At 42.2% G+C, this 114882-nt stretch overlaps 8 protein-coding genes and 1 long non-coding RNA gene across 16 annotated transcripts; 5 read left to right on the top strand and 4 right to left on the bottom strand.

The window, feature by feature from the left end:
• Nucleotides 1-1053: 1053 nt before the first annotated feature.
• Nucleotides 1054-16884, bottom strand: LOC138925811 (uncharacterized). The gene is made up of 3 exons (XR_011442032.1): nucleotides 16808-16884; nucleotides 1252-1502; nucleotides 1054-1180 (listed from the first exon to the last, which is right to left on the bottom strand). It is a non-coding gene; the product is annotated as an uncharacterized lncRNA (long non-coding RNA).
• LOC108131356 (uncharacterized) lies at nucleotides 11116-17593 on the top strand. 6 transcript variants are annotated; one of them, XM_043213284.2, is made up of 6 exons: nucleotides 11116-11720; nucleotides 13125-13512; nucleotides 14140-14255; nucleotides 14314-14835; nucleotides 15843-16002; nucleotides 17553-17593. In XM_043213284.2, exons 1-6 carry the CDS (start codon nucleotides 11373-11375, stop codon nucleotides 17576-17578), a joined length of 1560 nt encoding a protein of 519 aa, XP_043069219.2. In that variant the 5' UTR covers nucleotides 11116-11372; the 3' UTR covers nucleotides 17579-17593. The 6 variants fall into 6 exon arrangements, with proteins under 6 accessions (XP_043069219.2, XP_017105699.3, XP_070133359.1 ...); XM_017250210.3 differs by lacking the exon at nucleotides 17553-17593 and adding an exon at nucleotides 16826-16952; XM_070277258.1 differs by lacking the exon at nucleotides 17553-17593 and adding an exon at nucleotides 16287-16643.
• Nucleotides 17594-23548: 5955 nt separating this feature from the next.
• DIP-kappa (Dpr-interacting protein kappa) lies at nucleotides 23549-67279 on the bottom strand. Of its 2 annotated transcripts, XM_070277259.1 has the most exons (13): nucleotides 67006-67279; nucleotides 64099-64285; nucleotides 37117-37158; nucleotides 36742-36947; nucleotides 36596-36661; nucleotides 36491-36530; nucleotides 36265-36420; nucleotides 36033-36161; nucleotides 34441-34578; nucleotides 29828-29992; nucleotides 29688-29747; nucleotides 28742-28828; nucleotides 23549-24962 (listed from the first exon to the last, which is right to left on the bottom strand). In XM_070277259.1, exons 2-13 carry the CDS (start codon nucleotides 64250-64252, stop codon nucleotides 24241-24243), a joined length of 1965 nt encoding a protein of 654 aa, XP_070133360.1. In that variant the 5' UTR covers nucleotides 64253-64285; nucleotides 67006-67279; the 3' UTR covers nucleotides 23549-24240. The 2 variants fall into 2 exon arrangements, with proteins under 2 accessions (XP_070133360.1, XP_043069218.2); XM_043213283.2 differs by lacking the exons at nucleotides 34441-34578; nucleotides 36033-36161; nucleotides 36265-36420; ... (4 more) ...; nucleotides 64099-64285; nucleotides 67006-67279 and adding an exon at nucleotides 30489-30636.
• Gpo3 (Glycerophosphate oxidase 3) lies at nucleotides 55699-58441 on the top strand. The gene has a single exon (XM_017250178.3). The coding sequence runs from the start codon at nucleotides 55876-55878 to the stop codon at nucleotides 58162-58164; it is 2289 nt and encodes a 762-aa protein (XP_017105667.2). The 5' UTR covers nucleotides 55699-55875; the 3' UTR covers nucleotides 58165-58441.
• Nucleotides 67280-69930: 2651 nt separating the features above from the next.
• On the top strand, nucleotides 69931-71009 carry LOC108131142 (natterin-4-like). The gene is made up of 2 exons (XM_017249874.3): nucleotides 69931-70040; nucleotides 70506-71009. The coding sequence occupies exons 1-2, from the start codon at nucleotides 70037-70039 to the stop codon at nucleotides 70931-70933; spliced, it is 432 nt and encodes a 143-aa protein (XP_017105363.1). The 5' UTR covers nucleotides 69931-70036; the 3' UTR covers nucleotides 70934-71009.
• Nucleotides 71010-73465: 2456 nt separating this feature from the next.
• On the bottom strand, nucleotides 73466-75084 carry LOC108131139 (E3 ubiquitin-protein ligase NRDP1). Of its 2 annotated transcripts, none has more exons than XM_017249871.3 (2): nucleotides 74937-75084; nucleotides 73466-74862 (listed from the first exon to the last, which is right to left on the bottom strand). In XM_017249871.3, the coding sequence occupies exon 2, from the start codon at nucleotides 74823-74825 to the stop codon at nucleotides 73830-73832; it is 996 nt and encodes a 331-aa protein (XP_017105360.2). In that variant the 5' UTR covers nucleotides 74826-74862; nucleotides 74937-75084; the 3' UTR covers nucleotides 73466-73829. The 2 variants fall into 2 exon arrangements, with proteins under 2 accessions (XP_017105360.2, XP_070133604.1); XM_070277503.1 differs by having other exon boundaries at nucleotides 74912-75062.
• Nucleotides 75085-88233: 13149 nt separating this feature from the next.
• Nucleotides 88234-88903, top strand: nur (nemuri). The gene has a single exon (XM_017249899.3). It carries the CDS (start codon nucleotides 88291-88293, stop codon nucleotides 88789-88791), a length of 501 nt encoding a protein of 166 aa, XP_017105388.2. The 5' UTR covers nucleotides 88234-88290; the 3' UTR covers nucleotides 88792-88903.
• A 735-nt stretch (nucleotides 88904-89638) lies between these two features.
• On the top strand, nucleotides 89639-90917 carry LOC108131133 (fibrinogen C domain-containing protein 1-like). Its single transcript, XM_017249863.3, has 3 exons — nucleotides 89639-90360; nucleotides 90411-90544; nucleotides 90619-90917. Exons 1-3 carry the CDS (start codon nucleotides 89966-89968, stop codon nucleotides 90801-90803), a joined length of 714 nt encoding a protein of 237 aa, XP_017105352.2. The 5' UTR covers nucleotides 89639-89965; the 3' UTR covers nucleotides 90804-90917.
• A 1140-nt stretch (nucleotides 90918-92057) lies between these two features.
• Nucleotides 92058-93823, bottom strand: LOC108131130 (putative inorganic phosphate cotransporter). Its single transcript, XM_017249861.3, has one exon. The coding sequence runs from the start codon at nucleotides 93731-93733 to the stop codon at nucleotides 92288-92290; it is 1446 nt and encodes a 481-aa protein (XP_017105350.1). The 5' UTR covers nucleotides 93734-93823; the 3' UTR covers nucleotides 92058-92287.
• Between the last annotated feature and the right edge of the window lie 21059 nt (nucleotides 93824-114882).

Here is a 114882-nt window from a genome sequence, read left to right as displayed (position 1 = left end):
AGCTAAGGACCTGGCCATGGCAATCATTGGCAACCGTTGCTTTGCAGCTTCATTGAGGCCTCGACCACAGGATGTGCCTTTTGCTGTCTTGCACATACTTATCCGGCTTCCGGTCGTCCTGTTTTCCATTCTCCCCGCCAGTCCCTATATCCTTCCATCGAGGGATAGAGCGGTGCCGTTTGATTTACTTCAAACAATTGGCAACATCATACATCAACGCGCCTTTGTTTTTGTTTTGTTATCCTGGATTTTTTTGGAGTAAATCTCATTGTAAAGAGCCTTAGTCTTACCACCTTTTTTTTTGGTCCTGCTAAATCTTTTTAGATTTTTTTGCAGCCCAAGCTTGCCCAAGTTTTGCAAAACTTTCCCAGCACAGGGACATAAAAATATCAACAGAATTTAAGAGGCCAGCTTATGGCAGGCTTTGAATATTTTATTTACTAAGTATCTATTTAAATTGAAGGTATTTTTAATGAAAATAAAAAGTAATAATAACTATTTAAAACCCATAATTTAAATTGTTTCCCCGCAGGCTCCACATACATGAGTAAAATAAATGCCATAAACTTTGTTGAATCCAATAAATGATAAAAGAAATTAATTGGCACATGTGGTTGACGAGGGTAAAAAAACTAATCCATTTTAATTAAAGTAAATAAAATTTTATTTTCATAGCAATGGTGGTGAGCAAAGTACACAGAGGGATTATGCAATCAGAACAAAAAAAAAAGTGTGAGGAAAAAGAATTAAAAACCAGAAATGAAACAAAATGACAATAATTATTGGTAAACGGCAAGGGAAAGTTAGATAAACGGATTTAAATTGCGGATTTGTTTGCCTTTATGTAAAATGCATAATTCATAATCACATGCACATGCTGAATAAATAAAATTTCACATTAATTTGTTGACAAATGGGAATTTATTAGCGCGACAAAGGCCCGATTCGGTTGGGTAGCTTAAAAAGCGATTAATTAGCGCTGATCTGGCTTTTGGATTGTCGACAAATGTTTAGCTGCTCATTAGTGGCCCAGTGCGGACTAGGGAGCATTCTGCATCAAGTATACGCCGCATATGACCGAAAGCACCTGCCTCATTAGAATTCAGTCTGTGCTGTGCCCTGCTGTCTCGACTCGTCTCAAGTTAGCCTTAGCTTCAGTCTTCCGCAACGTCAGCCGCAACTAAAAAAATAAGAAAAGTAAAACACAGCCACACGGAAAATAAGAAAATTGTGTAAGCTTGGGAAAACTACTTGTTATTCAGTGCGTTGAACTTCGTTTAGCTGGGCGAAATGTTTTAGAACTCGTTAGAGACTCCATGGGCCAGGCAGAGATTGAGCCTCGGGTCTGCTGTCTCATCAATGCACTCGGGACCCATTGAATATCACCGGGTAATCGATTTACCATCAACTGTTGCTTGCCGTGCAATTTCCACCGAAAAGTCCACCTTAATTGAATTTATGAGTAATTTTCTTATGATTGTGCAATACTGCGGAAAATGATCCTAATTTGGAAAATACATTTTCAAATATGATACAGTTGACAACACATTCAGTTTCATTCTTTATCAAAAATATAGAGTTTCACATTTTTTGTATTAATGTGCAAATATTTTCGTATCTGTGACTGTTTTTTTGTGTAGAATCTGGTCAAAAGAATGATAAACTGTGGGATTGTGTGACATTTGATTTTGGCCATTTTTCATCTGATGGTTAGGTTGGTTGGACAACGATTTCTGACACCTGTTGTCCTGCGGGAATTCAAAAAGTACATCTTTTTTCTGACCATCTCATTTGACAGTTACTACGTGTTGAATACATGTTCACACTTAATAATTGACAACTCGAGCAAAACTTTTGACAGGATAACGACAAAATGCTGTCAAATAAAGGAACACAGTTACCAACTAGAATGAAAAGTGATTCAACTGATTTTGAGCAATTACAGCAAGAGCAATCCAATTAACTGACTCCTCAGACTCCCCGGAAGGCTATTGAAATTCTGTCAAGCTCAGGCACTTTCCACAAACAATATAACTCTCCGAGGAGAGGGATTCCGGGCCGCGTGGTTCGTGGATGATGAATGATGCATTGCCTCTTGATTCCCAATTTATTTATACTTTGGATTTTATTTTCCTTGCTGCGGGCCAAAATGCGAGGCAAGAACGAAAGACTAAAAGCAGAACAGTTGAGTTTTATTGGCCAAATTGATAAAGTGGCTGCAGAAAAATGGAAGGGAATTGCAAATGCAAGCCGATCGATCGATAAGGCAGCCAAAAGAACTTGAGAATATTTTCAAAAAAGGAGAAACATAAAATAGTAAAATGGGGAGTGAAGTACAAGGATTTGGGGATTTATTTTCAATGTTTTCTCTTCAGCATCATCAGTACTTGTGTTTTGCATGCATAAAAATATTCTGATTTTCTGCTGGCAAATTGAAGAATTTTTAATGGGATATAAAATGTAAAAAAGTCTTAAATATCTTAAATAAACCAATACACCATGTTGTTGCAAACTAATCTTGACACACATGTTAAAATAAGAAACCACAAAAGTACCTTGTTAAACCTTTATTTCACCGAAAAATATAAAATTCGGGCATAAAATCAGAACAAATCCACTCCGTCTGGCTTAAAATTCGAAAAGGACTTGAGCCTCGCAACAGACCGAGAGTAAGTTCAGTATGGAAGCAGAGGAATAATCGCAGCTCAAACATTTAAACAGATTTACTTTCAAAAAGGATTCGAGAGGCCGGCCTGATTGCGGACGGGGGAGGACGGGCAGGACTTCACTTTGCCGGTAAGCCACTGGACTGCTGGGATAAAAAGGGGCACGCGGTGGTCCATGTAACGTAACATGCTCAATTTAAAGTGCCTCTGATCTAGCAGTGGAAATCACAGTAGCCGTATGAATGGTGGGCTATGGGGGGCTGGGAGTGTGCACAACACGTCTCTCTTTGTTTGGACTACAAATAGATGAGCCTTACACCAATGCAGGCTGCCGGAGTGTGTATGCTGGTTATAGAGAGAGAAAAATTTTTGTAGCATAATTTTCGGCGCCAACAATAGCAGGACGTGCACTAGAACAGGAGCCAGCTGGAGGCAGAGGGAGGAGCGACGAGGTACCAGGGGCAGACAGGAGGCACATGGCATATATCAGCACATGCATCCATAAATCATATTCCTGCAGGAGCAAAGTGCAGGCAGCCAGGAAGCGGCCAGGATCCTTCACCATCCGTGTATGTGCTCTCCGTGTATGTGTGTGCCTAGCAGCCGTGTTGGCTATTTTAAGGATATTTATACTGACAGCGGATTTTTGATGGAAAAACTTTTGTAAATTGCTTTGCCAGCCACACACAAGTACTATACACCAAAAGCCCCTGCAAGAATATTGACCAAAGGCACAGCTTTAATTTTTTGGCAACGTTCACAATAGAACGGCCCAAGGATGTAACAATGTGTATATCTTTGGCCAGAGTCCTGTTTGCTTTGGCCGGGCACATTTATTAAATCGACCTCTTCATATTTTTAATGATGTCGGCCAACACAAAAGGACGTCGGCGTTCAGGGAAAAAGAAACCCATAATAATAATAATAATAACAATAATAAATGTGGCAAAACGAAACAAAAAAAAAAACGAGACAAGAAAATATGTATTTTCTTTGGCATTTTATTGTCGTGCCTGCTGCAGGTTGTCCTAGATACTAGTATATTGTTGACGTTGTGCATTTTCACTGCCATAAACTCCTCAGTTCATAAAGGATAATTTTAAGAGGTTTAAGGAAATGTTTTTAAAGAGTTGAGAAGAACAGTATACAGCTTATAGTTTTTTAAATGATTTATTCAATGAATATAGCTTGATATAAAAATTTTTAAAATTCAGTTATGGGCTTAATAAAAAATAGATATCAAATGATTTTCAGAACAATTAGTATTTAATAAATCAAACTTCGTTATGGAATTTAAAACAAATAACCATTAGGCCAATGAAATTTCAATTGTCCCTTTAAAATCACAAAGAAAATATGGCTAGCCGGGATATAAATAAACGCTTCATTAAATTTTTAGCATTTTTAACGGTCTGGTAGACTCTTTTTATTGGCCGCCTCTGTTGGTCTGTGGTGTCTGTGTGATTTTGGCTTTTGTCCGCCCTCCATTAAAGCGAAAAATATTATGAAATATTTTGATTATCAAAATGGAAACAATTGCTGGCGCCACAACAAAAGCATCGCCCATCACAAAACGATGAAATGGCGAATGATTCTACCGAACAAAGCCACATATGAAAAAACACATACATTTTACTAAATGCTCTGCAAAACAAATGCAATTTGAAATGTTTTGAGGTTGCTTAACGACCAATTTACAAATTGTTGTCAAACTAAATTATGTTTAACAATTATAACAAATGCGGGCACAATGATTTATAGTCCAATGCTTTTTTGGAGGCGTTTCTTCTGATGGGAAACGGACGACCTGCATCGTTGGAAAATTATTTTTCTATAGGTAATCGGACGCTTCCTGGAGTGGAGTCTCCGGCATTTCTAGTAGGTCGATAGTCTAATTAGAAAAAACTCTCGTTGCTAACTCCTGTAACTCCCTCCAAAGAGGCATCAATATTGGCCAGGTTGAAGTGATTTAAGAGCCATTTTCTACGGTGTCCAGCCTGTCGATTATTGTCAGTTCGATGTGAGTTCTGCCAAAGACGCTTTCATTGTCGGGGGTTCCCGAGTCCGATTTTAGTTCATTGAAGCCCTATGCATTCTTGACGTATCCCTTCCAGGCGAGCTTCATCATTTGCTTGACCTTCTGCCGTTTGGCATTCACTTACCAATCGATGTGTGGTGTTCGAGTCCAAACTTTACTGCAAACGGATGTTTAAGATGAACAGGATGTGGAAATGTGGTAATAGGTAACTTATACCGCCCGGTTTGTGCAAAGACGTACAGACCGCAATAGCTAAGGAACAGAGTTAATTGGAGCAACATTTAAGAGGGAAATTTTCAAGCAAATGAAACACAGTTCAAGATTCAGTTTCCCTGATTAAGAGGAAAATTATATACATATTACAAGTGTGAACAATTCATTACAATTATGGAGAAAATTTAGCTTATTAACTTGGTCCAATGGGGTTTGAGATTTGCAACAATTGTCAGTCACTAGGAATTTAAAATTTTTCAGGTGTTGTGGCTCATATCAAGGTCTTAGTATTGGTTTAATTTGAAAAAAGTTTTGGTTTGTTTTGTGACAAGGAGTAGTTATTTATCCCACTGTGCATGATTGCAGTATTTTGCATCAGTTTGGAGAAAAAACAAAAACATAGCGAAAAAAATCGGATGGCCAGGCAACACAGCTCCGATTTCGCGTTTGTTGTGCAACTGGCTGGGTGAAAATGTTGCACAGCATGCATAAATAAAAAACGGCAAGCTACCTTGCACACACAGAAACACATAAACACGCCCCGCCCCGTGGCACGTTGGCATTATGCACATTTTGCCGTTTCGCGAACGCGCCCAACTGAGGCGTGATGCGAGGAGATAGAAGGGAAGCCATCCTGGAGCCAGGACAGGCCTGGCCTGGCCAGGCAGATTCTAAATTTATTTTATTAAGTCAAGCACACCGACAGCCGCACAGTGGGCTCACTGCCTCCTGCTCCTGGCTCGTGGCAAGCCCGGGCTAACGGTATAAATAAAATAATTTACGGTAACTGCTGACGCTCATCAGGACAGGACGAGGATGTTGGCGGCGTGTTGACAAAACCCGGCACAGGATCATCATCATCAGGCCGCTTACTGTGGGGAAGGCAGAAAAAAAATATTGCAGCATACTTTTTTGCGATGGGCTTTTGTGTGCATCTGCTCTCCGTTTTTTGCATGCGAAATTAATGCACATTTGCATGAGTATGTGAGTGGGTGAGTGTGTGGTGGGCAAGGATGCAAGTGTGTGGTTGTTGCTTGCTAAATATAGTTATAATTATGCGCGCACATTTTTAATTAAGTTTCGCGGCATGGGTGTTTCTCTTTTTGGGGCTCTCGCTCTAGCTCTGGCTTAGCTAAATATTATGCATACGCCCTGTTAAATTGCATTAATATGAGCCTCTGTCAGTTTTCTTTTCGCGGTCTTCACCCGTGCCTGTACTCCGCTTGCCTTTCTGTTTGTCAAAAATTACATATGTTAAACATCCGCTCGCTTTAATTTTATGCAATGCAAATTTGCCGTTTTTGTTTTTGAGACAAGCGGAAAACGCTCGAGATCTGGGTTGAGAACCAAAAAACATATATATTGTTGCTACATTTTTTTCATATTCGGCATACCTACTGCCCGGTAAATCCCAGTCTGAGTCTCAAACCGAACGAGACTAACTGGGCGTTACCAAAATCCTCAACGTGTCCAATTAAAATGACACGGTACGCAAAATGTTCGGAAATAAGCAAGTATTCTCTCCTTGAAATCGGGTATTTATTTTCTTTTCTTTGGAAGCAAGAAACACCTTGTTTTTCGCATTGAATCTTTGGTTTATGAATGTTTGCAAATATTTACAATTTTAATAAAACTTCTGCTGGTTACTTTCAGACAATTTTTTTAACTTTTTTCGTTTTTTTCCCTTGTTTTTAGCGGGAAAGTTTCGTTATGGAAATTCTGCAAGTTTCTTGCTACTTTTCATATAGTTTTTTCCTTTTATATGTCGCTCTTTTTTGCGCTTTGGTGTGAAAGTTTTAAATATGATTTTATTGTGGCTGTTGCAAGTTGTGAGGTTTTTATTTGGTCAGCGCGGCCACTGATTTGGTGTGCATCGAGAAAAAGTTGTTGCCATGGGATTTTTAAATAAAGTAAACATAGTTTTCCTCAGCTTCTCGTTTTTCCTCAAGAGAAACTTATCGTTCGGTAGGGAGTAGAGGGCCAAAACATTTAAGCATCCCTAAATCATGGCATCTCCTCGTCTGGCTTCTTCTCTCATCTCTCTTTTTTTTTGGCAGGATTTTCTACTTAAATGCATTTGGCGTTCGTTGGTCTGAAGAGGAGCAGCTGTCTAGCCCATTTCAGGTCCCTGCAGAGACTGTCCTGGGAAAAACTTTCGCCGTTGACTTTATTCCGACAGGGTCCTCTAGTTAAATTATTATAATGATTTATGCTCAAGTGGCTGACGACAAAATGGAGAAAGAGTCTTTAATTTTTCTCCACAAATAATCAAATTAATATTTTTGAAATCTTTAAGAAACATTTCCCATTTAACACTTTGGCTGAGTGCCATTCAGGGGAGTGTACCCTACATTTTGTATCCACTTGTACCTCTGTCAAATATTCAAATACATGTGCTTGGTGGTCAGCTCGTTGCCAAAGACATCTCCATCAACCGCACTTACAGCTGAACGTTTCAATCTTCAAGGGCCGGGATTGACCCACTTTTCGGTCTTCTCGGCCATCTTGACGCTTCCTCCGAGCTGTCTAGGCCACATCCAATTCTCGGCCAGATCGTACAGTGTGAAGTGAGCCACACAGCTGCAACCCCAAAGTGATTGTACGTTGTATGAAAGGTGACATGTGGCAACAGTCAAGCCCTTGCCACATAGCCGGTGTACCGACCAGGTCCGAATGCTGTTGGCCCATTGTGATGTCACTACCATTCTTGTCGGCCCGTTCCCATAACTGATGTAGTGTCTCTGTTTCTGAGTGTGTGCTTGTGGCTTCTTCTGCAGCTTGTTGTGAGTTATTATAAGCTGGAGTGGTTTTCAAGAGCGGCAACAGTAGTATATTGAAACTGAAACTCATTTCCAGATAGGAGTAATTAATTTAATTAAATTTCATCTTTGAAACTATATTTTGATCGGTACTTGAAGGTAAACAAGTGGAAGCATTTTTGTAATTACTTTATTTTTAAATAAATTGGTTGTTTAAATTATTGTTGCAAATTACTGTTCTGTAACATGCCTCAAGTCTTTTAATCTTAGTTTCCCCACAAATTATGATTTTCTTTTAAAAACTTTTACATAAGGGAGTATCATTATTTTACACCAATTTAAAATTCGCTTCTGCTCGGCAATCTCGGCACACTAATTTATGCCGCGCCGGCAATGCCAGCTCACTTAATTTCCACAGCAATTTTTCTTGGCCAAGTCAAAAGGAGTTTGGGGCAGGATCTGGGTAGCAGCACCACCAGAAGCAGTAGAGAGGCGGCGACAAAGTGACAAACAACTAAGCGAAAATCGCGTGCGTGACGCGTGGCAGGAGCATAAAGTTTGTGACACGTTTCCCCAGTTGCATTTTGTTTTTATTTTCAGAGAGTTGGGCTGCCAAAGAAGCGCCAAGGAGCAAAAAGGATCGCAACGATGGTGACACTTTAGAGCCGTGCTGCATACCGTTATGCAAGTCACGTTAATGCCACCAGCCAACTGTGAAGCAAAACAACAACAGCCGCAGAAAGGGTGTTGCGAAACTTTCGCCATTTCCAAAGTGCCTTAAAAGGTGGACGCGGCAAATCAAAATGTTCAGAACGCCACGGAAAATACTTGCCTCTGTACATAATATTTGTTTTTGCTTCCTGTTTACTTCTGCCATAGAAATTATGAGACCACGCCCCTTGGGCGACCATTCGGGCGTCCATCCTTTTAGCGCCTTGGCAGGCTCACTCATTAAGTGTGTTTATATAATATAAATTAGCTTAATTTGAAAACATTTTTTGATGCCAAAACTTTGCCTGCCTTTGCCTCAGACAAGAAGAAGAGCTGGTCCTTGAAAAGGCGGAGTGGAGTGTGGGGTGTGGCGGGTGGTAGCCAGAAACTTCTGTCTTCTGCTAATTTATATGCCCGTTGGACATTCTCGCGTTGGCCAAAAAGTTACCGCCAACTTCTTCGTCTCCTGTTGCGGGTTAATAAGTCGTCGACCAACAAATTGCCAACATTACTCTTTTGGGCCAAAAAGCGGAGGGTTGGTCAGGAGAAGGGGGGGCTGGTGGTCTTGTTGCAAATAGACTTTTGAGTGCTGTACTTGGTTCCGCTGGCAGCTGTCTTGTTGACTGTGGGATGGGCCGATTCAGTCTTAGCAAGTGTCAAAAGCGCAGGCAATTAATTTTGCCTAATTAGACTCTTCGCTGGCTGCTCCCCAGCCGCCCCCTTCCGCACTCTCAGCCCTTCATCCGAAGCTGCAGTTTTTTTCTTGATATTTTGTGGCTTCCCTACGGGCTGGTGGCACAAAGGATTTTCGGCCTGTTGAGCGATTTATGGCTGAGTAGAAAGGACTTATTTTAGGTAAGTAGAGGGGGGGCTGAAAACTTATAAAGTACACTAAATTATAAGGTTTTGAGAAGGGATATTCAAGAAATTATAGTACATACTATATTTTTGAATTGTCTTTTAAATTATTTATACTGTTTATAAGTCAGAGGTATTGTTATTATTAGTAGTACTATTATAATAAGTAAGCCTATTCACTTTAATTGTTAGATGGCTTGCATAGATCCTTTCATCGCCTTGTCAGATGCATTTAAGTGCCTCATAGATGACCATCTAAAGTTTATGCATATTGCATCCCATTCAGGACTCCCACATGCACAAAACTTTAGCTGTAACATTTTCAAATGCCTCAGTGCCAGGCCATAATTTGCTTAACAACTTTTGCCAATAGTTGGTCGGACGAACAGTCCCCTTTCTTCTGCCTTCGTTGTATGTATCTCCCATTTCGTTGGCTGTGGGCCAATTTCTTTGGCGCCGCCCGACACTGTCCGTTTATATAATAATTTTCCAGCATAATTTATGGACGGCAAAAGTTTTCTGTGGCTGCCCAGTCGAACAATTGCCACTATAATGTTGTGGGCTCCAGCATTTTACATTTTATTCGAGCCAAAAAATGTTTGTTGCTCCGGCCAGGCGTGAACTATGTGGTCCAGTCCCAGCCCATCCTTTTGCCACATCCTTCCCCACCCACTCTCGCCTCCGACCATCGTCGATGTTGCCATAAATTCATGGTGGCCCGCTTATCGAAAGGGGAACATGGAAAACAGGACCCGATCGGAACGAACCGAATGCCATAACAAACGTCAAAATTGATTTTAAATTGCATTCTTCGTTTGGTATTTTACTAAAATATTGCCATAAATATGCGAAGGGAAAATGTTCTTTAGAAAATTTGTTGGGAAATTGAAATTAAAGATATTTTAGGGAAAAAATATTAAAGGTCTGGACTTAGTGGAAGATTTTTTTAAGAGATCTATACTTGCGACTCCCTGATTCTGCCTATCTCAGAGCAATGACTTAATACAATAATTTTCTGTTTCAAGTGCAATCTGCGACACCTGCGGCTTATGCAAATTGACTGTCTGAGAGGCTGAGATACGGCGAAAAGTGTACGAATTGCTCAAGACCCACTCACATCTGACCGATATCTGAGCCTACTGCAACCCCCTTTAATTGCGCCTGATAAAGAGTGTTTATTGGTTTTGAAATCGGAGACAACGCGGCGGTGCTTATCATCGGAAAAGAAGTAGCGGCGGAAGAGGTGTTCGCTTTGCGAAATATTCTCCCTCAGCGATCTCCAAATGGGAAAGATAAAATTCGGATGGGAATGGGCGGTGAGTCACTGAGATGCGAGGGGACCGTGGCTGGTACTTTAAAAAGCTAAAACTCGTCATGTGAGCTACGAAAACAAAAACTTCACACAGTGAAAAAAAGTAAAATCTTTAAATAATACTTCATTATTTAAATATAGAACTTGTAAACCTCAAGTCATTTCTTGTCAATATCGCTAATTGTTTTATTATCTACCAAAAAAATAGATAATAAACTTTGAAAACAAGAATATTCATTCATAAAGATAAACATAAACATTATTTGTATTTTTTCTTGAAGTTTCTAAAAGTGTAAGTTATAGATGAATCTTTAAACTCTTTTTATTAGAATGTATCTTAAACTTTCAAGTGCATGAAGAGAGAAGAACGTACGTGAGATATTTTGAGAATTGAAAAGCTCCGGCAACAGGTGAGATAGTCACTGGGGAACACTTGGTAGCGGAACACCTATTGAGCGCGCCTTTGAGCCAAGCTTTTCGCTCTGAGCCAAGATACATTCGTATCTGTGCGTTTGTTTATCTGTGTGTGTGAGGGAGCGTTATTGTTGCTGGGCGCGGCAGCAGCGGCAGTTCAATGTGAACGCGCGAGCGGCCAACACGTTAACGGCACGCAGTGCAGCGGCAAAAAAGCGAAAAATAGGAAAAAAAAAACACAGCAACCTGATAATAGGCAGCAGTAGCAACTCAAGTGTGAATTTATATTGAGGTTATGTAAGCCTCTGGCCAGAAATAGAAAACAAAAAACGCAACTGCATTAGTCAGGTCACACGCTCAGCTTTAAAAGCTACATCCCAGGCACGCGCTCCGCATTCCAAATGGAGGAGGCCAAGACGCAGGCGCAGCAGCCATCGCCGCAGCAGCAAAGCCATCCTTTGGAGGATGTCTCTCTTGGCTCAGAAAACGATGACGACAAACAGACGCCCAAAAATTGGGTTAAATTCGACGACGAGGCGGACAGCGGTGAAAAAAATAATAACAGTAACGGCGGCAATGCCACACAGCAACCAACACAACAACAACAACCGCAGCAGCAGCAGCAGCAACAAAACAAGTTGTCGCTGCCTCCACCACCATCGGTGGTGAGCAGCAACAACAATAGGAGGGCGCGCTCGCGCAGTCCCAACGCTCCGTCATCAACGACAACAACAACAACACCTGTCCAGGTGGGTCACCTCTCCTTTCTTGCCACTCTCACCTCATCATGCCCTCTCTGCAACTCACTCTCTCTCGGCGGCAGGCGGGTGACGACCCAACGCAGGGAAACGCATTCCAATGCATAACAGGCTGGCCCTTTTCTCCGTCTTACTCACTCATACGACCCGTTGCACGATACAGTGGTGTCTGGCATTAAATAACTTCAAGGGCTATAGGGCTCTAGGTTTTTGTTAGGGCCAACACGTTCTTATTGCAGTAGATCTCTTTCTGTAGATCTTCTTCATGAGCTTCATAATCGACAACAAAATCTCTTAAATCGAGTAACCTCTGTACTTAATGAAGTTGCTTTGAGAAAAGGTCTCGGTTCTTTAACTTTCTTTTAACTTGATTTTGGAAACGTTGCAGGCATGACAAATAAGGCCGAAACCGACTTCATCCGGTGATAAATTCTGACTCAACTTCAATTTAGTTTCCAACATGCCACAGAAAATATTCCAAATAAATATGTGAACAAGAATTATACGGCTTATGCTAACAAAAAATTAAATAAAATATTTTTGCTTTATAGTTTGTCCCATTAATAATCCCATTTATAATTCTACAGAGTTTCATAAATTTATTTTTAACTCCATTCACGTATGAAATGGTAAACATTTTATTTCAATGCCAGAAGGCGATTGTTTAAATATTTTTCTTGACAATATTTAACATTTTTATTTAAGCTTGTGGGGAGTACATATGTCTTTAACCCTGACACTTTTAATAAAGGAAATTTTTAACAAATGACTAAACAAGATAGAATGATACAGATCAAGAATGATTAAATGATTAAATCACTCCACTTTTTAGATTATTAAACCTAATAGGACTAGTATTATTTCTACACTAGGTAAAGTCTTAAGCTATCTTGTTTGCCATTTTAGTTTTGTCAGCTATTTGTTAAATATTTATATCAAAATATAAAAGAGTTATCTCTGTTTAATTTGGCTTTCCGGAAAGATTACTTGAGAAACGCCAGCCCAGTATCCAATTTTCAACTATAAACAGAGATAATGCTAAGATGGCATGACACACAGTAGTTGAAACCGATTTGTTTTTAGATTTCAAAAAATAAAAACAAATAAATTTGATCTCATACGCCTTTTGTGGGCAGCGGTTCGCCTTCGCCCGCCTATTTTTGGGGTGGGGGTTTCAATTTTGTCAACCGAGAACGTGCCTTTCGACTGGCAATTGTGTTTAGATTTATAGGCCCACCTTGTAGTGCTTGAAAACTAAAACCGAAAATCAATAAAATGGATTTTATTTTGCCCATTTCCATAACTGTCTTTGCGACTGAACCTTGGGGGCACTACCGTTTTCTTGAGGCCAAGTCCATTGCAATATTAACCCATTATTCGCATTTCTGTTTACAGCGCCCCACAGTTTCCTCGACCACAGCTGCCACACCGGTGGATGCTTCTACGGCAGCATTGCCGGATGTGGCGCCCGCTGTTTTGACAACTGAGAGCACGCACGTTAATCTGAGTGCATCCGGCAGTGGCATTGTAGCCGGAGGTGCAAGTGGATCTGGATCTGGATCGGGCCCGGGTACTGGTCCGGCGCCCGCCCCACGACATCCCCCGCAGCTAATAAACCAAAAAGTAGCCTCAGCCCCCTTGCCGGCTGCAGCGGCATCTTCCAGTCATCATCACAATGGGGGCAGTGGCACCAACGGCACTGGTGCTGGTCAGGCGGCCATGGATCAGGCTTCTGGGATGCGCACAATTGAACTGTCAACGGGACGAATTCGTGAGGGATTTGGTGAGTGACTGTCGCGGCCTCATCATTCTTTTTCTAAAAACGTTTGGGTTTTAATTTTCCTAAAAGGTCGCCGTTTTTGGCAATAGTTATTCTTTTATCCTTTTAAAGGGTATAGAGTATTGAATAGTATAGAGTCTAGTATAGAGTATAGAGTCACTAGAATAAACTCTTTTCAAATTAGAGTATAGTATAAAGGTTTCTAAAACTTTCAAGCCACCTTCCTAGACCTAAAGTAGTTACTATATTCAGGTCACAAACTGTTTAATTTGAATCACATTCAAGACATTGATAGACATTGATTGCATCACTCATTTGATTTAAATTTATAGCCCATAATGGTCTTGATACTTTTTTGATTGATTTTAAATAATTAGGATTGTATGGTTGCTAGGACTATATATGTATGTTATATATGTATTACATCTGACAGGTTTCCAGCCTGCGGAATTTATTCGTCAGCTAATAGTTTCATATTTTAAACTGTCTATTAAAAGAAACTATAATTTAAATTCGTGTCAGGAGTCCATTAAAAAATTATTACAATATGGTATTTATGGAACTATTACTAGCCAGAAAAGGTTGTTAATTTAATTTTAATATTTATTTTATTTACTTTTTATTACCTAGCGAATGGCGATGTAATTGTAACTCTGCTGCCAGCAAACACAAAGTGGCCGTGGATAACACCTGCTATCTTCCGGCCGGAATTGGTGCCCGAGGAGCTAATGGCCCAGGGTCTGACGGTGAGTTTTCTGGATACTGCTCGAGAAAAGCCCCAATAATACGAATGCTTCTTCTTAGCTCACCGTGGAGGATTATGTGAATGCTATGGAGACGCTGGTGAACGACTATCGCTTCACGGTTTACAACATTTGCTACAAACGTATCCTGGTCTGCTGGATCCTGTTCGCCTTTGCCGTGCTCCTGGCGCTTCTCTTCTCCGGCCTGCAGGGAGTGGCCCTGTTCGCCCTCGGGGTCGGCTGGCTCTTCCTGAACGCTGCGGCCATCTTCCTGTGCATGTGGGTTAAGCTGCGCCTATCGCGGGGACTGGAGAAGTGTCTGGCTCGGGTCAACCGGCAGCTGATGCGTCACAAAATCCTGCTGGTGCTGGACGATAGGGGTCGCATCTCGTGCCACAAGGTGAATCTCTGTTTCATGTACTTCGATGCCACGCAATGCGTAAGCTTCTTGAATGAGTTCCTGGAGCATACGGAGCAGAATGGCGGCGAGGCCATCAAGGCTGGCTGGGAGCGCAAGCTGGACATCGACTTGGAGGACATTGTCATTCAGGGCAGCCAGCCGGTTCGAGTTCCCCGCAAGGAGGTAAGTTGTCTGTCTTTTACATATACTGTATTGTGTATGAAAGTAGCTTTGTAGCCGATTGCATCACCATCTGCCGAGCCCCAGATCCCTGATCCAAACATCCCCCCCAAGCCAAACCATCTCTTACTCTCACTCACGCACCTCACCAAATCAATGTCTAACTGCTCTATTTAGGCCGTGGCCCAGGAGCTCTTCCTGAGCTACCTGCAGCGCTGGGGAAAGGACTTCCTGCGCCGCCGTCTCGACTGGACCGTCCAGGAGGCCGGCGTCCATGAGACGCCCCGCCATCTCCAGTCGTCCATCTGTCCGTGTCAGTACGAGGAGGAGCTGCTCCGCAACAAGATCAAGATCAGCCTCCAGCACCGCACATGCTGTGGCATCAACTGCATGGGCTGCTGGCTGTGATCCTGCGTAATCCACAAGTAATCCTGAAATGTTTCGTGTATAGTCCTGGAAAATCAATTAAATTGCCCAGAAAACCCACAGAAATTGTCTTCTTTTTCAAAAAATATGTTTTTATTCAGAAAGTGCTATATTATTATAGTTTTTTTAACTATTTGATTTATAAATTTGTAGATGAAATTTAAATAGAGCTTTTGAGAAAAATATCATAGACATGTTTATATTTATTATTGAAGTATTGGCCTTTTTATCTTTGATCCACAAAAGATAGGAAATAGCAGAGGTTTTTATTTTTTTAATAATGTTTCTAGGAATTTATAGTTTTATTTAATGAATTTTTTCTTATAATTTTATTCTTATCTTTTAACTTTGTATATGCAAAATTTAATTTAATGATATGCATGTAACATGTAATGTATTTTACAGGTGCAGCCTGAAGGTAGGCTGCATCCACTACCGTTTTTTTTTACTAATCCGCACCATCCATACTCCATACCATCTGATAATGAAACCCGTGTTCCTAACCCAACTCACCCCACATCCGCTATATCTGTTTGCCCCTCTGTGTCTCACCGCCCGCTCTCCCAATCTCCCAATTTCTGCAGGAACGGGGCATGCAGCTGTTCCTGCGATACGGCTCCCGCTGGGGCATGGAGGCGCTGCGGGGGCTGGTGGACGTGACGCCCCTGGAGCCGGGACGCCACTGCGGACAGTTCCAGTGCCCCTGCCAGTACATCAAAGAGCACCTGCAGTGCAAACCGCGAGGCAAGTTCAAGTGTTGCAATTTTGTGCATTGGGTGATGGCATCTGAGCGCTACGACAGCGACAACTAGAGCTTGTAAATGTCTATTAATGTACTGTACTATACCTGTATGTCTGTGTGCTGTAACTAAGTGAATTTATTGCCGACTATCTGCTAGAGGCTTTTCCGCAAACTGATGAATTTAGCTAATTTTCTTTTGGCCGGGCCAGAGCTTGAAAATCGAGGAAATACCAATAAGCAACACCTGCCACACTGCGACCATTTATCAACTTTTATTTCGTTTCAGATGTTAGCCCCTAAGGCTGAGGCAAGTTTGCTAGTGTTATTGGTATCTCTCCACTCTCTTAACTTTTTAATCTATGCCTAATTATTCTGTGTTTAATTAACCCACGAGATACATTTATTTGATCTATTTTTATGCTTTCAAAATTTACACAAACAGTCGCCATAAACAGCATTGGCCAAGTAGTTTGGACCCGATTCCCCTTGTTTGGTGGCTAGAGATTAAGCTGGGTGGTGGCACCACAATCACAACCCACAAGCGCCACACGATTTCGAGTGTGCGTTCCTGAAATACTAAGCCGTTTTGAAAATATCTTGAAAATTTCAACCTACTCTTACCACACTCAACCGTATAATTCTCTTATTAACATAAGCCTTGTATAAATTGTGTTTTTGTTTCATAAAAGTACGTATGATCTGTTGGTGTCACAAATAAATGTCAAATATATATACACCTGTGTCTTGTTACTGATTAACTGTCAAGCGTTTGTTTAATGATTTTTATTATTCTATATGTTGACTCACCTTGAACACCTCTTACAGGTTATCCATGCGGTTGCATTGTCTATGGTTCGGATCCCAGTTTTCAGTATCGTTACTAGATATGTTGCGTCTCATTTATCATTTAACCCTCTTATTGGACTTCTCTCTTGTGTTTAAAGTTAAAATATTTAAAATTATAAATTTTCATAAATAAATAAATGTTTCTATATCGAATTTTCAGATCCTGGTATACGTACTGAAATATTTATGTTGACATTTTAAATATTAAACGGTGTGTTTTGAATCAGTTTTAATAATTAGAAGCTTTTGTTTTACTGACAAAGACTTTTTGGGCAAACATTTGTAATCGTTATGTGTTATAAAAAATGTAGATTAAACGTTTTTAATAAATGTTTTGTTTTATAGTCTCGATTAAAACCTAAAACCCATAAAATGATATTAAAGGCGTTGCCCATGCCTTTGGCAGAAGTTGCCCATTTTCCAGTGGCCCCAAAATGTTTGGGGCATGTGCCAGTTTAACTATTATTGCATTATTTTTTTTATTGCATAATTCAACTTAATGTTTTGCCGCATTCTAGCCACATTCGCGTTCCACAAATTGTGGGCAAAGTTTGCCGTTGCCGTTTGCCGGGATCGTTGCCCATTCGGTGGTGTTGCATGTGTAATGAGTCATTAACACAGTACCGCATTTTGGGGCATTCCATTTTAATGCATGTCCAGCCACTTAAATGCCGTAATATTAATAACATTTCTGCATTTAAATTAGGTGCCAGGAGTTTGTATCTCTGTTGATTCTCAGTTCCCCATAAATAGGAGGATATTTTCAGCAATGAGTAAGTAAATTGAAACGGTTCGATTTCCTCCACCCAGCTTTGTAAACTTTTCATGCCACTTAACATGCCTACTATACCGAACATTTTAGAACAAAAACCCGATTTCATGCTCCAATAAAACAAATTTAAACTCTTGTGGCCGAAGCGGCGTGTGGCAAGAATGCGCCATTAAATTTCGCCAAAACTCACTTACCATGAAACTCTCGAGCAACTCGTTAGCCAAAAACGCCACTCCAATCGACAGCAGCGAGTCAAACGAGGTGCATAGCCCATTGCCAAAGGCGGTATAGCGCCAGGAGATCCAGGGGCGCGTAAACTAATCGCAAACAAACAAACAAACAAACATTCACACACACAATCATTACGCTCATTCCCAAACCAGATCCGGGGGCTCATCAAAGTTTTTCCTTCTACACTTTAGCTGCTGCTGCTACTGCTACTGCATTTTTCGGAAATTCAATTCATTTGTGTAATTTTCATTTGAATTACAGCCATCAAAAGTGCCATGGTTAGAGGAGGGGGCGGCCATTCTTTTGGGTGTGGCAAGCGTTGATGGCCGCACTTTGAGAGTTTTCCTTCCACGGCGGAATGCGAAGCTGGTTTCTCTAACAAAACTGGAGGATATTAAAAAAGTTCGGGTTAAACTTTAAAAAAAATACAAGAACAAAAATAAAGCGAGCCATAAATAATTTAAATAAAATAAATTTTAGTTGGCATACAATTTTCTCATTAAGTTGTTGTTAATTATGTAAGTAATTAATTAAAATAAAAGAATAATTTTTAAACAAATAAGAATAATAGTACCCAGTTTTAATAAAATCACATACAATTATCTAGGTCAAAAAAATTGGTTTAATTTTTTAAATCTTAAAAAAAAAGAGTGTACAAACTATCAAACAAACATTTATAAAAAGTTTGTAAACCCAAATCGTTGTTATTTGTTTTTTTCCTATTTCGGGTTTTGTTTGTTTATATTTTTTCCCTCCTGTCGGCGATGCCGTCGTCGTTTTTGCATTTATTTTGCGGCTAAAACTTTAATTGAGTTTTAAACCATTTTGCTGGTCGAGCCCCAATCTCCGCCCCAGCTCTCAATGCGTCCGGATTGTTTATGTGGATTTTTTTTGTTGCACAGACTGGGCGGGTGGCTCAGAGGTATAGCCGTGGGCATGCCTTGGACTGGCCCCAGCCTTTGAGTGATGAGTTTTGGGCTGCAAATGTTTTTCTTTCTATTTTCGTTTTCCTTGATTTTTCTTTCAGGCTTCCCGTAAAGCTGTGGATGCTACTGCGCTTTCCTACACTTTAATTTTGCAATTTTTTCCCATTTATTTCTAGTTGCAGTTTTATGCCCATTTTGGTTTTTAAGTGCCTAGTGTTTTGAATATTTGAAGGGGCTTGCAAAAGCAATAATATAATATTTTGAGCTAGGGGGGAATACAAGTTTTAAAAGCCATTAGCCAATTCATAAAATGGAGTTGCCATTAAGAAAATCCCATAAAATATTAGCAAATCCCCAATTAATCATACCTTTATGGATCTAGATCGTAGTTCTCTATGATTCTGGGTTGTGCGACATTCAAGCCATTAAAAAGCGTCTAGTGTCCACATTTTCGCCCGTCCCGGCACACACATGTGATTGCATTTACACCTCTAATAAATAAGGCATTAAATCCTTTCTGACAACAGGCACTAGCGAGATACCAAATAGGTGAGAGCCCGGGCCATCTATCATCATAAAAATAAACCGGACAGAGACCAACAGGAACAGGAACGAGCTGCCCTTCCCTCCCAGCCCTTCCAGCCGCACTGCCATAAAACATTAAACATGGAATCCAGGCAGGATCGCGACTACTGGGCTCTTGGCTATGGGCTCCCTGGGCCACAATCAACATCATTAACGCGTGCTCTAAAAGCCATTTATTTAGTGGCCAATGCTGGCTGAGGACCAAGAGGTTGAGCCATGTTAAAAATGCTCAAAGGCCGCCACACGCATCGGGAGAGCGGGCAACTATAAATTCAACGCTTTTAGCATAATTGCTGGCGCATGTGCGTGTCGCTCCGGAGACGAGAGCGATATGATAAGTGGGCGCCAAAGGACTTTAGGACGTTAGGACGTCAACACTGGCGAACGTTAAGTTATGCCCTCCATCCGGCCATTACCAGCCCGAATCCTCTTGTTGGTTTACCACTCGTATTACCCGTCCTGGTAATTGCCATCCTCCGACCTCTGTCAAAATATTTTACAGCTTAATAAACTGAGCCGGGCCAAGACAAGATGCTTAGGAGGCCAGAGCGGGGTGTGGCGGATGTTTAACCCTTTTATGACACCAAACACTCCAGCGGGGCAAAGGCTCTAACACTGGATATTTATGGTTTGTCTAATCGAAGCAAATCAGGTCAGCCGGGCAGGACGGCAGGCAGTCGGCCAGGATAAACGGACCCAATGGGGCGTATGCGTGATTTATGCGTTTTCAGTTTGTCTTAATTGCCGCAAATATGCGTGCTGGCCCAATGAAAATTAACATAACTCAAGTAAGATGAATGTGGGTAGAAATAGTCAGAAAGAGAGCTATATTTTAAAGCATGCATCTATAAATTCTCGTCAGCTTTTAAAGCAATATGTGGTAATTTATTTCGAATTAAACCATATCAGATTTTAGTATTTAAAGTTAAAATTTATTCTTTGATATGCAATTGCTAATAAATCCTTGTTTGATTTATAGAATTTTATCAAATGGAAATATCATTTCCCCATCCGGGAAACAAACAAAGACCACATAGACAGAAGCCTACAAATTGAGTTGCTTTTCATCCTGCTAGCCTTGATTGAGCCCGTACTAGACCAGGTTTGTTCTCTGGGCCAAAAAGTGAACAGTCAGAACATCCAGGGGGATAAACACAGACAGACACGTGCAGAGAAAAATGTCGACGACATTTGTTCCTCTTTGGCCATTCGCATTCGCCCCTCCGAGCAGCAGGCAACGCTTATGTTGACGCAGATTTAATTACATTGTTGGCGCCACATTCACGTTTATGCCACTTGCAACTTGGAGTCCGCAGCCGCTTTTGTTATTGCAGCATGTGTAAACAGCTCCAGGCAACAGGGGGGCAGAGTGACTGGGCAAGGGAGGCATGCCTCTAGGTAGCTGCCGCTTTTGTTTAACAACAAATATCCAGAGCCCTGAGCTGCCACACATATGGCTCTGACTCTGACTACTCCGTGCCTCGTCGGTTTCGTTGTGAGTCGGTTGATGCTACTTTTATGCACTTTACAAATTGAATTTTCCACTTGCATTCGTCCCAGGATTCGTCGTTGCCTCTTAAAAGCAGCGGGGAAAAATGGAAAACAAAAGAGGCAAGGTGAGAAACTCTAACGTGCCCCAACTTTGTTAGTGGCACCTATTTTGTTTCTCTTGGTGATGTCAGGCTTGTGCAGGCAATTTAAATGAATATATTTAACCTTAAAGTTGTAGGAAAATTTAACCTGCAACCGCATTACTCATACGCACAGTATAACATATTTCTCGTACGCAGTGTACTAAATGCCGCAAGCCCGAGGCAAATTACGATAATTCGTCGCACAGTTGGCATACTCCATTCTGCCACTGCTAATTGCTTGGAAATTTCGCTCATTTCCACACGAAGGCATTTCAATGGCAGTCGTAACAGTTTCCTCAGATGCAGCACAAGCTGCCACATTTTCTATAAACAAGCTGCAACAAAAGCCAAAAAAAAGAGGAGGAAAATTGGTTTGTCCCGCTTTTAAACATACTCTCGTTTTTCCCTATTGTGGCCTTGCCAGGGCTTTTGTCTCTTTTTACGTTTATTGTTTTCGGTAGTTTTTGGTTTCTTTACCAGGTATGGAATGATTACAAAAACCATATATTATGTTCTCATTTTAATTTGACATTTTTTTCCCTACCCTATTTAGTTGGCAAAAACTAAAAAAGCTTTTTCTGGCATTGGGTAACCTTCTGGGAACTAAATCCAGACCTGGACCCAACAGCTGCAATTTATTTCATTGTTCTACTTGGTTACTTTCGGAAAATTGCATAATTGCCTCAAAGCCGTGGGCTCCTTAAAAATGTCCTTGCGGGATGCTGCTTTTTTGTTTCTTTTTATTTCTGCTGTAAACTTTTTCATACATTTACATTCAAGTATTTCACATAGATATGCTTCCACTTATCCACATATTTAGAGCTCAATATAATGTATAGGCTATTATATAACTAACTAAGGAGTCCGGTATAATCCTGTTTTTTCATCTTTTTTTATTGAGCTGCTTACGTACGCTTAAATGATAGATTTTTTGTTAATTTTTAACTGCAATTTTTGGTATTCATTGCGCTTTGCCTTTCGGGCCACTACATTTACATATATATTTTATTTCATTAACATTTCAACATTTATTTCAACTTTTAATATTTAATGTTCGGAAGGTATTTACAAATGAAAACATAGGCTTCGATACTGACATTGATAATATCCATTTAAATCTCCGTTTAGTATGAATGGGGCCACAGACCAGAGCCCATCTTGGCTAAGTTAATTATATTTAGTCTTTATACAATTAGAGCTTACTTCTTATGTACAGCGGGGTTTCATTAAATTCAATTAATACTCATTAATGTCTATTTCATATAATTATTTACAGTTGTGGGAAGAGTGACAAATGGAAGGTGGAAATTAAACTCAATTTTAATTCTATGAAATGCGTTGCATATTCACTTATTTGTGCTTTTCATTAACATCAAATTAAACAAATTAAATGCAATAAAAATCCTATTAATGATTAAGCCTATTCAGTAACAAAAACATTGCTTCAAACTGCATGTTTAATGAATTACTTATTTTAAATTGTATCTTTTTTTGTGCTTAATTTTTTCAGAGCTCGCAAATAACAGTTGACCGTTTTTCGTGTTTCGATCTGCTCACTAACACAACAAAAAAAGACAATACTCGTGTGCTCTCGCTCTGAACTGAACTTTTTGTTGCTCCATGTTTTGGTTTTTGGTTAACTGTTCTCCGTTTAGGGGTTGTTTTTATGCTCACTCAACAACAACCTAGAGTGAGCGATTCAACTAAACGCTCACTCATTGAGTGTCAGCTGATGAGCGAAAAAACGAAAAACTCATCGTAAATGGTCTTTTGTTTTTAGTAGAGTTTAAATAACGTTTAGTAACAGCTTTAACATATGGGCAATATGGATAATAAATCCATATTGTATAAACTTTTTTAAACTAAGAAATAGTTAAATTTTTTATATATTATTTTATATTTTTATTATACAACCCTCTTAAATAAAAAATGGAGGAAAGTCCTGTGTATTTCTGGACTTCATAAATTGCATCACTTATCATGTGATCGAAAAATATTAACAAAAGCACCACAGACTGCATTTTTTTCTAAAAAGCGTGCTTTTTAAAGTCGCCTTATATTAACTTTTTTGTGAGATATAATCAGAAACTATTGAAAATACTTAATTCTTTTTTTTTTACTTTTAATAAAACTGATTTCTTTTCATAGGACTTGTTTTTAATGTGATATGGTACTAGGGAAATTGTTGTCGCGTGCGTGTCTATGGAATTGCCCATATGTATTAAATCTTTACATTATATTTATTATTTATTCAGTATTTAGCTTAACAACAAGTAGAGAATTTAAAGTGTGGTTTGCAACATGAAAATTACAAGTCATTCGCATATACATACACTCATACAAAGGCAAAAGACTTTTATTTTCTTCGCTCGTTGCAAAATGGTCAGCGAATGACCCGAGCAAAAAGGACACGAAAAATTTGTTTTTGGTTGAGCACAGACCGTTCGTTCAAAAGACACAGGTGAACGGTTCTAGTGTGACCTTTTGCGCACCTGATATGCAAAAAACAGTTTTTTGGTGACTACAAGAAACTGTCAACTGTTATTTGCGAGCTCTGAATTTTTTATTTAAATTTTCATTCTCGTATTATAATTATGCTAAATTTACTATGTAAATTCGCTATGTATGGGTATGCGTAAATACTTTCATCTAAATGCAAATTTGATTAACCGTTTTTCCGCTTTTTTGTCATGTTTGCTTTGTCTGTTTTTTGTGGTCTACAATTTATTAATTTCCGCTTAATTGGATCTATTATAGTTTACACAGAACTCCACATATCCGTTTCGGCTATGTTTGCTTTCAAATGTTGTCATAGTCTTGAATGTAGCTTTAAATAAATTATCATAAAGTCAAATGGTTTTTACCAATTTTAAACAAGATAATTGTCGAAAAGGAGAAATAATATAGGAAATATATATCATTAGTTATGCATTTTATTTTTTCTTTGTATATCAAAACATTTATTTCGAAATACTAGCACATTTATGAAACGAGTATTCTTTAAAGTCTGGGCCAAGTTTTCTGCCATATTCTCTCAGTGATTTAACATGATTTTCATTTTACGCTCTAATATAAACATTTCCAAATACCAAGTGCATGTATCCTTGGGTACATCGCCACTGCGGTTGTTTGGGCTGCTTCTTGAAGTCCTTCTAGTCCTTGTCGTCTGGCCACGATTTGATTTTCTTTTTCAAGTTACTCTTGTGCCCTAAATGAGTTCGCTCTTGCTTTTGCAATTATTTGATTTCATCTTGAAAACTTTTGCAGACAGGGCATGGTGAATGCGGTGCCTGCGGTGCCTGTGGTGTATTCGGCGACAAGCTTATTACCACGAGTGGCCCAAAATGTGCACATTAAATGTTGCCTATGCGTTGTGCTAATAGAAAATGTGGCGATGTGGTGCCCGATAAAATGCAGCAACAACCGAACAAAACACCCAGTCAATATTACTATGCAAATGAGCATTGGCCACTGGCACAGCGAGTGCCACTGCCACTGCCACTTCCAGTTCCATGGCAATTGCCACTGGCGTTGGTATAGGCGTTGGCATTTCGACTGCCCTGTTGACGGTCCACACGGCGTATGAGCAATGTGAAATATGCGCAATCGCCACGCCCCCAATTTTGTGCTGCTTCTGGTGGCATTTTCCATCCAACAATATTCGTCCTTCGCATCCGCATCGGCATCCCTGTTGACAATAGTCTCCGGTGAACGGAGTCGGCTTTCCATATTACTCATACGCCACCGACTTGGCGATGGCAGCGATAACGTCGACAGCCAGAGCGAGGGCCCCGCCGGCAAAGAACTCGATAAACGTTTCAAAATCCCAAATGATTGCGTTTTAATGCCGCGCATTATTTTAGCAAGTAGATTATGTTGCGCCAGTGAGCCTGCAGAATTGTGGAATGCTCCGGGCGGATTACGCACGGGCGTTTGATTGTTATCGCCATTGTTCCCAGCATGGTTGCCTGTCAGGAGTGGGATAGAAACAGTAACGAGAAAGAGATAGAAAAAGAGTGAGTTGGGGGAGTAGAAAGAGAAAGAGCATGTAGTAATCAGTTTTTTGGTTAGTCGGGTTTATGTTTTCATTTATTTTGTGCGTTCGGCGAACACCAAACTGGCACTGGATACATTATCATAATGAGAACTGAAATCAGGGGTTGGGGGTTTTGGGCTTTGGGCTCTGGGGTCTAGGGGTCTAGGGGTCCTGGGTTCGGATTTAGGTTTTTGGGGCTTGGGGTGGCATTAAAGAAAATTGCTCTCCAGTGCCGGAAAGTATGCTCTGCATTTAATAGTTCGTTGCGGGTGAGTGTGTGTGGTTACTTTGCTGGTAAATTTATTGATTTGGTCCTCAGTCCATTGACATTTGATGAAATAGTCCGTAACCACTCTGTGGTTTATTAATAAAGATAGGGCTTAGATGTAATAAACTTTGAAACTTGATTGATTTTTCTTAAACTATAACTTGTATAACTATAACTCCCCCCTTAAGTGTCAATAGCTGGCCACTTGAACCATCAAAATGGCTTGCTGGCCACCCACAATAAACCTGTTAGTCAGTGTTTATATATTTTCCAGCGCTTTCAAGCATTTTACAACGTCGTTGAACGTCTTTATATTGCCAAGGCATTGGACGCGTATTCGGACAGCGATTACTTGACAATATTTCACCGCTCTTTGTTGTTGCCAGAGGTCCTTGGCATGGCAGGATGACCCCTGCCACCATCGCTGCCTGATTGAGTGCCTGTTACTGCTGGTTTTTATGCACGTCATTGAACGCACTTTGTTGACCGCATGTCAATGTTTGATATATACCCCCGATACAGTGGTCGAGAGAAGGGATTATATTGAAAACCGAAATCGGAGAACAATGATTTCGACTTAAAAAATTATTCACTAATTGCGGTAATCCATCGTTACCCATTCCTAGCTCTAATTTTCACCCTATCGTATCGGATTTTAGGAGGGCAGCCCACTGTTGGGTGGGGAGAGGACTTTGGGGGGCTATTAAATATATTTTATCTGCTTTTAATCTTTTGGCATTTGGCTTTTCGTCAGTCAACCCCATAAATAACAACAAAGTGGGCTTTAAGAGCCCATTCCCTGGACTCTGAATCGATTGTTGTGTGTGTATGTTGGCTCTTTTCAGAACAGTCAGAGTCATAAATATAAAGTGATAGATGCGCGCACTGGGAGTGAGTTCAATGAAGCAGACAGCCCGCTTCCAAAATCGAAATTGAATTGTTTGCAAAGGCCTCTGGTTAAACTAAAGGATGGAAGTTAATCCGAAAAAACAAAGATCGGAAATCATTAACTTAAGTATCAGATGTTAGCAGGTCATTCGGGTATCCTTCCGATATCTAAGTTCACTTCAAAGGTGTTGCCAACGGAAGTCCCCCAAGATTCGACCCACATACACACTCTGATTTTCTGTCTGCCAGCTTTAAGGGCGAAAATGTGCGGATTCCCTGATCCACCTGTTTATTCCCTTTAGCATTTGATTGATGTCAACGGCACAAGTCCATGTTAAAGCCGAATCGGGATGGAGATTCATGCCTGATTGAGAACGCATTGGAAAGGTGTCGAATCGGCAGCCAAACAGCCAGCCAGACAACCAGCATTTTGATGGCATATTTTATTTGATGTGAAGGAATAAACATTTCCGTTTTGCTTTTGTTTCAGTCGCATCCCTTTGGGGGCTTTGGCTTTGCCATTTGTACCTTTTTGATATTTTATTTATAAGCCGCGACGATTCGCGGAGAAATCAACGTCGAAACTGCCAATCGGCAATCAATCAAAAAAGCATTTCCTATTGAAATTTTGAATGTCTATCAATAAAATATTGAATGCCTATACGACTTGTTTTTTTTTTTAAGGGGGGAAAATCAATATTTATGGAAAGATTAATCTTTAAGTTATTGATGATTGCATGGATTTGGAATTTTAAATTTTCGAATAAACTATTTTGAATCCTTAGCCACGTCCCTCTTCCAAGTCCCATTTGTAGCCCTTGGGGAACATGGATACTTGGAGCACCAAACTTCAATGTTGAATCAATAAAGTCAACGGCCCACTAAGAGAAAATCCAGTCTTATGCCCTGGACACCCTGGAGCTCTCCCTCGGATCGCCCCTCCTGGTTGCTAGACTCGCCCACAATGAAAAGGCATTTTATCTGCTTTTTTGCATTCCTCGCTTTTATCCTTTTCGGTTGGCAGCAATGCACGAATGCCTCCGGAGCTCCAGGACTCCGAGAGCTGGGAGTCGGCAGCCGGCGGCAGTTGGGAGGACAAGGGCCCAGCCACTCCCACAGTGAACAAGTTCGGGATTCAGTTCATTAGTGCAGTCGGTTGAACGGCATTTTACGGACGCGTGCCTTAAATAATTGCATTTTAAATGCAATAAACACGAGGCGAAACAGTCCGACAACAAAAAAAAAGAAACGGGGAGAAAACGCAAACAATTCCAGTTGGTCGTTTCATTTGGTAATTCAATAAGGATTAACGCTGTCCAAGAGCAGACAGCAGAAAATTTGAAAAGCCAATGTTTATGGCTAATTTGTCGGCTGTGGTCAGGATATATCCCACATTCAGGTCCATGGGGGCGCTAAGCCGCCACAGGCAATAATAGGAATGCAACAGGACATGTATCCAGGACTGAACTCTAACCTGCAAAAAAACAAAAAACACACATTTGCAAATATTGAATAGATTGATGGCCAGATGGACTTTGCCACTGACATCGCCAGAATGTCAGTGTCAATCAACATTGTCACTAGTTTTTATTGCTGTTCTCTGTTTGTTGTTGGGGTGTTGCACTTGCCACCCGGCTACATTTTTATTGCCACAAATTTTATTTGACTTGCAACAGAAGGAATCAACAGATCAACCCAGGACCACAAAACAACAGAGTCACAGAAACATGGCAGATACATCGCGGAAATGTCTAACACGGATTCGTAAATGCTTTTGAAAAAACAATAAAATGTATTTTTATTGTTTGAATTTCTATCAGACCATATAGCGACTAAATAGTGCACTTGGTAGGTAGTTTCGGGAAACTTAAGCAGAGAATTTATTTGAAACTCTGCTTGATAAATCGTTGCCCGAAAGTTGATCCTTTTTCATCCTTTTCAGTGCGCCAAGCCAAATGCAGGCTCTTTGTTTAAGAAAGTTATTGTGCCATAAGTCGTATTTATTGCTTTTGCCGTCAATGCTCATGGCACTACACAAATCCAAGATGCCAGGAGCGGTGCAAGACTTTGCTCGAGAAACAAAATGCAATTTGTATTCGCCACGGACTGTGGCATGAATGAAAATAACAACGGGGCAGCCAACTAAAAAACGTCATTTCGCTGAGCGAGGACGAGGAGGAAATTTAATTAATTTTTAACGTTTGAGCTAAACACTTGGCCAAACAAAGTGGCGGCAATATTATGCGCAGTCCAAGTTTTTCGGAGGCATTGAAATTATGAGATCACACGGAGCGCACTTGAAATATGAATGCCATGAAAGAAGGCAACTGCAACACGCCGACTCGACGCGGGGCAACTTTCTGCTGCCTCGCAATGTGCAAATTATGGACAAAAACACAAAAATGCAGCTAAGGCCATAAAATGCCACCAAGGAGCAGATACCACTCCTAACCAAGGATGGAAAGGATAGCCGGGAGGGACTTGAGGAGAAGTGCGAGGAGGAGAATGAATGCCAGAGGGCAGGCTTTGTGGGAGGAGAGATGCTGTGTACTTACCTTGTGCACCGTCACGCCACTCCTCAACCCCATAATCAGGCAGAGCGTTAGCCGAGTCAAATTTATTTCTATGACGTCTCTTGCCATCTTTACATTTTTTTACGTATTTTTAATTTTATGCAGCAAGCGTCAGTCAAGGAGGAGAACGAGACCCACAGGCCGGACGCGGACGCGGACACGGAGGTGGAGTTCAGGGTAAGATCGGGATAACACGGTGTATGAATAGAGGCGGTCGTTGTTGTTTAGGTTGTTGTTGATGTTGTTGTTGTTTTTTTGGAGTAGGGCAAAAACATGAAAGAAATATTCAAATGCGGGAAGTTAAAAAAAAAGCGTTGAAGAAACCCGGAGTACGAAAGGAAAACCAATGTACAAAAAAAAGAATTTAGTTATACATTTTTACACAGATGCTAGCCATAATTGTAAGCTAAGGTATTTTTTTTTATTAAATTTCTGCATTTATTTGCATTTAATAGCGTTTTAAAAGGAGCTCAAAGGATAAAGGAAACTGGATGAAAAAGTGGATGAAGGATGTAGCATGCAACATGGAGCTGAAATGAGGCGGGGAGCGAATGAATGAGTACTGAGTGGGGTGTCTTCCAGATGATGTGTGTGGTTCGAAGGTTATTCTAATATTTTAATTTAACGTATGACTTTGTGCCCTGCATGAACCAATCTAATGTATAGTGCTGACTGTGATTTTGTGCTTAGCAGTGCATAAAATTAAAAACCCATTATTCCATTTTATAATTCATGAGCAAGCAAAAAATGTATGCTGTGATGCTTATGGCATGATTTTCAATCAATTAGGGAGTTACGAGAAATGGCTTTGAACTCAATATGTACGAGTACTGCTTTTTAGCTAATTAGTCTGCTTTTCGCAGCTATTCAGCTTTAACTCTTTAAAACTCAACTATAAGTGATTTTGGTTAATTAAAGGCATTCTCACCGTAGCTGCGGTTCAGCAGAGCCATCTCCGATATAATTGCGGTTGTTGGGGTCGGCATTTCTGTGAATAATTAATAATTATTATTAATTAACACCGTTGACGAAATTCTTCAGTAATGAGGCAATGAAGAAAATTCTTACCGTCGAGCTTTATGTTGCCGTCGGTTTCGCCCAGAGAGTTCTTGGCCACACAGCGATATGTCCCGAAATCATTGGGCCCGACTGCCCGGATTTTTAATTTCATGTATTTCGTGTAACCACTGACAGTGGATGTGGTCTCGTACTTGTCCCCGGCACGTGAGGTGTCTGAAATACAGAGAGATAGTATTTAAATCCTGCATTCAGCGGATTATGGATGGGAAAAAATCAATTAATTAATGTCACCTGCAGGGGTGGCTGTAGTTAGTCCTGCCTCCTGCCCAAGTGCAGTCAAGTGAGTCCCTTTTCTCGATTGAGACTCTAACTAATTACGCTACGCCCATGTCCTTACGACCCCCCTTAGTGCCAGTGTGTGTGTAATTAAAACTGGCGCAGTTCTTCAGGCATTTCCATTGCCATCGCCAACTAAAACTTTTCTCATTAATCAGTGAAAATCTAAAAGAAAAACTTTTGTTCTCCAGCCGGCTGAGGCTTTAATTTGGTTCCGTTTCGTTTCGTTTCATTTCGTATTGTATTTCCTACTTTTCGGGACTACTAACATTACAAGAACGGGAACGTCGAACTGGCAGTAAGTAGCATTAAATATATAAACTTAATTTCACTTTGATTGTTTGGCGCATTGTAAGGCGATATCGCATGTTACCCATACGTCATGTTGTCCTCTGTGCTAGCTTGCATGTGTGTTGTATCTGTGACAAATGTCTTTAGTTTTTCTTTCCTGTTTTCTTCCCAAACAATGGGGGGAAAAACAATTTTCATATACACAGCGACCGACTTGCATGTGACCCGCACTTGCGACTTCTTTTTATAGCCCCAGCCACCTTTTGTGATACTTTTCCGAAAACTATCCATGTGCCTACTTGGTCTATACCAAGCTAGTCCATATAAGTCCCTCTGACACGCAAATATATAATTTTTCTCATAATCATCGGCGGCAGGAATTCTTTTTTTCCCAACCTGCCAAGTCTTTGCCAGAACTTTATACTTTTAATGCCAGCCGCATTAAATGAAAGTTTTGGTTTCTTCTAGAATTGCCTGGCCAGGCCTGTCCTGGTCTGCCAACTGGCGCACTATAGCCTATACTATATAGTCCTGTGATATATGGCACGTGCTGCGAGGGTCGTTTAAAAACATTATGGTCGGCGATAAATGATAGCCTTAATTTATATGTCATTTTTCATTCGTACTTTTTAATTTATTAAGTGTAGCTTCTACAAAAAGAGAATGTTATATTTTTGCCAAAAATCTATATCCAATTTAAGGCCAACTACTCTCGTTCTCACACCTCTTTGGCCCACGACCTCTATGCGAAAGCGCTTAAAATTTATTACCCAAACTTTTGGTGTCTGTTAGCCATACATCATGGCCATGGCTTTCATATCTCATATCTTGGCTGGCTGGCAGTGGTTCGGTGTGTCGCCTGTGCGTGTGTGCATATGAAATGTCATATTCCTGCCCCAACGCTTCCTACCTGGCCGGGTCATAATTTTGCATTTGAGTCGTGTATGGCTCAAGTCTATGATTTCTTTCTTATCGAACAAACAAACTGACATTTAAGCATAAAAAGAAACCAAATGACAGTCCATCAAAGCCGCCGCGTCTATATTTGGCTCAATTTTTTATGCCACATGAGCTGCCACCATGAGTCATGTTGGATTGGCTCGGATTGGATTGGATTGTGGCTTTCTAAGAAGTTATAAAAAAGCTAGTACTCCCATTAGAAAAATAAAATATCAAAATAACTAAATATCCAATATATAAAAGAACAACGTGTTTTATGTTACAACACTTATAAATCAAGAACGGAAGAACAGATTTGAGTGAAAATTGGTAGGGAGGTAGCTTAGAGCCAGGAGAAGGACATAGGATACTTTTTGTCCCGTTCGACAGCGTTCCTCCCTGGCCCATACTTTTTTATTTAGGCAGACAGCTAAGAAGAAAATGTCAAATGTCAAAATGTCAGTTACAAACGAAGTCAAATTCATAGTAAGGCTCTCAAATTTAACAACGAACCAAAAAGATTGTGTTGCGCTTCCGGGAAAGTGAAATTGCCTCAACTTGAAGCACCACTAGAGCCTCTGCACTCTCTATTGATATTTGTAAGAAATCAATATTAAAACTATTTCTATTAAATAAATAATTAACAAGTGGATTGAAGTGAAGTGAAGTTTAATTAATAATGCCGCGACCAAGACGATCGAATCTTTCCCGACAAAGCCGTAATGCAAGAAGAATACAAAATACTGCATATGAAAGGACTGAAGAAGAACGAGAAATTGCACGTGAACAGAGCCGCAATAGTAAGGCTCGACTTCGTGCTTCTCAAATAGATTTTAATTTGCGACGAAAAATTTTAGCTGATTTGAATCAAGCTGCGTTTCGATACGATTGCAGCAATGATTACAGCTTGCATCCTAGCGTTTGCATTGGGCAAATGGACGTTGTTTGCGAGTATTGTGGTGCATTAAAGTTTTCCGGAGAAACGCCTGGATTATGCTGCGTTAATGATAAAGTGAAGTTGCCAGTAATTCCAAGATCAGCGGCTGCCGACGAAATAAACGCTTGCCTCAAATCGTCAAATCTATGGCGCTATGTGAAGAAACTGCAGCTGATAACAAACATGAGAGTTACATTGCTTAATGATACATCTGCTGAAGATTTCTCGGAGCAATTTCTGACTATCGGTAATGGTCAAGTACCTGTCGATGAATCGAGCGGATTAATATCATTTCCAAATAATTTTTGTAATTTTGTCTCATCAAAAGACGAACTTATCAACAATGTATTTCCAAATATTATTTCTAACTACAAAAATAATGAATGGTTGAGTGAGCGAGCAATTTTAGCGGCTAAGAATAAAGATGTAGATGACCTGAACTACATAATTCAAAATAAGATCATTGGAACAATGCATTCATTCAAATCTATTGACTGCGTCACAAATGAAGATGAAGCCACCAACTATCCAATTGAATTTTTAAACTCTTTGGACGTGCCTGGCTTACCACCGCACAATTTACGCCTAAAGGTTGGCTCCGTAGTAATCATGCTTCGAAACATAAACCAACCAAAACTGTGCAACGGTACGCGTTTGGTGGTTAGTAAATTGATGAACAATGTAATTTACGCTACGATAATGATAGGAAAATTCAAAGGTGAGGAAGTTCTAATTCCGAGGATCCCGATGATCCCAACCGATATGCCGTTTGAATTTAAAAGACTTCAATTTCCGATACGTCTTGCATTTGCCATGACAATCAACAAATCACAAGCCCAATCCTTAAAAGTTTGTGGTTTAAATCTAGAACATTCATGTTTTTCCCATGGTCAATTATACGTGGCATGTTCACGGGTCGGAAAACCATCTGTGTTGTTTGTTTTTGCGCCTGATAATAAAAAAAAAATGTCGTGTATCACAAGGTGCTTGAGTGAAGAGCAACCTATATACTAAAATACAGAAATAATAATGAATGATTAAGGAGGAGAAACAAAGAATATTGTATACCCACAAGTATTACAGAATTTAATTAATTTGAAAATTATTCTTTTTTGTTTGACTTATTTTTTATGCGTGCAACAACAATATGCCACAGCGAAACGTGGCAGGGTACTGCTAGTATCCAATAAGTTTGTTCCGACACGTTATGGTACTTATATTCCGATTTAAACAATTTTGCAAAAGATTTGTTGTATGTGGTATTGAATTCATGCCACGGCATTCATTGTACAGCTTTAAACTTGGTCAAAATAGGCTAAAAATCTGCATAATGTTGCTATACATGCACATTTTCATACCAGAGTGATTATGCAAAAATAATTTCCGCAACAAAATAATATTTTCCAATATATCTCTGGTTCTATTGTTGTAGGTACATGGGTTTTGACGAATTTATTTCCATGTTGAAATTTGTTAGTTTTCATTATGATGATAGTTTTCATTCAATTTTCCTGGCACAATGTGGTCTCTGAGGTTAATTAAAAACAGGGTGTGAAAACGAAAAGGTATCACCAATATTGGTAATTAAATTTAAAGTGTGGACTGACTCTCAAGCTCTCACAGACTTCAACTTTGTGACTGGCTCGTAACAACTGTCCTGTGTCAATCAAGGGAGAGACTGTTAAACCGTCAGTTCGTAAAGACAGGACACTTTAAGGTCCAAGGGCGGACTGACATTCCGCACCCACAATGTCGCTGCAGGAGCGTGTATGTGCATTTTAAGCCTGTCACACGGTGCGTATGAGCAACGCATTTCACAGAGTGCCACCAAGCGCGGAAAGAACATAAAAAAGCCAGAAAATTCGCATGTAAAACAATAATAAAAGCAACGCCATATCATCAACATTCTGAAGCAGCAGGATGCGATATATGTAAATGGGATCAGACCAACTCGCTTTTGTCCCTCTTCCTTCACTAAAGAAAATTCATTGTGGTTTCTCCTTTGCTGTCCTCTACTTTTAAATGAACATTTTTCTCGAGTTCGAGGCATCGATGTGCATATTAATTACATTGTAAGCTCATGTGCTTACTTTTCCCAGATAATAAACGCGACTCTTTGATGCCGTTTGTTTAACAGCCTTGAGGTGGTTCGACTTACCAGATATTATCATGTCGCCACGCTCCGTGGTCCAGTAGTTGATCGAGGCTGGATAGGCCTCCGTATGGCATTCCAGGATCACATCTTGGCCAACATAGGCGCCCTCCAGCTGATTGGGAATCGAAAGCATGGGGGGAACTGAAAAACAATAGAGGTATAATGTTTGTTACTCCATCTCATAGATCTCATAAGAATAGCCTCTCATATGATTTTCCTATCTACTCTGGTGATTTTTGAAGCCCTGCATTTGCCGGAAAAACATCACAGAGCTTTCATCTGCTCTACGGACCCCTCGTCCAGAGCTACGATAAATTTTGCATTCCATTTTACGTGAGTTTACAAACTGTTTTTGGATTAAAAAGCACTCAGTCATTAAAAGTGCGCCTGGAAGCGAGTGATTGTGGCTCGGACAGGGACATGGCTGTCCATCTCTACACGGGGTGTGTGTGCGTAAATAGCTTTTGTTGTGCCACTGTTGATACTCAGCCGAACTGGGGCAGCCAGTGCAGGGCGGGGTGGGGCGGAGCGGAGCGGTGCGTTTGGGTTGGGGAAGTAACAACAAAAGCAGCTCTACCAACGGCGAACGCATTTTGGCCACGCACACATCACGAGGGTACAAAATAACACCTGCCGACAAACAGGCAAACAAACGCCCGCAAACAAAGCGAAATGAGCGCAGTGCATCACAGTCCAGGATATAGAGAAGGTAAGGAATATATCAACTTAATCCAAAAAAAATATATTTAATAAATTCGACACATACAAAACTGTAATTCTTTATAGAGTTTTAAGTTTGCTGAGGATTTTCATTAAATTTTACTCTTTTCATAGTCCTTGGGACTATATTTTTGAGGGAAATACATTTTATAATTTTGTAAGAAAGGCTATAACTAAATTGGGTTAAGAAGCATAAACCAAAATGACTTTTTCTAACTTTTTTGTGATTCTTTTCCAACTGTCCATCTCTAACACTTGCCATTTGCGGCGGTGGGGGTGTGGCACATGTATCGACAGCCTCTCTCAGGTAAATTAATTTAACGTGACTGCAGCCTTTGGTCGATTTTCGGCCAAGTACGTGGCCAGCCAAAGCCTCCCACCCCACCCAGTTTCACCTTCTGGTGGCATTGCCACTGCGGTTATTGCACCAAAAACTGCATTGCCAACATGTAGCGACGCATTTTGTGGAAGATTCAGGCTTGTTTTGTGTATTTTACGCATTGGAAACCGAGTTCGTCACATCCATTTCCTTTTTTCACTCCGCACTCGCCTGCCCCCGTCGGTGGACATAAATATTGCATCAGCGTTGTGCCCCAAATGGATTTTACGTTATTTTTGGCGTTGCCGTTTACGGGGCAACCGAAACAATAACAAGAGATCAAGGGGACTTTACGTAAAGGTTTCAGGTTGGCAAGGTATTTTAATCAGATATTAACGAAGAGTTATTATATGAAACGTAAACAGTATTATATAAAGTGGTCTGGAACGGTGGATATCTGAAAAACTCTCCTGATCATGGGCTTAAAAATTCCCATTTCGTAGTTCCTCTTAAGTAAGATCCATAGCTTACTAAAATATTAACGAAATTTACTCACATTGTACTCTAAGATGAACACGCTTGCTAATTGAAGGCGGAACTCCGTTGGAGGCGACACAGAGATACGCGGCCATATGGAGGCGACTCACTTTGGTGATGTGCAGCAGCTCCCCGTCGACCACATTAACTGCAAGCAGAGTTTTATGGTTTGGGGGATTAATGTAGTTTAAGCCAAGTGTAATGGGGACCGCTATTGGCCAAGGGCGGTGCAACGGAATAGGGTCACTCACCGTGTTCCCCGCCAATTAGCATCTCCTCGCCGTCCTCCCGGCGCCACATGACATAGGGTTCCGGATAGCCACGTGCCTTGCACATCAGGGAGACGTTCTGGCCCTCGCGCACCACCATGTCGTTGCTGGTCATGCCCTCGACAATCATGGGGGGAACTGTGCGTAATCGATAGTCAATGGGTCACAAACACTGGGGTCACGTGGATTAGTTCGTTTTGATACTCACCCACCACCTGCAGGTAGCCTTTCCGGGAACGCATGGGATCCTGTTGGGAATAAAGTGATTAGCTAGATTGGTTTGTAAACGGACTTGGGAGCATTTAAAGTTTACCGTGTTGACTTGGCACATGTACCATCCCCGGTCCGTTTCCTCCACTTCTTTAATGTGCAAGTACCACTGAAAGAAACAGAGATTAATTTTTAAAACACCTTCCAGGACATCTTTCTTAAAGCCTTGCTTTGCTGATGATTACCCACCGATCTGTGGTCGTTGTAGGTGAGACTAATGCGGTTGTTCTGCGAGATGACATTGTGATGGATGGAGAGTATCGTCTGGGTGTCCACCCGTACCCAGGCCACCTTGTATCCTTTGAGGTTTTCCACCACACAGGCCAGCAAGGCATCGCGCCCCACGGATACGGTGACATTGGCAATGGGCTCCGCAAATCTCGGAAAGTCAGATTCTGAAAGGGATGATAAAAAAAAGGGTTTATCTTTTCAATGGGGCTTCCTTTTCTTTCTGGAGGGCCTTTGCTTGTAAAGGGAAAACATCGGCTTCCCGGTTGCCACTGCACTGCGGCACATTGCGCATACGTCCCGTGTGACCCTTGAAAAGGCGACCATATTAATTACCTTCCTGAGCCGTCTGCTGGGTGTCCAGGCGCGTGTGTTTGCCTGCAGGCGAAAAACGAACAGAACGAAAGTGGTTAGGACATTTAATTAATTTAATTTCCCGGCCAGCGAATATATATAATTGCAAAATGGAATTTTTTGGCTGCCGCCCCATATGGGTAATAAATAAAAATTAATTAGCCACGCCAGCCAACTTGGTCTTGGACGCGAAGCCGGGCTGAAAATTGTGTGTGTCCGGGTGACTGTCTGCCTGTCGTGTTTTGCTGATTTTGCCAGAATTCCTGCTGTGCTTTCACAATTTTGTTTTTAGTTTCATTTATTGCATTCGTTCTATGACAAAAGTTCAAGTTTAATTGTTTCGGGCTGCGTTGGCACTTTTCCTCTGTAGTTGCAGCAAAAACTTTTCCCGTTTCGGGCACGGGGCGGAAAAAGTTACACAAAAAGGTGAACAGGAGGTGTCAGACATGAAATTTTTCAAATAAAAACTTTCCCGGAAATACATAGCAGCGAGAAAATGTCGCTTTGACCCAAATATTTGCAAGCAAATCAAATTTGTTCACTTTACAGCTCAGCCAATAAGTAATTCCCTGTCCAAACCTTTTCGTTTCCACTCCCTCTTAAGACACACTTTACAAATGAGTTGCACAAACGTTTTTAGCCATTTGAGTTGGCTGGAAATCGCATTCGCCCGGGAGCTTCGTCTGTAACATAAAACTGGTAAATTGAAAAACGCTTAAGCATTTTTACAGCTTTTAACACGGTTCCGAATATTGAATTACGTTCACTCCGACCAGTCTTCCTGGCAGCGGAGCCAGCTGGACAACTGCTAACGCTTTCCTGCCACCGGCCATTGGCTTAAACCCCCCATCCGAGGATATTTTTCAGGTCCTCTCCTCCTCCCTCCAGCGCCTCCGAACAGATGCTGTTTATGCCTTTTTAGCTGCAAAAAAATTCTCAACACGATTTTCACTGTTGATTTACGTTTTAGCACGTTTTCCGTCCAGTTTAGGTGACGTTTTTTCCAGCTCTTTTGGCCATTCTTTTTGGCATCACCTGACAGGTTGCATTCTGCAGCTTTTTAGCCATTTGACTGTGCTTTTTTTTCGACTTTTTGCAATTTAATGAGCAGCGCTTCGTCGTCCCTGAGATTTATTTGCACTCTTATTGCGTTAATCCTGCAGGACTACAGCTGCCTCTCCCTCATCCAAACCATACTCCATTTAACATTGCCCTGCATTTGCTTTGGCTATTGATATTTCAGTTGATTTTTGTATTAAGTCACGTGTCGCCTCGCGACTCTCTAACCTCGATTGTGGATGCCGGCCAATCAGTCAGGTTTTCAGTCAGGTTTCCATTCAGGCTCTGCTGTCCGAGATTTTGTTTGTCCAGCCCCACCGGCAAGGACCTCACCTGCACCTTTTTGTGCAAACGCAGTTGTCCATACCATTTATCAGGCTCGACGGCGGCGAGTGCCCGCCAAAGCCCTTTAACCCCCGACCCTAAGCCGCCTTTTGAGTTCAGAGCAAACAAAATGCGACGGGAAATGCCGGCGCTGAAAAGTGCCAGCCACTTTCAATGGACCTAGCCTCTTTCTAAGGGTATAGACCTTAGAGTACCTAGGGAGGCAAAAATCTTAATACGTAAAAATAAAATTCTTAGCTGGGCTAACGTAAAATTTGTAATTTATTTTAATGACTTATGCGTAAAAATTTAAAAAATAACCAATAACCAAAATAAAAGTTCCTGTTTTTAACCAAATATGACATATTTATTTGATGTTTTTTTTAGTCCCTTTGCGAGCTGCTAATTTAAGAGCTCCACTTAATATTTAAGCACTGGTGCTTTCGATTTACAGGAAAACGTATATACGGCATGTTAAGGTGATCCTGGATTCCCGGATTTTGAGTCAGAGGCTGGACCCACCTTGCCGTTCGGCAGCCTAATCTCGACGGTCCCCGCAAACCAAATGGTTGTCATAAACAAAAGCGTTCACACAAAAGAAACTTTGGCCAGACGTGCTGGGCCGCCTACCCGATTTTTGGCCATGCCCGCCATAAAATGATGGCACAGTGGAACAGGTGAGTGAATAAGTGAGTAAAAATACATAATATTCGTAAAATTGGTATCCTTTCAAACTCTTTCATATCTTTTTTTTAAAGAAATCTCTGCAAAAACTATACTATACAAAGTTTGTTAGATTTTAAGTTCATTTCCTTAAAAATTTAATGACTTATTAGGTTAAATTTAAGATCTCGACCACTGTAATCTTCTTTGGTCTGCACTGGGCTTTTCTTCGGTTTCCCTTTTTATGGGCCCATCTTTTTTGTTGGCCATTTTTCCGTTTGTTTTTCTTGGGACGGGCCTTGGAGTGGCAGGAGAAGTGCTTGAGGAATACTTCCATTGGCCGTTTATTGTCGTTTATTTGTCTTTTTGCCATTTTTATATTTACGCATATAATCGCTTTCAACGCTTTACGCCGCCTTGGGAGATGCTCTTCGGCCAGACTGAAGCCGGGGCAAGGGCAAGGGCAAGGCCTGAAACTGGGCAGGGATGTGGGTCCTGGCGGCGCTTATAAATATGATGTTATCGCTTTTTATGGTCCACTTTTATTGCCGGCAATCAGTCTTGCGTTTTGTTTGCTGATTGCTTGCCATTATTCAAATGTATTTGTTTAATTCTTGGGGATTGGCGGCCACAAATCATTTTAAATCCGCAATATGTCAACAAATATTTGGACAACAAGGACTCTTTCTTGGCTGTCGCTGCGGCCATTACAGATGCTTATTGAGCGGGTCATTTATGGCGGCTTATGGGGTAGCAGCTGCTCAGTGGGCGGAAGATCCGCACTTTACGGCGCATTACCAGCACCCACTCAGTCACTCGACCATGAAGTCGCCTTGCGAGATGCCTAATCAACTGCTGCCTCATAATCACATTGCGTATACGTAATTAGTTTGGCGATTGACTGGCGGGTGTACTTCTCCCTCCTCCACCCAGTGTCCTCTGAATCCTGATTATAGTTGCACTTTGTTGACAAACAAGCTGATTAAATGCTCGCTCTCGGTCATTATGCAATTAAGTGGCAACTGACTCGGCCGCTTTGCCTTTATTGACCAACACCCGTCCATATCTTTGGCCACTTAACTACGATTCCGTGAGCTTAATTTGAAGCCCAAAGACACCTCAGTCAGAGGATATTGACATTAAGGTTAATTATTGAAAACTGGTTAGTATTTACAGGTACAGGTGTTGTTTGAAACTGCTTTACAGCTTAAAGTTTAAACATTGAACTAAAGTTTAAAATATTACATTGTCTTTCTGGAAACTATTAATCAGACATACCCAACAAAATCTGGCAAACTACAAAGTTCTTTGTGGAAATTCTCCATTTTTTTTAGTTATAAAAAGTAAATACCAACAAAAATCCCGCATACAGAAGTAAGGATGGAACCTCAAGCTCCTAGAATGCCATGAATTTGTTCACAGCATGCACATGTGAGCAAACAAGAGAGTGAGGAAAAAAAAAAACATAAAAAAGTGTCTAAGAATGCAAAGCAAATACCTCCCCGACCATATATGCACCCGTTCCTCCAAGGCTGTGGCAGTGGAGACGCCACAAAACGAATTGCGGATGCGGCAGAAGTGCATTTCGCCAACTTGGCAGCCAAATGAACTCGAAGCGAACTCGAACACGAGGACTACATATTTAAATCGCTGCCAGGGTGCATCCCAACCAAAATCTCTATCCATACACGGAGTTCTCCAAGTCCTGACAATGTAATCACTGGCAATACATTGTGAGTCCTGGGCACGGAGTTGTTCAATTGCAGGCTCGGACTGATCGATGGCGGGCGATACAGCAAAACTCATTAAGAACTTTAATTAAATCGAGTACCGGCAAGGGCGCTGCAGAAAGAAAACCCATTATTCATAACGACACGAAGTCTGCGAAGGACCGAAAATCTGCGTCCAGCTGCAACAGGCAGTGGCAGTTGCAACAGCTCAAAGTCAGTTCGCCCCCGAGCCAGCTGCCTTTCTGCAGCCAGTTGCAAATAAAAACAAAATATGTGCGAAAATGTGTCAGAAAGTGAGCGAAAACATAAAACATGCCAGCAAGAAGCTGGGTGGACGCAGGGTCAGGTCTCTCCTTATGAGTTATGTTGCCAGCACGTCGGAATCAGTTTAGCTCCTGCGGAGTGGCTGACAGGTTCTCGTAGGTCCTTCAGGTTTTGGCCAGAGCTCTTTATACTTAGATGCTTAAACTTTAAATAAATAATGATCATGACAAATGCCGGAGAAGAGATCTTAACTAGCAGGAATTATGCAAATATAATAGCGGGCTCTTAATTATGGCCCAAGTTTAACTAGGTCAGCTTTTTTCTTACTCTGATGTTTAGCGAAGATAATTTTTCAACAAACAAATTCTGCGGGACTTTCTTTGGCTTTTTTCCATAATTGTCCGTTGTCTTGTTGATATGTCTTTAAACAACATCTAAAAGAGTATAAGCTGAGTATTTAACAAGAAAAGAAAGTTCATTTCGGGTGGCATTTTTTAATAAAGTTTTATTACATAAATATAAATTTCCTCAAACAAAAACTAACCCATTTCTCTTTCTATATTCTTACAAAGTTTATCAAGGAAAAAGGGAAATTACATTTTAAGCTTATAAAATATTTATAATATTTACGACATAAATGTTTCACAATAATTTTAACTTTTTTCTGTGAAACTTTCAGGTCCTTTCCCACTCCTAGAGGAGTTTTTGGATATTTCTGATTAAAACCAGTCAGCGGCACTCACTCAACTCTTTGACTTACCGAGAAAATCCCACTCGCTCACTGCGACGAGGTGACACAGTCAAAATGAAAGTGCATGCAAATTGCATGGCCATCAAAGTGGCTGACACTGTGCCGCACATTACTCATACGCCGTGTTGTGTGTCAGCGCCTCGACGTCCTCTCGTCGACATCCTGCCAAAGATGCCGAGCACACACAATGCCATGCCGAAGAAGCGAGGCGCGTCGTAAGTGAATTTATTTCAAACAATTATGTAGCAATTAACAAACAGATGACGGCAATTAAACTGCCGACTTCGGAGTGGGGGAAGTTGCAAGTTGAGCTGTGTCAAGTGCTGCCATCGACAGCGCAGTCGGCTGTATGCCGTATACCGTATGCCACATGCTGCAGTTGCAGTTGCATTATTCATGCAATATTTCACACACTTACGCGCTGTGAAGTGCACTTCACGCCTGCCGCCCAATTACTCCGGTCTGGTTAATTTTTCAATAATTCAGTTGACCGGGAATTGTGCTTCCTCCGATGGATTAAGTATACGCCGCGTTGTCTTTCCGGCGACTGGGATTGCGTGACTCAAGTGCCGATTGCTCGATCGCTTTTTAGTTGCCTGCAGTTTAAACCGTGCCCGCTGTTTGTTGCATACTTGGGGCGAGCTGGCTCGAAATCAACCTCGACGAGCATTTCCGGGTAACAGTTCCGGCCGCAGAAACCACTTTACAAATTAAGTTGTCAACAATTTCAGCCATATCGCAACGATATAATCTTCACACCTAAATTATTTACGTTAAAAGCTCACAAGCACACACAATGCAGACAGAAACACACACAAATATGTACGAGTGTGTATATATACGACTTGTTAGCCGTCTCTCATGCAATAAAACGTTCAGTTCCTCGTACGCCTGTCGCCGCTTCACGGCTCTTGTTTCTGTTTCTGTTGAACCTTTTGTTTAATAAATTATGTAAAATGCGCCAAATTGAATTTGAAATTCATGCAGCCTTTTGCCTGGTTATGGGAATTAAGATATGTCGACAGTCGGATACAGTCAGGGGGCCAGGGGGAAACCTTCCACACGGAAAATGGAAATGGGAGTGCCAGACATGGAGTCGCCATTTTCAGCTTGGCACGTACAGACATTTAACATATGACTCGGATTTCGGCTTTTATGGCGGGGAATACGGTTATGTGTGGTCTGGGTATGGCTGGGAATTCTTTAGATGGAGGTGTGAATTGGTCTGATTAAATTTAATGAGTTTAATATTTAAATTTGTGCCTGTTTAGCAGATTGTTTTGATACCTAAATAAGGATGGACAATTGGTTGTTTTCCAGGGAACTTCTTATAGACAAAACTTTTGTCCTAACTACTTCAAGTAGGTCATAAACCAGGCCAACTTCTTCGACACTATAAAAACTAATGGATTTGCTTATAGCGTACCAGGGCAAATATGCAATCGTAAACATAATTTACTCCAGGCAGGAGGCATTTCGAGCCGAGTTCGTGGAAATAATAATTAGACTGGATCCTTGGATCGCCAGGACCAACCCGAACGGACTCCCAGAATTGTAAATGAAGTGTGAACCAGAGTTTTTGTGGTGACGCCCTTCTCTGGGATGGCCTCCGAAAATAAGACAAAAGGCGAAAAAATACGTTGCCTTTTGAGACATTATTAAAAGTTTTTCTTTTCCCCTTTTTTCCGTTTTGTGGGCTACTTTTAGGGGCAGTCATTTACATTAACATCCTTTCATCCCGAGTTGACAAAAATATCAAAATGAAATTGCTGCATAATTTGTACTTTCCGCCTCGCGTCTTCATTTCTGTTTGCCCAGTGACTTTGGGGCGAAAACTTTTCTATTAATTTTTGTGGCGGTTGGCGGTGGCAGTGGCTCTGACTGTGGCTGTGGCTGTCATTTGGCGGCCAGCAAAGTGTAAATAAATACAACCAGCTCGCTCCACCCACGCTGTTTTTGTGGCAATTCCTTATCTTGTGGGCCGACGAAGCGCAAACTTAAATTAAAATGTTGGCAGGACATTCGTTGAATTATTCAGTAACTTTCTTGGCAAACTCTTTGGTTTTATTCCTTTTTTTTATTGCGGTTGAAAGAAAGTGAGCCTTTTTTTTTTTTTTTTTGTTGCCATCACTGCGACATCTGTTTGAATGTTTTTTGGGAATTCCACTTGGAGTCTTCATAATTAAAAGTCAACATTAAATGAAAAAGATGTGGGCTATTATGCTTATTGATTATTAAATTTTTGGACATTTTTCATATGCCACAATATAAATAAATGTGTATATTTTTATACATGGTTTGTTGGACTATTAAAGCCTCTAAATCTTGCCCTCCTTTTTGGCTCCCAACCGTTTAACTTAAATTGCCGTAAATTTCAACAGGCTGTCGCCGAGCAGCAATGGGCATAAAAAATGAATGCGGCCAACTTGACTTCAATCCGGCAAGTGGATGAGGCCCAATTTCAGCCCAGTTCCAGCCTCTGTTTCAGTTCCTCCAACTTGAGTTCCTCGGGCAACCAGACGATCCGAAGTGGCAAAGGCCAGAAAGTCAACCGGTCGCTTTTCACTTTGGCTCCTCCTGCCAGTGTATCCGCTGGGCATAATTTCCCAATTGCAGGCTCATGAGCCACACAAGCACACACGCACATCCAAGGACTGAAGATGGAAAATCCCTTTAGCCGGCTTTCAACATCCTCCCTCTTAGCCAGGATTCCCTCTTCAATCAAGCACAATGGGCCGTTGAATCTCTTGAGTACACATACATACATATAAAGCAAGAACACTTGGCCCCGGTCAGTTCTCAGTTACGCATTGGCCACGCCCCCTGACCACCAAACCGCCCATCCTACCACCCCAGCCATACTGCCACTCGTACTGCCCACTTGTTATTTATATTATGACCACTCACAGTTGTTGGCTCATTGTCATAAATTTTCTCAAGTGTTTGCTCTGCGGCCCCATCCGGAAAAGTGAAAGTGGGTGAAAGTATAAGGAATAAAATATAAACGGAGGAAAAGATTTCCTTGGCCGTGTGTAAAATGTTTGCCAGTTTATTCTTTGTTTTTCCTCCCCATTGCTTTGTTTTCCTTTGCTTGTTTGCTGGTCGCCCGGAGGTCCTTTGTCGATTCACAAGCGGAGTCTCCTGGCCAATTTAATAAATTCCATAAATAGTTTAGCTGCAAGTGATGTATTTGAAGGCTAGCCAATTTTTTTTTATGGTTACCTACTCCTACAAAGGGTAAAGGATTAAATTATTAAACTGAAATTCATAATCCAGTCAATTGTTCTACATGCTCGCCAATTAAACCGACTAATCCCCCAGATATCCACCCTTAACATACTCTCCAAATATAAGGTATGCCATTTAATTACACCTGAGGCGGTGCAGTGGCTAAGGTGAAAAGAAAGTACTGGGGAAAGTTTTCAACACGCTCGGCCGGAAGTTGGAGGTGCTCGATTCAAACATGCTGGAGCAGCCACTAAGCGCATAATCTTGTAAACTTGGCAAAAATTCTTCAAATGCCATAACTAAAATAAGCAAACGCCCAGGGATCCTGGAGAAATGCAGAGCGAGGAAGGCTGCGGTGGAGAAAGGAGTGAAACATATTGTCCCGGAGGGCAGTACCAGATTCCGAGAATGGCTTCTTTGCCAAAGTTTCTGCAATGCAATGGAGATGGTGCAAATGCTTGATGCAAATTATATGGCCCGGAGGTTAACTAGGGTCGTTTAGCAAATGCCTAGCAAAAAGAGGCCGTTCTCTAAACGGAATAACTAGAGGTGAGCTCGTGACATAACACTCCAGGGACGGTATATTAATATCTTTAAATAGGTTTATTTAAAAATTACAACGAATTGAACGAAATAAACTTATTTAAACGATTTCTAGATCGATTCTTTACCAATCTTCACAAAAATCTTGTGATCCAAATGGAAACAAATGGGATCCCTTGAAAATGGAGTTTTCCCCTTATGGCCCACACCAATGGCTATAACTTTCCCAATTCTCATACGATTCTCAAGCGGAGTACCTTAAACGATTTCTGGTACGATTCGCCACCATTCTGCATCAAAATCCTGAGACAAAATATTTTTTGGATTTTTTGTCCATTTTTCGTGAGGGGTTTCCTGAAAATGGGGCTTTTCCCTATATGGGCCACAGTGATGGCTGTATCTTCCCCAATTCTCATCCGATTCTTAAGCGGAGTACCTTAAACGATTCCTAGATCGATTCTCCACCATTCTGCATCAAAATCCTGAGACAAAATATTTTTTGGATTTTTTGTCCATTTTTCGTGAAGGGATCCCTTGAAAATGTGGTTTTCCCCTATAGGGCCCACAGTGATGGCTATATTTTCCCCAATTCTCATCCGATTCTCAAGCGGAGTACCTTAAACGATTTCTGGATCGATTCGCCACCATTCTGCATCAAAATCCTGAGACAAAATATTTGTTGGATTTTTTGTCCATTTTTCGTGAGGGGATCCCTTGAAAATGTGGTTTTCCCCTATAGGGCCCACAGTGATGTCTATATTATCCCCAATTCTCATCCGATTCTCAAGCGGAGTACCTTAAACGATTTCTGGATCGATTCGCCACCATTCTGCATCAAAATACTGAAACAAAATATTTGTTGGATTTTTTGTCCATTTTTCGTGAGGGGATCCCTTGAAAATGTGGTTTTCCCCTATAGGGCCCACAGTGATGGCTATATTATCCCCAATTCTCATCCGATTCTCAAGCGGAGTACCTTAAACGATTTCTGGATCGATTCGCCACCATTCTGCATCAAAATACTGAAACAAAATATTTTTTGGATTTTTTGTCCATTTTTCGTGAGGGGATCCCTTGAAAATGTGGTTTTCCCCTATAGGGCCCACAGTGATGGCTATATCTTCCCCAATTCTCATCCGATTCTCAAGCGGAGTACCTTAAACGATTCCTAGATCGATTCTCCACCATTCTGCATCAAAATCCTGAGACAAAATATTTTCTAGATTTTTCGTCCATTTTTCGTGATGGGTTTCCTGAAAATGGGGCTTTTCCCTATATGGGCCACAGTGATGGCTGTATCTTCCCCAATTCTCATCCGATTCTTAAGCGGAGTACCTTAAACGATTCCTAGATCGATTCGCCACCATTCTGCATCAAAATCCTGAGACAAAATATTTTTTGGATTTTTTGTCCATTTTTCGTGAGGGGATCCCTTGAAAATGTGGTTTTCCCCTATAGGGCCCACAGTGATGGCTATATTTTCCCCAATTCTCATCCGATTCTCAAGCGGAGTACCTTAAACGATTTCTGGATCGATTTGCCACCATTCTGCATCAAAATCCTGAGACAAAATATTTTTTGGATTTTTGGTTAATTATTTTGCACCATTGAATAGTGCACTATTGAAATATCTTAACAATAGCCTTAACTTTAGCATAAAACCCATCAATAGTTTTTTAATTTATTAAATAACTCTTTAAGACTTCTGCTGTACATCACGCTGCCATCTCTATTGCAATCCGCCGTCTTTTTATGAGTCCTGCATACATTGGCATTCATGAGAGTGAGTCGAGTATTTCCCCAGAACGGTGGGATGTGGCATGTGAATCCTGGCTAAGCGAAGTACTTCGAAGAGCAAGAGGTGGATGTCAGGCGGGCACAGTCTGGGCTGCACCTCCCCAACCCAACAACAATGACAAGTACAATAAATGCCTTTCAACTGCGGTTTCACATGCACTTGAAGTGTAGTGCCCTGGCGAACTGGGAAAGGGGTTAACTCCGGGTCAGGGTCGGGGGGAGTCTGTAGCAGCAGCAGGGTCTGGGGTTCTGGGGGCCTGGGTGGGCGCCAGTGTCATAAGCCTCAAGTGCTATTTGCAGTGAAGTGCCCCATACATTTGTAAAGTATGATAGTTTGGGTGTTTCAGTCCGTCTGAGGCCGTACTTTACTTCTTCTGCTCCTAATGAAACTTTATCCCCGGAGTGGAAAAAGTCTAGCCATCTGGCCAAACTCCGTCCAAACATCTGGTTCTAGGCTTCTTCCCAAACTATTTTTCTCGGTAACTGTTTCGGAACTGGCTGTTGCCTGTATCTGTTTTGGAAAACCACTCCCATTTCATAAATGAAAACCAAAAACATGCTTGAACATTTTTTCAAATCTCCTGAAATCTGCCCAATTGTATTAAATGGAAAGAAAAATCGAAAATATCACTTGCAATTACTTGGCCAATCGAGTCAGGTGGAAATAAGAAGTATTTGGCAAAGAACAAATACCAGGAAACTGTTCGAGAAGCTAAGGAATTCACTTCCAATGGGTGGCAGGGCACTTCAATGTCGGAAAGTAATTAAGATTGATGTGTTTATGCCAAAGTGCTGGGCTTCTACCAAACAACATTCGTGTCTGGAAATCACAGGTTGTTTCGTTTCGATTTTGCGCAGCTTGCTCCTACGGTTCGCCTTTTTCAATTATTGATGAACTTCGATTTGGCTTTTGTTTCAAGTGTACATCTTACAGTAATTAGCCCACCTAGCCCTTACGATTTTGGTCCGTTTAAAGTTCTACTTGGGATTACTGACTCTATTGTGGGATTTATTCGTGGCCGGGTCTATCAAAATGCCCTGGCAGTCGATGAACTGATTGACATGCACAAGAAAAAGGATTCGGCATGCCAGGTGTGTGTACGTATGCAAATTTCAGTCAGTGTGGCCATTGGGCGGACTCTTGGCCCCCCTCTGGATCCATGGCTGCTGTGGTTAACCGCATGGCCAGGATTCTTTCTCGCCTATTGGTTGGTCAGGTGTCTGTCAGATTCCGAGACACTTGAACTTCAATTGCCCAGTCAAAATGTCAATGAAGCACTTAAAGTTCGCCTGCCTCTAATGGCTAACGGAACGGAAAAGTTGGAAATGAAAAAGTATTGAGTTTCTCCGAGTCTGCCAACGGAGATATCAATAAAAGCAATTAACTTTTCTATTAACGAAATTGTCTGCGATAAATGCACTGAATTGGGAAACCCCTGAAAAATGCATGCCCAGAGCCGGCACAACATCATCAATATCAACCACACCATTGTATCCTCCGCCACTTCATCCCACATCCTCATCATCATCATCATCAAAATCAACAAGCAGCGCATCATCTGTAAAAACAATCAAAACCAGGGAGCGGTAGCGGCAATTTTCCGAGCCCCGAACCATAGGCAGCTTCGTTTCCCGGGTTTTCCCGCGTCGGGGAGTTCATCAAATCGAGCAGGAAAGGAGGAAATAAAGCGAGGCTGGGCGTCGGTGGGAAAACGAAAAAATTTAGGAGCGCCAGTCTCCGAGTGAGTCTGTGTACATGTGGTCGTTATTGTTATTGCTTTTTGCCCAACTCCGGCTTCCAATGCAGCGTGCGTCTATTTGGATGGCCAAGAAACAATACACGGTCTGTTGGTGTTCTCTGTATGTTACTAGGTGTATGTGGTGGGCCCTGTTGTTTTTGGCCTGATGCCAGAAACATCTTCATCATCAAAAAACATGAGAGTCCTTCGGCCCATAGAGCCTTACGAAATTAACATACAGGAAAATCGCCGATGGGAGATAGGTCCTACGAAGGGACTAGCTTCAAAAACTAGAAAATATGCCACAAGGCGCTAGGCTTTTCAAAAAGTTGAAGGAATTTCTTCCATAATTGTGGCTATTTAAAGTACTTTTCATATTTTTTGTAGATATGTATGCCTGATTCAAACTTAAGGATAATTACATAAATGCTATAGCATACTTTGCGGCTCGAAATAACCATTTAGGCGGACCAACTTTCCATGAAATTCAATCAGGTGGGAAGCTTAAAGTGTTGGCCGTAGAAAAACCCTTAACGGAACGCTTTCCGGGCAATTAAATAAACACAATTTTCAAATTGTATTTAAAGTACAAGCTGGCCCCAATCGCCTTAGTCGGGGAGCTGCTTAGAGAACGAGTCGGCCAGAAAAAGGCCGCTTAACTTCCGGTCAAATACACAAAGACACACACCCACATCTGGCCCAGCTTGAACTTCAACCTACGAAATCCGCAACCTTCAACCGTACGGCCCATGGCCTAGGGTCCTTGGCACGTCCGAGTGCAAAATTTACTTAGCCCCGAAGGAGGCAAAGTGTGAAAAAGCCGACGAAATGTTGTTATCTAAATGCGCGCTGAACTTTTCAAGCGAAAGGATAGAGAATGGAACACAAAGGCGAACCCTTGGACAAAGGATACACTCATCTATATGTATTTGGATAAAGCCCACACAGATTGCCCCAATGCGCTTATTAAAATCCTTTTAAAACTGTAGCCGACTGCCGACTAGAAAATCAATTAAGTCGAATACACTTCCTCCAGAATAATTGCTTTCGGAACTGGAGAGAACTGCCGGCAGCCGAAAACTTTTCTGCGAATAAACTTCAGCTCCAATAACGAGCTAAGTGAAGCGTTAAGGCCTAATGGCAATTTGGGCGATTTTTATAAAGCCTTAATCGTAGGGTCACAAAGGCCATAATGGGTTTGCTAAACGTTTAGTTTCAAAATATAAAATTTTATAGTTTGATTTGGACTTTAAAGTAAAGTAGTACAAATTAAGAACAAATCTTGCAATTAGTTTAAGTAATTCCCACTAATTAATAAGCATCCTTTAGTCGAGCATTTCTTTCCTTTTTTGGACATAAATTTAAATCAAGTGCTCTTGAGATTCTTTTTTGCCAAAAATTGTTAAAGTTTAACAAGTCGGTTAATTAAATTTGTTGTTTTCGCAAAGGATTCGGGTTTCGATAGCAGGCTGTGTTTGGGCCTTTGGGGTCTAAGTGATTTGTTAATTTGTAATAATACGAACGCCAACTGGCTACCGCAATTAACGATAATGAATGGGCTGCCGATTTTGATTCTAGAGGGCAGCTATTAGCCGTAATTGTAAACTTTTTACGTTGCCGAAAGTCAAAGTGAAATTAGCATGCCCAATGGGCATAATTTGTGAAAAGAAAGCCAAACCACTCACGCCTCCCAAACACTCTGCACGGGGGGCGTGGTCCGGGCTCTGATTGCCCCCGGAACGTGTTTACAAGCGTTAAGCGGAGCGCCATTAAATGTTATGGTCGTGTGGCAAAAACCCAGCCACATTCCGACCAGGTGATAAAGTGTCGATGGTGGCTTGTATCAGTGCGAGGGTGGATCCAGGTGAGCTGTCCGGATGTCCCATTGCATTGAGGGACTAGGATTCGAAATAGAAAACTTTTTTCCCCCTGAAACTTCTGGATTTTTAATGGAAGTCAAGGGTTTGAAGCGTCGGGGTAAATAGAAAAATTGCAAAACTTACTGAAGGGCAGCCAAAATTGATTCTGGATTTGGTCAGCGACTTACCTGAAAGAAATAGGAAAAAAAATTTAAAGTTTTCTATAAGATTTTTAATTGCATTTATAAGCTTAGTTTCTATGTTATCCATATGTTTTCTATTCTTTATAAAATCTTATTATTTACCATAACAATATTCCACAAAAATGTGAAACATTTTTTTTAATTTTCACCTTTTTAGAATACCTGTATTTTAATTTCTAATTAACTCTGAAAATATCCAAGGTGTGTGGTCCAACCTCATTGAAAAAGATAATAGTTGGAAACTGCATCTGACATTCCACACCAAACCCCTCGCCAAACGCCTGATTTCATTCAGAGCTTCCGTATTTAAATAAACTGCACCCCGGGGCTGCTTAGCATTCACGGGAAGAGCCGGAGTCCTGCAGGACTAAAACAAGAGCAGGATGCGAGGCAACCACAAGCTTACTGTAGCATAACTAAAAAGCAAATAGGGAATCTGTATGGGGGGTCTGATGGGTGCGGGCCTGGGGCTGGAGCTGGGGATGGTAATCGGGATCGAGGGGTGCTCACCGCAGGAGTTGAACCTGCTGCTTGTGGCAAACACAAATAAATGGAACGACCGCAGAATGACCATCGAGGCAGCAATTAAAAATCCCTCCCTGGGGCAAACAAAGGAGCCGCTAATGCCTTGCCCCATTGAGCCATTAATTTCCCAACAAAGCCAAGATGGTCGTGGAGTACACCCACCTGCTCACTTCCATTGGAGGAGGGGTTGGCGGTGGTCATTGGCTTTGAGGCTTTGCAACCTTTGCAATTTGTCCCCATCGATTAGTGTCCAGAGCTCGTCGTCTACGGCTGACAGAATGACAGCCATGTCCACGTCTATTATTTTCAACTTAACATGGCGCGCGCCTCTGACAATTGCTCGGAACACTTACCCCGCCCGGGTGACGCCTCCAAAAGGACCTCAGTTCCCGTGTACACCTTCGCAATGCCACTTGCTCGCCGCAAAACTGCACAATGGCCGACCTACAACTCACTTCCTTCCGCCGCATGTCGGCCACGCCCTTGTGTCGCCCATTCCCCACCTGAATTCCCAGCCCCTTTCCTTGTAATATCTTTAATGCTCCTTTCTTTTTTGCCCCTTTTGCCGCCAGGACCTCTAGTCCGTCGTTGAAACGTGTGTCCAGCGGAAATGACAACGACAGTGGCAATTACATTGTTGCATGACACAAATAGTGTTGCCGACAACAACGAGAACAACAATTGCCAAGATATGGGTTAAAGGATAGCAGGAAAATACAAATTATTTCTTGTTGAGACAGCAACAATTGTATACTCTGTTTTGACATTGAAAAGGGGAATTTAGAGGAGTTTTAGGACTTTTTTTCTAAGAACTTGGGAGCCATTTATACGAGCCAAAATATTAAAAATGATTGATATTAAACACCTTTTACTTAGGCACTCAAACAGTGAATTTTAATTAATTTTAAAGAGCCTCTTTAATTGAAAAATATATTATTTTAAAACATAATTATACCTTTTAAATTATTCCTATAAGTAAAGCGAAACAATTGCTGCAACGCTGAATGGCAACTTAAATACCTCTGCAGTGACAACTGCTTAAATTATATTTTGCAATTAAATGAAATAAAAGCGAGAATATAAATTTCTGTTTGGCTTGGAAAAATCGAATAAAAATATAAAACTGCTGCAGTGTCCGACCGTAAGGTTCGAGCTCTGCGTGTTTTGCTCTGCGGCGGTAAAAGGTAAAAATTTAATTGATGTCCAGTCGTAAAAAATGTGTCGTTCTCACTTGCGCTTTAAACGCGCCTCTGACTGCCCGTTGTTTGCTTGAATTGTTATCAATTGTCCTTTCGTTAGTCCTCTGTCCTGGCCATATGCCGTGTCCTGACGTCGAAATGTCGTGTGTCCTGTCGTGCGTTTACCATTCTGAACACTGTTCAGCGCTACCCGGGCCGAGTGCCAAACTAATTGCTACAAATTAGCGCCTTTATGCTCGGGCCAACCAACTACTCGTCGCCCAGGCGAAGATCACGACTGGCTGAGCTGAGCCATTGTAAAGGACTTGGAGGGGTGTCCTGGTGCGTGTGCGACCCAATTACGCCACAATACACATTAATATGGCAACCGAATTTGCCTGAATCGCAGGCAATTGTATACGAATTTGGTGAAACAAATGAGATGTTTTCCACAGTAAAGTGAAACAAAAAGGGGGGTTTGTAGAGGAATAACTTTGAAGTCTCTTCAATAACTTTAAAATAAACGTTCTGGCCAAGAAATGAAAGCCACTTAACACTTCGTTGAATGCCTGTCGAAGCGCAAAAAATCGTTTTTTTTGAATTATTTTAATTTAGGAACTCAGACTCAGATTTCATCCTGAGCTTTTTCGCAAAAATGTGCTGAAGTATATTAGACAAATTTGGTGCACTTGTTTGCGTTTGCTCCGCCTGTGATTTGCTTTAGGAATGCTTATTTTTATTTATTTTTTTGTACCATTATTATAATTTTTTTTTTTTTCTCGGAGAAAGGCAGCACGGGCAGACGACAATTTGTGTCGCCCGGTTGTCAGGACAATAACAACGACAACGGCAAGGACAACAGCCCAGCGTAATAATAAATGAGAAGTGGAAAAGTTTTGCCGCCGCCGTGCTTATTGTCAAGCTCGGCCAGGCCATAAAAAACAAACTTCAATAGCAATAAGGCAACAAGGAGCGAGCCGAGGAAAAAAAATGCGACCGAAAAAAACAATGTCGGACCAAAAGAACAACGGTGGACGAAACAAAAACAGTTAGAGGAAAAGTTCAAGGCACTGACTTTATAGCTGCAATATTGCCCGCAGGGTGTGGGTGGGCAGGGGCCGGCAGGCGCTGAGAGCGGTTGGGGGTGGGGGAAAGGTGAGCCACACGCCAGCAACAGTGAGCCACAAAACAAAGCCAGTTGCAACAAGAAGGCAAAACAAAAAAAAAAAAAAAGAAAGTAGAGAGGGTGAAGGCAGCCAGGAAGCAACAAGGCCACGCCGTATCCCGCCAAATGTGTTGAGGCACTTTGGCGAGGTAACGAAATGTAACAAAGTGCCGGGGAAAAGTGGCAGGCGGTCGGGTGGCCCGTGAGGGGGCATTAGGTCAGACCCGCTGTGTGGCTTACTCCGGAAATTTGTGTTTGGTAGGCGGCTGGTATTGCCTTGACTGCCCTTTTTTGGCCATGATAGCAACGGGAAGAGGATCAAACACGTTAATACTTTTAAGTACATCCGAAAGATTTATCTTTTAGTTAGCACTTCTAAGTTTAAGCTTAAATAAAGTTAGTGTTTTGATAGACGTTCTTTAAAAAAATTGCTTTAATAATTAACTAAAACTCCCAATGATTGATGGATTGTCTAGCTAAACTTTGACCTACAGCCAATTACAGCGATGCCATATGTATCAATATTGTGGTCGATCAGCAATTGAATATTTATCTTTTTCGAAGCACCATATTAATGACCAGGCCAATGACAAAAGGATAATGGACGAGGTGGACACGCAAAGTCAAAACCCAAAGGCATTCCCGGTGGACATTAGGCCGACAATCGAGGTAAACACTTGGGGCCAAATGGGGAAAGGTGAACAATACCGCGGACACCTCGGTGGACAGGCCCCCGGGAACATTAATAAAGTCAATAGACGAACAATAGTTGAAAATTAACAAATGAATTGAAATTACTTAAACAAACTCATTAGGCGGCGGCCTGTCATAGTCCAGGAGCAATGTTGACACCAATAGGACGCGTCCTTCCCCCCAGGGATCCGCAGACAGGCATTAATATTCCAGCTCAAGGAGCACAAGGTAGGGGCCCGGTGTTTTTATTCTTGCCCCCTAAGCACTAGCCACCGCCCCGGTAATCGTCCATCAAATGGTCGGGTTATTCTACCCGTTCTCGTTCCCGATATAGCCTGTAATTAAATTTTCCAACGTTAATGTGCTAAGCATTGTAATTTACCCTCTCTGGGCCAGAGGAGACTACGCCCCTGTCCGCCTGTCCGCCTGCCAGTCACGAGTTTAAATTGTCAGGAACTGTGACAGGTCGACACCTTTGGCCCAGGTGCGGGGCGACAAGCCGCATATCTATAATTTTCATTAATTTTAATTGGCTTTGGGTGTGGGCGAGCGGCGAGCGGCGTTCGGCGGCTTTCATTTATAATTTATTCGCCTCTTATTGAATTTAATACTTGTATTTTGAGTCTTTATGGCTTTGTGCAAAAATAGTGTATCGCTTGAAAGGATATTTACTTGTAGGCCGGATAAAGGAGATTCTTTACAGTTTTGACCTAAGACCTTAGACGAAAGTTTGCCATAGGGTGGCTACAATGCATGGTTTAATGTGTAACTAAGTTGATTAATTTCATATTCCAAGGAATCTGAAGACTTTTTTTTCCTAGTAGTAGGTTCCTAGTCCGAATCCTAGTAGGTTGGCACTAGTTGCCGTTACAACATAAATATTTTAAGTGTTTTCTTTTAGCCTAAAACCCAGTTCTGGAAATTTTTCGATATTTTTTGTAGTGCTTCAAAGGATGAGAAGCCCGGTGAAATTCAAAATTCCAAGTGTAGCCTGCAATTGAGAGATTTCCATCAGCTAGGATGTTGTCCAAGCTTTGCGTCGGTTTTCGGCCCCTGGAGGTGCGGTATCTGATACGCCACGCCAGCTTGCTGGCTCATCACCAAAGCCACCACCTTCGCTTTCGTCCTCGCCTCCGGTTCCGCCTGAGAGGAATCGTCTGCCGGGAGGATCACTGCTGTGCCGGTCAGAAGACGGTGCCGTCGCGGGAAGAGCACATAGCCACATTGAAGGGCGAGGAATTCGATGTTCTGGTCATTGGGGGTGGGGCCGTGGGGTGCGGTTGCGCCGTGGACGCCGCCTGTCGCGGCCTCAAGACCGCCTTGGTGGAGGCCGATGACTTTGCCAGCGGGGTCAGCTCACGCAGCACCAAACTGATTGACGGCGTTGGCTCCTACCTGGCCGCCCTCCTCCAGAAGAAGGACCTCAATCAGCTGTACATCATGGTCCAGATGATGAACGAACGAGCCACCATGTTGAAGATAGCCCCCCACCTGAACCGGGTCCAGCCGATGCTCATACCATCCTACAGCGTGGTGGGCACGCCTCTTACATGGCTGGCCCTTAAGATCTACGACTTCATATCGGCGCACTCGAACGTGCGAGCCTCCCACTTCGTGTCCAAGGAGAAGACCCTCTACGAGTTTCCGCTCCTAAAAACCGAGGGGCTGCGGGGCGGGATCGTTTACTATGACGGGCAGATGGACGACGCCCGTATGTGCATCGCTCTCACCATGACCGCCGTGTGCCTGGGTGCAAGCGTGGCCAATCACACCGAGGTGGTTGAAATGGTGCCTCAGGACGGGTGCTGCCGGGTGGTGGGCGTCAAGGACAAGATTGCCGATGAGACATTCTACATCCAGGCCAGGGCAGTGATCAATGCCACTGGCACCAGCACAGACTTCATACGGAAAATGGACGAGGAGACCACCGCCCCCATTCTCCTTCCCTCGGTTGGCACCCACGTCACCCTGCCCCGGTACTTTGGCTCAAGTACTTACGGACTCCTCAGTCCGTCAAAGGATAAAAAGGATCCCACAATTGTCATGGTGCCATTCGAGAATCATACGCTGCTGGGTGTGCGTGAAGTAGAGCTGGACTTCATGGAGAGCTCTAAGAGCCCGTCCCCAGACCCAGAAGACGTGGACTGCTTGCTGGACACCGCAAGAGAGAGGATGGCACCCTGCGTGGAGTTGGAACGCTTCCACGTGCTTAGCGCCTGGACTGGCTTGCGTCCATCAGTTAGCTGTCCCAGCGGAAAACGGGAGGAAGAGGAGGAGGGCGATCGCACGCCGATCAGCAGCTACATGATCGAGGTGAGCAAGAATGGACTAATAACACTGGCGGGCGGGCGCTGGAGCACCTACCGTGTGATGGCCGCCCACGCCGTCGATATGGCCATCGAGACATGCGACCTTTGCGACGACCACGTGACCACGAGCTATACGGATGATCTCGAGCTGGACGGTGCCCAGGGCTACTGCTGCATGCTGCCGTTGGAACTTGTCCAGGACTATGGCGTGCCCATGGACGTGGCCCAGCACATATCCGACTCCTACGGCTACAACGGCCACGCCCTGCTCTCTCAAGCTCCGGACCGGAAGGGGCGCCTCCACCCAAGCTTCCCCTACATCGAGGCCGAGGTGCAGTACGCGGTCCGTAACGAGTACGCCTGCACGCTGGTGGACATCATCGCCCGACGGCTTCGCGTGGCCTTTGTCGATGCTGCTGCCACCCTGCACATGCTTCCCAAGATTCTCAAGGTGATGGCTGAGGAGAAGGAGTGGCAGGAGGAGCAGGCCACGCAGGAGTTGCTCCGCGCCCAAGAGTTTCTGGTTCGTCAGATGGGCCTCGGGTCGATAATCCGCCCCAAGAGCATGTGTCCGAACAAACAGGAGCCCAGGACAAAATCCACTCCGGAGGGATGCTGCTGTAACATTCCCAAACGCAAGGAGTGCCGCAGCTTCTCCTCAATGGGAGGCGCCTCCGTAAGATCAGCTGCGAGCTTAGCCTCGTCCTTTATGGCGCATCCGGCCTCAACACCTTCTGTTTCAAAAGTAACCGAAAAGCCATTGCCTATTACGTCTGGAATAACGACAAGCTCCGTGGAGTCCACGTCCCGGTACCCAGTTTTAAGAGCTTCTGTCTCCAAAGTAACCGCACCGCCATTGGCTTTTACGTCTGGAATCACGCATACCTCTGTGGAGTCAAGCTCCTCGTCTGAACATCAACCCAACACCCGGCAAAGAGGCTGGATCGATCGAAAGAAGGAAATTATTCTCAAGATTTGGCGTAACAAATTCATGTGCTGATCCGGCTCCAAACGAAAAACATTTTATTAGTCTTTCAAATTCGAGTTGAGCCCAGGTTGCATTCGATAGCACATGGGCTGAGCAACAAAGGGTTTCCTTTTGGGTCTATCTAGCCCCTCAAGAAGATGGACTTCCCTTCCTAGAGAAAACTCTACTGCAGAGCCAGCACACCGTTCAATACAAGTTTTGGCCCGACCTTTCCTCGAAATGGAACGTAATTGCAATTTTTGGATTCCGTGGATAAATTAAATACAGTCTGAGTTTTATTTCTTTTGGACTTGATTATTCTTAGTATTGTCTGAATGGGACGGATTCTTCAAATATTTGGAACATTGTACTTTTCTATTTATTAAAGTCTTTAAAGAACTACCATAAATTGGGAATCGAACATAAAATGAAAAGGATATTTATGGCATAGCAGAAATATATTTAACATTAATCACTTTTCCAAAATTCATTTTCCATAATTACAGTTTTAAAATTTAATATTTCAACTGGATACTTTTGCCTACTTTTGGGCTGCGATTGCCGAATGGCGGGCCATTCACGGAAGTCGTTAACGATTTGTTATGTTCTTCGATTTATTTATTATTTTTTTTCCATCCTTACTTTGGCAGTTTGGCGCCACGGCTGCTGCTGTCGTTTGTTTTTAATAAATTAGCTAAATTTTCGGGAGGATGTGGAAGGAGAAGGCGTTGCGACCCATTTTGAATTATTGTTATTGGGGCTGGAAAAACATTTCTAGCTTTTTGGCTCTTTTTATACCCTTGCAGAGGGTATTATAATTTTGTCCAAAAGTGTGCAACGCAGTGAAGGAGACATCTCCGACCCTATAAAGTATATATATTCTTGATCAGGATCACCTCCTGAGTTGATATGAGCATGTCCGTCTGTCCGTCTGTCCGTCTGTCCGTCTGTCTGTCCGTCTGTCTGTCCGTCTGTCTGTTTCTACGCAAACTAGTCTCTCAGTTTTAAAGCTATCGTCTTGAAACTTTGCACACACCCTTCTTTCCTTTGCACGCAGTATATAAGTCGGAACGGCCCGGATCGGCCGACTATATCCTATAGCTGCCATATAACTGATTGATCGGAAATGGTATAACTTTGGTGTTTTTAAAGTTAGAGAGTTCAAATTTTAGGTGAGAGCTATTTTTGGCAAAATAATACGACATGCTAAATTTCGTAAGGATCGGCCGACTATATCCTATAGCTGCCATATAACTGAACGATCGGAAATGACCCAACTTTAACCCAACTCGTGTTTTTGAAGATAGAAAGCTGGAACTTGGTACAGATTATATATTTGGTCAGTTGATCCGACCTACCAAATTTCATTAGGATCGGCCGACTATATCCTATAGCTGCCATATAACTGAACGATCGGAAATGGTACTTGGTAGAAATATCAACTTTCGTATTTTTGAAGATAGAAGTTTGGGACTTTTTTTAGATTTTGTATTGTAAAAAATTGGATTACATATTCCTATTGCCATAAGGATCGGCCAACTATATCCGATGTTTGCGATATATATCCGGTTTTAACTGCAAGGGTATATAAACTTCGGCTCCGCCCGAAGTTAGCTTTCCTTTCTTGTTTTTTGAATATGCTTATCGTCATACATTGCCTTATTTATTGGCTGATTGGGGAGGGTACTTCTGTCTGGTTGTGTGTGTGTCTGAGGTGTTGGAGGTGGTATATAAACATACATTCATACATGTACATATTCGTAGGCGCCATATTTTTTCCACTTGACTGCTCGTTAGCTACGCAAATGAGCTTTTTATGGCCACATTTTTAAAGTGAGTGGAAATTAAATGCATTGCGAGTCACTTTAATTTATGATTTTCACTTTTTTTTTGGGGTAACTCCAATATTTTGGCCTACTTGGACGCACTTTTTCTAACCTCCAGCTCCTGAGAAGCGTCAATTGTATCCACAACAGTTACAAATCCCATGCCCATCTCCTGCTGCAGAAACTTGATGGTACGCTGCATTTCGGCATCCTGAACCGGCTTGCTCCACTTGAGCCTTTGGGCCATGATTTCGACCACACGCGGTAGCATGTGGGTGGCGGCGGCCACGTCCAGGAAGGCGACCCTCATCCGGCGGGCCAGAACGTCGAAGGCCGTCAAGGCGAACTCGTACTCGACCGCATAGTGCACCTCGGCCTCAATGTGGGGGAACTGGGGATGCAACTTCTGGTGCGCGGTGTCGAAAGCCGTCAGCAGCCGGAAGGCATTGCATCCGTACGAGTGGACGAGGTGGTTGGCCACATCGTATGTTACTCCAAAGCACTGCACCAGATCCGTGGCCAACTGCGCCGTGTAGCCGACTGACCCGTCCAGGGGAATGTTTCTAGTACGGCACGGGCAGAGGACCGGCAGCTGGAAATGCCGCACTGCCGCTTCCACAGCGGCTTCGGCCATGGCCCTGTAGTTGGTCCAGTTGCCGCCGGATATGGTGATAAGTCCGGTTTCGCTGACCAGCGGCCGATCCGGAAGACAGATGGTGGTCCAGAGACCCTTCCAGGCACTCAGTACATGCCGGGTGTTCAGCTCCACGTCGGGGCGCAACTTTGCTCGGAACTTTTCCAGCAGCACCTCCACCTCCTCGCGGGTGGGCGCCAGGCCCGGTGGTCCTGAGGTGCAACCCACCAAGGTGTGGCCCTGCCAGGGCATGGCAAAGAGCTCGTCGTGCCCGAGGCTGTGGATGGCGTGACTCCGGGAAAAGTAGCCGGGCAGAACAATGTGAGTGCCTGCCGCCGGCTTGGCCACCGCCACCGCTTGTTCCGAGTCCAAGCGACGCACTCCATCCACATAGGGTCCGGTAGCATTAACAACGGAGTTGGAACGCACCAGAATCTGCCGACGGGAGAGCAGATCTCTGGCCAGGCACGATCGAATGCCTTCCTGGTCTGGGCCGGAGAGTTGCTGGGCTTGCACGTAGTTGACTATCCGTGCTCCTTGACGGGCTGCTGTCATGGCCAGGGCCATGCACAAGCGGGCATCGTCCATCTGTAGTTCATAGCTGACCAGGGCTCCCCGCAGCCGGTCCATCTTTAAGAGTGGACAGGCCAGGTGAGTCTCCTCCGGAGACAGGAAATGTGAGGATTGAACTCTGGAGAAGCCAGCCAGCAGGTCGTACAGCTTGAGGATCAGCCACACGCGAGACATCTCGGCGTAGCTCTGCAAGGGCATCAACATCGGCACGCTGCTGACCAGATGCGGGGCGTTCCTCAGGAAGAGGCCCCTCTCCATCAGAGTGTCCCTCATCTCCCCTATTTTACGAGTGTCTAGGGTATTGATGGCCATAGGCAGACGGCGCAGACCGCCATGGACCAGTTTGCTGGACTTGGCGCTGGTGCCGCTCCCAAAGTCCGAGGCCTCTATCAGTGCAACCTTGAGACCCCGCGAGGCGGCGTCCAAGGCACATCCGCATCCTGTGGCCCCTCCACCGATAACCAGGACATCGAAAATAGTGCTGTCGAGAGATTCGATCTGGCGTCTCCTGGTGGCCAGATGATGATGATCCTCCGCCCGCGAGTGCACCTTCTGCTGGCTGTTGCGTCTAGGATGTGGCGAACTTCTTATCGGGCAGGATAATTTTGCAAACATTTTCCTTCCATTCTCTTCTCACGCCCAATTTGGAGGACCTCGAATTCGATTTTCGGCAAGTCACCATAAAAATATACATATGCCTACTCTGTATTTTTTAGAAAAATAATACTAAAGTTTTTGTAAATTGTAAAGTGAAATTTACTTCCCGTTTTAAATTCTTTCACATGAATGGCAAGATTTTAGGCATTTTTGCACTTCATTTTTCAGTCACGCTTTAGAGTTTTCAGCCGGCCATAAGTAAGACTATTAACTGGCCAAAGGCAGAACACTTTCACTTTTCCACAAGAATTCCTTTCTTGCCCAGAAACACCATACTGCGGTCTTTGGTCCTGCATTTTTATGCTGATTAGTTAAGTTAACAATTTGCAGCACGCGAAACTATTTGGGGAATCTCAAACTTGAAACATAAATCGCAATGCCGCACCACTTTGCTCTGGCCCAGACTCAAAGCAGCCACAACTTAGAAAAGGGGGCTCTTGCAAAAAATTTAATATCCTTGGGGCAGCAGTCGAAGGAAGTGGGTAATATGGAAAAATGCAGGCAATGCACACGCGAGCTCATAATAATAGGAATTTTCACCAACGATCCCCGGGCCATGTATGCCTGCATACAGTCGTCTCTCCCTTCTTTATAATGCTGTCAAGGACATTTAGCCAGGCACCTAGCTGGAATAAAATGGCGATGCAACAGCCAAAAATCAGGAACTTAAAAAATCTATGGCGGAAGCGTGGCCATAAAATGCTGAAAATAATGCGGGCGACAAACGGAAATAACAGGAAAATAGTGTGTCATAAAAAGCGCTTTACTACTTCGGGAGTGAAAACGACAATGGGAAATAAAAAAGAAGAGATTTAATGTCCAAATATGTTTTATGGAAAATTTGGATTTATCATTGCTATATAAATTTATTAGAAACTTAAGAGAATTTTATATATCTATTGATATTATGGCCTTAAGATAAGACTTCCATTAGCAATATGATTCGTTTTCTTTTTAAAGGCCATATTACAAAAGCTTATTTGAAATGTAAATAAAAACTCAAAAATATTTATGCAGCTTCATTTGCCTTTGGAATTGATTGCATTTCGGAATGCCTGGACTTGGACAATTTCATTCAGGGAAAATGAAAATGCACTATTCTCATATTTTGCACAAGCTGAAAGTTGTATTTTTTTTATGCCATATAGTACTATGAGGACTATGCATAAAATTGTAATATATCTCTGGGTACATACGAACACAGTTATCTTCATTTCAAAGAAGTCGAAAACGGGAAGACACTGGCAGGGGAAATGGCACTCAGCTGCAAAACATTGGACCAAACGATAAGTGACAAACATGGTAAGGCAAACAAATGTATATTTTATACATATGCCCAATGGTTTGTAGAGGGGGGGGGAGGTGTACAACGGAAGAAAACGTGGCCCAAAAGATGCACAACTGTCAGATAAGTGTGGAGAGCATTTTGCACAGCGTCTTTTGCCCGCAGGTGACATGTTAAACGTCTTGTAAGCATTTGCATTTCCTCGCCCATAAAATAGACGGAATAAGAAGGAAATAAGAAAATTCTCTCAACTTGTTTGGAAGAGGGGAACCAAGAAAATTTCCTGTAAAATATATATATATATGCATATTTATTTATATGTGTGGAAATAACTGAACAAGCATGACTGAGAAAAGTGGCAGAGTCTGGGGCAGGAGCAGAGTCAAGGGGCAACATCTTTTATCTGCAGTTCATTCATTTTTGTTGGCAGCGACTTCAGAAAGGGTTGAGTTGTTGGCTTTGGCTTAAAGCATATTTGATTATGTCACAAAATATCCTGGAGGATGCCGGGCTAGGCATCTCGTTCGTTTGCTTAGCCAAAGATAAATTTAACAAATATGCAAATAGCACACGCTCCTTCCTAGCAGTTAAGTGGAAAATTGTTTTCCATAAATTTTTCATAAATTGTTGGCAATTTTGTCTCTTTCATTCTGCCACAAAACCTTTCAGATCGACTTGGCCGGCATACAAAATCTAAAATAATCATCATCTCTCCCTAAATTGCTTTTAATGGCTGAGGTAAACAAATATTTATTTTTCGATTTCTGGACTTTATTGAATGTTGGACAACATTGACATAATGGAAAGGCTTCTCAAGTGTTGAATAAAATGCAGGAAGCAGCCAGGATTTTTTCAATGGCTCTCTAAAAATTGAAATTGTTATATATTTTAGCATCTTCAAATGGCTGGCTATTGTCAATCCATCAGTCAATCAATCAATCAATCAAAAGAAGCCCATTATGAACGACTCATTAAATTATCAAAGCACTTACCCTTTGAGGGAATCTCGGCCAGAGCGGGAGTGGCTGTCATCAAAATGGTTACCACGGTACTGGCCATCAATATGGTGGCCAAACAACGGCCGAGCTTGGCCCGTGGGCGGAGGAGGTGGCCCGTGTGGAGGAGTGGTCGTGGTCGGCGCCGCATGGCGTGGGAAATCCTTTCAGCTTGAATTTCCTTCTGCAACGGGTAATAGGAAAATTTTCAACACTCAAAATTGAGTTGCCAAAATGTTCGACGTCACGCGCGGCTGTTTCAGGGGGATGGGTGGGGGCCTTCAAGCGTGGGGGCGTGGCAGGCTGTGTTCACTGGCTGGCAAACGTTTTCACCTTTAATCACTTAAACGGCTCGTAATCAGCAGTAACAACGACAACAACAAGGATGCAATCAACACCAATTGAATTGGAGCATCATGATGATGGGAATGATGATGTGCGGGCTGTTCAGCACTTAATGGCCAAACCATGCCAGGACCAGGACCAGGATCCGGACCCGCACCCCTACCCCTAAAACCGGATCCGGATACGTGGCAAAAGTCAACGGCGCCGTCAATGTTGTTCCTGCTGTTGTTTACACGCATTGCTCTTATATAGTTTGTTCCCAGTCCCCCGACTTTTCCGACATTTGTTTGCTTTGCTTTGAATTTTGGGCCGCCCATCCCACCATCCCCAAAAACCTTCCAAGTTAATTTTGTGTGCCTTAATTTGAAGTATTTTGGACTTTTGGCAAGTTGGATTAAATATCTTTAGACAGCAGGCAGACAGTAATTTGATTTGTCGACGCAAATTGTGTTTTATCTTCCTATTAATTTAACTTTAAACATTAAAAGGATTTTCCGAGTGAGGTCTTGAAACCTCAGTCTTAAAATAAAGGGCTAAAATAACTTAAAGAGGACCCTATTTGAACAAAAAGTATTTAGCCACTTTCAATTCAATTTAAACAAATTCTTTTTGTGAAAGCCCGGGGCTGTGATGGCTTTGCTTTACTTTTTGCAACGTCAAGCTGTCAACGGTGTGTTCGCCGGCAAATCAAGACTGACAAATGAAATGATTACACAAAGTAAACAGCAAGCCCGTTACACACAAACCACCTGTCAAAAACTTTTGTGCAAAAAGAAAACTTCTCCTTTTTTGTGCCCCCCATACCCTGACGACTTCTGATGAAACTGGCGAGTGAAAATCGGACAGAGCACGGCAACATTTTACAAGCGGAAAGCCAGAAAGGAATATTATCGAAGAGCTCTGACAAAAACAATATCCCGAGCACGGACCAAAAATGCAGCGACGGTGCCAGCCAACATGGCAATGGCAACACTTCCGTTTCCGTTTCCGGCGCTGCGGGCGACTTCTCACACAGTTGGCCAAATGTTGAGCAAACTCAAAGGGGATGGGCTCCAAAACATCACCAGCACCAGGCAACAGCAACAGGAAGAGGAACAGAAACAGAAACAGCAACACCGACATAACAAAGCCTGTTAGTGTTGCTCACCAAAACGGTGCAACAGCCACCTCCTTGCTCTTTGCTAGTCCTGCGAATATCGCAGGATATCGCCGGCTGGGTGGCTTCATTTTGTTTCGGTTTGGGGTCTGGTCCGGGCCCAGGACATGGAACAATGGCGACGAAACGTACACAATTTTTAAACGCTTTTAATATTAAAGCGTCCGGCGTGGAGACACAAAAGCCAAAGGAGCCAGCAGCACAGGACAGCCAACAAAGTGCAACATGCCGTGCAACAGCACAGCTCGAGCTCAGCATTGCCACAGGCATGTGGGGCATGAAAAAAGCACAAGCTGCATGAAAGTGCCATATCCAAAAAAATAACAAATAGTTTACCTCCTGCGAGTGGAATTTTGGGTAAAGAAGTCTTCATTCCATCCCTTAAGCAAGAAAGAAAAGAAAATAAATAAAAACAAAATAAAAAATACATAAAAAAAAGGAAAAAACTTAAAAATGTTATATAGATTCTGACAAGGATAAAATTAAAATAAAGAATCTATACGTCAGACTCAAAGATGTCAATAACTTTATAACAACTTAATTATATTTCAACCTAAGTATATTCTAAAAACACTTTTAAAACTTCTCAGATTTTTTAAATTTTGTAACTTTTAAAATATTGTTAAATATAACCAAATAAAACTAAACCTAGTAACCCTGATACTCTAGTGAAAAATTCCTTGAGGGCCGCCATCAACCAACACAACGCCTTGAAGCAAGACCTCTGCGCCCTCAGCCTTCATCCTCATCCTTAGCGTCATCCTTTACATTCCCTTGGCCGGAGGTGCATTTTTTGTGGAGTCCTTTAAGGACTCTGTGGCCAGTTGGCCTCTTCGTGACGAAAATGCTTCGCTTAACTGGATTTTCAAATATTTATTGCAACAAATTATTTTGCTAGTTACATGGCGGCTCTTTGTTTGTGTCTCAACATTGGCAATGCTCCACTTTTCCCCCTTAGTCCTTGTCGCCCCTTCTCTGTCACCCCTTCCCACAGTAACCATTCGTAAGCGGTTTTTATGGCCATTTAGTTTGTTGCATTCCCGTAAAAGGATTTGGTGTTGGAATTTCTGTGGCTTTTTATGGTAAGATGGCTGACAAATTAGGGTATTTTGCTGTATACAATTTATTGAAGCGAGAAACCTATAAATTAGTGCAAAGTGGCTTGACCGTTTAGTTTTTCAACAAAATGGGGAATGCAACTATTTAATTGGCAAGTCTAAAGAACCATGAAATCTGTACAAATATCTAAGAAAGGCAAGATCATAAAAATTTTTAAACATTTTGAAACTATCTTGATCAATTATTTGTGGCAAGGGTCAGGGTCTAAGCTGGGACTTTGGAACAAACTATTCAGAGCTCCTTAAAAATAGTTTTTCAAAAAAATTCAACCTTTGAATAATTACTTTAAATAAAGCACGCAAATGCGGCAAATGATGCAAATGTTGCTAAGTAAGCCGTAAACCGAAGCTGCCGCACGACAAATGCACAAAAACTTTCACTCGTTCACAACTTTGGCGAGGACTGATAGTAGCCAGCAAATGACAACGCCAGCGACAACACAACGAACAACATTTCGTGGGGGAGACACTCGCGTGGGATCGCAAATCGCTAAATCGCACGTCAAATAGTTTCGTGGCAACCCTCGCTGGGCGCAGTCCGTCCGTTCAGATGAAAGCCCGTTGCACGACTGACAGGGGCGGCCGACTCCATTGGTGGAAATTCCCTTGCCACGGCCAAAACGACGATGCCACATCGTTGCCACTTCGGCGGGGCAGTCGGTTTTTCGAGTTCGAAACTCATCGCCAGAGAGAATGAATCCTCGTCTAAGGAGAGAGTCCTTTGACTGGAAGGACACTCGCCAAGTTCATTGGGTTAAGTTAGTGTTCTTTGAAACAAAAGGAAGTTGATTGAAGTAAGGGAACTATAGGTTTTTTTTTTAATTATAGAACACCAAATAATCGGTTTTATTAATAGTTATATTGATATAAAATAAGTTATAACAATTTGTAGAAGTTCTTATGATATCTAATAACCTGTCAACAAATTCGAATCTTGTTTTTTTTAGCTTTATGACCCTTTTGGCAAAAAATAAACAAACCAGATATGTGTATAGATTAGAAAATTGTACAGATAAGACCTCAAAATTCGCAAGAATTGATTGCAAAAAAACAAGTATTTTTGTTATCTACCCCTCACATTAAGATTAAATGTATTTAAATGTTCAAGTTCAATGAGTAATTTGCAACTCAAATGGTTATTGAAACACTTTATAGCTTAGATTAAGATGAAAGCTTTGGCAGCTTAATTGGCTGCTAAATGAAAACCACACCTAATATCATAAACACCAGAGATGGAAGTACTAGCGGAAAACGACCTTTGTCTAATAATGACCACAATAATCCCCGACAACTATACCTGCCGCACATGGAGTCCACAACGAAATTAACACGCATATTCAAAAGAACAACTGAATAAATTGGCTTATCTGGTGAAACACAGAAAAGTGCCATGCCACAGCCCCCTGAACTCAAACCCCCAGAACGAATGTCCAAAACAGCCAACAACTGGAAACTGGCAACAAGCGAGTGTTTACCACAATAAAAAATATTCCACATACGCAGCGTTGCCTGCTGGCATCATTTAGATAAACATAACTGGGAAACTTAAAACCTAGCCGGGATAGATCGGGAATGACGGGTCAAAACATCTGACCAGAGACCAGAGAGTCGGTAACCACACACACCCAGCACCATGTTGGGGTAGAAATTCTCCAGCTAACAATTTTAGCCATGAATAAAATAAACACAAGCCAAAATGGGACGAAACCAAAAATAAAATAAAATAATATGCCATTGTCGTAGAGCTCGGCAAGTCTTCGTGTGGTTAGACCAGAATAGAATTAAAGCTTGACCAACTATTTTATCAGAAGTTGGCAAAAGTTCTTCTTATTCAAAGTATGAACTACCCAAAAATAAGGGGGAAGTGTTTTCAGTTTATTTAACTAACTATACAAGCATACCCACAATAATAATTATAAACCTTCTAGAATCTAGAAAAATCATACATTTCCCTTGTAAGTTGTAACTTAAACTTCGTTACACATCCTTAGAAACAAATTTAACACTAATCCGGACAGAGCTCTGGAAAGTGAACAAATAGCTTTGTCTGCAGGGATATTGGCCCACAGAATCCACTCCAAAGCGCCCCTCCCCCCACTCTCGTCCTGCATCCGGTTATAGCCCCTTTGGGATCAGCATTTAGCTAAAATCCAAAAGCGTTTGCAGCTCCCTGCTGGTGTCATACTAAAAACGACACCCAAAAGTGTGGGCATTAAACGAAGTTTTCCATTTTTTTGCGCTCTGGATGCAATTGGAGTAAATTGCAAGAGAAAAACTGGGAAAAAGGATACAAAGTCCTTGCCAGTGGAGCTCTAGATGGCTTTTTTGGCCATCTCATGGCAATTGATTCCTGCGGGCGACTAGTTGGGCGTGGCATCCTCTAGCTGCTCGAAACGCATTAGTGACGTTTACCTTGGAAAGAAAAACTAATCTAATTGCATTTTCTGGTCAAATATCAGCCAATAAATTAGGTTATCAGTTGTACCATAAATAGCAAAATATCCCCCAATTTATCAATAACTGGGAGTTTATTAATTGTAGCTAGCCTGCAATACTAACAATACCCCTTTTATTCTATTAAAGCTTTTGTTATCTTTTGTTACCTGCCTTGTCCTTATAAAAACAGTCTTTATTCCTCTATCATTTCAACTGGAAAACTCTTGAACTCGTATAAAAATAAATATCCTGCGCGTAAATCAAATTAATGTGTACTTAATAAATGCCATTACATTTTTATTACACTCTCGCCCAGCAAGTTAACGAAATTGATGGGGATACCTTTGGTCCAGGTCCAGGTACATAAATTGGATAAATCGTTTAGCCGGTTGCAGACAGTTCAAGTGTGAGATATATATGAATTGGTTAAAGGTGACTAACCGATTTGCGGGTTGGCGCCTGGGCTCCGCCCATAATCCAATTTGATTATGGTTAAATGGGAATGGGGAAGCCCAAAGTAAATCAATTATATTTGTTTATTCTTAACAAGCCTATTTTTGGCAGTGGGAACTGGAATTCACTGGAAGATAAGGACCGACGAGATAAGGGCTAACGTAACCACTAATTTGATTGTGTGATTTATTGTTTCGTATCGTTAGGTGTATGTTCAAACAGATTGATAAGTAAAGCTCTCCTACTATTTGTTTGGTGAATCACTGGCGGTCGACTTTTATCGCCAGCTGATTCGCCCTTTTCGTTTAGTATAAATTAGAACCTGAGTCGAAGCGGTTTAACAGTCACATAGTGAAGCGCAGAGTAGTAACTTAACTGCTTACCAAATATACTTTTTTAAGTTTACCTAAAAAAATTAATCACCAAAATGGGTAAGTAACAAAGTGAAGCCATGTCGTGAAATAAACATTTTTGTTTATGAACAAACATTAAGTGTTAAGTGAATCAGTTTCTTGGAAATATGAATCTTAAGAGTGACTTAAAGAAAATATTCCACGAAGGAGCAACATCTACTAAAGTGATCAACCTATGATTTTCAAGGCTTACATCACTACTTTCTAAGAACAAAATTAATTCAAAAGATATCCTCAAAAAACCAATGATGTGTATCTTTAAAAATATAGTTGTTTTCTAAGCTTTTTACCTTGGAATTTTTCCATCGCAATATGAAGTTATCATTCTTTGCTTTTTTTGCAATACATTAATGTCACTTGCCATCATGATTGTAATATTTCCGTCGTTACCAAAGAGCCAATAATTTATTAGCCTGCTTATCTCATGTTTATCGGTATCTGTTAACCCGTATATTTATGGAACTTTATTTTATTTCGCCACAGTTCACTGGGTACACTCCTCCGCCCACTCTGGTGTGCCGCATGACGCTGTCCGCGGCGGTCACGATTGTGATGGATCCCCGATCTATGTCGGCCGTGCTTTCCACGACGGCGAGAACCTGCCCGCCAAGGTGATCCCCAGCAAGGGCTGTGCCTACGTGGCCCACGACGGCGGTGAGCACCAGAAGGGCCACTACGAGATTCTTGTGGGACATCACTACTCCTGGGTGCCCAGCTCCAACGGCCATGTGCCCCACCGGGCTGTGGAGAGTGGACACACGCGATCGGGTGAGCCCCTGTTCATAGGCCGAGGTCACCACGCCGGAAGTCTGGTGGTGGGCAAGGTGCACCGATCCCACGGATGCCTGTACATTCCCTTCGGTGGCCAGGAGATCAAGATCCACAACTACGAGGTGCTAGTCCACCACTAAATCAAAGCTGCCAGTTAGAATTTTCAATTTCTTTTTAATTTTTAACTTTTTTTAATAAATGATTATTTAATTATAATTATGTAGTTTTATACTTATTCAATACCGGGTATCGTACTAGTTAAATGACAAAATCACTAGGAAAGTAAACACCTCACCTGATTCCTATTTGGTGACTCAACTCCCAGACCAGCACTTCCGATGCAATCTCCTCCAATCAAATGCCTCCCAGTATTACCAGGTATTGGCTGGCAGGTAACATAGCCACTGGCCAAGGGCAGAAGGGAACTCGCCTAATAGCTTTTCCAACGCTTTTGTGGCTCCAGCCGGCCGACAAGTTATGACCCGCCATTTCCGTTTGGTTTTCACAACTCACCGCGCCGACTGCCTCGGCCCTTCTCCGCCGCCATCACGAATCTGAGCCAAATCGGTTGGCCCAGCTTCCAGCCGGGCTTCAATTTTATCGCCGCCAATTTACTGCCGTTTTCCACACTGTGGGTGTGCATTTTTCGGTTGTTGTTCCCCCCAAGTTGCGATGGCGAAGAAGCCGCTAGCAACCGCTGTTGCATATTTTTCTTGGCATAAATTCCATTGTGCAGGCTCCGTGATTTACGCTGCGATGATGGAAGTCGGGCCATCGTTGTAATTTCCATCGAAATTATGCCAATGGGCAGAGTGAAATTCTAAAACAAGCAACAGGAAACTATAAACAGCCACAAGAGTCCTTAGAGCTAGTACCATGTATACCTTATTGTTTTGTGTTACAATTGCCATTGTTATTAATAGTGACATGAATAACATGAATCTTGCTCATTATCCTGTTTTGATAGTAGGTATCCTTGTTATAGAGGTTTGCCTAAGCAGAAATATAAACTTTAATATGCTTAACCAAATAATTAAAACTCTACAAACTGTAATGTATTTCAATAGCTGTCACTTGGAATTTTCATAAATTTTCCCTGCAGCGGGAACAACTGAGCTCTCATATGGAACAATCAATGTCCAGTCGCCAAAAAGGATGTAAAATCCTTTCAGAAAAGCCAACTTTTGTCATGTAGCTTTAGGGAATGTGGTCAGGTGGGATGTGAACTTCTTGACTTTCAACGATAACTTCTATTGTCTGTGTCTCTACATGAATTTATGGATTGAAGGACAGTGGTGAAAATAATTATAGTAAAAAATAATATTGTGTAAAATGATGATACTAGTTATTCTTTTTTCATAAAAATAATACCAATTATGTATATTTTTTTGTTTAGTTCAAGACTTTACAAGCCGTTATCTAACCACTTATAGCCCACTGTATCCACAAAGTCAAGTGCAACAAATGCATAAATTAAACTCTGTTGAGAGTTTAGTTTAGCCAACGGTGCATTGGTGTGTGTTTACTTGTAGAGCTCACTGTGAGACGCAGTGTTGGTGTTGGTGTGCAAGCGTGCATATTCACCATTATCGATACTGAAGGACATTATCAGCACATATGCACCACCAGCCGGGGGCAGGCCGGGGAAGTAGCTAGGTAGTGGGTGGAAAAAGGAGGCAAGGCCTGGGTATGCATAAAACATGTTTGGTCGGTTGGCAGCAAATTGAATCAATAATATCCAATCATGGGTTAACAATGCGAATTGATTTCTAGCAGCCATGCAAGCGGGAAGAAGTCTAGGCATCTCCTGTGCAGGTCCTGCAGGGCCCAGGAAGGCGCCTGGCGTACACAGGCGAACACAACTGCCCCCCAAAACACAAGATAAGGACAACAGAACCGAAGCAGCTTTCACCTCGGGAGGGAGGGAGTGCCCATGTAAATATTAATTAAGTTTTGGCTTTTGTTGCATTAGGCTTCGGTTTTTGCAGAAGACCCTGCAGACGATCCCAGATGCAGACATCTATCATTGTATTAGCCGTAGTATTATATGGTTAGTTAGTCGCTCCTTTGTCCTGTCGGCCTGGCCTAATCAACTTGGGAGTGCATGTGTTCTCTAGGTGTTTACCTGGCCATTTAATTAGATCACAAAGAGTCGTGTTTGAATTGACACTAATTTCGTTTGTATTTTGTTTAAGTTTGGCTCCCTCCTGCAATATTTACACTACGACGAGTCCTTGAGTCCTTCAGTCCTTGGCTCCCGACTGTGTATCCCTTGCAGGCCATTAATTTTCATTTGATCTGAGATCCGAATTTCAATTGTTTGACTAAAATCGTAATGGCACCAAAAATTTATCTCAGTTGGGAAATTAAATTTTGTACAATTTGTAAAAGTTTGCCAAATGGTGTCGCCAACTGCCACGAACCGAGCGCAAGCAAACTTTCTGCATTTCCATTACAAGTTTCCTCCACCCACCGCAAACCACTCGCTCACTTTCAGCCCACATCTGCCGCCCACCCACCCACCAGCCATCCGTCGAGTCGGAACAACCTCAATCCCGGCTTACGCGTTTATTTAATTTGGCTAGAATATTACGCATACGCCCGAGTGTTCACTGTGCTCTCATAATTGCCGCGTAATTGCCGGGAAGAATAACTGTCAACTCCAATGGCAATTCGAGTTAAGCTGGCTAAGAGTAAAGTACGTCGCCATGGATTTTTATTTAATGAGAACCATTTGGTAGTTGATTAAATACTATAATTCTGCTTATAATTATACATGCTTTGGGTATCAGTTCTTGATTATACATCTGCACAATTAGTTTAGAAACTAGAGAGTCTAAAGCGGTGATCCTTTTATGAAATTCTTATCTTGTTGTTCCGATAAGCGAGCCGAGACGGGGGTCTTCGCCCGAATGCGGTCAACTCATTTAGGTTGTGAAATTTTTTTACATTAAAAGCGTGTGTCGTGTCCAGTAGGTCCAGTGTAGGTTGTTACCAAACAGAATTTAGACCTGGTAGATACAAATGTTGCCTGGATCAGAGGAAATCGCCATCCGGCACGATCTCTTGCATCTCATAGACCCCGTCGACAAATATCATCACTAGCCCGAGGGTGGGCCGGAGGTTCTCTGCCATGTGGGTGTTGTCCCCGCCGAGAACCACCACGCACGGCTTCCCGCTGGCCAGCGGGGGCAGCATTCGGGTGACATACAGGTTTAGGCGATTTAGGTTCTCGCGCCGGACGTCCAGCGAGGTCAGGCCATCGGGCCAACGGTCCTCGTGACACCGGTCCAACATCAGATTCACCAAGTGCATCGGACAGCCGCAGTTGCGCAGAACATCGCGCACCATTACGTGCATGGTGGTGTCCGGAGTGGAAATAAGACTGCCCCAATTGCGGACATCGCCCAGGGGCAGACCATGGCCCCACTGCATCAGAGAATAGCGATCCAGCTGCTCGCCGATATTGCGCATCAGCGGACTGGTGGACCTCAGGGCAGCAATGTAGTACTGGAGCAGCTCCAGCTCGCATCCCTGGGTTACGAGGCGCAGCTCGTGGTTGGCCTGCTTTTTCTTCAGCTCGGCGATCTCGGTTACTTTGCTCTGGACCAGCTCCCGAAGCTCGAACACGCAGTTGTGTGTGGCCAGCTCGTCCTTGGGCACCTGCATGCCGCACCCCTTGTTGCAGTCGACCATGACCTTGGGATTATGCTCGCAGCCAGCCACATGGCGTCGGAACCCCTCGAGGGCCAGCAGCTGGGAGCAGCCGTTCTCGGCAAAGGTGCACTTGATCTTTAGCCGGGAGAGCATATTGCGCATCAGACGGGATACGGGCACCAAATGGCCGGGAAGCAAGGCAGACCGGTCCACCGGACAGATCTGTTTCTGCTGTATCCACTTGTCGATGCACGCCCGACAGTAGGCATGCTCACAGCCGCTGGACTGCACTGGCTCCTCAAGGACATCCGTACAGATGGGGCAGATCAGCTCCTGGTCCACGTGGCCCACAATGCAGGATACATCGAAGCCCATGATGTATGATTTCGATTGCCAATCCGATTCCGAGACTCTGTTGTCGATGATATCGGGCAGATGAAGACTGCACTCGGTATACTAACCACAGAGTTTTGAATTCCTACTTACCACAGAGCTTGTTTCTAGAGATACTCTCCGAAATACTAGATTTTTATAATTTACTGATCGAAATGTAGATGCGTCAGATCTGGCGACTGTGTCAATGATGATATCTGGTTGAATGCCTACTACTAACTAATTCAGTAGCAAGCAAAATAGAGGTTGCTAGATCATAGATCTTATTCTAGCTCTAAGTAACCCAGTTGAGTGCAATTTTGTAAGAATTTATCCATCATCTGGTATGAAAACACTTTCTGTGTGCCTCCAACAGTTTAGGACACTTCAATTTCAATTCAAGCGCAACAGAAACCAAGTAAGCAACAAACAGAGAACAGAGTCCCATCCATCCACTCCAAAGGAGGTGGAGAGCCTAGCCAGAAAGCATTTTCTTGGAGGCACTTGCATACAGGGACGGTCGTAAAACCCTTTGCATATTTATAGTCCCAACTGCTGCGGAAGTTATGCAAATTGGAAAACTTATGGTACGACAACCCGGAATGGAGAGGCGCCAGCCCCACCGAAGACGCCAACCGCCTACGTTCACGTCCGCCTGGTCAAAACAAATGCCAGAGTTGAATTTTATTTATAAAGTGAAATTTTACAAATTAACAGCAAATGCTGGGACATGGGCAGCAAATAAACTTTCCATCTTTAGCTCGACAATGGCCGAAATTCGTACAAGCACTCGTCAGAGGACACACACACCACGGTTGTGACAACATATTGCCATGTCAAAATATTTACACTATATCAACCACTCTCTACGATAGACTCTAAAGGATAGATGCAAATATTCGCTACCTATATATATGCATAAACATATATATATGTAAACAAATGCCGGCAAAGGGACAGGACATTGTATGACTGGAAATTCGGTTTTAAATTTCATTGGGCTCTGCCATCCGCTTTGGATATTAAATTTCATGTTTTTCCTTCTAGTGGCAGTCGGCCATTGTCTGCCTTTTTCCATTTATATGACAACTGGACTGGCTTTTCTTGGGCTACAATTTAAGATCCTTTGCATCTGCCATAGTTGGAGTGTTTATCGCAAAATGCAACTGTCAGTCGGAGCCAGACTTTGAGTTAGAGTTATTTCCTCTCGAATGAAAATTTTAACAGAGACACTTGGGAATTATTGCTTTCGGTGATGAATCGAATAAATCATAATTGATCAATGGCTGTTTCTTTTCCTTTCTCCGATTTCCCAAAAAATAATTAAAATTCTGCCTGTTTTCGGCCTCTTGAATTCTGAATTTTAATAATATTTCGTGTTTGGGAACTGATGAAGCGCATTAGAAAATAATCAAGCATTTTCATTTGACTGGGTTTCGATAAAAAGCAGTCTAGCAAAGAGACAATCAAGCCACACACTCAAGCCGAGCCACTCAGGCAGGCTAATTTAATAAGTTTATCAGAAAACACACACATATATTCCAAGTCAAACAAATAAATTTAATATTTTTGCCATTGAACGGGTGGCCTTTAATGAAAATCAACACTTCCGGCTTGGTAAGTTCACCCGAATTCCAGTAGATACACAGATGCATAGATAAATATGTATATAAATATTATTTGGCTTAGTATATTGTGGGCACAACTAATAAGAGTTGCAACGTGTAAACAGATATTACGTGAGTGCCTTAGACTTGGAATGTAACGAGCTACAAATTCTTGCCACAAAATGTATGTATATTTGTATTTGAATTTTCTGCTCTTTCCGTTCCTGTCATTACGTGGCAAAGGGAGTACGTGCCACGTTGGCAGCAAATGGTGAGAGTTCTAGTCCTTTATTTTGTCTCCAGTCAGGATTATCTTACAAATTTTTGCCCCTTCCTGTAAACATTTATTTTTGGCATGACTTTTGTATTTATTTTCTACTTTAGTTATAATTACATTCATGTTTTTGTGGATCACCTTCTCGGGCCAAGTTAATGTCTCGTTTCTGTTAATACACTTTGTAGAAACCTGGCAAGAACCTGGGTAATTTCACATTGTGACAACTTGTTTCACTCGCATTAGGATCCATTTCCTAGAGCAACAAGCCAATTGTCATCCAAGCGCCGTACGGCGTACGCATCACCCGCAAAAAGATACAAAAAATTACCATGAATTACAGTAATTCTGGCTGTGCTGCCAACGGAACGCTGCTCTTGGCCCTAAGCCATGCCATTACATGGAAATGGGACATGTCAGCCACTGCCACGAGCAGGACCAAGACCAGGACCAGGACGCGTGTATGTTGGTCCTGCTGGTCCTGATGGCCCGATCTCTTGGCCCGGCTATATGGTCAAGCGGTCACGTTCGCATTGTATGACCGGAACGTGCAATTTTTCCACTCGGCGCGGGACGGCAGGGACCATCGGAATGAGAAACGCAATAAGCACAAGTTTTATGCAATAAAATTAGCCCGCTCACACACGCACCAACACAGGCGCCAGCGCACACAGGAGCCAGGACACGCAGGATGCTTCAGTGGCTGATAAGATAATTTTATTTGGATGTTATTGCATAAAGTCATGTGAGCAGTGGAAATGAGTTAACCTAAAGTAAAGCGGCTACGTGCCTCCGGCTCGGGCCGGCCATGGCAGGGGGCATTTCCATTTCAAGGGGGCTCTGCCGATAGTTGGGGGTAAATGGATTTTAATAAGATAATTGACAGTCTGAAATATTGATGAATTAAGCTTACTGGTAGGTCAGATTATATTAATTGTGTTTAATTTTTGAATATACTTATTTTTTCCACTCTTTAAAGATCTTAAAAAATAGTACAATTTGATTTACAAACTTAACGTTTTAGCTTAATAAACAAGGACATCAGACGTTCCTCTTGACCCTGCATTTATGTTTATGGTGGTACCCTCTCCCAACATGCCATCACCACCATCATCATCATGGTAAGCAAGGGAATGTAACGCACAAATTAGGCAAAAAAGCCAAATTCAACTTGGACTTGGTTCTGGATTCATTGTTCGCTCAGGCGCCACTAAATCGCTGGTACAAGCATGCCTTTTTGTGGCATTCCAGAAACTTTTCCAGATTCCGAAACCGACTAAACTGTGAACTAATATCTACATCTTTACATCTAAATTACTTACCATTAGAAATTCAAAATGCAGATCTGATATAAGTTCTTCAAGAATCGAAAATCCATTTTTATCAACTTAAAAAGAGAGCATTAAATCTTCGTTCATCGCTTATGAATATATCGTTTCAAAAATGTTTGCCGTGAACGTTTTGCTGGAATTTAACAACTGACCGCACACACAAAAATATTGTTGCCACACCCGAGGCGACAACAAACCCAGAACGATGAAAACGAGCGAGGAAAGGCCTCAAGTGCCGCAAGAGCACTTAATACTAATTAGCTTTGCGCCTACGCCGTGACCTACGACCTGCCCGGACCGGAGCGGAGCAGAGCGGCATTTCCGGATACCAAGAGCCAAGTCCGTGGAGGAGTCACGGCACAAGGGTAGGGAAGAGGCCTGGGCAGGGGTGTCATTGGCAATCTGTGCCGCGCTTAAGTGGCCGCAACACGCAGAAACACGGAAAATGGTGGCCGGGGTGGGTTAACAGCTTTGGGGCGTCATTTTTATGAGCTAATTAAGTTGTTAGACTTGATGAAAAACTCATTTCGTCGCAGGTCCATATCTAATTTGCATTAATTACGAGCCGGCGACAACAACACAATAAATAACAAAAACATTAATATTAGAGAAATGAGTTGGTTTATTTCTGGCAAAAATATCAAATGACTTTAAGCCAAAGTTAGCCTTTACTGGCCCCTATCTTGGCAATCACACAGCCAATAATTGGCAGGCAATTTGCATTTATTGGCAGCTGCAGAAATATGTAATAAGCCTGCCAACGACCAACTTTCTGTCCGGAATCTGGCACTAGAGTTTCGAGCAACACTTACAACACTTGGTATATAGGTTTCACAGAGTGTCGTTTGTCTTGGCCTGCCAATTTCAAATTTGCACATAGTTTATAATTTGCTTAGGAACTTGTCAGGATCCTGCAATTGAAATTGCAGAACGCAACTTTTTAATGGCCAAAGACTCAGAAGCTTGCAGGAGGCGCTTTATAGTTGGCCTTTTTGGAAAACTTTTCGAATTATAGACGAATGGCTAAGCTCTTTTTATGGGTGTTTCTCTGGAATGTCGAGGACATTAATTTCGGGCAATTCAAGGTCAGCAGGAATTTAATAGAAAAAGTTTTTCAAAATGAAAAGATTAATCCAGAAAATATTTTAAAGATTATCTTTAGCTTTCTTAGATTTTCAAAGGCAGAATAGGATAAAACAAAGTACTTTACTTTAAATATGAAAAGAGAATTTTTTTTTAAAAATATAGCTAAAAATAAACAACCCAAAGCCCCTATTTACAACTTTAATCTTTATCCTTGTCTAAAATCACAGCTCTTCTTTTTTTAAGAGACCAAGTCAATCGTCTAAATCTCTTTAATGGACTTCTAAACCCCACAATCAAAATACACCCATTCGAAAACGCAACTTAATTTTCCAAAGCTCGAATAACAGGGAATACCGGGGGAAAAGAAGAAAAACCTCCAATCTGACAGAATTAAGTGCCCCCTGGGGTCCACTCACCGAAAAGCCCGGCAACTGTTGGACATTTTGATGTATAGCCGTCAAAATTGCTCGCCCAGCAAGTCATCACAATAAATGCCAATTTATTTTCGCTTTTTTTTGTTTGCTGCAAAAAGGCAATTCCAACCGACAGCCAACAAACAACCAGCGACGAGTCTGAAGAGTTTCGGCAGGCAAATCGAACAATGATTAATCATTGGTCGAAGGACATAATTATTTTGGCACCAAAGTTGGTAGCTGAACTGGTAGGTGGCGGCTAATAAAATCGTTGACAGAAAAGAAACTCTGCTGGCCATAATGATTATGTAATGAATATGTTTGGGGCGGAAAACTTTCGCAGCAAACTTTCGAGGAGCCGAACAAAAGTGTTACCTTATTGGACGGCTACTTGAACGGCGAGTTGAAGGGACAATGGAAGAAAGGGGAGTCTGGTGTCGCTGTCGTGATAAATTATGTTAATAACGTTGAGTAGGCAACTTGGCAAAAAGTTGAAAGCTGCGAAAGTTTTTCCGGGGTCCGAGGCTCATCCCTTGTCAAGAATCAGGCCACGTTCCAGAGCCGCACTTATTATGCCGATGCCCGGTTCGACCGGCATTCGACCATAATATTGTGTGCATATCATATTGAGTGGTTGGCCCTAAGTAGTTGGCCACACTCTCAGCCATAGTCGGTCTCAGCCATACTGGCTCCCACCGAGCAAGCCAACTCGCATACTTTATTAATTCACTTAGCAAAGTGTAATCCTATCACGTCAATAAGATTATGGTTTTCAGAATCTTTAATATTTTTCTTGTTGCCAGCAGAGAACACTTGTTGTTGCTGTTTATGGAAATCAGAGCCCTCGACTTGGCTCTCGGTCCTGGCTTTCGCAGTTGCCAGTTGGCGTCATGCATAACAATGACTTACTTTTTGTAGCCAGGATTCGTATTCGTCCTTTTTGACGCCCGGCGGTCTCAGCGGCAAACTTTGAGTTTCTTTGGCTTTTTAATATGTGCCAACGTTTATTCTTATTTAACTAGATTGTGTTGTTGGAGTTTTTGTTGGCCTTTTAGCTTTAGTTGTTTGCTTTTACGATTATTAAAAAGTTATATGTTGGTCTTGGACTTGGAAGAATTCATGTTTCTTCGGGGTATGGTTTACCTTATTAATGGTTACCTTATTAATGCTCATTTCGCAGAACCCAACAAAGGCCATGATTCAATCCACAGAACGAAGGAAATGCCCTGTTTTTTTGCGATGAAGGTAATATAATCGCTTAGCGGATCTGTTCAGATATCGCTGTACAAATTGCTGTCGTCTCCCCACTTGACTCCACTGACTTCTTATTGGCGACCAGTGCTGGCCGAGGGGAAACGTTGGAACAACAAGAGTAGGAAATGCAGGAGAAACCAAAAGCAATTACGCAGTCTTGTTGACCAGAAACGACTTGAAAAACACAAAGGCGGCCAAGGAGCAGATACCAGATACATCGATGGTCCAGGGGGGCAGTGTGGGCGTCTAGAGCGAAAGCAAAAACATGTACATGTCCGGTGCAATAAACATTCATTACGAATGGGCCAAAGTGCCACAAACAGAGAAGGATACGGATGCGGATACGGATACCGAAACCAAGTCCAAGGAGAAGCAAGGCGGGTGGGCTGGTCTTAGGTTTTACGGCACAGCTGCCACTCGCCAGCAGACGACCAGGAAATCAGAACAGGACACCCACATTCCCCTCCCATGTATATACACACACATACAGCAGAACGAAAGGACATGTTGCTGAGAAATACTTTACTCCGGAATTGAACAATAAAATAAATGATATTTGCCCAAGTAGCTGGGCTTCGTTTTAAAATTCAATAAAATTTTATGAAAATGCTGCGATTAAGTTGTATAAGGATCCCCGGCACATATGTGCGAAAGGATCACGGCTGCGAGCGCCTGCGAATATAAAAAGGGTCAAGGCAGTTGGAAACGGTATTGACTTTTATGACAACGGTCCGAAATCGGGAGCGGGGGAAGGCTAGAACTATATAATCAAAGTGCAACAGCTGCTGCAGCAATCGATGATAAAACGGTGGTAATTTTTCCTCCCTTCCTTAAAGTCAAGAAGAAAAGCTTTTTTCATTTAAATTTCCACAAAACATGGCCATAAATTATACATTTCAATAATTGACAGCTTTTGATTTTCTATTTAAGCCAAATATGATTCATTAACGTTTTCAGACCGAAGGATATTTTAGTTGCAAGGTTGCGGAATACTGAACGACATTGTTTTTTTGTAAGAATTACATTTCTGGTTTTTCTGTTCAACTGCAAGCTTTCTTTATTTGGAATTTTAATTAAAAATATTTTAATTTATCGTATTTATTTGTGTACTCCCAGCTCCCATCGGTGGGCTCCCTCACTTCTTGCTTTATTTTAGCCACGTCGAAATGCGTGTGACAAATGCGTGGCCATAACTTTCGGGGCGGGCCGGAATGGCATGTGTGACATTTATTACAACATTTTAAAGGTGCTGCCTGCCGGCATCGGGGAGGTCGCTAATAAATTAGCTGGCATTTCAAAAGCAGCGCAAATTGGCGAGCGCAAACATATGTGGGTGACTGTCTGAAAGGATTCGGGCGATGGCAAATAAATCACATATTTCATATTAAACGTACAGCTTGGAGTATTCATTAAATGAATCTCATAACATGCCAGTGGAAATTAAATTAAATTATCATTTCTAATTGACATATCATTTTCAACTTTTTTGCGGGTTTCTGGGTAAACATTTCTACCTCAATGCTGTGGCCTTAAAGCCATGTTAAAGTATTTAAATTTATTTTACCTTATCTAAAGAAGAAACGTGGACTCTGGCGCACTTCCCGACGGTAAGCTCCACAAATGAAGCTCACGCTCTGCCTCGCGGCGTAAATTACGCGTATAAAATGAACATTAGATTCATATTTTAATATGTCAGAGGAAGAAGCTCATTCACTTCCGACCCACCCGCACACACTCACTCTCATTCAGTCGACCATTCAGACGGGAACATAAATAAAAGCCAGAAATTCCGCACACAGGCGGCTGCTTCTCTTCCTGCGAATGCCAACAACAGAGTCACAAAAAAGGTTATGCCAAATAACCTGCAGCTATTTCAAACATAAACAGGCTCATACCACACTCCTCGCACACACACACAGAGAGTGTGTGTTCTTATTTCCATTACAAATGAGCTTATTATACGCTCAAGTCACAAAGTCATTGCGACTTAAAAGGATTTGCATGTGATTAGCAGGACGAAATGTAAACAAAACTCGAGTGCCAAAAGACAAAAACAACTTGGCGAATCCAATGGATTGCGAAAAGGTATCGACAGGATAATACCTCTTAGATACATCTTTAATAAAATATGTGGATAATCTACAAACCTTCAAACTATATTATTTTAGACTAATTTTTGCCTTTAAGCTTATATTTTTGGATTTGGTCGAATATTCCCTTCTGAATTACAAAACCAGGCAGCAAAAAGCCAAGACTATTTGTAAGCACTTTTGGTAGAACATGTCTCGAATGTGTGTGGGTACGTTTAAATGTAGAAAAGTACAAACATATTGCGTATACCGCGTATTGCTGGGAGCGGAAAAGCGCTCCACATAAAAACAATGAACACATCATAATCATAATTTTTGTGGCCTAATTTTGGGGGCCAGTCACTTGGCTGGAGTGATTCTGCCTAGATCCTTATTTTCGAATTTCATTAAATGGCCAGAAAAGAGTGTCCGGGTCTGATACATACACCTTGGCTAATGGCCTTGGCCCGGGATCTAGAAAAGTCAATCCCAATCGATGGGCCCACGACTCTGACAGCAACGAAAGACTGTCTTTGCGCTTCGATTACCTTGCATAATGGGCGACGTCTTCTTTTGCATAAGCGCCGGGAACTTGCACAAAAGACGTTGGCAAATAGAAAAGCACTTATTCGCTTTGCCAGAAGGCTCAAGAAGAGCCCGGCTCTGGGGGACTGGAAGCTGAGCTGTCGGAGCCGTGTAATTGAAGCTGACTGGAAAGTGTTGCCCAAGCTCGCCAACCAGGAAAATAGGGAAAAAATACGTAGCAAATATCGATTATCCGGCAGTGGAAAGGCTTTTGCCAAATCAAATATGCACTTCTTTTCGACCATCTTTCCCCAAGGTCCTCAATAAAATTTTAAATTGCCTCACCCAACAAAAAAGCAGAGTCTTTGTTTGGACTCTGAATTATAATGACGTCAAAAGGAAGCAATGACTTGCATTGCTGGAAAAGCAAATAAACCAGGACGCGTGGAGGAAATGTAGGGGAACGCATTATGCCAGACGGAGCATGAAGGGCGAGCCCATTGAAATGGAACTTGGCACAAAGAGTCGAAAAGCCAAAGTTTAGCTAAAAGCCAGATAAATAAATAAACATACGAATGTGTATATAGGAAGAAGAGATTTGCGAAATTGTTGTGCTTTTGAATAAATAACTCCTAGAGCAAATAAAGGTGAATGCCGAGCGGAGAGCAGACAACAATGAGCCATCATGCTGGAACCCAAGTACGCACAAGTGGCTGCCGTTGCAGGGCTCCATTTCCTAGCACTTGGCCAAGTTCAAGTACGCAGTCGAGTTGATGGCTTTAAAGCTGAATGAAGCCGGAGCCCCGGCCTAAAACTCGTCTGTCAAATTAAGGATGTGCTGCACGTGTGTTCAGGCCGCCGGCTATTAAGCGACACTTCAGAGTTCAAAGTTGAAGGGCTGGGAGGCCGACGAGTTCGAAGGGACTGCGGGATTAACTGTGCATAAAACTCAATCAAGTAGAGACAACAACCAGCAATGAACTTTATAAATTTTGCACTTAAAAAAAACTATATTGAAATCTTTAATCTTAGGTCAACCAGCCATTTTGTGATATCATGAATACTTGTCCATCTTTTAGGTTTATCATCTTAATTTCAACTAAGCCTTAGTTTTCTAAATTTTAAGCATTTTTTCAAGTCTACCCGCTTTTGTCCCTGCAGCCATGTCGAGCTCTAATGCAAACTCTGACACGCTTTCGAGCCCCCAGCTATTCAGAGCAGCCCTCTCCTCTCAGGAGTGACGGAGACAGAGCGTCGCTGCGAAGGACAATGACAGAGAGCAGAACCCCAATGTTTTGGCAACAAGGCTCCAAGAAAAAAAGCTGCCAACGAGGCCCAGACCTGGCCCACACATTTGCTCTTTTGCTGCTTTGGGCCCTTTGTGCGGCACCCGGAGAAAGTCAAATAACTTAGGCAAATGTGCACTCGACTCGGCTGTCAGGGCCTGGCCCCCAGCAGGTGATGCCTCCGCCCTCCGAGCCGAGGAAAAAAGGCTTAGTCGGATTGGCTGGGGGACTGCGTCTCGGGACCTTTGCTGGTTCTTGGCCATTTCATTTTGATGCCTTCAGGAATGGGTTTCTGTGAAAATGTAAGGAATGCGATGTGAAACACCATTGAAGTTCGTGTTTTGATTATCGTATAATAAAATTTATTAAATATATGATTTAAACATATAATTTTTGTTTTTTTTGTTTTCATATTTCTTTTGAACTTTTGAACAATTTAATTTTCCTAACAAAATAGTAATGGCCACCCAAAATCGCTCTTATCGAGGAAGCAAAAAATGAAAATCGTCAAACAACTATGAACTACCATACCTATGCTCCAAGTCCCTGAGATGGAGTCCAATTAGTTTGTAACCATTAGGAGGCGGGTAAAGATTCCGCGCTCGTTCACCAGCTTGCTGCAGTGCGTATGAGTATGTCTGTAGAATACCGAGGGTGGACTCGTAATGCGATCCTTGGAGAACTCACATCGCTCGCAGAGATTGGGAATAAACCGGACCTCCGAGTAGGTTCCCTGGACAAAAGTGTAGCTGAGCACCATTGTGGAGCGGCAATCGTCGGCGGACTCGAGGCGCAACTGGAACATCAACGTATTGAAAGCCGGTGAATCTGGCTTCGGTACACTACCTGGCTCCTCTTTCTGGGCAGCTTCACTTCCATCTTCGGATGATTTCTCGGAGCTGTTCGGCAATCTGTCGGGCTCCTCTTTATTGGAATTTTTACTTGAATCTTCGGATGAGTTCTCTTTGCTGGTCGGCACTCGGGGTGAGCTCTGCCACTTGAGAAGCACTTCCCAATGGTGATGGTAAGCTTGAAACCGTGCCACACTGACAAAGGTATCCATAGGAAACAAGCCCAACCGATTGCACTGCGGCAGAATCTGCAACCGACGCATTTTGAGATCAGAAAGTTGCATTATCGTCAGAATTTGGCTGATTATGCGGTCCTTCGCATCTCTGGTGGCCTGCTTCAACTGGAGGCTCTCGAGCAGCTCTAAGCCAGTCTTGCCCCCAACTGGACACACGTTTTGGTGGTCACTCTGCATCGGGGCCTCGCCCACCCATTCGCAGCCCAATCTGTGATATTGGCAGGACACCAGGCGCTTGGGGCAAGATCGCAGAAAATGCTCTCGCAGGCCGGACCGCAGCATCTTGGCGCCACAATGTTCACAGGCCACAGGTATCTTAGCCACGGAGCTCTCAGCTACCACATTCTGGATGGGCTCCCGGATATTGATCCGCACTCCACACTCTGGGCAGGTGCTCAGTCCGGCGGTATGTGACTTGTCGTGAACGCGGATCTCGTAGCAGCCGGCGCAGATGAGGTGGCCCCGCGGGCACTGGAAGAGGGCAGTAAAGGATATATTCTTGCACATCACGCAGCGAGCCAGCACGTTGAGAAGCTGCTCCAGATTACTAGTCGCATCCCGCTCCGTGACACCACTGGGTGTGGCCACATTCGAAAGCTCGTCATCGCTTTCTATCGCATCTAGAATCACTCTCGAATCGTTCGAGTCTTCTTCTTCCAGATGAAGATCAGATGCTACCTGAGAGATTTCAGGTGCCAAGATCAGGGCATTACCGGGATCGCGGCCCACGATCATAATCCGCACCTCAGGTAGGCCATCCGAGGAGGAGACACCTTCATATTCCGGGCTCTGCGACATTTAGTTGAAGCCTAATTTGAAGCTTGTCTAAAATATTTTTATTTTTGTTGTATTTGGAGTTCAGATGTGTTCAGCTCGGTCAGGTGATTGAAGTAGTGTGACAGTAACGTGTTGATCTCTACAGTAACGTGTTGATCCATCTGACACCCTTCCCCAAGCGGCTGGGATGAGTAACTAAAAACGAAAATGAAGTATTAAGTTTGTAAGAATTTTAGTTTTTCGGTTATAAAATATCTTATATTTAATATCTTAAATATAATACAAATAATAATACACTAATATAATATATAAATAATAAATAATAATAATATAATACAAAAATGTTAGTAAAGTATTATTCGACCAATTTGCCCAAGAACTATCCAAGACATTGACTACCAACCGGCGCAGCTTCGAGTTGGACATGTCGAGTCCTTGGCAAAGGGACATGCGAGACCTCTTTTGTTGGCTGAAATTGAAAATCCTTTGTTCCCACTGTAAGCGCCATTTAATTAGTTTTTCAAGCACACCCGTTCAGGAGTCCTGCGAATCGGAGCCAAGGCTACGCCAATAAATTCCATTCCATTACATGAACCAATTGAACACCACTCGGCGCTTGTACATGACTGCCCTAAATCAAATTAAAGATTGTGTGAAATTTCCTTTTTAGCTCAAGCTGTGGGGGAACTCAAGCTCTTTAGGCCAAATAATCAACAATTGTAAATCATTTCAACAAATGTCGGCCACGTGATTTCCGGCGGCACGTGCTCCACCTTCGAGTTGCGCCACCAGCTGCCGAAGCAGAAATTATTGGCAAAGCGTTTAAGCGCAATAAATATGTTTGATTGCTGGCAGGTTGCCCGAAAGATATATCCCGATAGCTTCAGCATCCTGCGATCCTTTGCTACTAAACTAAATAGTTAGGGGCCACGGAAAATGTGTTTTTAATTCATTAAAGTGTGTTACTAAATAGCCGCTAGATGTTTGCTCTGCAGTTTTTAATAGTCATGATTGGAGTTTGTTTTAGGATCAGTGAAAGAAACACTACGACTTTATTATATTCTATTCAAAGTTCTCCTGAATTACTGAACTATTTTACCAATGATTGAATATTTTTTCAAGTGGCATTTCCGATTCCGGAAGCTCCGCAGACTCTGAAATCCTTTCTGAATTACCAATACCTCCCTGGGGCCACGGGCATTGCTCGACTAAATCAAACGAAAGCGCAACTAAAACGCTTTTGTGCACCATTGGCTTGTTTTTTTTTTTAAATGATATTCTGGCCAACTCGTCTGGCCAACTGGCTGCTGTGGGAATCATAGCTTGAGCCCGGGGAGCCAGGGCAATGGCGAAACCAATTATTTGCGGACGCAGCTCAGGAAGCCAGCCGGAGGGCAAGCAATTTGTAAGGAAATGAACCGTGAGCCGGGAAAAGGCGGTGGCGGAAAAAGTGCTGCAGTTGAAAGGCAGGGAACTAAGCTAAACAAAAGATCAAATTAATAGCCGGACGGTATCGAATCGAGTTTGGTGCGGCGGGTGGGGAGCAAACACAGCTGAAGATGGCTGGAGGGAGTGGGGGAAGGGTGCAAGCTGTTAGCTGTGGGGCAGGTATAATGCAACATCTTGCAGTGGGAAAACATTTGAACAGATGCTGGCCACAAAGTTCTTGGCTGGATCGAGGAGTATAAAACACCGGAGGTGTCACCTCGAAAGCATCACAACCACTTCCGGCTTTCCCCAAGCAACAGTTCGAGCAACAATGTCAGCTAAATACGCCCTGATCTTCGCCTTGGCGGCCCTCTGCTGCCTGGTGGTCTCCAGCGAGGCGGCGGCCCAGCGCAGCCGCGTCCTGAGCACTCGCCGCGGCTCCGAGCTGGTCGAGAAGACCACCGACGGTGAGAAGGACTCCGAGCTGGCTGCCCAGGAACAGGAACTAGAGCGCCAGGAGCAGGAGCAAGAGGAAAGCGAACTGGAGGGACGCAGCGAAGATGGTGCCGCCACTGAGAACAAGCAGGAGAAGGACACCACCACCAACGACAAGGACACCATTGTGCGACCCAACAAGGATGACGCCCGTGCCCGCCGCATCATCCGTGCCGGTCGCCGTCGCCGAGGTGGTCGCCGGGGAGGTCGCCGTGGGGGCCGCAAGACCCGCCGCTCTGGACGTCGCGGTGGACGCAGGCGCGGCGGTCGTCGTGGTCGTGCTGGTGCTCGTCGCCGCACCTCCGTGAGGAGGCGCAACGGCAAGGGCAAGGCTTAAGAACTTATCCTTCCTCGCCGAAGCTAACACTCTGATCCACCACTTCGATACAAAGCTGTAATATACGATCTACTGATTCTCCAAAAATAAATATAATTATGAAACAAAAAAATATCAAGTCTTTTTCTATAGCTCTCTATAGTCTTTTTCTTTTTATAAACTGAAAAACAGTTTATAAATCTTATTTTCCAAGAAATTAATAGTATTTAGTGCGGCATTGAATCTTTGGTTTCGTTTTTTAGCGCCAAGCTCATTTTACAATCTTGTTATTTATTTCTTGGCCTAGTTTCGGTTGCTAGCTCCAAAACACTTTCATTCTGTTTTTAGAGCCGACCTATACCTTTAACCCTAGATAGCCTCTAGACGTTATGACTCGTCAAATCGATTAAGTACATATATTCTTACGTCTGCCTATTTCCGCAGTTTAAACTTTTGGAATGAACAACTTTTCATAAGCATTAGTATATAAATATAATATGTAATATAGTTATAATAATGTAGTAATAGTTTATTGGTAAGCTTTCAGAGTAGCTTAATTTTATACTGCAGGAAATCAATAATCACCGATTAAATAGAATATACTAGTCATAAGTATATGTATATTTGTATATATAATTTGTATATATATATTTGTATATAAGCACCCACAGATGACTTCGTCCCCCTTAAAAAAATAAGCTGAGATTAAAGATTCTGAAAATACAAAAATAATCTAACGGATGTGACCTTTGATGCCGCAAACCTCATCAATACCCTTACGAAAGCCCGAAACTGTTCTTATCATAAAAGTTGGCGTGGAGAGACTTTTCGTTTTTAGACAAGCACGGCTTATTTTTCATTCAATTGTAATATAGAGAACTGAAAGCACGCCATAGATCCGCGAGTTATAATAGTGATTCCATTAGTTTTAGTCCTTGGTGACACAATTGTTGCCGAGGAATAATGTCTTGCAAATAATTTACCAGACTAAGCTCTGATCAGAAGCCACAATAAAGTGAAGAGCTGATAAGGATTACACAATAATTAAAATTACCAAAAAAATTAAGAACTGAAAAATTGAAAAAATGTGGAAATGTGATCAATTAAACTATTGGCCCACGCCGGCAAAGACATTTCCCATATAAAGCTGCCTTGAGGAGATGCATTTGAGGCTCCTTGCAAAGGGTCTGGATGGATGGTGATTCAACGACGGGTGGACGGCAGCGTGGACTTTACCCGAAGTTGGAATGAATACAGAGATGGGCTTGGAAATTTGACAGGAGAGCTCTCCATAGGCCTGGATAAGTTGCACTTCATCACTAATTCGAGACAGCACGAACTGCTTATCCGTCTGGGAATAGTGAATGGGTCCACTGATTTCGTCAAGTATGATGATTTCATGGTTTGCATCAAGGATACTGCCTATCTATTGGAATCAATTGGAAATCACACTGGAAGCGCAGGAGACTCCCTCAATAAATACCATACGAACATGATATTCTTAACATTTCACGGGGATACTCACCTTCATAAATATAATTACGCTGAAAAGTTTGGTGGTGGCTGGCGGTTACCAAATTGTGCATTAAGGTATATCATTAATCGTAATCGTATCGTAAATTAAATTCTTTAACTTACAGTCAGCTAAACAGAAGGTTCTACAAAGAGGGCAAACAGAAGGATGACTTATACGGGATTCTTTGCCGAAGTTGCCACGGTTGGGAGTACAATGTTTCACATACATTTGTCAAAATGATGATTAGACCCAAACTATGTAAGGAATATTTTTGAATATGGAATTTTAGAAACTCTTACACACTAAACTTCTTTTAACCATCCAATAAATAGGTTTTCTCCTCGATGCCAATCTTGAAATCATCATACTTGACGAAAGCATTGGACCCATTCACTTTTCCCAGACGAATAAACAGTTCGTGCTGTCTCGATTGAGTTATGAGGTGCAACTTCTCCAGGCCTATGAAGAACTCTCCTGTCAAATTGCCAAATCCATCTCTTTGTCCAAGTCCGCTTAAAGTCCACGCTGCCGTCCATCCGTCTTTGAATTACCATCCATCCAGATCCATTGCAGATACTTAAAATGTATATAAAAGCGATTAAAATAAACAAATGAAATAATATGAGTATAATATGCTGGGGACCCTTTTCATATTTAATCCAAAATCAAATAAGGATCAATTGGATAAGGATTGGCCATATAGGGGAAAACCCCATTTTCAAGGGAAACCCCATCTACCCATCGAAAAATGGACAAAAAATTAAAAAAACATTTTGTCTCTGGATTTTGATGCAGAATGGTGAAGAATCAGACCGGAAATCGTTTAAGGTACTCCGCTTGGGAATCGGATGAGAATTGAAGAAGATATGGCCATCACTGTGGGCCCTATAGGGAAAAACCCCATTTTCAAGGGATCCCATCACGAAAAATGGACAAAAAATCTAAAAAATATTTTGTCTCAGGATTTTAATGCAGAATGGTGGAGAATCAGTCCAGAAATCGTTTAAGCTACTCCGCTTGAGAATCGGATGAGAATTGGGGAAGATATAGCTATCACTGTGGGCCATATAGGGGAAAACACCATTTTCAAGGGAAACCCCATCTCCCCATCGAAAAATGGACAAAAAATATGAAAAATATTTTGTCTTAGGATTTTGATGCAGAATTGTGGGGAATCGATCTAGAAATCGTTTAAGGTACTCCGCTTGAGAATCGGATGAGAATTGGGAAATATATAGCCATCACTGTGGGCCCTATAGGGAAAAACCCCATTTTCAAGGGATCCCTCACAAAAAATGGACAAAAAATCTAAAAAATATTTTGTCTCAGGATTTTGATGCGGAATGGTAGACAATCGATCTAAAAATCGTTTAAGGTACTCCGCTTGAGAATCGGATGAGAATTGTTGAAGATATAGCTATCACTGTGGGCCATATAGGGGAAAACACCATTTTCAAGGGAAACCCCATCTCCCCATCGAAAAATGGACAAAAAATATGAAAAATATTTTGTTTTAGGATTTTGATGCAGAATTGTGGGGAATCGATCTAGAAATCGTTTAAGGTACTCCGCTTGAGAATCGGATGAGAATTGGGAAATATATAGCCATCACTGTGGGCCCTATAGGGGAAAACCCCATTTTCAAGGGATGCCATCATGAAAAATGGACAAAAAAAATTCCAAATCTCAACCGAAGGGGTATGTCGACGGTTGCCCGAAGCTAACTTTCCCTGTTTTACGCAAATTTCTTCCAAACAAAAAACTATTGGTAAATGGTTAAAAAAAAATTGTATTTAAACAATATCTCTCAAATAGAGGTGGACAGAAAATTTTGTCATAAGGTTAATACTACTAAGTCATAAGATTCGTCCACCTGTCGTCCACAGTGATTTTTAAAAGTAAGTTATTTGAGGCGCAAAGTACAAATGATCTTTATCGATCACTAGCACTAGTCTGAGCCAGCATTTCGAAACACGAAGAATTCCAATAATTTCAGTTCCCTTATTTGGCTGGTTCTTCTTTCTTTTTGTTGGAGTTGGTGCCATCGTCGAATGGCTGGATTTCCCCAGATGCCCAGATGAGGTATACAATAACTGTGGCAGAGAGTATGCCGAGGGTCAGCCAGAACACAACGCGCCATTCAGTCATGTTGGCATTCGGGGTCAACAAGCCCGCTACGTAGGGAGATACTAAGCCAGCACAGGCAGCGATTCCGTTGGTCATGGCCATCAGGGTGCCAGCGTAATTGGGGCTCATGTCCAGGGGTGAAAGCTTCATACCAGCGTAGTAGGAGCCCATAGTACCCATTGCGAGGGTGAAGAGGATCACAACCAAGGGGCGATTACAGCCAGCGTAAGATGCAGCCACCATGAAAATACCCGGGCCGAAAGCAGCAATGGCAGTCATAATTTTCCGGGTATTGGTCCTGCTCAAGCATCCGCTTTTGATTATTGAATCGGAAGCACATCCACTGCCAACCGCCATTAGCCACATAACAACGTAAGGTATGGAGGAGTACAGTCCATTCGATTTGATAGAAAACCTCATGACGTTGGCCATGTACTTGGGCAAGTCCGCCACCATGACGAAGAATCCCCAGTCGTGTCCGATTTGACAGATGATTACCGATATCATGGGCAAGTTTGTGAGGATCGCTTTCCACGGAACCGGTGGTTTTTGCTTCGGTTGGGGAATCTCGTTCATAAGATATTCACGTTCCGATGGCTTGATAAACGGGTGGGAATGGGGGTAGCTGTAACACAGCAGTGTAAAAATGATAAACCACACGCACGCCGCCATTCCGAAAAAATAAAAGACCCAAGGCCAGTGGAACCTGTCGAGGATCAAACCAGATATTGAATTTCCGACTATGCTGCCCAAGCAGCATCCGCCCATGACCAGAGATCCCAGTTTTCCACGTTCGTTTGCTGGAACCCAGTTGGACACCATAACGCTCAGAGCTGGGAAGGTGGTGCCCTCGCCAAAGCCCATCAGGATACGTAGGGCAATCAAAGCATTAGCGCCTCCCAAATTAACACATGTAGGCGTCAAAAAGGAAAACAAAGCCGTCAATAAGATTCCCAGACTTAGGACCCATTTTCCTCCAAATTTGTCAGCCAAAATTCCGCCGGGAATATGGGTCACAACATATCCGATGTAGAATGAACCGAGGATAAAGCCTTGCAGTTTCTCCGACCATTCGTAGTCGCCGCCAGGCCGATGAGTGACCGAGTCTCCTTCCTCTGGTTTGCAAACCGCTTGCGAATGGTGGTTCGTGACGTTCTTCGGTACCACCAGCACCACGATGACCTGCGAGAGACAAACTCGCATTGTGTAGGCGTTCACAATGGCCAGGAATCCCATGATGGCCACAATAACACGTTGGGGGATAATGAAGCATTTCGAAAATTTTATGCCCCATTCTGGTTGATCTGGACGATCGGACATTGCATAAAATAAAATTGATTATTTTTTTTAAAACAAAAATTTTGTATTATGACTGAAACTTTTAAATAACATGTTTTCAATAAAATAAGAAGAGCAATGGTAACATGATCCATATAATATATGTGTTCCTTAAATTTCTATGGGGCTCGATAGTTATCGTCAACAATGGTTGAATGGTTGAATATATGGTTGAATGGTTTTCGATTATATTAGATTTCTTTGGATATTATAAAATTTAAATAATATATATCTTAAGTTGGGACTCTTAAAACCACCTTAATCCCTACCCATCCCATAACGAAGGAAAATCAGGAAATTCAGGATCCGCAGAAAAATCTTAAAGAGAAGGACGGCGTCGGGCCTGTTTCGCATTCTTTGGCTGCCACGCCCCTTTAGCTCCTACACCCCCTACACCCCCTGAAGCGGAGCAGCCGACGTGACATGTGACAAGAAGTTGCCTCGCCGTTGCTGCCACTGCTGCTGCTTGAACTGCAACAGCTGCTATTGCCTGATGCCACATCCTTGGTCCTGGCCACAGCTCCCCAAAAATGATGAATGTGCCAATGTTGCCGGGCTGCTGCTGTTGCCACATCCCGGGGCTTGGCCAGGATTTTGCACTACACTCCGGCAAAGTTCCTTGCCATCCAGGATAGAGACGGACGAAGTTTTGCGGCCACCGAGTTAGGGTCTATTTTTGGATTATTAGACAACATTTGGTGCAACATGAGGAAGCCCGCGACTGCATTCTGACACTAGAAACTTTGGCTAAAACTCGGCAAGTCCATCAACGGCACTGAAGTTTGTAAAAGTGTAGGAGAAATGGAGGCATGAATGGCCAAAATGGGCCACATTATGCCACAAATAGTTTGTGGCCTGCAGGAAATTAAACACATGTGTGGGGAAGGGAGTGAGCTCCCCATATGGACTGCACATTTTGATGGGAATTCTCCATTGTCAACCGAAAGATAATGAGCTATGAAGCGTATTTGATCCGACATCGGCTCATTGATGTTCTTTTAACGTTTAATTAAGCCAGTTCCATGCGAAATGTGCAGTGAGTGTTTCGTAATTTCCTCTGCATCGCATCGTCTGCAACATGTGTCCATATCCCGAGCCACTGCCATGTACTTTCATCGGAATTCACTAAGCGACTCCGAGATGGAGACAAAAGTTTGGCCTTTGTCTGAGTTTGTTCGGCAAACAATAGACGGCTATTGTTTGGCTTTTAGCAGCAACAAAAGCGAAAAGAGCCAAACAATTTAGATAGGACAATAAGCCAGAAGGAAATTAAATTGGCTGCTCCACTTTACAAACTACACTCTGAGCAAAGAAAGCTGTTTAAAACCAAATTAAAATTTCAAACGAATGAAAGAACTGAGCCAAGTTCGAATGAAAGTATAATTACCACTATTTTCCCACAAAAAGTAGAGCACTGGAAATGTAACGTCAGCTGAGTAAATTAATTCTAAATGTCGTGGTCGATAGTATTACATTTTTTAGTGGAATTTTATCCTTATCCTATAGTTTTACGAAATTATAACAAAAAGAGTACAGAACCCATTTAAATTTCTATAAACTTTGAGTTTCGAGGCACTCTGGAGAACTTGGAATCGATCGAGCACAAAAACCAAGGAAAACTTATTCAATAACCGTCACAATGTAACTCTGGGAAATATATTCAATAAATCAAATATTCCACAATGGTGCTCGGGCGGGCCAATTGAGTTCCTTGAATTGGACGTAGCAGAAAATCCGCTCAAGACGATGGCAACAAAATCTGTTATTCAGATTGACTTGCCACATTGAACATGCCACAAAGGCCTACCTCGAGGCCTTCAACAAAAACGCATATTTGCAGTTTTCCCTTTTTTTTTTATTTTGTATTAAATACTTTTTTTCATACAATTCTTTTATTTTTTTTTTCTTTGGCAAGGAAAAACAGCCCAGCAACTGTTCGCCAGAGAAATGAAGGAAAAAATGGGAAATCACATGCCGATTTTCAATTGAGCGGCGGAAATGTAACGGAAATAAATTTACATAAATACAATATGGTGCGTGCTTGTTGGTGCCATTTTATTTGCACAACACTCACACTCGCACACGCAGGAGGGTGTGTGTATGAGGATGCACACCCACACACCATGCCACACAGAAGAAACATATTTGCACTGAAGTGCGTATTGATTTGCGGCATATGCATGTAAAATGTTTTCTTTTTTGCGCCTCTCGAAATACAAAATAAATGAGAATTTAAAATGTTCCTAGCCTGTGGTCCTGTGGCACGGCATCTTCGTGACCTCTTTGTTTAATGCCAGCAAATATTTTCAGCACTTCGTGACCAAATTTTTTCTTTCGGGCCACTATCTTGTGTGTAAATATGGAACACACACACCTGAACTTTTGGTGGTTTTAACTGGCATTCGAATGGCGTCAGGTAGTTTTTTGCTGGCAGCCTGCACTATTTGCATAAGATAAAAGATGACAAAACGACCAAGACCCGGCGATGGATGGCTGAGTTAGGGCGTTCTTCTCCTCCAAGTGCTCTCCTAAATGCATTTTCCATAAAAGTCGTGGCAAAAACTCCAGAGCTCCGCCAAAGGAAAAGGCGATGGCGATGCTGATAAAGACAGCACATATTGAAGTGGACAGTGGAAAGGGACAAAGGGGGAACATGGCCGCTGTCGCCATTTTGTAGCATTTGCAACATACAAGTATATATGCATATGTGGTCGAGGAGCCAACCCGAAACCCTTGCAACACGGAGAACATGGCCAAAAGCTGAGACTACCAACGTGCTCTGGGCTCTGAAATTACATTTTCCATGCACGAATATTTCCCACGACCGGCGACTGCACGAAAATGCGCCAAGATTTTTTCGCTGTTGCCACATTTTGTTTTTACCCTTTTCCTTCACAATCGACATCCTTGCTGTACATTGGGCTTTATGTCAATCTTTGTAGCCACAAAAATGTATACCAATTTAATAGAAAAGTTAAAAAATATAGTATATTATTTATGCAGATTACAGGTTAAGAACTTTCTGATTTTTATACCTGTTACTCGTAGAGTAAAAGAATATATTTTTGGGACGCCACGCCTTGCCATTTTAAAAGGATTTTTGGCATACTGGATCCATATGTCTCGAAGGACCAAAACAAAAGAAGATCTTAGATGGTACATAAGAAGAAAAATAAAATCGAGAATCATATGGACCAGATACATACTTTTTCTAGTTAATACAAAAAAATTGTAATGAAAGAAGGCTAATTTTAAAAAGCTAATTTGTAAAGCTAACCTCTGGTTTGAAACCACTGTGCGTGTTAGTTTAAATGGCATAGAAATCGGTTCTACCACTCGTACGTTTGCCGTATTTTACAAATGCATTTGACATAAATTTTAAAAGGCTTAAGTGCCGAAGTCCTTGCCGCCAGCGCGCCTTGAGTTCTAGTGGCTCGATAAGCGAGTTGGGTTTTTTGGAGGAAGAGGAGGTCTTTAAACCATGGTTGGGTGAAGACATAAAATAGAGCAATTACGGCAAAGATCATAAATTATGCAAAGCCCGGCAACAAGTGTGCGATAAGCCCAGAAACCGGGCCTGCCTCAGGAAAGTGGGGATGTGGGGCAGGAACAGGACTTGTCTGACAATCATCACTCACTCGTGGCGCTCTCCACTCATCGCGAATTGAAATAATACGCCGGGAAGCGCCATCCCGCCCGCCACATCCACTCGCTTTATATATGGCTAGCAGATTGTACGTACTATTGCGAAAAGCAAGCTTGACACTCTAAGAACTGAGTGCAAGTCGTTTATCAACTGTCAACTGGGGAGAATGCATTCCAACAATGCCAGCTTGCCACCAGCCATGCAAATCGGATTTCCCCCTCCACTGCCAGGACATTAAGTGTGTGCGAGTTTCTCCCAACAAGACAATTTAACAGAAAAATCCATGCCCGACACACACATTTCGATGTGTGTGGCTTAGGGACTGGAAATTGCAGTTATGAATAAATACAGATAGGAACTTGATGCTTTCATGACTCTCCTGTTAAGCGTGTGGCATTTGCCGTTCTTAGCCATTTTTTCCTGGGCCTTCCTCTTCGAGGACTACGCCAGCTCGTACTTTGGCGTGTGGTGAGGCGTGTTATCGTCGGATTTGCATGCTTGCACAAGTCATAAATGTCAATTGGTGGGGCAACTCCAGCAGCCAAGGCAGGGGCAAGTGGTCGACCATCTACGTAAGTGGCAAGTAAGTGGAAATCGGTGCATATGGTGTCGAAATTATAGATGGATATCGCTAGCTAGATAGGGAAATCCTCTTAAAGGAAGCAGAAGAAATGCTCCTCTTAGATGTGGGCTTTAATCTGCAATATACCTTTGATTTTTTAACCACCTATCTCCTTTTAAACTTAACAAAATTACCTCTAAGAAAATCCTTCCCTTTAGATGTAAATTGGTTTGCTTTCCAATCGCAGTAGCTCCTTTAAGGAGTCAACCACAAAAATGTAGAGTGAGTTACATCGTTGGCCTCCCAAAGATGCCAGAATGAACTGATTTAAATGCTAAAGCGAACGATTATCATTTCGATTTTGTATAAATAGCACATGAATAATTCATTGGCACTTACTTATGCGCCATCAAAGTGACTTAGGGCTGCTCTGCCGACTCAACCCCCAAGGAGGCACTCCGGCAATATGATGGAGGCGGCTTATTGAACCCGAGTCGGGGGGAGAATACAATATTTGTCGCACACATTAACACCAGACGTCGTTTAGATGCCATAGTTTGATAGAGTCAACTTTTCGAATTAAAGTAATTTCCTGTTGTTCAACTTTAGCCCACATACACACTCCCAGAGTATACTTCCAAGACACCAGGAGTAGCAAAAGTTGTCACAATTGTTATTCCAACACGGAGGCAGCCAGAGATGAGAGTGAGATGGGGATAGGGAGCTGATAGAGACAGAGACAGATAAACACAAATTACTGTCGATTTCATTTTACGCCTTGAGCAGGAAAACTTTACTCCGCCGCGGAATCTCCGTCATTGTCGCAGGCTGAAGGCTGAAACGGATCCGGGAGTCGGTCCTGTGCTCTGTGGCATCTTCGTCCTGAAATTCGATAAGGCGACAGACACGACAGCGCTAAAACCTGGAAGCAATTTGTGCATAAACGTTCACGACGATAAAATTTGCAGTTTTGTTTATTTTTCTGACAGATGCCGCCGAGGTGGGGAGCTTGCCGGTGGCATTGAAAAGCTTTGAAATCCTGTTCTCGAGGTTTGTTCGAGGATGTTTCTTTTGGTTGAGCACGAATTAGTTTTTGATTTGTTTCTGTCCCGACATCGGTTTGGACAGGTGCCTGTTTGGTGTGTGAGGAGAAGCAACTTCGATTTGAGCTTCCGGCGAAGTGCATTTTTCAACAGAGTTTCCCTCAACTTGTTGAAGAATTAAAGTTCGTTTAGTTTTGGGTATTTAAAGCCTTACATGTTATGTGTCAGTATATGATTGATCCAAAATATCTTGTATCCAAAACAACCATTAGTCGCAGTTGCCACACCCCTCACAAAAGCCAACAACACATAATGGTAAATCAATAAACAACCGTCAAAACATTACAACATGGATCTGGGCATTTTTTCACGTACGCCGAACAACGTAAATTAAATTCGAATTGTGGACTAATGTCAATGGAAAATGGTTACACGGAATAACAGCCAACTCCCCACAAACAAGGCCAACAGGCTAAATCGTCAATCACACTCGCAATCAAAAAAGGCAACAACAGATGGCTAGAATGGGGTGCAAGAATTGCAACAAATGTGGGTGGCATGGGGTGATGTTGGATGATGGGGAACGCATTCGGTTGTCAGCTGAAAATTATAATTGATGCGATATTAATACGAAACCCATTTTACAGCCGCAACATTCGCAACTGATGACGATTGATGCGCTGCAGTCGCGGAAAAAGGCTTAGACCCTGGCCCATTGCCCCCCCCTTAGACACCGTACCATATCCTGGTCCTGTTGTGACACTCATCCTGCCCCGCTCCTTAAGCCCCGATGCTCGACTCTGACTGATGGCATGCGTCATTAATGTCGGCAATGATGTTGCTGACAAATACAGTAATGCCACACCCGAACACACAGCAGAAGAGCAACAACAGCTACAAATGGGACACAATTGTCATCAGGATCCTGGCTATGGCCATGGCTTTTTGTTTGCAGCTTCTGTGTCCAGTCCTCTTCGGTGTCCTGGCCAGTCTGCGGGTCCTGGTAATTAGATGAATGTGCCATAAATCATTTTCTAAATCATTTGTTGCTGCCCCCTCACAATTGCAACTGATGTTGATAGTTCCGATTGTCGTCTCTCCGGTTGTTGGTTTTTTTTTTCAATTCAATTATTTTCAGATGACTCGTTTAGACCAGAATCGCAATTGCCATCTAAATAAGCAAGTATCCTGTACAAGAACTAAAAAACAGTTAAAGATATTTGCTTATCACTTGTTTAAATCGATTTTAAGCAATCTTCTTCGATAGCCTTAAACATCTAGTCACTTTACCCCATCCACTGGCAAAAACTGCCTCGTCTCCATGCCCTTGGACAAACATGTTACTCATTATGCAAGTCACAGGCACAGGATTCAGGAGAAAGGACCCAGGCTACTGGCAGGAACACTCAGGACACAGGACTGGCACGATATTCCGCAGAACGATACACAATCCAAAACGCATATTACAATGAGCCACGCCCACAAGCAACTAACAAGACAAACAAGCCGGCAAACTGAGAGAGTCCTCGGCCAAACAAACAAACAAACAGGCCAAAGGGGAAAGTAGCCCGCAAGTCGCAGGACACCCAAGGATACCCCTGGAAGGAGGACATGCCAGAGAACCGGGTTGAACGGCAATAGCTGTTAATTGTGTAGAACAACGAAGAAAATTGCAGTGAAAACAAAATGAACGATGCATGGGAATGTCAAAGGGATCGGGAGCAGGGCGTGGTCGGGTCAAAGCTAAACTATAAAATACTGCGACACATCCAACAGATACGAACAACCAGGGCAACTGGCCGGCACCTCCCAGCCCAATGGACAATGGACAATGGACAGCGAGGGGCCAAGCTGATGGGAAATGCACTTTAAGTGCTAAAAGTCAACGCTTGAAGCTAATCGCCTTGGAGCTGACATTAATCGGCTTATGCAAGTGCATCTGGAAGGGCGACTCCATCTTAAAGATGCTTCGGTTCCCAGGAGATGCAAAATCCAAATGGACTGTAAACCGTTGAAGGGAAACCGCTTTTCATGTTAATTAAGCCCCAAAACAAGCACGATAGGTAGAACGAGATTCCGAGGATTTAGTTTATGCAGATTTATGATCGCCAAAGGACCCAAACCGGCCAAAACTGTGAAAATGCCCAAAATGCTCGAACAGCAAAACTTTTGCGACATTTCGACTATTGTGTCCGTCTAATGGAGACATAATTAATAGTTGCCAAAAGGTGAAATACTCGCACAAAGGTCGCCATGTGTGTGCCCCACACCTGGCATTGTTCCATGGAAATGTGGCAATGTTTTGTGACCTGGTTGCTCCGCCGCCTCGGAGAAAAGTTGTTCAGATAACATAATTATATTTCAGTTTTAATTGTAATTTATGAACATGCCAAGCCCTTGATTTATTGGTTGTATGTGCTATACCTAAGGACTACAATTTATTGAAACTGGCCATTGTTGAACTGAAACACCTGGGGGTAACTAAATTTCAGTTTATTGGACATTTTGTTTAAATTGTTTTAAAGTAGAGTTTAATTATATCATTGTACCGAGCTTAGTAAGACAAGCGACGGAGGAAAATTAAAAAATATTTATATTTCTGAACAAGATCTAAGACTAAGACTTGATATCTCATCAACGTTTCTTTTCTTATTTCCTATTTGATAGTATGATATTTGCGTTAATGGCCTTAAATAATATTTGCGTTTAAATATTAATTTTTAAATACTCAGCTATAATCATTTTTTGCCAATTGATTACTCATTATACCATATCAACTTTCGCGTGAGTTGTCATGGAAATTAAATGAGCCAATTATGGAATTTAAGCGAGAGAGACGAAAATATTTGCCAACTGTCAGCCGCAGACACTCGTGATCCTTATTAACCTACTCGAGCATTATTGACAAGTGACCGGACGTAGCCCTGGACGATGGTCCTGTTTCGAGCTCTAACCGACTTAGACAATGTCAACAAATCAATGGGAAGTACAAACACGACACAAAGGCATTGAGCTAATTAAATGGCGATTTATGTCAACGATAAGGATAATAATTGCCAGGCAAACAAATCAACACAGAATGAAATTTCTTTGGATTTTCTTTTCCTTTACGACCCGCAGCCAGAAATGCTGGTGTCGTTGCCTAATGATGTGATGGAGATTGGGGAATACACACTGAAAATAAAAATAATACAGATTTACAAATCAAGTATTTTAAAAACTGTGGGGAGAAGCTATTGTATAAAATTTAAAATCAAAACTTTTTGGAACAACATAGAGATAAATAATTTATAAATATTTAACAATAATGACTTGCAGTGTCTTTGAAAAGTAAATGACAAGGAAATGACGTCGAAAATATTGAACTACTTGCCGCCCATTGAACCAAGAAATGACGAAAATAAACTGAATTGAAGGCACGGCTGGAAATCAAACAGCCCGACCTCCTGTCCGCCCAGTGGACTGGCCTCCCACCCCGACCCAGTTAGATGCCATCCTTGTCGATGTCTGTATTTGGACAAGTTATCGTCAAGATGTTTCGAGTCATTGAAACAAAGGCCAGGCCAAGTCAATCAAACAAAGGGACAGTCGCCGGACTCATTTCTCATCTCCCGGATACTTTCGGGGCCCTCACCCGCCGATAAGAGCAAACAGACACTTTTGTATTTTAATGCCCATTGAACTGTGGGAAAAATGTCAACATTATGAGTCGATGATAGGCCAGTGAGGGGCAGATATTCCCGGAATTCGGGCTACCAACCGAAAAAAAACCCAAAGAACTGATTGTCCATCTCAGCGGGACGTCGGTCAGTCTACTTGCCCATTTTCTAAATCATCAATCTTGACGCCTCAACACTTTGCGGAGGCTGTGCCAGTTGTGAACTGTTGAGCCTTGATAAAGTTATAATATTTATTTGGTTTATTATGCCAACTGCTTGGATCTGCCTTAAGAAAGATGATACTCTTTTCAGCTATACTGACAGCTCATTTTTTGGGACTTCTACTGGGAATGGGAAGTGCGAAAAGTTTTTTTTAAATGGTTTGGGTATCTTGGAAAATTATAAACCCTCCATCTAACTCCATCTTAGCGAAGATATAGTGTCAAGAGTATACAAATAAGATCCCACACATCTTATTTATCAGCTCATCAATATTTTTATTACAAAGATAAGTCACCATCTATTTGAAGCTCAAGAATCCAACCTCCAACACAGGAGCGAAACATTTTTATCATCTCTGGCAGGAAGAAGGAGCAGCAGCAGGATCGACACCAGCGAACTGAACAAATGCCCTGTCAGAATTTATAAAAAAATGTATTTCGGCAAAAGTGAAAAATCATTCACATAACCGACACAGTCACACACTGAATCAGCCACCGGGCACACACACTTTTCATTGTCAAAGCTTTTTGGCACACGTGCGAAAAAATGGTAGAGATGGCTGCTATGCCAGAGATGGAGAACTTTAACACCATTCGGTTGTTGTCGCCCTCAGCTTTGTTGTTGTGTGTGTGCGGGGCTGTCATGCTATTTTGGCAACATTGTTACGTATGTCGACTAAATCGTTTCGGCTGCCTGGCTGTCTATCCCGGTACTTTCTTTCATTCAAACTCGCACCGACACAAGCCGACACCGGCAACGAGGTGTTAAGCCAGCGAAGCAAAGGTGTCGGGAACGGCGATTGTATTAACCTTATCGTAACTCTGATTTATGCATGTAAACACCCGGAGTGTTGTCTGTCAGGGAATCGAGCATCCCGTCAAGGGATTCAGCAGAGGTTGACTAATGAGTTCCCTGAAAACACAATACAGGTTGCGAATCGGAATGCCATTTCCATACAAATAAAATCAAGATAAACTGAGATATTTGTAGGGGTAATATTCGAGACATTTCCTTAACGATAGCTTCATTTCAATAACAATACACATATAAGATAGAAATTAACTTTGGAATGGATGATTTCAAAAATCAACTAGTTATGTAGGCCATACATTGCGAACTTTATTAATCGCCCATGTATTGCCTACTTAAACACATGATTTAAGTTGTATATTAAGAAGATAATATTCTTTGGAAGATATTTTCAACTTGGACGACTTTATATGGAGTTACTCAAAGTAGTACATCAAATGGTCAATTTTAAAAATGTTAACGACCCTTTAATGGATACTACTTAAAGAAACTGCCATCACTTGGGGTTCAACCTTTCCTTCAAAAGTGAATACTATAACTGCTGACCTCTGGTTTTCAGCTATTCAATTTATAGGGAAATTCACAAACCTTTTCACTCATAATCTTTTGTCTTAGCTCTCCCACTGATTTAGTAAATAACAGATTATAGTGAGCCTAAATAAATACGAATTTGTTTTCAACTGATAAGGTAGGAAAACAAAATATTAGGAATATGAAGAGATTTGCCAATGAAGTACAAGTATAAGTCTGATAACGTTTTTATTATGATAAAGTAATACATTGTATATTATATTGTTATATATATATACCTTTGCTTTAAAGTCGTTATAAATGACTTTAAAAATGTATTTTACATAATCCCAGCCGCCATGAGAACGAATACCAATGAATCTCAGGACATTCACAAACACAATAACGGCCGCGCTATATCCCAGAATCACACACAGACACACTCTCGGTTTAATAAAACAAAATCCTGCGGCGATAATTTACAACACGATTGTGCTTGGCAAATTGCTTTGATTTAAGCGCGCCAACGTGCCAGGACTGCTACCAGGACACACACACACACACACAGATACATCCTGTGCTCAAAAAAAGGGAATAAAAACAAGCAGTCAACATTGGACAAGGAAAACCAGCCACAAGATGCTCCTTTACACTCACACACCTACACACATCCTTACACTTGACTGGCAAGCCAGGACGAAGGCAAACCAATTCAACATCCGTTTGCCGCTAATTCACACGCACACTCACAGGAGCGGCAGGCATCCTGGCAGTAAGGATATATGAAATACGCGCAAATAACGTGTTAGGAAAATTGTGTGAAAATTGTTATATATATTATATCCGTACGGTGGAGCACTTGATATGATTTCTTATGCTCCATTCACTGCAAAAGGTGTTGAGCAGTTCCTGCTCACCCGCCCGCTTCATTTTTAAGCCAAAGGTTCTGAAAGTGGGTGCTCGTGGGTGGCTAAATGGCAGCCAAGGGATCGAAAATCATGGGGAATCCTACTTCATTCAAATTAAAATGTTTGGAAAACAATTTGCTAGGGCTTTTGGGTGAGCTTGCAGATAAGTGGCTTGTGGAATAGTTACACAGGTTACGAGAATATCTTTAAGTAGTTTTATTGGTTTCTGATTTCAATTTTGAGTAATAAATTGAACAGAGATTAAATTAAGATGCTGCCAGAAATCAGTAAGTATGGCATTTTATATATTTTATTTACACTTATATTTATGCTTGTATGCTTACTTGAAATAAATAACAACATTTTCAAGGGCCATCAATATAAATTTGTATTTATTAAGACTTTCTTTTAAATGAATTTAAATTAAAAGTATGATAAAAATATTTTTGTATAACAAGAAAATGACTACAAATCCTAGACAGAACTTTATTCCCCTGAATAGAGTCTGAGCAAATCCTAGTCCTCTGACAGTGCAGCCATGGCTTAAAGTCTACGGTGCAGGACGCAGGATGCTGGCTGCTGAAATCCATTTTACGGGTGCCAAGTGCCAGACCAAACCAAATGTCTGTAAACTTGCACGTGACTTTGGCACAACTTGCAATATTTGCAGCTAAGGCTAAAACCAAAACTAAGCTGCCAACAACAATGGGAGCGGAGCAAACTCCTGAAATCAAAACTAAAAATTCTGAAAGTCACATACCAGAAAGTTTTCCATGCAGGTATCGTAGACCCAACGGAAGACTGCCAAAGTCTGTGACTGTTTGCTTAAATGATTTCGCAGTTTCGTTCCTTCTTTTCGTTTTTTTTTCCTATTTTTTGTTTGCAAAAGTACTTGTTTCTTTTTTTTTTGTGCCGCATAAAAACTAATATTGTGCAGTAAGTTTATTGGAATTTGGGGCGAAGAGAAACTTCTAACAGGTAGTATCTTGTAATTTTATGGAGTTGGCAAGGACACACCAGGATGCAAGGATGGGGCGTTGCAAGACGACATTGGTTTATGGAAATCGCTGCCGAAAATGTCGTAAAATCAACGCAGACCACGCATACGAAAAATGGCGTTAAACTCCTCGGGCAACTTCTGCGACGGATTTTGTCTTGCGGTTAGTTTTTGGGGAAGGAGGGCAGCTCTGCGGATGACACTGCCAAGAAAAGCTCACAAAAAGTACCCCAAAATTGTTATCCACATTAAACAGGGCACCGCAACTTTTCGGCAGTTGCGTATCCGACGGATTCCGGACTTACGTGATGCGCGTTTGGCATGCAGGACACGTGGGTCCTGGTCCTATCGATGGGTATTTTCGTTGGCTGCGCATCGATGGCTCTAATTAATGTTTAAATTGTGACTTTTATTATTCAGTGGCTGCGTCGGCACGGGACGTCCGGTTGGGCCATAAAAACTAAGCATCGCACGGTGAAATGATTTTGTCGTCCTGGGTGCTCAATGGCCGATTTTGTGCAGTTAGTCATGCCACAGAATGAACTCGTGCTTATTCGAAATTTAGGTGAACAAACGTTTAAAAAATAAATATAAAAAATCCGACCCGCTTTAGTTTGAAGCTGTTTCGATATTAAGTCTCTCAGTTGAATTATTTAACCGAAGCCCAATTGAGTTGATTAAAGCTTAATTTTAAGCTAGCAGCCGGAGAATTGGGCAACTCATCGAAATGATGAATGACCATTCGTTAGCGAAGTGGTTGTTCCTTCGGCATTCTTGCAGCACATTTGAATGGAAAGGAATTGAAACAGGACACGGGTGGTTATGGCGGGTGGGATCTGTCAAGTGGCTGCGCTGACTCTGTCAAAAAGGAAACGATATCAAGTGCTTCAATCAAGTCAAACTTGCAATATAAATTCAAACATTTTCAATTCAATGCGTTTTTGTGGTTGTTGCCACTCAAGCATTGGCATTTCCATGAATATTCCTCCCCGGCCACCCGACTTCTCCCCTTGGCGATATCGTCCTTGCTTTTCCCTCTATCTCCGTCTCCCTTACTCGCTACTTCTATCTCTCTTACTCTTTGCCTATGGGATCCTGCCAAATTGCAGCGTTTCAATCAAATTGTAGCTCCGTCTGGTTGATGCCATTTTCCCCAATTTTTTTTTTTGTTTTTGTGGCAACATTTACCTGGGCAAGCACATTGCAATTCAAAACCACTACCGCCTCTTCATCCCAGCCACGCCCACCACCCAACGTCCCGCCCAACGCCCTACGCTCTACGCCCCACGCCCATCGGCCAGCCGCGGTCAATGCAATAAATTGGATTTGATTCCGGCTCCGAGTTTACTGAACAGGTAACTTTATTCTTATTATTCCTTATTACTATTATTTGTATTCCTAACCTCTGACCTAACAAGGCATTTAATTGAATTGTATTTGCCGAATTCCGGTTGAATTTTATGTTGGTTTTCCAGTTTTATTGAAAATACACTCAGAAATAAAATAAATCACAAAAGCCACACTCACCGCAGACATAAGAAATTAATTAAATTACACAACATAGATATTATCGCATAATCTGAGAATTATGAGAACAAAACCGAAATCATTTAAGCCAACTTCCTACTTAACCTTAATGGCGTACAACCCTCCACACAGGACTCTTTAATTTCCTTCTTATCCCCCCGAACGTATGTAGCGCACACACTTTGGCTGCCACAACTTGAGTTAATTTAATAAATCTTGAACAACTGAATAAGCTTTAAATTAATGACCCTGTAAAGTTCATATAAATTATTGCCTTATCTCCAGTATCCACCCCCCAGGCCGCCGCCCATCTGGCAGCTGACACGTGGTGGCACAATATGCCGGGCATACGAGCTTTGGCCCAGCGGCTCCCCCGGCCTCCACATCCACTTGCCACATCCCTTCGATGTGTTTCCAAATGACTTCTCATTTCCAATGCCGACAGCCACAGAGACGGAGTCGGCGGCAGAGGCAGCGGCTGGAGCAACACATTTTTATTCCTTCCGAAATCAAATTTGTATCAATTACAATTGCATTAACATATAATTTGTGAGCGGCTCGGATTTCGCAGCAGCTGGTTGGAACTCCACAGCTAACGCTCAACTGGAAGGAGTGAGGGCGATTTGTAGGATTCTTGGCTTTAAGACAGAAAGTTAAAACTTAGAGATTGAAAATATAGTACTCCACTTTTTAAAATAGTCTGTAAAAGAATCTTTGGCATTAATCCTACCTAAAACCAGAAAAACTTTTTACTTTTCGATATTTATTCGAACATTAGACATGTATGGTATTATTATTACCATGCATTTAATTTATGCTTTTCAAGAACGTCTAACTCCCTCCCTTCAAAAAACAGAACACTATTGATAGTAAATCCTAATTTTGAAAGCATTTCGCTTTAATTACTGAAAAATCAACAACAGCTTATACTAGTATTACTACATATGATGAATTTAAATGGTTTTCACATAAGCAAATCCCATTGGATCATTTCGAATTCCATGTGAATTACCAATAACTATATTGCTTAAATAAGCTTAACCGACGAGCTTGCCCAGAGTGGCCAACACCCTTTAATATTCGAAGAAATTTCATTGTTTTCCCTAAACAGATTACAAAGCCAATTCTGCGCTCAGCAATTAAAGTCAGCTTTACCAGCACAATCATTACAAACTTAATTATGGCTTTACCGAATTATGTTGGCCTCAATGTAGGCTGATTGAATTTTGCAAGCATTTTCGATGGGCGAACAATACTCCTTATGCTCAAAGTTTCTCCTGGCCAATAACAAATTAGCAAATCAAACCTTCGGGCACCTTCGCACCAGCTGCGGCACAAAATCAACAGAGGAGGCACGAAGTTGGCTCCAGTAGATTAAAGTGCAAACAATGCCCTGGTTGGATCCTCGCTCCTTGGCCAGGGAGTGAATGGCGACCCAATTTCCATATGCGGCAGATGGCGGTTTTTGGCTTAACTAGCCAAAACTTGGCTCCAAGTTTGCGTGCCAAGTTAAACAAACCACTCCGGCTGAAGCCTGCCACATGGCGAGAAAGTATTGGTGGCGTTCTAGGTTCTGGAAGGAAGTGCAAGCTCATACACACATGAACTCCTTGGGGCATCTCTCGGCTAACAGCTCAGGAGCTTAGTTCTATCTCCAGTTTCCCGGGCCGAGGTCCCACTGCGGCTCCAGCCAAACACAGACAAAACTTGGCGACCACAAAAGCACTGAACGCCAGCAGCTAATATTATTGAATAAAATTGAATTTCGCCAGCAATGTTCGCCGTTGCCGAATTATTAAAACATGACTCCGGGTCTCTGGTTTTCCGGTTCAGTTAGGTTTCTTGGCCAGCAATTTCGTTTGCGGCTTGGCATGCCTTTCGTTGCGGTGCGCCACTTTGATAATTCAATTAAATTTTGAAGTAGAACTTACAGCAAAACGGAAGACGGCAAATTGCAATACTTTCGCAATTATGCGGAACAATTGGGTCTAACATCTTATAGCTGGAGGCGAAATAGAGCCAAGTTACCACAGAGAATTTCACTCTGGAATTTGTGTTAGTATCCAAGCCAAATAAGGAGGTGTTTTTCAGTCCTTTAATAAAATAAACTCAAGTTCTATAACACATTTTGTACTTAAATTACCATCGAACTTAGAAAAATTTAAAATGCTAAGCTCTAAGATATCAATACAAAGACAATAACAAGCAAAGGCAAAGGATTATCGGATTATGTAAAGGGAGAAATATAATCCGTCCGAAAATTATGTCATTGCTGCACGAACAAAAATTATGGCTTAAGACACAGTATTTCTATTCAGTCATTTTTATTAAAAAAGCTTACATTTTCATTACATTTTCAGTGTACGTCAGCCTTTGATAATAGAATAATTAACACACTTAGGCCATAATGTGAGCCAGACATCTAAAGTCCTTACTAAAGTAATATTTTCAATAAAAAAACACATCAAAATTTTGTTTTCCCAAACTTTTCTGACATACTATTTTTTTATAAATGCAATACTAACTTTTATCAATAGAACTGGCTGCCCAATTGAATATCCAAAGGCAGCTCAATTTCCACTTTTCCATTTCCATTCACCAGCTCAAAGTAAATATCCAACTGTAAATCCACAAATCAAATGCAATCAATTCAAATTTCACACTTCAATATTCATTAGAAATTTATTTTGCATTTTACAACTGCACTGTGGCTGAAACCGCCAAAGGCAATCGCCTGCCTGGATGGTTGAATGGAGAGAACGGTGTTCCAGTCCCAGGACCCAGTGCCTTGGCATTCCCCAGCTCGGCAACGTTGCTCCATCGCAGGAAACGAACGTAAAAAATTGCACAGAATTTTCAGCAAAATTAGCTGCCAATTGTTTTCAACGCTCAGCATCGACATTCAACTGATAAATTGAGGAACCAGCGGGCAAAACGGATCCGGGCGGAAATTGTGCTAAACCAAGCAAGAAATTTCGAATTGCCAACAGCTGCGCTCTTGTTTCGCCATCTCGGTGGCACAATCTCGGTTGCAGCATGCCTTTAAGTGGGATGCTTTAATGCTGCTGCCTAATTTATGCATAATTTATAACAATTAAAGCAACCAAGACTTCGCATGGCCAACGTGGCGGATGAGCAATGAAAAACAACGGGCAGCTGGGCAAAATGTCAGGCCAAAGGTGAAACCCAAACACACACATATGGTCACTATAAAAGTAATACATACAGCACGGTGCATATTCATGTGTGGATAAATATGTTTTTGTGTGCCGTAGTGCAGTGCATATAACTTAATTATGCAGAAATGTAAACGTGGCAGCAGCAGGGTTGCCAAGTTTCTCCGCTTGAGGTCCTTCTGTAAGCTCAAAGCTCTCCTCTGGCTTCGGCTCTAGTTCTGGCTTTCTGTGTCAAATACCGACCAATGGAACTATGGAATGTGCTCTCAAAATTATGAAAATTATTAATGTAATTGAAAGTTCAACTCGATTAGGTAAACAAATTTAAAATTCTGAAAACTATATGACCAGAAAATTTCATTATGGCCTTAATTAGATTCATTTTTTTATCAAAGACAAACATTAATATTAATCCATTTTTATTAAGATTTGGTTTGACTAGCCACATAAAATTGCACACTACTTCGCATTCTTTTTCTGAGTGTAATAATTTAGTAAGCTGCCCATAAATCATATTTAAGAACAAAAAAGAAATCCCTAGCTGAGATTTTGATTTTTTGAAGAAACTTTCTTTTTGAAAAAGGATTTGCTTGCCTGTGCAGCCGCAAAGTCAAATGTGGTCACTTTTTTCGCTTTCGAAATATACTATCCAACTGTGCCGCAAACCACCTGACCTGACCTGTGGTACAGATATTTGTTGTGCCCCACAGCTCTGCCCTGGCTGGCATATAAATTATGCACACAGACAAAATATTGCGGGGCCTGGGAAAAAAGAGGTCCTTTCAACTCCTAAATGAGACTTAGGGCGTGCGGTGCAACTTATAATTCTTGCATGAAAATTGCAGCAGCCTAAATGCCTTGTATGTGATAATGAAAATATATGAGTGACAGGCACGGCAGGCAGACCTTTCCGGTGGCCGGTGAAAATGTAGCATCATGTATTTTTAAAGAGCACTCTCTTTCAACCGCAGAAACCTCAACTTCTACCGATATAGACTTGATTCCTGCTCCCGACGGCGTAATATATTGATAAACATTAAAAGCCAATCAGCGTAATGGGTTGTGAAGTGGAGTTGGCTTCTCGCCCTCTGGCTTCGCGTACTTCGTTTTCAACAGCTCATAAAATTGCAATTGACTTTGAGCAGCCTCTTCACTTTGCCCAGAATATTGCTACCGACTTCGTCCTTCGTCGCAATCAAAATGTCGCAGTCACATATGTGCTTAATTAAGTGTATAAATTGATATTTGGAGCGGGTTTATGACTGCATTGCAGTCGTGTCCCCGATAGCGTTAAGTGCCCTGCCAATGATGTACTTATCCGCACTTAATTGCAAATTAATCCGCACTTGCGGGAAACTGCTTGAGAGTGTGAAAATCGAAGTAGTTTAAAGAAGTTACAGGGAGGACTTATAAATATCTACTTATCTCTTCTGTTTCTGGTTAAGGCAACCACAATTGATACTCAAACAACAACTCCAGAGATGGGCAAGAAAAATAGACAACTATTTAGCATACCACGTAGCCTCTGAAGGAAATTTAATTAATTTAGTCTGCACATTTAAGCCATAAACTCGAAAGTTACGAGTACTTTCGCCAGCTGCAACTACTTCATTATGTGACTGATGATGTACAGCGGAGCTCCGAGGAAGTTATCAGGCAGAAAGGCTTTTTTGTCCGCTCCCTTGGCTATCTAGCTAGTAGCTATCTGGCCGGGCTTTGTTTCAGCGCGCGAAAGGATGGTCGAGAGCCGGACGTACTGAGGCATCCAGCTTGTCTTTATGGCTGCCAAGTAGCTGCAAACTTTGCGACGGAAGGCAGGAAGTAGAACGACAAAAAAAATATTGGCATATAAAAAGTTTTTTAATGAATGGAATTAGTGTTTGAGCTGCACCGACTTTGTTAAATCGTCCGAGCAGCGTCTCGGAAGTCCACTCAGAGCACTCTTCTCCTCCATCAGCCACCAGTGACTACGTCAACTTGCCTCTTGGCCAGCCAGCCAGCCAGCCAGCCATCAACATCAGCGGTAGTAGCTTCTGCTGGTCGTGTAAGACTGGCTAACAAAATTAGCGCTTATTAGTGCCAGTTGGTCAAAGTTTTCTGTGATTTTTTCTTTTCGGCTTTTTCCACACTTTGGCTCGTTATTCTTTCTGCCATAATTTCCCCAGGGTGCGTGCACCAAAAGTCATTCTCTAATTGTTTCAAATGGACTTTTTACTGGCTTGGATGTGCCACTAAATAGTGCAGTTTGAAGGGAAATTTAAAGGGGTCTTAGATGTTTCGACTAAAAATCGACAAGACCTGCTTGAAATTTTCAATGCGGCTTTATCTTTAAGGAATGTGTGCAGGCAGAGGGACACGTCTTGCATTATAATCGTAGATCTTGTTGAAGGTAACCTGAGGCAACCACAACCGAATAATGAAAGGGACCAAAAAAAGAGACCAAAGCCAACCGAAAAAGCCGCAAAAATATCAATGAACAATCGATGCTGCAGACTAACCACAGACCGAGCATCCCGCCTCACACTTTACCTTAGTGGCGGGGAAAAAGCAACTATCGATACAGATACAGATACAGATACATGCACGTCTTGCAGATACAGATACCGTTACATTCTACAGGGACAAGGCAGGACGCGGCAAGGAGCGGTGGCGACTCTGAAGTCGTCGCAGTGAATTTGTAAAATACGTGACAAACATTCCCAATTTGGTGGCTATCTTTGCTGCCTTCGCTCCCACTTTTTGTCATCTGACTACCAAGCCCTGTTGTTTTCATCTGCTCTGCTATTTACAATTCAATTGTTCTAATTTCGTTTCGCTTGGCTCGATATAACAAAAAAATGAAGTTCAATTGAATTGACAGTCCCGAAAGTTAAATGCTTGGCTACAGTTTTTGGCCAGCTGTGTAGTTTGCAACCCTTTTCCTTATTTTTTAGATATTTGTTGGATCTTTCTTGTCCAAATTGATTTATTTTCGGTGTCTGTTAGGTGCTTTTTTTTGCCACCATTGTCAGTTCGTATCTTTCCGAAGCTTTTATTGTCTGGCTGACCACAGTTTGTGGTCTTGCCGGTTATAAATTTATTTGTAATATTTTTTTCTGCCACTTTAAATGGCAGCATAAATTCAAATTTATTACGCGTTGATATCCGTTGGCCGCTTCGAGATTATGGACGTGGAAAAGCTGGTTCGGATTATAGTTTTATTGGGACTTGTTTTGCAAAGTAATTGAATTTATTTAACACGCATATACTCCTATGATTAGCACAAAAAATGCATTATTTAAATAGCGGGACAGTCGTCCACTTACGAGCACCTGTCGCCGTCAGCTTTGTACTTCAGGCGTTAAGTATACGCCCCAGTGGCTATCAATTGAACAGATTTGCAGTCGAGTGGAGAAACTTTTAAACAAAAGGCAGAAAGGAGTAAAAAGTGCTCGCTACAGCACATTTCAGCAACAGGAACAACTGCTGTTAAATGGCAACGACATCTGCCATATGTTTCAATGAATGGGCTTAAAAGAGTTTGGTAACAAACAAAAAAAATAAAAAATCAACAACTGCAGGGGCATTAAGTGTATGTTCGTTGCCACTCGAGGGGAGGGTGAAATGGAGCACAGAGCCTGGCAATTGTGTGTTGTGCTCGCCAAGTGCATTATTGAGTTTTAACGCTTATTTCATTGCAGCTCCGCAAAAATGCGAGAAAAAAGGTTTCATTTCGTGCGCGTTTAAACGTAATATGGGCCTTAAATGACTGCACCCTGCGCTGTGCCCTGCCCCATGGCCCACCTCTCAGCCACGCCCCCTCAGCCACCTGGGAAAGGCGCTTAATGTGCTTACACAACCAGCTGGCGGATGCAGCTGCCCCTGCTCCTGCGCCTTCGTGTTTCGGGCTCTGGCTTTGGCTCTTAACTGCTGAGGTGACTTAAGCACGGCGAAAGCCGTTAAGGTATTTATGGTCATCAGGAGTGGCCCGGAGTCAGAAACGCAGTCAGACAGAGTCAGTCTGTGGGGGGAAATCCATTAATAACCATCGGATTCTAAGAGAAGTGTTAGTATATATGTATATGAATGTAT

The sequence above is a fragment of the Drosophila bipectinata genome, chromosome 2L (assembly GCF_030179905.1).
Source record: "Drosophila bipectinata strain 14024-0381.07 chromosome 2L, DbipHiC1v2, whole genome shotgun sequence".
Lineage (NCBI taxonomy): Eukaryota > Metazoa > Arthropoda > Insecta > Diptera > Drosophilidae > Drosophila > Drosophila bipectinata.
This window is presented reverse-complemented; position numbering and strand designations above follow the sequence as displayed.

Coding starts and splice junctions, on each gene's coding strand:
- LOC108131133 (XM_017249863.3), top strand. CDS start 89,966: ATGGTGATTCAACGACGGGTGGACGGCAGCGTGGACTTTACCCGAAGT. Junction 90,361..90,410: donor TTACCAAATTGTGCATTAAG/GTATATCATTAA, acceptor TTTAACTTACAG/TCAGCTAAACAGAAGGTTCT. Junction 90,545..90,618: donor GATGATTAGACCCAAACTAT/GTAAGGAATATT, acceptor TCCAATAAATAG/GTTTTCTCCTCGATGCCAAT.
- nur (XM_017249899.3), top strand. CDS start 88,291: ATGTCAGCTAAATACGCCCTGATCTTCGCCTTGGCGGCCCTCTGCTGC.
- LOC108131130 (XM_017249861.3), bottom strand. CDS start 93,733: ATGTCCGATCGTCCAGATCAACCAGAATGGGGCATAAAATTTTCGAAA.
- Gpo3 (XM_017250178.3), top strand. CDS start 55,876: ATGTTGTCCAAGCTTTGCGTCGGTTTTCGGCCCCTGGAGGTGCGGTAT.
- LOC108131356 (XM_017250208.3), top strand. CDS start 11,373: ATGGAGGAGGCCAAGACGCAGGCGCAGCAGCCATCGCCGCAGCAGCAA. Junction 14,256..14,313: donor TAATGGCCCAGGGTCTGACG/GTGAGTTTTCTG, acceptor GCTTCTTCTTAG/CTCACCGTGGAGGATTATGT. Junction 14,836..15,009: donor TTCGAGTTCCCCGCAAGGAG/GTAAGTTGTCTG, acceptor TGCTCTATTTAG/GCCGTGGCCCAGGAGCTCTT.
- LOC108131139 (XM_017249871.3), bottom strand. CDS start 74,825: ATGGGCTTCGATGTATCCTGCATTGTGGGCCACGTGGACCAGGAGCTG.
- DIP-kappa (XM_070277259.1), bottom strand. CDS start 64,252: ATGCGGCGCCGACCACGACCACTCCTCCACACGGGCCACCTCCTCCGC. Junction 36,531..36,595: donor ACATGTGCCAAGTCAACACG/GTAAACTTTAAA, acceptor TATTCCCAACAG/GATCCCATGCGTTCCCGGAA. Junction 36,421..36,490: donor AGGCTACCTGCAGGTGGTGG/GTGAGTATCAAA, acceptor GATTACGCACAG/TTCCCCCCATGATTGTCGAG.